General features: G+C 37.2%; 2 protein-coding genes across 3 annotated transcripts in view; both read right to left on the reverse strand.

Annotated features, from left to right (window-relative positions):
- Nucleotides 1-6,207, reverse strand: part of eif4g2a (eukaryotic translation initiation factor 4, gamma 2a) — a 7,483-nt gene extending 1,276 nt beyond the window's left edge. The window contains exons 1-19 of the mRNA XM_011490874.4: nt 5,830-6,207; nt 4,766-4,873; nt 4,593-4,649; nt 3,585-3,710; nt 3,382-3,484; nt 3,150-3,281; nt 3,001-3,067; nt 2,769-2,920; nt 2,566-2,676; nt 2,311-2,493; nt 1,982-2,120; nt 1,738-1,904; nt 1,556-1,660; nt 1,312-1,416; nt 1,138-1,233; nt 844-1,059; nt 496-754; nt 213-417; nt 1-106 (exon numbers count right to left, since the gene is read on the reverse strand). The exon at nt 1-106 is cut by the window's left edge and continues 103 nt beyond it. Coding sequence (XP_011489176.2) covers nt 1-106; nt 213-417; nt 496-754; nt 844-1,059; nt 1,138-1,233; nt 1,312-1,416; nt 1,556-1,660; nt 1,738-1,904; nt 1,982-2,120; nt 2,311-2,493; nt 2,566-2,676; nt 2,769-2,852 — 1,776 coding nt within the window. The 5' untranslated portion in view covers nt 2,853-2,920; nt 3,001-3,067; nt 3,150-3,281; ... (3 more) ...; nt 4,766-4,873; nt 5,830-6,207. The remainder of the gene's footprint in view (nt 107-212; nt 418-495; nt 755-843; nt 1,060-1,137; nt 1,234-1,311; nt 1,417-1,555; nt 1,661-1,737; nt 1,905-1,981; nt 2,121-2,310; nt 2,494-2,565; nt 2,677-2,768; nt 2,921-3,000; nt 3,068-3,149; nt 3,282-3,381; nt 3,485-3,584; nt 3,711-4,592; nt 4,650-4,765; nt 4,874-5,829) is intronic.
- Nucleotides 6,208-40,955: 34,748 nt separating this feature from the next.
- On the reverse strand, nt 40,956-118,500 carry galnt18b (UDP-N-acetyl-alpha-D-galactosamine:polypeptide N-acetylgalactosaminyltransferase 18b). Of its 2 annotated transcripts, XM_004066998.5 has the most exons (11): nt 117,990-118,500; nt 88,273-88,468; nt 86,109-86,275; nt 71,685-71,868; nt 70,172-70,369; nt 69,846-69,960; nt 59,055-59,240; nt 57,116-57,253; nt 51,454-51,549; nt 46,592-46,756; nt 40,956-41,638 (listed from the first exon to the last, which is right to left on the reverse strand). In XM_004066998.5, exons 1-11 carry the CDS (start codon nt 118,225-118,227, stop codon nt 41,492-41,494), a joined length of 1,830 nt encoding a protein of 609 aa, XP_004067046.1. In that variant the 5' UTR covers nt 118,228-118,500; the 3' UTR covers nt 40,956-41,491. The 2 variants fall into 2 exon arrangements, with proteins under 2 accessions (XP_004067046.1, XP_020569641.1); XM_020713982.3 differs by lacking the exon at nt 57,116-57,253.
- Nucleotides 118,501-140,410: the final 21,910 nt, after the last annotated feature.

Below are 140,410 nucleotides of genomic sequence, written 5' to 3' on the forward strand. Positions count from 1 at the left end.
AGCCAGCAGCTTCTGCTTCTCTTCATCCAGCTGCTCCTTACTAGGCGATGCAAACTGTTCTTCGTCATCGTCAGGGTTGATCTCATACGCAATGTACTGCAAGAAGCTAAATGAAAACAAGTATGAAGTATGATTCAAGATATGTACAACAGCGAAGTACCTCTAGATAAAAATTAAGTCAACATTCAATCCAGACTTCTTCATTGCTGTACCTTGTGATTAGGATGTTGACAAAGCCTCTGTCAGTGTGGAGTTTAGGAGAGATGTTGTCTTTGATCCATTTGTAGATGGACTGTGGAGAGGGATCAACTTGGATTTGCTTCAGCAGCTCCTTCTCCAGTTTCATTAGTGGAAACAGAAAGCTGAGACCTTTGCCCTCCAAAATCTCCAGCATTCTGTCCTTGTTTTGGTCAATTTCTGAGCAACAAAACCAAGAAATGTTATTAAATCAAGTTCAACTCTTTTAATTCAACAGCAGAGCCAGTGCGCTCATACCAGGTAGCATCTTCAGCATGTTGACTGTGCTCTGCTGGAAGAGTTCGGTCAGCCACTCCCGGTCCTTCAGCTTGACCATCTGCTGCAGGCACAGCAGGAAGAGCGGGAAGTGTGCTCCATTCTCAAGATGGTGGGAGAAGTCTGCAATGCTGACCATGTCAGAAATGATGGCTCGTGCTGCAAACTGAGCCAGGTAGGACTTCACCAGAGGGATCTCTTCCTCTATCTTGGAGCTCTGGTCCAGAACAGTAAGGAAAGCCTAGACAATAGAAAACAGGAAGTTACTCGGATGTTCAAGAAAATGCAGAACCACAATTGCTCATGCTTTTTATATTTTTTTAACATTACCTGCAGTAGATTATCACCAGTGGCAATGCCCTCAGAGCAGAGTGCATGAATTAATAGGCTTGCATGTTCCTTGTCATCATCTGACCGGTCCAGAGAATAGACTATGATCTTGTTCAACATCTCAGACAGAAAATGCTTTGGAACCTTCATCTCCTTTACAGCGTTGATTGCCTCATCAATGCATTTGCTGTTCAGGTAGTCTGCAACTAGCGTTTCCTGCAAACAGGAGGTTGTCAAATTAGCAAAAACCAAAAACCCTCAAATTTAACTGAATATGAAATCCAACAAACTTACCGTCATTTTACACAGTTCCTCTTTTGTGGGAGGGGCCTTTTTGCTAGATTTCATGGGTTTTTCCTGAATTGGAGGAGGTGTGCTTTTGAGACCAAGCTGTGGGTTATTTAGAGAAGTTAAGCACTTGCATCACAAAAATTACTCAAATAAAAAGGCAAAACAAAAACGAGTTACCTGTCCTAATGGTGAACCAGTTTGAGGAATCATGGTCATTTGAGGCTGCAGCTTTGGCACCTGGTTTTTATTCAAGATGAATGACTGTGCAGGCCTCAGACTGATCTAAACATGGTAAGCCATTGGGTTTGTGAGTGAGATTGTCCAAAGATAAGGTATCATTTTGTTTATCATTTTAAAGTAGAAAATGACTAACGATGGAATTCATTTCTACAACAAGTTAAAGCATTAAAAGAGTCTGTACCTCATCAGCATTGAGCTTCCCCCCTTTTTTGTTGAACCGTGAAGCCATATCCTTTGCAGGTCCAGAATGATTCTGTTTATGGCTGAAAACTGGTGAATTCTGCCCCTTTAAAGTTTGGCATGATGATTAGTACATTTAAAAAGGAAAAAAAATAAAAAAACCTTTCAAATATTGATGTTTACCTGGCTTGTTTTAGTGAATGGTTTGCCCCCTGCTTCAAACTGAGGCTGGTGTGAACTGCTTCCATTGTGTCCATTGTGACCATTGAACAGCGGGTTGGTGCGATGACGACCCATTGTAGGGGAATAGTGGTCCTGAATTACTCCTGGACCAGTACCAATACCGATACCTGTTCAAAGACAGACAACACAGACTTAGTTTTTATTTTTTTAACATTTCTTTTACATACTGTACAGTACTACAAACCTGGCATTTGTCCAAACATGTCAGCCAGCCTACCGACAGGCTCCCGGTCAAACTTCATCCTTGCTGGCAGAAAGGAGTTGTCCATGAAGAATTCATTTCTCATCGCATCATTTGAAGGTGGAATAAAAACGCCCAAATCCTGAAAAAAAAAAAAGAAATACATGAGATCTTTGATAGATGAGCTGCAGTCGAAAGCAACAGAGGAATGTAACCAATTTGTAAGGTAAGAGGAAAAACGAACAAGAAAACCCCAACCAAGGGCTTTAATTTTGAAAGGATGAGCAATGAAACTGTTAAATAGTACTGCAAAGGGGATCAGACAGACCAACCTTTACAGCATCCTGACGAACTTGATTGATAGTCTTGGGTCCATTGTCAACATAAGCCTTGCGAGGAACCCAGTTGTTGTCTCGCAGCTCCGCCGTGTTCTGCAGCAGGAACCGGATCCTTGCTGGCAGCTCCTTGTTGTTTGATAAGGACTTCATTCGGCCAAAGTATTGATCCACCAATGACTGAAAGAGGAATTTAGGTTATATTAAAAAATATAGAAGGACATCGAAGCAGTCATCCCACTTTACACTCACCTTAGCCTTTTCATGGTCAAGTTTAGGCCCCACTGTTTTCATTATCTGACAGAGGCACTCCAAATCTTCACCCATATCCTTAAGCTGCACTCTCTTTTTCTTCTCCAAAAGCTGCAAAATATGAGCAGTTTTTTATTTTCTTAATCCAATAAAGCGATGTAGTTAATAAAGCAACATTACAAAATACAACGGATAGAACTTACAGTTTTAATACACCTATGGAGGATCGATTCATGGATGAGATCGAGTTTGCCAAGTTCCCCAATGAATTTGATGTTACCCAACATCTTGAGCTTTGCCACAGACCGCTGCTCCTCCTCCTCAGAAGTGAGTGGGTTGTCATGTTTGTCAAAGACTACAAGCAGATAAATAAACAACAGTTCAACCATCTGCTCAGTGTCCCGACCACCCCTACTGAAAAAGTATTTCACTTACGGTCAACATTCCTGGAACGGTTCTCAAACTCATCTTGAAGCTTTGAGATCAGAAGCCTTCTGAAGGTCTGCAAAAAGAGCATGTGACATGTAAAAAAACAACATACCAAGTTCAGAGAAGCTGAAATAAACTTCTAAAGGAAAACTTACAGTATTCTGCTTTTGTGTCGACTGGCTTTCTTCTGATGGATCTTCAAAGTTTGGAGCATCTTCTGACAAACGAAGACATAGCTGTGCATATAGCTGGCTGTACTTCGGCTCTTCTAGGGCTTTGTCAACAATCTACAGAGAAAAAGAAAATCATTACCCCAAGGTACCCATTCCTAACGAGTAATTTGTTTAATTTTGAAAGTTATAATTAAAAAAGATTGAGAATGCTCACCAATAAGATGATTCCCTTGAGGACAAGTTTTGAATCGACACCCACATTGAGGAGCTCCAGACACAGTTTGTCAAACTTCTCAGGAGTTAGCTTGTTAAGTATGCTGCAGATTTACAAAGGGATTTGTAAGGTCAGTCTGCCATTACAGATTTAACCTTTTTCTTCAGGGTGCTAAAAAACAATTTTCTGTGACTGGAACTTACCCCCTCACTTTTCTGAAGATTGCATCGTTTTCCCCTTTGTCTTTGGAGGAGTTAGCATCTCGTCTAGTGCTTCGAGAAGGTACCCATCTCTGAACGCTAGAACCTGGGGTTTTCCCCAGGAACTCGCTGTTACAAACACAATTATATTAGGGAGAACATATTTATGCTGATATGAAAGAATTTCTGATATAGCAGAACATATTTTTGTACACCAACCATAGAATAAAAGAACAAAGCTCAAAAGGTGCCTGGTAATAATTCCGCCTAAGCACCAACTTCTGTTGCTCTGAACTTCAAGTCTTTCACGCAAATTCATGTTTCCCAGCAGGGTTCTGTTTAGATCTTGTCACAAAATTCATAGTTTGTCTTTCAGCCTAGGCAGAGCTTTTATGGACATGGCCTTCACAAGGCTTGATGTTTACACTTAAAATTTATTGTTTTACTAAGTGGAGAGGGTTTTGGCTGTTTGTTACAGATGACATAAGATAAACACATGATGCATGCCAAGGCTGCCGTCTGCCATTCTTTGGAATTTTATTTTCTTTAGACGAGAAGAATGCCTTTCTTCTCAGCCCAGAAATTTCTGGTAATAGTTTAAAAATAAATAAAAACTAAAAAGTTTGTGTCACATTTTAAATCTAAGACTTCTGGATATAACATTTAACTTGATGTTGTTGGAGACTCTTATAACAGTAAGAAACAATGGAGCTGGTTGACGCTGGTAGGGAATAAGCACAATAGGCTGCAGTCTGTATAGACTCAACAGCAAATGAACAAACTGTTCCAGCATGAGGCAGGGAACAAACCATGGAAGAAATGATAGGGAGATAGTATAAAAACAAATTATTAATTATCATTGAAAAATTATAGATTTGTGGACACAAAAACCAGTGGTTTTTACATAGATTTGTATATGCAGAAATTTAATTTATTTAATTTCAAACCATCAAAAATATTAACAAATAGGTTTCTGCTCTGGATAGTAAAAATTAAATAAAGTCAAATTACCCGTTGCAGACAGACTTGGGATAGTGCTGAGGTGCACCCCCACCTCCTCCGCCCACACTGTGATCCAGAAAGATTAGTTTTAGGTCAATACATTTTAAATACACTTCCTTAACTACAAAAAGTGCAAAATATAAATATTCTATTTTTTATTTTTAGTAAAGTGCATTTAGTACCTGAAACGAGAAGGTCCCCCTTGCGCAATGACACTCTCCACTTTGGCGGCTTGACAAAGAATATGTGGTAAGAATCAAATTCTAGGAATGGGGCAGAAGAAGATCGTCCTAGAAGACAACAAGAAACGAAGAGACAAGTTAGAAAACTCCGTTAAATAAGAACCAATTCTATAAATAAATTCTAAGAGAGAGAAAAAGGAAAAAAATTCAAACGAGTCTAAATTTATTCAAGATTTTGGGAAGCGCACAACACACTTCCTGCGTGACTAGTCAGTCGAGGTTAGCATTAAGCTAACTGTTCCAGCAAACCGTGAGCTACAGTCATTACAAAACCTTTTCTATACAGACCGTCTTGTTGTGTGTCGCACTAAAAGTCTTTTTTGTTCATTTATAGGCTCTAGAATTTAACAGACTATTAAAAAAATGAATATATAGGTCACTCTGTGGATCATCATTTCAAACCAACCCTCGCCAATAAAAAAATATATATATATAAAATAAAAAAGATCTACGATTATCCACAAGCAGAATAAGGCCCAACAGCTCAGATTATGATAGAGCGAAAAAGAACAACGGATATGATATGTCACTAATCCCAAGTAACTTCACGAGAAAGAACGAAAGGCCCATTTTTTTTTTATTTAAGAACACTTCACAAAAAAAATACGTCAAACGTCTCTGTTTACAGAAATACTCAGTATAAATGACAAAATAGTTCGCAAGAATACGTCTATATTGAGCCGATTCTGGGTTTAATTCCAGTTTTATGAAATAAATACAACCGAGACAGGCTTAGATTTACATGGCCTTTGTTCCGAAACCGGAAGTGTCGACAGCGACATCTTTAGGGTTTTGTTCTCGAGGCCGCCGGTAAGAGAACAGCATGTTAAATACAAATAACAGTCAGGATTCTGTATAGTTTTTTAGTGACACTAAGCTAAAGGGTAAAATTTAAGTGTCAAAACATCGATCGTTATTTTAATCCACAGTAACTTCGTCGAACTTTCTCCTGGAACGGTATGTTAGCTTCTGTGTGTTAGCTAGACAAAAAAGACACGTCTTACCTTCACTAAAGGACTCAGACTCGCTTTTGTTTTCTCAACAGAAGAAAACGAAATAAATAAACAAGTTTAAAAATAAATATTCGATACGTTTACGGAATACCGAAGCGCTTTTAGTTTATTTTTTCCCTTTAGGTTCTAAATTGTGAAATCTATTTGCTCAGACGGAGCAAACATCGACCAAATACTGCTGACTAGAGGACGTTACGTAGACGCGAGTTTATATACGGATATTTTAGCCCCTCCCACCAGCGTGACGTGCTGCCAAGCAGAACGCAACGCCGTCATTTCGCAACACAGTTTCAGCACGTTCTGTGTTATCAGGGAAACGATGAGACAAGTTTGAAAACATTTGAACCCTTTCACGATGAGGAATTCTATAACCATCATACTAAGTTAAATGCATGGAAAATAAACACTGATTCAAATCACAACATTTTCAAAATACATTTAATTTATCGAAAAGTTATTGGTTGGAGATTTACATAAATTGTTTATGTAACAAATATAAATTGTAATCTTTGCTTCTTTACTATAAATGTGCTATCCAAAACAAAGAAAAATAAATACAATGCCACAGTGTAATTCTTCTAGTGTATGTGCTTCAAAATTCCTCAATTCAAATGTTAACTGCTCGAGCCAGGTACACACATAAAAAAGAAAATAGAAAGAAAATACATTTTAAAAATGGCTCAAGTCATAATAATAATAATAATAATAATAATAATAATAATAATAATAATAATAATTAATACAACAACAACAAAAACTACAATAATAATAATAATAATAATAATAATAATAATAACAATACTAATTATTATTATTATTATTAAAGGGAGTAAAGATTTTTAACAAACTAAGCAAACCGTTCTTGGATCCCTAGTTGTAATTTTATATAATAGTAAATTATGGTGCTAAAAAAAATTGGGTTACCTATTTGTTTTAAATTGGAGATTCTATATCCACAGGCCTTGATTTTAAAATTAATTCTTTAAAGTTGTAATATTTAAAGTCAATATTGATATTTTCCCACATTTCAATAATATTTGGATTACTTTTAAACATCATTTATACAAATCATTTTTAGAAAAAAAGGAATATAATTGACTTTTCTAAGATAGAAAAAATACATTTCGAGTGTCACAGAAGTGTTATGCCTTGGACATTCTGTGACCTTGTGACCCCAAGTCAATGCGTGTGTGTGAGTGAGTGCATATATATATATATATATATATATATATATATATATATATTTGACTTTCTATGTTTTAGTTTAAAAAAAGCCATGTGCTATTTTTCACTACCATAAGATGATTCAATGGCAAAACTAACAAATTAAATATGGAGGGCTGACCTACGACATGACTACTTTCATTTTGGGTCAAAACTGCTCGGATAGCTCATATTTGTTTGCCAAACAGCACTGACCATCACAAATAATATTGACTCTTCTTAAAATGTAATTTCACAAACCTTTCCAGCACTAATTTGTAATCATTTTAACCTGAAACACAATCTCAAAAGTTTTTAATGACACCAATTAACATATGAGTAACTTCATCAGATCACGTTTTATTGGAATTTCTGGACTGTCTAGTTAATAATAAAAGGTCTTCCTTGAAGCATAGATTTGCCAGGAAGAGTCTCTTCCAGACCGTAAAAACACGCAGAAAGAGATTAGACAGATAATGCCTCTGTGTGGCTCAGGTTTGTCTGATGACACATTCATATCTAAAGTCAGGTGTAACATTTGGAATTGAAAGTGAAACAAACACAAACAAAAAAAAAGGATTCTATAAATATTAATTAGAATTGATTGGAAATGTGTTCACTAGAGTTGCAGTTGTGCAAACTTTACTTTATCTGCTGTTGTGATTCCACAGAGCTGAGACAGGGTCAAACCTGCATGTCTGGATTGTCTGGCTACTCTGTATTGACTGTGTGTCGTATAACTCCTTCATGTGTGCACAATAAACTGAAGACTTTTGATCAAAAAGGACATTGGTCTTTGAATTTCCATCAGCAAAGCTAAACCTGTTTGACCTGTGACATTTAACTGCAAAACAAAGCATTTGGTCAACTCTTCTTGTCTCCAGTGAAGGGATTTGACTGCTGGTAGTGATACCATGATAGTTTAAGAAACTTGTTTTTTTGATTACATTAAATGAAGAAGAGACAAGATCAGAATATAAATCCATCAAATGTGTCTAAAGTTACCTACTATCATCCGTTAAAAATACATCATAGCCTTTTTAAATGTCAAACTACCGGTAAGTTAATTAGAGCTCAGAACAATCAAAAACTTTTGAGACTGCGTCAGATCTGGTCATTACCTTTTTACTCTAAATCAAATGATAACAAATACAAAATTATTCTATAACAAATTTGAAGTCTGTTTTATTCAATATTTGTTAAACTTTCTGAACAGGAGCCATGTTAATATATTTTTTTGGTTAAGTTTTATATTTTCTTTATTTTATTAAAACATTTTTATTAAAATGTGTAATACCTGCTTTAAAAAGTTTTCCCATTAGGGTTTCTCAGCACAGCATTTAGGGGCTACAAAACAAAACCCAGAAAAAAACAACTTTCTTTTTCAGTTTGTCTGACTTCTTTAAGCCCAAACCTTTGACAGAAAAAAGGCCATGTTGATATTGTTGAACTTTTTTTAAAAAAATAACTAAATACTTTAGGGAAAAACATTGATTCACCTAATTTTCACAAAAGCTGTTGTCAACATCTGCGCCAGTAGATGGCGCTACAGGTCTTTCTGGCACACACACGTCTGATCTTAATTATTACGACAAATGAACATACTCTAAAATTTCTTTACGATCAAATTTGATGATGTTTCAGACAAACCATGACCTAACTGAAAAGTATATGTAAAATATACATTAAATTTATGCATAAAAACCAATAACAATTATGTCTGTAGGAGGTTAGACAATCAAGCTAATGTAATTTCTGATGAACTGCAACAGACAACAGGCATCACTTCTTAATTCCAATGTAGGAAGTGGAAAGGTACATGTAATAACATTTCACAAACTGCATGCTGCTCAATGCAGATGTGATTATTGCTGAACCCAATTCATTTTTTTACAGTACACAACAAGATTTTGTCAACTTTCTTTGCACGAATTACTTAGTAATTAACATCTTTCAGATGATTCAATTTTATTTGTATAGCCCAAAATCACAACAACAGTCGTCTCGATGGGCTTCGAAGTAAGTATGATCTGTTCTCCCTTGTTCATTTTTTTACAGTTGATGTCTGACCTGTCTTAGTTGTAGAGGAAAAGGTGTTAGTGATGAAAAGAACGGTTTCCAGCTGAATTGGATGTCAAGGTTTTGCATTGTGGAGTCCTTCTCGTTGTCATGCATTCCAGAAGCAACGGAGCGACTTATCTACAAGAAGGTTTGCCTTAGATGTGCTTTTTCTGATTTGACAACAAGGAAAAAAATAGTAAAGGAAACTGAGACATTTATTAGGGATTTTCCATGCTATTGTCTACGTGTAAACTGGATGTGGTGGTCTATGAAAAATAGGGCCTGGTGTATTTTTCAAAACATGAAATGTGTGTCATGACTTAAAGCTGTGCATCAGCTTGGCAGTGAATCGCTCGGTTCCACTTCAAAGTGACTTAAAATCTGAGCAGTTTGCAGAAAGGACTGAGCATCAAGTGACGTGGGATCCTCAGAGGAGCTAGATTGTCAATCACAGCATATTACTGCAGTATCCTTGGTTCAAATGCGACCTCAATCCGGCCGCCAATGGTGAGTTTGAACCTTTTCCTTATAATGTTTTAAACATTTTATATAAAGAGGAAAATAATGAAGTGATACCTGCATGAGATGGTTTATATGCAAAATACAGAACATAGGGCACTCATTATTTTAAAGTTTTATGAATGAGGACAAAAGCTAGTGACCACTTCTTTTTTCAAGATGCAAAAAAATAGCCACAGTTTTCTGTTATGGCTGGTTTGTATTCTGTGAGAACAGACATTTTTCTTGCACACTTTCGTCTTGCAGTCGGATTTTTTGAATTATTGGAGTCTTTTTATTGACACATCACATCATGCACTACTATGTGATTGGCCAATTGTCTGGTGTGAGTGTGGTGTTGTGTGGAGGTGCATGGTAAACAAAATGATGTGATCCCACTTGGATTCAATCTAAGTTCACTTTCTGTCCTCTTTTTACTTAGAAATTAAACAATTTTTGCTCTTTTGCTTTGTATATGTGACTCAACTTAAAATAACTGTCACTGAAATGTACCTACCATGCTGTTGTCATGGTGTTTATTATGTGTGGGAGGGCCCTGATGACTTCTTTTAGGGGTTCTGTGCTGAAATATGAAAGACGTTTGTTCTTGCAGCCATGTATGAAGGACAAAATGTCTCACTTCTCACTGGGATTCAGTATTTCCCACCTTTTGAAATTTTAGAGGACTTTATGGGCATGGTGATAGCGTGGTGCATGATGATATAAATGCGTGACTGGCGTTTTAATTTAGTGAACTCTGTTTTGCAAATGCCAATTTTCAAACAATTTACCTACACTTGAAAACAAATACATCCTAACACAAAAAGGACTATCATAGCTTTCTTTGTCTAAAAGTTATCAAATAATAATTTGGGTCATCAAGAGATAGTCTCTTTGAAATGTAAATTTAATCTAGACTACAAACCACATCATCAGCACTTTAAGTTTTTCTCAATGATTTATGTATAGTTTATTTTATCTATTAGGTCCCTCTCCTCCCTGCACTACCAACTTGTGCAGCTCTGTTTCTTATGTCAAAAACTTTTTCGCCCAGCTTGCTGCTTCTATTTCTGTCCTCAGCCGTCTAGGACATTTCTCCCATTTATGACATCAAGGTTTCGTTGCTTCCCATTTAATCATTTAGAGCAGATGGAGGGGTCTACGTGACGGCCGACGTGGTGTGTGTGGCATCGCAAATTATCGTGCAGGACTCCGAAACCTGTTCATGAAACTTCAGCACTTAATATTCTGTGCACATGCTGCATAAATATGCTGAGCCAGAGTGCCAGTGGATGTCCTGTGTGCCAAATAGGGATTGACTTGAGTGACTGCCTGAGTCATCGATGGCAGGCCCAGTGTCTGATTCCAGCTCTGCTTGCACTTTGGCTGGACTCAACCTTGGGTCTTATCCTATTATCATAGGATTTGACATCGAGGAGGGAATTCATTCAAAGCAATTATTCAAAATGAAAGACTGATGTGTTTTCTCTTTAACAATGCACAAATAAATATACGAATAAGTCCTCAGCAGCCTGTTTTTGATTGGTCTTGATTGTAAACTACAACATTGCTAGTTGACTTTGTTATAAATGTCTGACTTGCAATAAATTTGTAAATTTAACCAAAAGCACTGCTATTGGGAGCCAGTTTAGCTCGTGCTGGTTTGCGGCGCCTTCCGTCCGTGAAACCCGGGTTCGACTCCAGGCTGCTCCCTGTTCCCTTCTCTACCTCTGCCGGTTCCAAGCCCGGTTAGAGAAGGTTGCGTCAGGAAGGGCATCCGGCGTAAAACATTGCCAAATTTACCATGCGACTTGTTCGCTGTGGCGACCCCTGATGGGAGAAGCCGAAAGTGGAAGAAGAACCAAAAGCACTGCTATTCTGTTTAACAAAAGCATTTATTTTAACATCACACCTGCCAATGGCTTGATAATTTAATCCAAAAGAATGTATGAAAACTTTTAGTTTTATAACAAACTTTCAGAGAGATTCTCGTCTAATCTCTTGCAAACTCCGCCATCGTCCCTCTGCGCAATCACTTCTTCATCACTTCTGTTTCCCTTATTCATTGTTCGTTAAAGTCTGCCCCATCTCTGATCTCTCCCCTCAAGGGATACCCTGGATCACCTAATCCATCCCCCTTTAGAATTCCTCCTCCTTTAGCTAACAGGGGGGCATGACAATTGACACTTGCTCCTTTTCTATCTGATTTCTTGAACACACAGAAAATAAACGTTTCTATCATGTTGACCAACTCTCTACTTTCACCTGCCAAAGTTTCTACATTCAAAGCTACAACTTTAGGTCATCCACTCCTGCCTTTCCTTTTCTCTCACTGTCCATGAACACACATTCCTCTTTTCGTTCTAAGACTATTAGTAGTCCACAGCAATCGCCATGCCAACTCAAGCCACAACTGAAAGTTTTTTTTTCATCCACCCATCTTCTTCTGCTCACCCAGGCCATTTTTTCATGATTTGTATAGTTTGGCTTTGGTTTTACATCGGATGCCCTTCTTGACATACCATCTGCAAATGTCTGGACTGTTTACCTGTACTGTACCCCCTTAGAAACGGTTATTAAAAACCCACTCTGATCATCTTTTGATCTATTGTAAAAGTGTTCCCAGTGGTCTTTTAAAAGGGATTTGAACCAGGGCCTTTAATAGCGCTAACCACTGTGCCAGCGTGCATCACATGCGCATTGTCAAAGTGCAAAAAAAAGCTATCCTTAGACTTTATGCAATCAAAAAGGTTAAAAAAACAACAAGCAAATATAGCTTGTTTGAAAAGTCTGCTTAAATTCTCAGATTTGCTTCAGAAATTTCAGTCACAGTCTTGACCTTGAACTTGTCTGTATTTTAAAGTGTTCTGAAGTCAACTTTAAGGTCATCTGTTCCACAGCTAAAGGCAGTTTGAGATTAGTACATGCAGATCCTGAGCATGCCAGCAAGTCTAAAACAGACTGACACCAAAAGAACAGAATCAGTGTTTTGTCATGGCCCCAGTCAGAGCCCAGGCCTCAAAACCAACTGAAATGCTATGAAGGGGTCTTGAGGGAGCGTCAATAAATGTCTGCAAAACTCAGTTAAGTGTAGCAATACTGCAGAACTTTATTCACACCAATGTGAGAGACTGATAAAAGGATCCACAAAAGGATTATTGCTGCTGCGTCCCAGTGGGTTGTGACACTGGATCAGGATTTTGGCTTTTGATGCACAAACAATTAAATTAAGGCTTGTCTAACGAGAAACAACTTGGGAAGAACAGAGAAGAGATTTAAAAGCTTTTTTTTTTTACATCTCTTTTTTCAGAAAAGTGACATTAAACACAGAAAAATCTATTTCTCAGGAGTTTGATGTGAGAGATCTTGAGTGTTCTTTCAGAGTAGGATTGACACCTGCTGTCACACCTGACACCCTCTTGCCTTCATGTTGTTTGGGATAGTGTCTGCACATCCATCAAGACAAGCGCTTCTTCCCAAAATAGGCCTGCCAACACAATCCAAGTGACAGTGCACCGCAAAATGCCCAGAAGCATTGTTGTGGGACAGACAATTTTCTCAGGCTAAGAAATGTGGAGGAGGTGCTTTGCTGTTGTCAGTGTAATGTACCGTCTGCCTTGGGTGAGTTTGTTGGCCTGATTGTGTGAGAACCAAGAAGCAGCTTAATTCGCAAAAGAAAAAAAAAACCACCCTTCCTCAACATCTAAACACACAATGAAGTCATTTATCAAAATCACTCGCTGACAGCAGAGCTGAGACTGAGGCCAAACAAAAGGCACCTGAACTACATTTTCCTGCTGCTACTCAGTTTTGTTTTTATTTTTTTAAGACAAAAAATATCTACTGTTGTTAGCACCATGCAGTGAAAAAAATATATAGAAAAGAAGGAAAATTAAAGAGATTTTTTATCTGATAAAGCACTAATAAAAGGGCAACATCTGACCAAATTTTTGCATGGATGAAAAAATTGCATTTCTGACAGTGGACACTTTTATTCCAAATGACAATAAAATACCAACGAACACACAGAGACTCTGAACTACCTAAATCAGTGGGAAAATGTTTGTGAACAATATTCACTTATCAATAGTGTAAGTTTCTTTATAGTGTATTTCTTTACTTACAACCATAATAGATGGGAAAACAGTCACAAGGAAATGATTCAGACCATAGTAACCATTGGCACGACATCATTTAACATGATTACAAATCAAACAGGAAGAAAGAAAAAAATGTTGACTCCTCAGTTTGTTGGATGTTGGAGGAATTTGGAAGGAACGTTCAGTCTGATCCTATCAATTAAAAAAAGTTTTATACTACAGATTTTTTGGTGCTTTTGACAAATTTGACTTTTCCTCATGAAGTACTACTGACATACATTTATGACATAACTGATTCTTTTTTAACAAGTACTCCCAGACTCCCAGGTAGTTATTGTAAATAAGAAAATGTTGCTTACTTGGTTAAATGAAGGTTTGAAAAAAAGCAAATAAAATATAAACTTCCAATAAATAAAGTTTTTAGTTTGATATCTTCTGTACAAAACAAAGCAAGTTTGGACATTTTGTTACATCACAAACAGCTGTTCTTCTAGCTTCACTATGTTAGATGCGTACTGCATTTTATTGTGATCAGCTGCGAACAGTAAAATTTCTGACATGGCCAGACTTGTCTCAATTAGCAATTTTCAATAAAAAAATAAAAGTTTAATTCTCTCGAAACCTTCTTTCTGTTGTAGTTTGTCTTTAAAGTAAGTTAAAAAGAAAAAATCAGGGACATCTGTTCTCACAGTTTCTTTCATTAGCTTGACAGGTTTTCCCTTCAGTAGTAGACTATGAAGATGTAAAACTTTAGTCACCTTTATGGAACTCTGTAGTGCACTACTGGAGAAACAGGCTCTGCTTTAGACATATATGAATATTGATTTATTCTGCGTTGCAGGAGAAGCCATCCTACATTCATCCATTATGAGCTTAGATGAGGCTTTTTAGGTGCTCAGGTTTCAAGTAGATGCTTTCTTTAAACCAAACCTTTCTTTAAACCAGTTTATGCAGATTCGTAGATTTATCATGTAATGCAGACTGGACTAATCAGACTACTGGTCATCCCTAGTAACTTCCATTTAACAGAACTTAGTTTGTGTAGTGGTTGCTGATCCTGTAATCTTTTAAAGACCCTCTCAGATGAAAATTGTGTTTTTAAAGATATTCTTGTGGCATCATTTCATGATGTAGGAAATTATATATATATATATATATATATATATATATATATATATATATATATATATATATATATATATATATATATATATATATATAAAAATTAACCTCAAAAATTAGATTTCCATTTTATGCCAATTGTTGTAAAGCAGGAGCATACAAAAAATGCGGTTCGAAAAAGGGCTTATTGTGGCGTAGAAAATACGCTTCGCCCAGCTCAATTCTGATGCATCCACTTGCGGACAAACAGATTGTGATGTCAGCATTCCCTGCCACACCCACAAACAAAATGGCGGTAACCTCCCACCAGCATTGCAAACTTTCTTTTTAATTTTATCATTTCAGATTCTTTAGTCTTAAATAAATGCACACATTTCTTTGAGTTAAAATACACATTTATTCTGTTTTCAGTATTTATTTGCAGCAAATGCACGTACATATGTTTAGTTTACTTATTTGGGTTTGTTTAATTAATGTCACCTGTTTTTGAGTTGCCAGTGCTGAGAGTGCTACTGGTCCCTACGGGTGTGGGTGAGGTTCTGCTCCTGGAGCTTTGCTGTGAGGACTGGCAAAAGGGAGCTCAACTCTTCACTGCCTTTAAATACTCCAGTCAGACAATTGGGCAGGCGCCATCTACAGAAGCCTCCAAGGGGAGAAACCAATGGACTTATTCAACGTTTATTTGCTTTGTTTCTGTTGGTTATTATTCATTTTGTTCTACTTTTGATGTTTTTGTCTTTTCCACTAAGTTTTGTGTTTAGTCTTGTCTTTATAGTCTTTGTTAAATGTCTGTGTAGTCTATGTTAAATGTTAGTCCCCCCCCACGTTTCCCAGGTGGTCTGATCAGCCACTATATATGTTCCCCTGTTGTGTCTTTGGTTAGGTCAGTTTGTTTTTGTTACTAGGTCTGTTCAGTTGGTTAAGTTAAAGTCAAGTAAGGGCCCAGTTTGTTAATCTTTTTACATTTTTTGAGAAAAATCAAAAACTTTCATCTTTTGATAAACTTCTGTTGTCCTCTCTGGCCGCTCGATCCCTCACACAGATTCAATCATTTTCCTCGTCTGAACTGGCATCTGGCTCAAAACTTAACAGCTGGACTGCTCCAATATTGATCGCCATTTTTGTTGCACCAGTAATGAGTTTTTGGGTGTGAGGGGCTGTGAGCTAGTGGGAAAGAGTGTAAACAGAGTGTTAAGTGAAGGGGGACAGGAAGGGGGACGGGTTTGCTCTGCGCCAACAATCTCGCCCACCATTCAGAAATGAATTTCTAATGAACTACTGCCGCTCTACAGAAACTGTCCTAGAAAGAAGGTTTTTTGAGTTGGCCCAAAAAACAGCGTAATCACAGACAAAAGAACACTGGGAACGTTTTGAAAATAGATCAGAAGATGATGGGAGTGGGACTTTAAATTTCTAAATATATTTTTGTATGAGTTGTTAGTTTAAGAGTATTTCAAAGGATTGTCTTCCATTAGGAAGCTTTTAAAAAAAAAAAGCTCTGGTTTTGACTGTTCACTTTGTTTCTTTATTTTTTTTTTTATTGTGTCTCATTTTTCATCCTGCCAAACAGCGTGTTTACCATAATTTATCCATCTGTCATTTGAGACGTGTTGGCATCGACAGCTGACTCCCACATCATGCAAGCTGCAGTTTGGCTCTTGAAGTCCGTTAACATGTTGATCGATGTATATGAACATGGACTTTGACAAAGATGGATTCTAGTGGTGAAGGTAGAAAGGGTGCTTTAGCTGAACACCAAAGAAGAACTCTGTTAAGATGACTGTGAGGTCAACAGGCTCAAGCAGTGGCGGTTCTACCCTGAATTACTCCCCGGGCGAGACCCTCCTCTGGCGCCCCCCCCAATAGAGTCACTTTGTCCATTTATTGTAACTGAAAATACAGTGGGAAATATTTAATCAAACACAAATAAATAATCTAAAATAAATATTATAAACAACAAATCACACTAATAACACACTAGAATAAATGTAACTGCAGCACTAAGAACAGAAAACACTAACTAAACCTAACCTTTGTGGCCTTCCTGATGCAAGCTTGTCAATAACGTCATCATATGAAATCTGCTCCCCCCCTGAATGATTGATACTAACAACAGCAGGTTAGTGAGTTGCTCCTGAGACATTAGTGATCTCATGTATGACTTGATCAACTGGAGTTTTGAAAAGCTAACAGCAGCAGCAGCATCAGCAGCAGCAGCAGCATGCTACCATCACAGCTTATTTAACATTATGAACTAATATACAATAAAACACAACAAAAACTTTGTGTTACAGCAGAGCAGACAGACACACGAATCATAACTAATGTTACAAGTTAAGGCAGAGCAAACATTTAAGAATAAATATCTTAAAAATGACGTTATTTGTAATATTTGGGCCTACTTCAGTTTTGGTCATGATAGACCAAACAAGAGATTTTTCCTATGCAACGTTGTTGTTGTTGTAGGGCAGGTAGCATTCGAATTTAGAAAACGTGCATCTAGCTATGCGATAATACCCTTTTCTTTGTCTCTTTTCTCCTCTTCTTCTCTTTTCTTTCTAAATTGGGCACCAGCTTTGACCTTTTTTCTCCATATTTCAGATGTTTTTTCATTTAGCATAAATGTCCTGACATAGGTATCAAGTCTGTCGACTAAACCAACTGTCATCTAAGTGAAGAATTTTTTTTGTTTTTCCATTTTTTATTTGGGCATTTCACACAAAAATAACCAAAAAAGCATGATTTTTTTATACCTTTTTTATACCCGCAACCCCCCCCCCCCCCCCCGTTCGTCAAACATTTCCAGCAGGAGCGCGTGCAGCTGCACCCAGGGGCGCCAATTCGCTACATGGCGGCGCAATTTTTATTTTCATTTTTTCATCAAGCACTGAGCCGCGGCCCGCGACCGTTGCCCCCCTGGAAGAAGATCCAGCCAGGTTTGCGCATGCGTTTTGCGCTCCGTGCTCACCTCTCAGCCTGCACCCTTCACCCCGCGCCCCCTCCCTTCTCCTTCTCACACACATTTGCGTCTACTTCTCAAAGACAGGAGGGAGCGCAGCTGCGGGGCGGGGGCGCCGCCAGGTTTCAGGCTGTTACAAACTCTGTGATATAAGTAAACCAATCGTGGTGCATAAAGTATTTTACAAGAGCTGAGCCGCTGGCGCCGCCCCTCCGTCATTTTTCCGCCCCGGGCGATCGCCCGTATGGCCCGTGCCTAAAACCGCTACTGGGCTCAAGACTGTCAACCTGTGCTCCTGTTTTTGTGTGCAGCTAACTGGAGGTCTGTCTGAAGTGGCCGTTATGGATCCGTGTCCTTGCAGCCAGGCCAGAGGTATACCTGCAGCGGTGGTAATTTATTACAGTTCACTGTGAGAGTTTTAATGGCACAAAGAGGGATCTGGATACACCATCAAGGCTGAGCTCTTTAGTTGCCTTGTAATAAATAATCATAGCTGAAGGCTTTGATTATTTATTACAAGGCCTTTATTACAAGGCAACTAAAGACTCACATAGCCAGTTTTGGGTCTGGTAAAGAGGATCCAAGAGGCCTTAAATATTCTAATTCATGTTCCATTTACAAAAGAGAAGGCTGAATTCTTTGCACAGAGGAACACAAAAAAATATTTTCATCCTTATCACACTGTGAAAGCTGATAGGTTTAAGTCAAATAAGTTTAGAAAATAACTTTGACAATGGAAATTAAAACTCTGATCACACAAGATGAAGAATTTGGATGGTGCTGATCAAAGCATGGAACCATCTGAAAAAGCATTAGAAGGAACGTCCAAGTCTGTTGTCATAATTTTCTGTTAAAAAAAGAAAGGTTTTATCATAAATTGTGCAAACATGGTTCAGAGGTAAAGAAAGGGGGAGTTTGTCAGTCTCAGGGTTTATTCAGAAAGGATGCATTTTGTTAGCTTTAAATGAACCAGAGTTCATGTTCCCTCATAATCCGTAACAGATTTTCCGTCTGAGTACACCCAAGCGTCCAGGTCCAGTAACTGCTCTTGGACCCCTTTTGCGAAGTGGTCTCGGTTCGTTTCCAGTCAGACTGAGCTCTGGTTCACTCTGAGATTCTCCAGTCTGAATACAATCCGTCCTCTGAGCGGAACAACTGAACCAGAGCGGTCACTGTAGCAACGTAAACAGAGTAAGAAGCAACAAGTGAGCCGCAGACAAATATAAAGAAAAAAAAGTTTGTGTTACCAGACAGAAAAAAAGAGTCCAACCGTTTATGTGTTTGAACATTTATTTTAACACCACTGCTTTTTACATGCTTTCCTTTGTCTCGTCATGCGGCACGCCCACGGCGCTGCTGTGACGTCGCCCTAAAAGCTACCTTGTAATTCCCTAGCAGAATTCTTTTGAAAACAATGCCATAACACCACAACGATGAGACAAAGTAACTCAATGAATTGTGGTCTGATGAGTGCAGGCTCATTAAAACAACTTTAACGTGACACACATTGCTTCTCACACTGTTTTCCCGACAATCTAGATGTCATAAACACTTATGAGCGGTCCTTCATAACCAACAATTCTCTTTATCACTGCAGTTGAGTAAACATTTCTTTAATAATGTGATAACGTTTTAAAGCTTTTTTATAGAAGAAAATACTTCTCACACATCAATGGAGTGCGGTGCATAGCTCTGTAAAAATATCTATAGTATGAAAAAAAAATTTTACACGTTAAACTTTCACAATTCTGTAGTTTACAGTAATAGACAACACCTGTGTTTTAATGTTGTAAATATGTTTTTTCTAGATAATAGATATTTCTAAATGGTGCGCGCAAAATGCTAACTTGTGTGTACAAAACGCTTAATTGAGGTAGCAATTCATTTTTTTTATGTCATGTCCAGGGCTCCATAATTTGCAAAAACCAAAACCATGTGAAATAAAAGATGTGTATGAAATACTCCAGTTATTCCATTTGTAGAACGTGTAGAAAATATAATCACATTTTTATTTATTTATCCCTTGTGCTATCTTAGATGACCCCACCCTTACATTGACGTGTTCTCCCTACCATGACAAAGGTGGATAAAGGTGGAAAGATTTCATGTAATCAATGGACACCAGTGAGGTTCACAAATCATTGATGAAAAAAGGTTCAGAGCACTGTCAAGTGGGTCTAGATGACCCCACTCCCAATGCTAAAGTGCCTAGGATAGCACAAGGGTTAAAGAACAAACAAACAAAAAAAATATTGAAGCAATTGGTTAAAAAAGAAACACGATCACAGTAAGAATACTTGCTTTTATTCATCTACATGATTTCATATTTAAATGCTAGCAGACCAAATGGAATAAGTGTTCCAAGCATTTGGCAAATTCACACAACCCCCATACTACATTTGACAATTTCTTATCTAGGTCATGCAAAGAAACGTAATAAGCAAGAATGATGAATCAACTGCACCGTCATGACAAGAGATTATTTAAAGAATTAAAGGGATACTTCTGATTTGACTCGACTCAATGGTAAATCAGATATTTTACCACTCCAGTTTCTGCTGCTGCTTTCACCATTTATTTTCATGTATGGGGTGAAGTGTTTGACAGAAATAAAAGCCATGGATGTGTTGTCTGTTCTGTTGTGAAAAAATAACACTGCTCAGGATTAAACAGGTGGGAGCCTCATGTGAACAACAGTTAAGGATTAAAATGGATCTTTTGAATTGAATCCTCACAATTTTGTTCTGTCTGTTCACACAACTTCTTTTAAGACTTGACATTTATTTAAAGCTGTTATATTAGATGATATAATGTGGAGTTATATTCCTTTCTAACCAGGCCTCAGGAATGAAGACTTATCTTGTGACTTGGTCTGCAGTTAAAAGTTCTTTTCCTTCAATTTTACGTTTGGAACTCGTGAAAAGAGCTCCTTTTTTCGTGTTTAGTCATCACTGTTTAAGAATATTCACAGATCTTGTTCTTGGTGGATCTCCATAAGCCAAATATTAAACGTTAAAAATGTATGACTGAATTTCAATGTCAAAGCTGGGTTAATGAGTCCCATGTGAAAGGAAGATGATGCTCCTGCTGTGCTTTGTCTCTGAGTTTTCTTCAGATGATTGAGGCTCTTGACTTTGCTGCTGCTTTCTCAATTAAATTAGACTTTGAAATGGTACTTTTATAGTGTGCGAGGCTCCAGCAAGCTGTTGAAAATCCCAATGTAACAACAAAAGTTGCACACAGTGACTGAATGAACCACTACGATTGATGAAGTTGACACTGCTTCCTTCTACCATCAAGTTCTGTAAATGTTTCTGACATGGGTGCTAAAAGAAAAATGTCTTTGGCGAGAATGATCCCACTAAGATTTGTTTCAAGCAGCTGCCGCTGATACTAAAAATGAAGTAATGATCACATTTCAAGAGTTCGATTTTAGAAACTCAATAAATATTAAAAATAGCCTCATCTGACTGAACGTCCCTCCCTCTGCTGGAGCAGGAACTTGGTTACCAGAAGGGGGTAACTCTACAGGGAAGCTTTGGCTCGTAGATAATCAAACCGTTTTTACAGCACAGTGAAGTATTGTTGCTAAAAACAATAGGATAGAAATATTTGTTTGAAGTTTCACAGCGTGACAAATACCTCACATTTGGACACTGCGCCCACAACCTGTTTAAGTACTGTGTGTATAAATATCCTTTTTGTTCTATTGTTTCTTTCATTTTGCAAAATAAAACTGTGAGAATCATTGCCAGCTTTATTTGTTCTTTTTAAAAGTCACAGTTATTTCTTCCTAAATATAATAAACCAAAACCTAATTTTTTGTCATAAAAATGACCTTCAACAATCCTTACAGTTAACAAAATTTCAAATAAGCAGATTTCAATGTCTTAAATCAAGAAATCTCGTTGATCTGCTAATAAAACCAAGAACAAGTTGGAAATTACTGCCTGTTTTTGTCACTTACAGCTTATAGTAACCTCTTGCAGTGAGTCTTAACACGAATTGGGACATGTCTCTTTAGGGATCTCACTTGGAAAATTGTTCCATCTCGCTTATATTGTGTATTTTCAGACCATGGACATAACTAGCCTTGAGCTACACATTCTCAACGGGGCTCTAATTATAGGCTCTGAGGTGGCCATGTGTAAAACTAAACATTGTGTCCTTCAGGGCTTTGGACCATTTTGTATGTTCTGTCCTAAAACACAAAATTGCCTGAAGATTCACCCACAACCTACGGCTGTTGATTTCTGCAGATTGCCTGAAAACATTTATTAGTATCCTTTCTTTTCATCCTAACAGCTGAAACTGCAAAGGCTTATTTTCTTTGTTAAACAAATGAAACCCTATAGTCCTGACTTCTAAGATTTTTTTTAAGACTTTGAGGTGCTTCTGTGAAAGCAAACTGTGTTTCATGGGTGATAACTTTATTGGCCACCATGATGAAGAACATTCCTGTGAAACATCAAGTCTAGAAGAATTAGTTTATTGACTTTAATCTTTCCCGACATGCTCAGATTAATTTTTTCCACAAATTGTAGTGAATCTGAACAACAGTCCTGTTTTCCCTCTGAATTCTTTACTTTTTAGCAGAATTGAAAGAGCAGTGTACCAATCATACTTTTTCAAATGTGTTTATGTAACCAATGAAAAAAGTTTTAACTCACTTTTCATGGCATGTTGTTGACATAGTAGCACAATGACTTCTGTGAACCTCCAAACATTTAATGACAGTTTTCTTCTAAATTAAGAATCCACTGTTATCTGCCTTCTATACCTCACAAGAAGAAAAAAAAAATGACACCCGTTTTTTTCTCTGAAAGCATCACCAAATACAAGAATTGGTATAGAACTGTCTGCTTAGTGTCAGTTTAGTTTAAATTGATTTGAGAATTCTGTAACAATGACACAAGTAAAAGTAATATTGAATTACTAGTAAATACTGTAACTTTATAGCCACAGTTTGTAAAACTTTTTATTCCTAAAATTGTAATAAATTCAGACATAAATGTCAGGAACTGGTGGCAAATGACCCAAAATGAAGGAGAGCAGGCTTATTGGCAGGACCTTAAACATTTGAATAAAACTCAAAGCCCAACAAAATCATGAAACAAAGGGAGGCAGAAAGGAAAAATGCGACACAACAGGTGAAAATTAACTGAAAGGCAGACCATTACATTAACTGAGGGTAATCAACTGAAATGAAGACAGCTGTGGATGATTATTAATGTGAACCTGGTGTGACTGAGTGTAAGAAAGTTCATTGATAAAAAACACTGACAAAAATGTTTACAAGTTAGAAAAATAATGGATGCAAAAACAGTCAACTCCATTGTTAATTAAATAAATGTGTTCAGGGTGGTCCTTCGAGATGTATTCTCTTTCCAAAGAGTTTGTTAAAAATACTACCTTTTTTTCTTTTTCTTTAAATAACTAAATATCCTAACATTTAACATGTTTAGGCCTGTAGGAGGAGCTGCAGAGTTCATGTAGTTTGGGGCAGTTTTATTTATTCAGCACAAGTTTTTCTCAACAAGTTTGAAAAAACTATAGTGATGAAATGTCTTATTTAACTTCTAATGCTGATAAGATGCAGAAAATGAAGCAGATGGTAACTCATAATTATCAAACCACTATGTGTTATTATTGACAAGCAGCTGCTTATACGTTCAGTCAAACTGACATGATAACAAATTAGGGTTTTCTTGCTCAATTAGAGTTTTAAGTCTGAATTACACTAAATCTGTCATGAAAGTTTTGTATCGTAAATTTCAATCTTTGGAAATGTAGTGTTAATGTGTAAGTGGTTTATTTATTTATCATTGTGGAGAGTATTTTTTTTTAAGAAAAATATATTTTAAGTTTGTTTCATTAGATCTTTAAAAGAAGAAAATTTCAATTTTTTCTTTACACACTGAAGCCAAATGTCTGTCGTTCATGGGTCTTGCAGGGGGGGGCTTTTGGGAAGTGAAGGATGATTTGCACTCACGGCACGGGGCACAAATGCCTCGTATTGCTCAGTGATGGCACTGGTGGGGCCGCATGGATGGAAATGGAGCAGATTAAAATACTTGAAGCGATTAAATATGCATGCCTGTGAGACAGTTGCGCTTGGCCCAAGTGCAACTCGATCACCTTTAGAATGTCAAGTTGATCTAAAACAGAAAAATGTGATGAATAATGAAAAAAAAGTTGGACCTAAAGTTAGACAATATTTGCCATATTTAAGGGAAAGTAAGGGTGGAATTTTATATACCGTACATTAAATTTGCGTCTGTTGAAGAAATCAGTAAATTGCTTTATTACTTCTTTTGTTCTATTCCTTTTTGGCTGTTCTTTCTGAAGTAATGGTAAAATGCAGGAAGCTGATATGATTGTCCTTGTTGCTCATCCCTTTTTTATTGAGAACACTTTGCATGTCAAATTTCTCCTGCTCACCCTCATGGCTCAACAAACTCCATTTCAGAAGTACCTCTGCTGATGACTATCAGCAGTAAAATCCAAAATGATTTTGTACTGCTGTTTCTTATCCAACCGCCCAGTGCATGACAAGTAACACTTTGACAAAACACAATTTTCAATCACTAAGTTCTAGTTGCTCATACTAAGGCTCCCACAGGGACCTATAAGCTGTTTTTCGAACAGCAGCAGAATGAAAACTCACAAGCTTCTGTATACAGACGGTATTTGCAGACCATGCATCTTGTAGACGTCTATGGATATTTAACTGGCAGAGTGCATTTGTATTGCAGCCCATGTAAGCGCATTCAAATCTGTCGCATCTCCTCCCTTCTGGATAACAAGATCTGATTTGCTAATTCGGTGCCTGATGCTGCACTGCTAATTTGTTTTCATTGAGGAGGGCAGAGAGAGAAGCTCATTAGAGAATTGATTGTTAACACACTGCTCTCAGCTTCGCTTTTGCTGTTAAGTCTTGTCTCCTGAGACTCTCTGGCCCTTTGTTGTTGGAGAGCCACTCACATGGGGCCACATTTTCTTTATAAGTAACAATCCAACGGTGTGCTCCTTTGCATTTTTCAAGCCTTTCTGTATAGTAATCCCACTCTTTACAACATAGCAGAACAACAGGAACATCAAATAAATTTGATGCATTTTTGCATGTTTTTAAAGCTAAGATTATAGCATTTTAGTGACTTTATTGTTTAAGAAGCATCCATTACAGTGTCTTGATTTATTAAGTACAGATTATTATCTAATCTTCAAGAAGTTCTATAATTCTATATAAAACAATAATCATAAACTAAAGGTATGACTTTGGCCCAAGGATGACCTCATTCTAATTTGGCACATCTATTCTCTGAAGAACGTTTTGACCTTCTGATGACAGAAGATCCTTGGTGCTAAAAAACTGAACAAACAAAGGAACAGTACAGCTTAAAAATTGTTTGATCACCACAACACTCACTCTTTTAAAAATGCAATACTTCTTGGATTTGGATTCATGAGGATTCATGAGGAGAAAGATCAGTTTAATATGGAGTCCAAATTCTGCCTACAGTAGTTGGATTGTGGGGTCAAAGTGTGGAGAAGATGTGGAGAATGAACGGGCACAGTTTATTTTTTTCATGCAGTGAAACAGTGATGGTTAATTTTGCGCATAATTAAAGAGCAACTGCAAAGTTGTTCTTAGAAACAATTTGAACGATTATGACCTTAAGACCATGTTTATTGTTCACAAGTGACATTATGATAATAGTCTCAGCTAAAAAAACATGAAAATTCAGAATTTTCCCCAGGGGCGGGTGATTGCTCTGGTTTTGCTCCAGACAGGGACATGCACAGGATTTCAGAGGGGCAGGGGCTTAAAGTCGGAAAAGGGCAGCAAAAACACTTTTTTTTTTCCTTTAAACAATACGTAATACTGGTGGTGGGTGTAGACACATTTTTCTTGTATCATTAACAGACATTTATTGATGTCGATTAAAAAAAAGAAAGAAAGAGGGAACTGTTTATTGCAAGGCAAAAAGGGCAAGTGCTCAAGCACCCCTGTGCACCTGTCTGACTCCAGATATTTATAAAATGTATTGAAATTATATAAAAATGAGATTTAAAGACATAAAGCCATCCAGATCTTTTTGTTAAAACAATCAAAAAAGAAAAAAAGATTATCGGCATGAAAGAAGTTGTTCACGGTTGTTTCTAACCCCTAAATCTTAGGATGCCTGAATAAAATGTTTCCCATCGCTGTATTGTGCTTACAGTGCGTCCTGCATGCATCACCATCCTCTTTTAAGCCTTGTGCTATCTTAGATGACCCCACCCTTACTTTGACGTGTTATTCCTACTATGACAAAGGTGGAAAAAGGTGGAAAGATTTCATGTAATCCATGGACACCAGTGAGGTTCACAAAACATTGAAGAAAAAAGGTTCAGAGCACTGTCTAGTGGGTCTAGATGACCCAACTCCCAATGTTAAAGTGCCTAGGATAGCACAAGAGTTAAGCATAATCCTTGGCTCAGAGGCATGAGAACATGGAATGATCTATACAGTTGTAGCTCTTAGTCTGACTTTCCTCCTTAATGACTGTTATTTGACTTCCTTGGCGCTCCAGAGCGGAGTAAATGACCTGTGACCGACTGAGAGTCAGAGGACGTCACATGTGAGTCTGCTGCTATCTTCACAACTCTCAGCATCAAACAGGCAGGGGATTCTCAAAATTCACTGTGCTTTTGATTTTGTTTTCATTATGAAAAAAACTATTATAAACATTGTTTGTGGGTTAAATATGGAGCTGCGTACACCTAGAAATAACTTCTTTCATAATTTTTGCAGGAAGAAACAAAAAAGTAGAAATGCACCAGGATTTTTCTTTGCCTGGTGGTATTAGACCTTTTCCTAGTTTGGTTTATATATTTTATCTTTGCATACATATTACTTTTTCCTCCTGGGCTAAAATCATTTTCCCATTTCTCCCAATGACTGTAGCCTCAGTTTTTTTTTTCATACCTGAAACAGAAAATTGATTTTGAAAGAACTGTTCATTTCATAAAACAGTAGGTCGGTGGTAGTTATGTTTTGATCGCACTGTGGTGCAAGAACTGAATTAAGAAGTAAACATGGACTTTTTATATGGCTGTAATCTGCTTTTTCAAGGTAGCTCTTAATAGGTTCTGTAAAAGCCTTTAGACATCAGCTTTTTTCCCCCTGCAATATATTAACGTTTATCATTTTTTTGGTGTTGTATGAACCTTTGATAAGGTCAGAGTTGGAAAATCTGAATTGAGCCACACTTTTTCCCCACCAGATCACTGCTCTCCTTCTGCCTGACAGATGCTGTTTGCTAGAAATATAGTGCTTGCTTGTATCTCTGAACATCAAACAGATGATTTATAAAACTTATGTTCAAAAGGAATTGAGATGAAAGGTACATCAGATTTCTTTAACGTCATTCTGCTCATTTCAGGCATTACATGTAAAATAGCTATTGAGCTATATCGTTGACTATGCTGTATGTTAGGTTGTTGGGATTTGTGGCACGTAGATTATTGATTTACTGGCTCCAGTTGATATTGAGAAATAAGCTGTACAGATATATTACTGGGCTGTGAGCATAGCATCCTTCTAAACATAGTATATTTGCAATGCATATTGATTTCTACTGGAAGTCACAGGTGAAGTCTTTTGGAACAAAGATGTTTGTAGAAAGTGATATCAGGAGAAAAAGATATGAGACGTGTTCTGTAAAAAAAGTATTTACTTTGAACTATATTCACCTCAAAATGTCATATATGTAACAGTGTATTTCTATATTCTGTGTTTCTTCAGTCAGATGTTGCTCTGTGTGCCTGTAGACTGGAATAGTGAAATTACTGTTGAACCATCACAGGAGCCTGAACTTCAGGTATCAGACACTAGATTTTATTAGTTTTTTCCCCTATAAAGAGATGAGTGTCCCAGGCAGGCAGTCTCAGAGCCTGATATTGTCTGTGAGCTGTCAGAGGGGAGAATGTTGTGATAGAAAAGTAAACTATGCATCTGTGTGATTCAACATTGTTTACCTTGGTTATAACGTTCAGACTGAACACTATGACTAAATCATATTTTTTTCTGTATCACATAAAAAAATAATCCAACTTTTACAGGTGGCAGAACTTCATAAACTATGTCTGCCTCGTGTGAGGGTACAGATTGTATTTTTGTATCTTATTTCTTCCAGACTATTCTTAAATAACCGGTAATACATTTTAACAACAACAACAAAAAAACCTGCGACAGATTTCATGACAAGATTTTTTTTCTTGACTCTTTAACACCTAGCCAAATGGACCAATGAATGGATGGTGAACCGGTGCAGCTATAGGAGGGCCTGAATGTAAAGAGGTGTGTGGGCTCTAATTCTCCACAGAAATGTAGTAAACCAGCAAAAAAACAAACAAAAAAAAACACTGTAGTGAGAGGGAAAACATCCAATAAACCACTAACAATGAGAACCAATTCATCATAGAGTGTAAAAAAATATACATCTTTAATCAAGTAATTGCAAAAAATTTGAAAGATATCAAAGTGACTAAATGGGAAGTAAAATAACTTTTGAGAAGTTGTCAAACAAATCCAAGGGGCAGGAATGAAAAGTAAAACAATAAAACACCAAAAAGTTGAAAAACACGAACACTAAAACTTCACAAATTTACTCCTACAAAAAAACCTAGAGTTTAACACTTAGAAACTTACGGTTTTCCACTGTTTCTCTAGTACCCTCTATTTTTTTATTTTTATTTTTGTTTTGGCATTAATACATTTCTGCTAGAGATACAAAAATCAAACACGGGCTGTACGGTGGAGCAGTGGTTTGCGCTCTTGCCTCACAGCAAGAAGGCCCTCAGTTCAAGTCCCGGCTGGGGGACCTGAAACAGAACATCAATGGAGGACCTTTCTGTGTGGAGTCCCCTGTCTTCGCCCACAAGTAGCTGGGATAGGCTCCGGCAGCCTCATGACCCAGAAAGGAAAAAAGGCAGAAGATGAATGAATGAACACAAAAAAAAAATGTGGCTACAAAATCCCCCGGTTTTCTATCGAAACCCATTCTGAGCTGCCGCCTCTGTCTTTGTGGCTCAGAGCCACCAGAGAGAGCTAGGGACAGGCGGGGACAGCAAGAAAAACTGCTGCTCTAAGGTCCTGATAAGGTAGAACTGAAAACCAGACACTTCTACTCACTGAAGACAATTACCACAAAGGAATCCAGCTGTGGATGACTAACATAAACCTGGAGTGACTGATAGAGGACACAACATGACCCAATACACCACTGAAAAAACAAATTAACCGCAGAATCCTCACAGCAAAATAACATCATCAAATTATTAAATATTATTAATTATTTCAGCATTTTGGGGATAAAAGTTGTAGGATGTCTGTTTAAAATATTACCATCTGTATTAAACTTGATTCACGTTGATTATGCCTGCAGCTTTGTGCCAAATATAAACAGCATCCAGTGTTTTATTGCTTTTGTGTCTTCCAAGTCTATGATAAAGTGAACGACCTCATGTTGACAATAATTTGCTTACATAAAGAAATGACAATTGTATCACTTTCACCTACACAGGTTTCATAACGGAGTAGTTATCTATTAGCAGTTTACTTCATTTCCATGTTGTTGAAGGGACAAAAAAAAGTGTTTTTTCTGCCCTTTTCCGACTTTGAGCTCCTGCCCCTCTAAAATCATCTGCACGCCCCGGATCTTTGTCAGGCTTGGCTGAGGTCTTTGACAGTGTTTCTGCTGCTCATCTTCACCCTAATCAACCACATTTCTTTCCCAAAGCTGCCCTAGTAACAAGCAGCTTCTCTCTGGGTTTTTGTCAGACCTTCTGTGCTCTGTAGAGACAAAACGAATTCTCAAGTTCATGATACTTATTATGTTTTTGACCAAGTCTTCTGGACTCAACCCTGCCCTTAAGCTGAGGATTTAATAACTCATAAACGGAAGAACATGTGTCAGGACCATAAATTAATCCATTCAAAGGTTCACCTCAGTGTCACACAGTGAAAAAAAGACAGCAAAACTGAATTTTCTGTTATGACAAGAGCAACTAAGATTTGTATGAATGATTGTAATGTGGCCCATGATGGTAGGATATTACAACAAAAAACGCAATTTATTTTTTTTATTAACCTGCAGTTGTTCATCATATTTTGGGCGAGTTGCAACAGTTCAATAGTAAACTGGTGTTTCGCTCATTAAAAACTCAGTGAAGCTTCCATAGGGTGATTAAACGGAGGTACACTTGAAGATGTGGTGGGATTGAATGGAGTCTGTGTGTTATTAAGAATGTTTTTTGAACACACAAACAAGCCCTAAAGCAGTGCCACAGGGAAAATGCTGTCAAAGGTTGGAAGCTTGTGGGTCTACCCTGACGTTTGTCAGACCGTCAGGTTTCTTGTCTGTTTTGTGGATTTTCGCAGAATTGAATCAGAATCTTTTTCACATTTTAATATTAGGATGGATTTCATCTCTGTGTTTGAGTGAAAGGTGTTAAGTTTCAGGAAAATAAATGACACAATAAATGAGTTGTTTAAATACTGCTACTCCTTTTTAATAAACACAGAAATGCGCATGGGTATTCTGTGACACGCACAGTATAAGCAGTTGTGAACAAATTGCAACGTTGCTCCGGAACATTGTTTTACGGGCTTAATGTGTAAGTCGTCAAGTGGTAAGTTGGTTAAACACAGACATATGACCAAATCAGACAAGGAATTAATCAGGATTATGTAGTGTTAACATGAATAATTTGTGTGGAACACAACAAGACTTGAGAAGCAAATTGAAAGATCTCTTTACTGAAGCATATAGTGAGGTTTCCACACAGGCTTAGATGACATTATTTTTAGTTGACATTCAGTGCAGTACATTAAGCCATAAATCACAAATGGAACTACACTGTACATGAGGTTTGCCATCACCAGCTAGTGTGGATTCATCTCGCCTTTACCTAAATTGAGAAAAACAAGTTTAACAGAGAAATCTGGAGGAAAATGAACAATTAAGTAAAGTCGTTGCTTCAGAATACAGAAAAAACTCATAGTTTTTTTCATAAACATCAATTATAACTCAGGGATGAGATACTAAAATGTTACAGAGTCTGAAGACATCATTGTCAAAACTCATTTTCAAAAATATAATGTGATTAGTAGATCTCTGGAGGAGCAACACCATCCATCACTGTCTGAAGTCAATAAGGCTGTAATGGATAACACACCACAGATCCTGCATTGACTGACTTGTTAGCACTAACCGAGTGTAACAGGAGAAGCAAAAGTAAAGCTGAGCTAGGTTTGACGTGCTCCAGCAATTAGCCTTTAGGCTCTCTGTGCTCATCATTCATCTGACAGGGAGGTTCAAAACATAAACAACTAGACATTTATTTCAAAGGTTTTGAAAAATACTTACTTTAAAACCAAAATTCATGTGTTTGATTAGTACCAAATAAAAGACCACCTTTGACTGAATATGAGAACCGGACTGAGGGACCCCTCCCCCTTGGCTTTCCAAACAGGAACTACCTGCTGGGTCCAAGAAGCCGAAAATCCCAAAGACCTCTATAGAGAAATAAACAGCTATTATTCATTCCATTTATCAGAATAAAAATGAATGCTCTGCTTACTTCTTTTTAACAAGTTCTTTCTAACCCTAATTCTTTTATGATATTATTTTCTGCAGTGTGAGATATTCAAGTTATGAGGTGGCCAATCAGATGCCTCAGTCAAAGTGTGTGGTGTGGGGGCGTGGGCTTCCAACAAGCTCACTCCATATTGGTGAGAGTGGTTGCCATAGAAATATTGACTCAGACCCACTTGGACCAATATACTGCTTACGGATGATTTCTGCTCCATGGTGACTAGGGATGTCCGCATCACAAAAAAAAAAAAAAAGGTGACTGAATAGTCATCTTTTGATTGGAACCAGATGTAAATCACTTTCTATGGGTGATGTCACACTCACTGGGTCCCGTTCCATTACCCAGTCAACGGTCTTAGGCCGACTGCAGGTGTGGGCACATCTTGTAGTTAGAAATATCAAATGGTTTCATTACTGTCATCCGTTTTCTGTGACATGCATTTCTCTAACTCCTCTCTTCGTATCTGCCTCACTTTTTTTAGATGAGAAAAATTAAGTTTTGTTTTTAAACACACAACTGGTACATTAGCCTTTGTAAAAATAAAATCAGTCCAAATACAAGGACAGGACAATGAATACAACTGAAATAGTTTTTTATAGAATTTAACATTGAGTCAAATGATTGCCTTTTACTTCAGTCATGAAATTTTCCCCAAAATAAGTTAAGAGGGGCTGTTATTATTTTGATAAGTGATGAATCCTCCTCTTAATAATTCTGTCTGGTAAAGTTATAGAAATAAAAGATGACAGTATCTTAAAGTAGAAAATAACCCTTTTGTTATTTATTCTATTGATGTTTACACTAGATTTTTATTATCACAACAAAGCTAAAACATTTTAAGCACAATCTATTTTAAAGTAATTATGTTTATTTTAAACTCTTATCGAGAATCTTTAGAAAGGCGCTTGCTTAAAATACAGTAATTAAAAAGCATCTAGATGAAACCTCCCTGAGTGAGAGTTCAAAGATGGGCTGTCTTTTGTTTTCGTTTCTTCATGTGGAAAATGAATCTCTCCTCTAGCAAAGCCATTACATCTCTTTTCTTGCTCATCCTCACTTGCATCTCAATGGATGCACAAAAGCAAACAGACTTGTCAGCTCGTACACTCGCATAGGTTAAAGCACTCATGTGTGACACAAAAAGGGCAAAGATTAAAGTTTCATCTTAATCTCAAGGCAGTAGCATCCTGTCAAGTCTTTGCAGCTAATTTGTTCTCCTCTTGTCTGACGCCAGGATGCGTGAGTCTGAAGCTCAGCACTGGTAGCCATGACGACGCAGTATCACTCCTGACTCATGGAAAACGTTTACCGGTACCTGAAACTTTATCTACATGTAAAGCCCTGTGGCGGAATGGTATATGCAAGAGCATGTGATAGCAATCTTGTTTCTATTTTTCTGCAATACCTCTTGCTTTCTTATTAATATCTAATTTTTGTAGGCAATCTCAGTAGCTCTCCGGATGCTTATTTGAACAAGCAAGCTGTTTTTCTGCCAAGCAGTATGAAATGTGGCTGATTCTCCATGAATTCCATCTACAACTGTATTTCTTAATGTTTTATGTATCTGTACTAGGGGAGGGGGGTGAGAACAGAATGTGGAAGGTTGAGTCATTGGGTTTGCTCCAGTAAGCAGCAAAAATGATTAAATATAGATGCAGTGAGACAAAAGTGTTAACTGAATTACAAATAATTTTGGAAGTTTACCGGTAACTGATTTTTTTTTAAGTTTAAGTTCTTTATCTTCATTTGTATTACTTTGGAATTTTAATGGATACCAACTTGCATTAATTTATTTTCTGTAATACATTTATCAGACCATAAATATGTACTTTAAATGCACATCAATTATACAGATGATACAACAATTTTCTTACATTAAGTCCCTCATAGGCATTAAGGGCATGAAGTTGGAAAAAGCAGCTCTGCTGTGTCATGTTTTACTTGTTTGAATGTTGTCTTTTGTTCTCATTTAGTCTTTTTTTGGTTTTCTGTGCAGGCTGACTGTGACTCTACCCACTCACCTGTGGATCCTGCTGAACAGTCACAGCTGCCTGCACTTTGCTGATTAACCAGACCTCTGTGTCTGATTCCTTCACTACTCACTACATAGTGCACTACATAGTGCGTTCACCATTTTGTAGTGTGAGTGCCCCAGAAATTTCCTAGAGGTCCTTGAAGTTCCTAGAAGTCCCCCCCCCCCATGTGTATCACTTATCCTCATAGGCACGACCACTGGAGCTTCTGAGACTTCACATGAAACAGAAGGGAGCTATAAACCAGAGATTGTCAAATGTGCGATAAAATAACCAAAATGTTTGATAATTTGTATTCAAACAAAAGTTACTTCATTGATCTCTGAAATTTATTTTTTGCTGTTCTTGGTGCCTTTGAACAGAGGAAAAACATATTGGAGTTACTGTTGAATCAATATAGACTTCAATCATCTGACTGCAGACAGTGCTGTTGCATCAGTTTGTTGTTGGTGTCTATTATGGTGTTTCAGGAAGAAAAAAGTTAGACTAACCAAAATAACATTTTGAAAGAAGTTCTCTAAGAGTGGTACAGTCTGGTTTTTCTGACCTTAATTTGTAAACAATGATTTTTCATTGCTATTTTTTGTATAGCTGTAATTTTAGCCATGTGTGATTCTACATTATGAACAATATTTTCCCTTTTCTATAAAATTGTATTTTTTTTTCGTTCCAAAAGAAAAACTTTTGTGATTTATCACAAACAATGGAACAAGCTGGCCAAGCGTTTATCCGTACTCTTATTTTTTTTGTTAATCAATAATACTCACAACAATGACAAAGAACTCATTATTTCTGACGGTGTCTAGGCTGAGTTTTACCAGACAAGTGAAATGATGTGAGTGCATTTTCCTTTGCTCTCAGACTGAGCACTAGCTGGCAGGGTGTACTCACAGATGATCTCCTAGATTTATGGCATCTTAAACTTCAGTGGCAGTCTGCTAAGCAAACAGCAATGGATCCTGGGAGGATTTTACTTCTTCACTTGGCTGTAACTGTGGCAGTCTGTCCACGCCTTTTAGCACAACTGGTCTAAAGTCTTTTGAGGGGTGAAGGGTTTTACGAGGCAGATTGTTTTCCACTTTACTGGGACCTGTTCTTATGCAAAGATCAACTTGTCTGCACAGGACCTCAAAGCTCTGGGATCAACTCAACCGAAACGTGCAGCCCTGTTCCAGACGTCTCAGCTGCCACTTTGCCTGACATCTGATGACAATCAGATTAGATTTGGGGGGCAGATGTAAGTGAACATGAGAAGCAGCTTGAACCTCCATAGCTGAGGTTAAGGAGGACAGTTTGTGTTAGTGTGAGGAGGATGCTGAATTCTCTGTGGAGCTGAACTTGTTAAAATACCTTTTTTCTCCTGACGCTGAGCTGCCATCAAGTGAATTGAGTTTTTTTAATGAAGAGATTATTTCACAAGAAAAACAGAGACTCTGAAGAAAAAAGAGAAAAATGGGACAATAGATGGAGAAGAACGTGTTCATATAAATGTATATTTATATATTTAGAGTGTCAGAGAGAGTTAAAGAGTTAAGGGATTTTATTTTTCTCGACAGTTGCCACAAAAAGACAGGATATGCATGTTAAAAGTGAATATTTAATGCCCTTAGCAGGGCAAATGACTTTCTTTTTGTAACTGTTGGATTCCAAGGAAGGAAAGAGATAATATCATCCTGACTTGACTGAAATCAGGCCAGCACTTTTCTGAAATATTGCTTGTGACTCATACTTTTGCAGACAGCTTCATATGCAGCTTCATCACAGTTGGAAGAAGCATAAATGCCCCCATTCACAAACATTTTCTCCAGTGTGTTTTGTGCCAACAGAAGAAAAACAACATCAGTATTTTTTTTTATCTTCATAAAATCTATTGCGAATTGATGAAAAAATAATCTAGTTCATCCTTTAGTACACAAACTCCATCTGTTGTCAAGTGCTTTGAAAAGTTCACCAGCAGGCGATCAATCAGCTTTAAGATTTTTTATGTAAAGTGCACAAGAGCGCTGTTTTCTGACACGCAAAAATGTGTGCATGCATAGCTGCACTTATTACACATAATTAGGGTGGGAAAGGAGGGAAGTCTTTTGATGAAATTGGGTTTGCATCTAAATTTAATGCCATGGTTTGCAGAGCTCTGTTAGAATGTGGACGGTAATGAGGACTGACATGCTGGAAGCAGGCAGTGCTGCTTGTCGTTTCCCATAGGTACACGCAGCAGTCACTGCAGATAGCTGCCCCGTTTCCAAGCTTGAGCCTATGCGTTTGTTATGACATATTGACGTTGCTGAAGTGTGTGTGTGTGTGTGTGTGTGTAAGTGTTGGTCCTCAAACACTTAAGTCTGCATGCATTTACTGAGTTGAGTATTCTCCAATCCAAAATAAAAGTACCTTTTAATATTAAGATTTTGCAATTCAAGGTATTGGAGATCTCTGAATAAAAAAAAAATGACTTTCAATAAAAAAAAATATTAAATGAATCCCTAATAGAAAATGAAAAATTGTAGTCATTTTCTTTTTGAAGACTTTTCATTGAGTTGTCGTAGGCAGTTATGTCTGCAGGGAGGATGGATCTTCAGTGGGTCTTAGTGCTACGGTACATCTGAAGGAGTCTGTAAACGTTGTTGTTAAGTCACTGTGCCACTAAAAGGATGCTCAAGGTTTTTCATAATGGTTTTCCTCTTGGAGAGCATGTTCCGTAAACAATCTCCTCCTGGGGCTCCAGAGAAAGATCCAAAGCAGAGCCTTCTTCATCAGTTCTTTTCGAGTCATTTGCTCTGACACTACCACCCTAACAAGTCACTGTAGATGTGCTTACACTCAACAGACGCATAAAAGATATGTAACACCTTGCTTTTAAAACTGACTGCTTCTTTAAGAATTGCTATTTCCCTTCTTGAAAACATCAGAATCTTTCTGTAGATGACAGGAGTCTTGAGTTGTACTGAAAATCTGAGCCACACATAGTGAAATGTGGGATTACAGTCCCCTGAGGTAAAACTGGGCTGCTGATCTCCTGTAGTCTGAGTTACTGATATTCCTGTTCCTTCAGGATCTCACATGCATTATTTTGTAAAAGTTGCAGCACAAAAACTTGAGGTTAATTGTGGCTGTTAACTAAAGCCTTTAGGGGGTTTACAAATTTTAAAGCAGTTGTGTTTCTTTCCTGTTTATTTAATTGCAATTTTATGTAATCTTACAAAAAACTAAACAAATAAAAACTATACTTGTATTTCTTTTCAAATAGTGATTTAATGTTTATATTATTTTCCCTGTTATTGTAAGAGCAACTATAAATTTTGAACAGTTCTATAATTGCAGCATACTCTGTATGCTGCACAAAAGGGACCAACATCATTTTCATGCTCATACAATAAAGTTGTAACTATAGAAAAATGTAAACACATTGAGATTTTATTTGTTTTTTTTATCTATATCAGAGCTCTGCAACCTTCAATGTAGTTTGAGTTGATTTCTCGCTGACCACAACCCGGTCGAAGCCACAAAGTATTATTTCAATCTTTAGAAAAATAAAACGTTTTTTTTTTTTTTAATTATTGTTACTATTATTATAAAAATGATTTTTTGGGGGGGCATAAATAAAACATGGAGAAAATAGCATTTTTTTAAATATAAAATAGTTTTTAACTTATAACAAAGGTTCACATGACTTCCTTTCAAAATAAAAGATACCATGTCACTTAGGATCATCTCAATGTAGCAAAGTAGTGTAGTTAGTGTGTTGAATGGAATTATACTTTATTAATCCCACGATGAGGAAGTTAGGTAATAAGGTAATGTATAATGTAAAAAAATGTTAATTTTACAGTTTGTGTCAGAAATTTGTCAATCTCGAATATTAAATCAGAGCTAATTAGGTGACTCACTTCAAATCCTTTAGCCCTTGTGCTATCTTAGATGACCCCACCCTTACTTTGACGAGTTCTCCCTACCATGACAAAGGTGGATAAAGGTGGAAAGATTTCATGTAATCCATGGACACCAGCGAGGTTCACAAATCATTGAAGCAAAAAGGTTCAGCGCACTTTCTAGTGGGTCTAGATGACCCAACTCCCAATGTTAAAGTGCCTAGGATAGCACAAGGGTTAATTTGTTTAAAAATAAAAACTTTGCCCCGTAATCTGGTGTGCCTTGGTTCTGGTTGTGCTTACTGACCTCCAACTGATTTTCTGTGGTAGACGGCACACAAAAATCTGTCAAAATGTTTTTAGTTCAACTTGTGATATGTACTGTCCTTTAACTGTTGAGTTAAAGGACAGTACAGTTGCATAAAGTTTGAGTTAGTTTACTCTACTTTTTTTTCTGAAAATTTTTCTTACCTTACAGTAACTTTTAAAATGAAATACTTTTTGAAATACCGTACTTTAAATAGAGCCACGTGGAGGGGTAAAAGAGCTACATGTGGCTCTGCAGCTGCAGTCCCTTATTTTAAATCAAAAATGTAACTAACAAAAATATTTTATTAATTTTTTTTGGGGGAAAAAACAATTATTCCCATTTAGTTAAATGTCTGTTGGCCACTTAACGTTAATTCTGTTTCTTTAATGTAGTCATTACTTACATTTAAACTTGCTTTTTTTTTGGTTGAAAAACACTAACAGACACATTTTGACAAACAGAACAAAAAATATTGTCACAAAATTTTAAGTCAAACATAAAACTTAAAACTTTTTGACATCAAGAAAAATAAAAAGTTCGACATTAGCTTGATGAATAGCTTTATTACGTTAAAAACAATCATGTTTCAAATCAGAGCGATTCAAAACCAGTGAACATAAAAAAAAGAAGAAAAAAAGAGTTATCATTCATCTTCTAACCCGTTTTGTCCCTTTCGGGGTCACAGGGCTGCTGGAGCCTATCCCAGCCACTCGTGGGCGAAGGCAGGGGACATCCTGGACAGGTCACCAGTCTGTCACAGGGCCACAATCACACACCCATACACACTCACACCTAGGGACAATTTACAGTAACCAATTAACCTATGAAGCATGTTTTTGGACGGTGAGAGGGAGCCAGAGTTGCCGGAGAAAACCCACATATGCAAGGGAAGAACATGCTAACTCCACACAGGAAGGACCCCCAGCCATGACTTGAACCAACTGCGTTCTTGCTGTGAGGCAAGAGCGGTAACCACTGCTCCACCGTGCCACCAAAAAGAAAAAGTAATCTAATCTTGTAACTGTTTTTGGAGTAACTGGATGCGGAGTTTGACCTCTTTTTGCTTGAGCAAGGTTAATTCCTTCTGCTCCTTTGCGAGGGAAAGTTGTTCCTTTGCCCTCTCTATTTCCACCCTCAGCAGTTTCTCATAGGCATGCTCCTCCTCATAATGCCTCTTACGGCGATGAACTGGTGGTGTAGCTGGAGAAATCCTCTCTTCTTCTGTGTCATGGCCAAGGTTTTGACTGGTGCCAGGCTCTTCTGTGTCAGGATCAGCAGGGATGATGGGGATCATCTCCAATTTACAGATGTCGAGTGGTTCAGATTTAATTGATTCCTCAACACAGGCAGGCACAAATCCAAGGAGAGCTCGTGAGCTTTCACCAGCCACAATGTCAAAAACAAAGTCTGTGAATTCTCCCCGTTTAACAGGCTTGTTTCCTATTGGGGGGTTCCTGGCCTCCAACATGTCCCTTGTTGCTCTTTGTTTGAGGTTCTTCCACCTTAGCCGGACTTGATCAGCTGTCCTGTGTTCACCAGCACCTGTGGCGTTAACTTGCCTGGTTATATTTTGCCAAATTTCATTCTTTACCTTGGGAGTCACCGTTTGCTGTCCAGATCCACTGCCAAACAATGCTTGGTAATTTAAACGAACCCCCTCCAGCAGTACATTTGTTTCCACTGTGGTAAAATTACTTCCTTTGCTCTTGCTGTCCATGTTGTCCAACCGTTTCAATAAAGGTCCAGTATTGTGAAACTTTGGATCTATCTAATCAAATCCCCGAATCTGAACTCATGGATGAAATGTTTCTATATCTGTATTTCAAAACGTTGCTGGATCAAAAGGAATTCTCTCAGATCTGCTCGGATAGGGATTTCCAGATCCGTTCGGCTCACCGGATCAGACACAACAACCCGGAAGAAGGCGGAGCTTAATGACAAAAGCAGGAAGTCTTAGCAAAACTGTAGCGACCAAACATGAGTGATATTTTGCTCTAGGACAATCATTTTAAAAATTCAACAAAGCGATTTGTTTTATTTTGTTGTTAAATTTGTTGTGAAAGTGTATCTTCCGTGAGAGCATGACAAAACACGAACTTTGCGGAGCTTCCGGTCAATCCAGCTGGCTTGACATAGCAGGACACTCATGATTTTTAACGAACTATTTGTTAAAATACCACTTTAATTTGACTCGTTTTTTTTAATTAATGCATTAATGTCCGGTGTAAAGATGTTACCACGCGGTTAACCGACTTATTGTGTTAACGTTGAAGTAGACTGCGGACATTCAAGCTGAACATGTGAGGGCCGCAGCCCCGGAGTTTCTCTCTTGTTCTGTGGTTTATTGGCAAACAGTTTCGTAGCGCATTAGCGCCACCACCTGGGCTGGAGTGCGGATTGGGATGGGGTTTTTTTAATACCCCAATTTCTTTCCTACCCTCCCTTTGTACCAACTAAATTTTCCACAAAACTTTGTTATCTTTAGAAACGAAGCTTATATGTCTATATTTTATAAGCAGCTCTGTTACTTAGCACATTGTATATATGCCAGCTCATCTTTAGCTTTTCAGTTTTTCTATCTGTTTGAATATTCTCTGTTCATATTCTCATGTCATTATTACTTGTTTTAATGTCATGGTGTCACCACAAAATTCACATTTCCCATTTGCATGTTTGCCTTTCATGAAAAGCTGTTGGTTCTGAAAAGTATGTTGTAATTTAAGTCTGGAATTTACATGACCTTCTCTACCGTTCCTTCCTATAAACGCCATATTCCTTGCTTTCCTCTGTATCCCACACAACCATGTCAAATTCCTTTCTTCCTCCCTCCCTCCCTCTTTTTTTTGCCATAATAGTAATTGTAAGGGACAAAACAAGTCAACCAATGCCCAGAAACCTGTCACTCATGTACTTTTAAAACAGGATTCTGTATTTTGCATTTGTGCTCTTGATCTCCTTCTTCCTCTATGGTTGTACTGCTCTTCTGTTAATTGTTTTTTCATGTTTGCATAGTTGATTTGTGTGAATGAATGAGGATTAACTAATTTTATATCTAATAAAATTCAGAAAAATCAAACAGATTGCGTTTATCAAAGAAAATGAACCACTATCAAACACAAGTCAAATTAAATGCAGTGAAATGATGTCCAAACCAAATCAGAATCCTCAAGATCCCATTTGTCTTAATTATTCCAGTTTTGGACCACGATCCAATCCTGGAGCTTTAATCCTGTAGGGAATATGTTGGACATAATGGGCCTTAGTGAACAAAGGGGCCCTTTTTCATAACTTACCTTGGCATTAGAAAAAAATAGACACTGGTCATCAGAAGTATTTTTTACTGACAAATATTCAAAATATTTCAAAAATGTACATTTTTGAAAATACCGTTTTTCATATCATTTAATTATTTCCCACAGCTGCTTTGTATAACAACCCTACAAACCTGAGACACTAACAGAAGATAATTACAGCAGGGACAGATTCAGAAAAAGATCGCTACACAGTAGCAAAATTTAAACCCAGTGAAAAATCACTGCCCCATTTTTCAGGTCTTTTCAGTCAACAAAAATCTGAGTGCATTGTGTTCTGCACAAAGTATATTTAACACGTTACCTAGTAAAATCTACAAAAAAGGCGAATCCCACTGGTAAAATGAAATGTTTAACATTCAGAATGAAATGTCAACTGCCTATTAAAGGACATCGTGTCACTCAAAACAAACCTGCTCAACCATGCAGCATTCTCCTGATATTTATTCTTCCACTTGGCAGCTATTTTTATGCAAGTATGGAGCAAAACAAAAGGCTTCATCTTGTCTACATATCATAAAATTCAGTGTATCTTTCAACAGTGGATCATAGTAAATTGCTGAACAGCACATTTGTGATGAACCATTTCTGTCCAGTGCATTTTTGCAGAGCCAGCTGGAAGCCAAACTCGTTGCTGCTGCTTGTTACGAGCTCCAGGCATCTCTTTGACTTCTTGTTTTGAATGGATCCTCCCTAAAAAAAAAGATTAAAATGGAGTAATTAAAATTGAACATGATAAAAAAAAATCTTATAAACTTTCTTTTTTAGAATTTGATGCAAATCAGGGAAAAAAAATGTTGCAGTTTTTCAAAAGACCTTAATAGGCTGGTGTCAGAAAGAAGCAATCTCTCATTGAATTTTAGAGTCAGATTTGAAATAACTGAAATACAAATAAAAATATAGTTGGTACCAAAGACTTATTTTGCTTTGGTGATTTTTTTTTCCATTATTTGTCTTGATTTTTCTGGAAACTCCATTCTGGTTTCTGGTTTCCATTCTGGTTTCTCTTTTTGGTTAACAGATGGAATGTCCTCTGGTTGAACCCAACATTCATTCATTTATCTTCTAAACCTGTTTTGTCCCTTTATGGGTCACGGGGCTGCTGGAGCCTATCCCGGCCACTTGTGGGCGAAGGCAGTGGACATCCTGGACAGGTCGCCAGTCTGTCACAGTGAATGAACCCAACAGAGTTTCAAATTCAACTTGTCCCATCCGACTGCCATTTTCCAAATGGCATTGAGGTGGGCAGAGTAAAGGCTGGTTAATGTGCTCAGCCCACTACAGGCTTCATTTTTGCTGTGGAAAATCCATTATGTGACTTCAGAGATTATACGTCCAGTTCATATATGCCTCTCTTTTTTTTAATTAATGTTAATGTATAAACAGTATTTTCCACTCTGTTTTACAATGTTTCAGTTTTCTGAGGCGGGTGGTTTTCTTTTAGACAGTACATCCAATGTTCTGTTACAGAATTTTTAAACAGCTAGTTTTTTTGGGTCTTTTTTATTGATTTGTTGCAATTGTTTGATGTTTTTTTGTCCTTTTTTCCCCATCATGATTTGCAAGCACATTCTTGCATCTTTTGGGTCATCTTGACTTTGCACTCATTCGTTCGTTGATTGATTGATTGATTGATTGATTGATTCATTCATTCATTCATTCATTCATCGTCTAAACCTGTTTTGTCTCTTTTGGGGTCATGGGGCTGCTGGAGCCTATCCCTGCCACTTGACTTTGCAATTCAGTTCAATTTAAATTTAGTAGATAATGTAATGGCTGATAATCTCCAGGTGGAAAACAAGTCCAGTTAAGCTGGGTGGTTATCAATATTTAAAAATGACACAGACACACATCATTTGAGTTGGTGAAAATGAAATGTAATGTTTTACTTACCTAATGCTTTGTTTTCTTACTTCTAGGATGGAGATTGCTTTTATAAATGTATTTTATAAAGGATGTGCAAATTCACATGAATGATGTTTCCTGTATGGCCAAACTGATAGGAATGGCTGAACTTTTGTTACCGGGTCCACTAAATAGCATTCGTATTGTTTAAAGAGAACTACCAGACAATGTTTCATTATTTTTTTTGTCATAGAAGAAAAGAAATTAAAAAATATAAAAAGGCACAAGCACGTCAACAGAGCTTAAAGATGAAAGAAGAATTCCCATTGTGTTTTATATAAACATTTTTTTATTATTTTGCCCATTAATATTTAATTCACTGCAACTATGAACACTGATAACCTATGAAAGAGGTTGTAACATCAAAAGTGGCCATTTTCTTTTACTTTATCAAATTTAATATCACAACTGTTGGCAGAGTCGTGACAGATAAAGGCTATCAGCTGGGAAAAAAGCACTGTGCTATGTCCTTATAAAATGTAGCAGGATTTTCTCATTATTTCTCATTTGTCAGGGCTGACAAAGGCCAAGTGACTAAAGAGAAGCCCTTCAAACGCCAAAACATAGAAGTGAAAGCTGTGAAAAGTGCTTTTTTTCTCCAGCCATATAAGCAAAAATTTCTGATAAATGTGGAAGGAGAAGGTCCAGAGATTGGACAGGTTTATAAAGACAGCAAGTTAAATTATTCCTTCTATCTTTCTTCAACAGCTTGGCGTGTCTGTGAGGCCCAAAAGGCATTTATAATAGACAACAGATTGGCAGTAAACCCTTCGAAGTGTGTGTTTATGATTGATTACTTGGAGACTGCCTGTGCCAACCCATGATGCAATACATGAAAGGTTATCAGTAACACACAGCCAGATATGTTTGAGATGCAGGTTATACTAAATGTTGCTCCCATATAGAGAAGCTTTTGGTGAAAGAAGGAACAATAGATCCTTTCCGAATGTCTAAACAAAGCTCTGTACATTTTAAAGAAAAGCTTAGATATAGAATTACACAGCAAATCATTTTTTTAACGTTCAGCTGCATTGAGGCACTCTGTTCTGTTTGAGGTTAAAACTTTGCACACATGCAGCCACAACTAACTCAATAATTAATGAACATTTCTGATACATAATACGCTCCAGACTAGATGATAAGCTGCATCCTGCTCCCTGAATAATGCAGGAAACTAAAATAAAGATCAGTGTGAAGATACGTGACATACAAGTTTTAGCATGAGAAACCTTTTTCACACTTTGTGCTCACCATCAAAGCAGGGACAGAAATGTGAGGTGTTTGAGGAACAGGAACGTTGCAAAAAAAATGTCTTCCTATTTTAAAAAAGCCACCTGAAAGCATATTGATGTAAAATCATTTGACTAAAAGAGGAAAAGTAAATTTCAGATGCCAACTCTGCTGACAGTAGAGAGGACAAAAGTATGGCGGCTTTAGAAATCGTAAACTGGCAATAAATCACTGTGCAATAAAGTTGCTGCCATGGAGGATATTGAGAAGTACTTTTTTTGATGAAATGCAACTGGCAGCCTCAGAACCACAAACCATGAAAAACTGTCATTAAGTTTGAGTCACTCTTTCTGTAAATGATGCAAATACTTACTGTATATGTAAAGTCACAGAATCATGGTTACCTAGCCTATGGCTATTTCCTTTTTTGATACTGGATGCCATACTACTGTAGATGAATCAAGAGAATAAGACACTGGAGATCCGCTGCCTAAGCTGTTTATGTTCAGAAAAATAGCTAGATTGCAGCTGTTATGACCCATGGTAGTTTCTGCTTGTTTTAGGGTGTGTTTATGTGTATGTGTTCTAGCTCCTGTAGAAGTCTGCTCCTGCACAGCTGCTGACTCCGCCCCCTCTGCAGAGCTGATTGAGGCTGCTTCCAATCGTCTGGCTTGGAGGGAAGTTTAAAAGCTCCCAGGATCCTGTGCTCCAGTGGCGGCTGCATTCCTGAGTGGGAATTCATTCCTTCAGCCTGCCCCTGCTGTCTGCCTGGCCTTAGCTTGAGAAAGCATCTGGTTTCCCCCTTAGTTTGAGTCGGGTTTTGTCCTTTTGTTTCATTTACTCTCATGGTCTTTTGTTTGCATTTTGAGTAATTTGGAGTTTTGTATTTCTGTCTTAGTTGACTTGCTATAAAGCCTGAGAATTTAAGTTATACCATTATTTATTCCCCCTTTGGTGTTTTGTTGGTTATTTGCCTTTAGATCCCTTTTTGATTTTTATGTGTCACCAAATAAACGGCTGTGTGGCCAACCTTAACCCCGCCCGGTAATCATTATTTTCTTTATGTTGCACATTTCTCCCTCCTCTCTGAAGAGGAACGTAACAGCAGCATTTAGCTGCAAAACCTATGATTTTCTGTTCAGACAAGAACCAAGCGTGAAAGTTAAATGACAATATAATTATAGACTACTGACCTGTTGATTCCAAACAAAAAGCTTCAGGGAGTTGTACCAGTATTATGCCTTTTAAACAATAGAAATTAATATTCTATATTTTTCAAGTTGCAAGAGGGACAATCCTCTGTCACAAGACAGTTTTTGCGCACTTAGTCACACAAAAAGTCATTCCAAAATAAAGTGAAGTGAAAGTTTTGTTAAATCCTGCAAGGGGCCATGCAAGTTAAAAAATACACCTCTAGTTTAGCAAAACATTAGGGTATATTAAAATCCAAAGATCAGATAAAATAAAGAATGCTACCCACAGTTGTTATGAATAAAAAAACAACTATTTTTGCTGACATGCTTTATATTAGTTAATTTTTTGGTGCAAAGTTGGTTGGCATTATTTTATTTTATATAAAAATCAATGCAAACTTTTTCCTCAAACACCAGCCCCTAGTGGCTACTTAAGGTACAGCATCGTTTGTAATTTTAACGTTGGCTTCAAATTTGAAAACAGAATGCCAACAGTTTGTTCAATGTGTTAAACGTCAAATTCAAATGTTATGACCACCATTAAGTCAAATAGGTGGCTTGTTCAGTTGTTACCTCAAGTGCTTTAAAAATGGTAAAATTAAAGCAGAAAAATTAATTTTAACCTCAAGGAGGCAGAAGGAAAAAAAAATACAGATTATAATTGGACCTGATAGGATTCTGTAATGCAATGAGATTTATATGATTTGTTGTGTCCTTAGAATTTTTCCTTTATAAAAAACGTAATTATGCAGTTGATTTGATGGACATTTTGTACAATTTCTGCATAAAACAAATAAAGTTTGGAAAAAAGAATATGCACCTTGATTAAAAGTTTGCTCATGTTTTAGTTTATTTATCCAACTCCTAAGTACCCTGCCATCAAGTTGGATTTTCTGGGTTTAGACTCCTTCACCGTGTGATCTTGGGACAGAGAAGTCTTAACATTTCCTCAAATACCCATTCAGAACATTCAATGAAGGTGTTAGCACTGTCTCAAAGAGGAAGAAAAATAGAAGTTTCCTTGTTTGTTTGTTGTTTTTCATGTAACTAAGTCCAAAACTTGTAAATCTAATTGTGGTTTCTAGGTTCACTAGAGCTTTGTATATTTGACTCTTTCAATGCAACAGTTTTACAGCAATACGTCTCCTACCCACTGTAGCTGAAATCTTCTGGAGTCATTTGTGCTTTTCTTTGGGGTTTGCATTATTATAGAATATATAATGATAAAAATATATATTGTGTTAAACATAACAACCATATTCCATCTAACTATATAATCACAAATGAGTTTTGAGAGTGACATATGAGGGGTTGTCACCTGAGTCAGGAGCCATTGGAGCTTCATGCGCTTGGCTGCAGCGTAGCTGCACTCAGTGAGGCGCGGCTTGCTGTTCACATCCACCAGGCACTTGTTGTCGTCGTCATCAATGGTGGGACTGAGAAGCCCAATGTGCAGCTCCTGAGTTTGGGTGTAGTAGACACTCTGAAACAAACGCCACATCAGGAAATTTGACGTAGGTTCTAACGGCTTCGGCGGACATTTAGCAAAGCATTCAGCTGCAGCTCCCTGTGCCCACGTGTGTGCTCAACAATGCTCTAAACGAGGCTTGCTCCAGGGTTGCCTTTGTATATAATTGAGACATCCATGAGTTCTGTTTCTTTACATCAAATAGACGTTCTACTTTCTTGGATGAATGGATAACAATCAAAAACCAGGCAATGCAAAGAAGGCCTCATTAATTCAGGGAATGGAATGCTGAATACAAAATAAAGAATACTGAATAATTAGGCTTTTGCAAGGGGAACATTTATTAACATATTTTCTCAAGAAAGCTAAATATTTGTTTATATTAAGCAAGTTGTAAAACATTTATTTATTCACTGGTAGACAATATTTACTGGCAGAAAGTTCTTGCAGTACAGAGCAACAACTCAGAAATTGGGAGTAAGATCGCTCTCTTACAGTACAACATGAAATAAATAATTTTATTTTTTGCTTACAGAATCATGCCATCATGTAATGTAATTTAAGGATTAATAATTTCATTTGAAATTTGCTCAAATTCAAAAAACTTTGAAAACATCAGAAAGTAGTAAAGATCGTGCAGTAATTCAATTACTTGATGTTGTACTCATGAAAAAGGATTCAAACAACAATAAAAAGCTCAAAATCCATAACATTTTGGAGAAAGGGGACTGATCTTATTCTGTTATTTTTAGAGAATGTCTGACCTCAAGTTTGTCTTGTAAATGACCTGTGGAAACTTTCAGCTTTACACTCTGTTAGTGGAACAAATGCCTCTGCTTTACCAATCTCTGTGGAGGGTCAAGGCCCAGACACACTAGATACAGACCCAGTGCATTACACACACACAGCAGTGTTGCTCTGTCTGCCAGCCAGCATGTGGCAGAGCCTGTGAAACCTAGAGTTTATCCAAAGGCTTAGTCTCCCAGTTGGTGCTTCATTTTGAAAATCTTGCATTAATTTTTTATACTTTTTTTTCCACTCCACGTTTCTTCAGATATCTGCACAGCAGCACACAGTTCTGCTTCTGGGCCACCTTACAAACATCCTTTTTGTAGTTATTGCACACATCGACTGGAATGAGCACTGCCAACAAAACTTAAACCCTTTAACAAAGTGTCTGCACCTTTTTGTTGCAAAGCGCCACGTGTTTACCTGACCAGCACAAAGGACAAAACTCCCACATCCATTTTAAGCATTCATGTGACCCCCCTTTTAATTTTATGTTGTTGTTTTTGCCTGTACAAGCTAAACCTTTTTTAAAAATAACTCTCACTCCTCTTTTCTGAATAATGTGCATCACCAACACGAAGAGCCTTGAACTCTGACGTTTTGTGTACCATGACAGAGAGTCATCAACTAATGCAGATTGTGAAATTGTGTTTTGATTTTGTTGGCAAGTGTTTTAGTAGAATATCTGCTGTCAAACTGTGATTTTGTAACATAGCTCTGACATTACAGTCTCATGCAGAGCCATGCGTTTGAGGAGAGTTTCTTTCAATTCCCCCTAAATAAAGATGTTTGCACTCTTCACCGCTCTCAGTTGCATACAAAACAGTCTGGGTTCGGATATTTTACCTTTAAGGTGAACCACTTTTTGTGTATGGGGTGTTGTTGGGCTTGAAGTGCCCTTTTATGTTGTGTTTGGAAAAGACCCCTCTGCATTAAAAAAAATATATACCGGTACATTTTTTAAAACCCTGTACTTTTCCTTTGTGCTTGATTTTCCCAGCCACAGCTATTAAGCTTAAAACTCCTCACCAGACAGAAAAGGGACAAAAGCCTGCAGGATGAAACTTTTCTACGAATCAACAAGCTTTTTCTTTAAGGTCTAAGGATTACTGTGACTTTGGTGACTGAGAATCTACACTACCCGGTTTCCCTCAGAAATGTTTACAGAGGAGATGTTTTTTTAATGCAAAAGCAAGTAGTTGTTAGGAGAGAGAAATAGAGTAAAAGAGGCCTAAGGCAAAGATCTGCCGTTTGCATGCTGAATTATTTTCTTTATTGCATATTCCAATGCCCTGCACAGATTTATTTAGTGACCCATTGAAGGAGTACAACGCCTACATTAGCTGGACTACAGTATTTAACAGTGCAAAGCTGAATGTCTTTCTATCTTGATCAGCTAGAGCGATAAATATGCAATAATGATACAAAATTGGCTTAGATGTTTGTTTACATTTCATGTCCTTTGCAGATAATCCAGCGATTGAGCTCCAGTAATATCACACAAATTATAATTTAATGCTTTTTAAATAAAGAACAACTCAAATTGCCTCTTAGATCAGTAAAAGCTTAAAATCTACAAATTAATGAACAGAATTCAAACAAATGCTCAGGAGTGTCTTTGGCTAATCAAATTTAACTTTAAAGGCAAAAAGATTTACTTTATGACAAGTGAGTAGCAACAAATAATTTCACTAAAACTTTTTTCAAAAAGATTATCTGAACATCCTCTTGACTTAGATTTTAGTCTCCCTAATTAATAAATGGAACACAGTTTGTGTTTGATAGTTCTGGGGCTTTTGAGTTTCAGTCAAGTGATTTTTTTAGCTTCATTGTTAGATGATGAAATCAAACTCCTTCCTGCTCTTTTCTGCCAGTAAGTTTTTTTGTTTATGCTTAATTGTTTTTGCTTAATTTTGCAGCTGTTCCTGACTGGAAGGCCATGAGTCTGGTTCTGGCATAAGTGTGTGTGTGTGTGTACACACACATTCTGACTTCACTTGCTGCACTGAATTTCTGCTGCAAATATAAAAAAACAGCCTTCTCTTTATGCTGTATGTGACACTTTGCAGGTTTTATCCAACTTTGGTAAGCTGTGTCTGCGAATATACATTTACTCTACATGCTGCATCAAGTGAAAGCAGCAGAATGACAAATTATAACATCATATATTATCCTAATTACAATTTGTTAGTGTTGTAAAGTCAAAAAGATGGCAGAGCTACAATTTGCATTTTGTTTAGTCACTATGTAAAATGTTCTTCCATTTGACGTCAGTCTGATTTAAATTTAAATGTACATATGTTGGATTATATTTGCAATTCAATAAGATGCAGTTCACTATTAGATACCTTTCAATTTCCAATCCAGAATCTTTTTTTCCTTGTCTATCAAACAGATTGTTCACAGGATAATTTTTAAAAATGGCTTGAGGTGGACTTTGCATTAAACATTTCTTAAACCTTTTGAAAACAACAAAAAAGTTGTTTTCCACCACAGAATGTCAGGACATGCGATAAAAAAATTTTTTTTAGTTTAACTGTTTTACAAGTTAAGTTCATTTTAAAGTAACGTAAATTGATTTATTGAAATATGACTTTAACAACAGCACTTTCTTACCCATTGTAACCTTAATTGCAAATACATTGATAAATGCAATTTTTTCATATTTTGACATAAAAAACAGTAGTTCTAAGCAGAATCTTTAGCAAATATGCCACACTCAATGATACTTCTTAATGATTTTCTTTAAAAAAACACACAAAAAAACCGAGCAGAGATTTTCAGTCTGAATAAAAATATTCATACAAATTCCTTGGTTGAATAGACATATTAAATAATAAAAAATAAATAATTAGGATGTAAAGAAAGTTTTTTTTTCCCCTTGAAGTAAAATTAATAGGTTAGTTGAAAAGGGGCCCAAGTCCACAATTTTTCAAAATAGAGATGTTATTTGTTCTATGGTCTTCAAGGGAAAAGCTATCTGATTATGTGTGAAAAAGTCCCAAGTCCGTTGTAATGTATTGACCATGCTTGACATTTAAAATGCATTAGGTGCAAAATTCCTGGACTTGGGCCTCTCTTGCATGGGTTTAGCTTTATCCCATAGATGGCAGCACTAGTAATCCAATATGTCAGCGCCCCTGTTTAATTCAAAAAGGGCCCAAGTCCAGAGACTAGACTTAGTTTGCTAGTCCTCTGAAATGATAAAAGTGAGGTTCTTCATATTATAGCATTTGTAAGCTATGAACTGGTGCTAAATTTGGGTAAAGCATTAATCATTTGGTGTAGCCTCCCTTTAAGCTATGCAGCTATACATAGCTATACAACAGATTCAAATGTGTCTGTTGTGTATAAGAGCTGTTACACGTGTATGGAAAAGTTGAACAGTTGTGTTAAGGAATAAGTACAGATGTTAGGAATGTGAAACGTTTGGGAGATTCAAGTGGATTAAAGACATAAGCTGAGATCTGAATGAAAGCTCTGCATAATGAGGGCTGACAATGACTTGCTCAGACACTAATGGCTCGCAACAATCAGTATGAGCTGGAGGATGGGGGAGAAAATAGATGATTATGGTGATGTGCTACAATCTGAAGACACCTCCAGATAATTGTTTTTTGGAGCTGCACAAGCTGATCAAGACGTTCAGTGGGTTTAAAGAAAGGATAAATAAAATTTGTATTTAAAAGATAAAGCTATACAAAAAAGTAAACACTGGAGCAAAGTAAATGTGGAGTCTTTTGAAAATATGCCATTGTGTGTTTGTTTTTAGCCTGACCGTGTTGCCTCTAAGATGAGACAGATAATAGCAATATGTCCTGTCACGCAAAAAAGCGTTTTATCAAACATAGGAAAAATGACAGGAAAACTAAAAAAGATGAAAATGTACAGCAGTAGAGTTGTGGCAGAGTGAGGGTTCTCACCTGTGGTGTCATACCGTGACAGAGATACAGGATGGGGACGTTATCTCCATCTGGCCCCTGATCCAGACACAGATCGCTCTTCAGAGAGTTTTTTAGCTGAAAAAACCCCCAAAACAAATCAGAATTTATTAAAACAATATATTATTTTTCTCTAGTTTCTTCAACTCATATGAAAGTGTTTACTAAGGAAGCTTTTTTAACACACTCAAGCTATGTTTCTAGTCCAGTATGCGCCTGAAGTTTAATCCCCTCACAGAATTGGCTAAAGTGATGGAGTGTCAAATTTATTACATGTTTGTGTATTTTTATCTTAACTTAAATTATTCAAACAGACAAGTAAAGTTTTTGTTGCTTTTCAATACAGAATTGAGGTTAAAATCTATAGAAAGGTTTCCAAAAAAAGCCTTTGCACAGTAGTTTCCCATTCTCTTTGATGGTGACTAGGCGGCAAAAAAAGACAAGATTGTGAATTCAGATCTGGAATTTTATTGTTTTACTTGATTCCAATTGGCCTATTGTATAAATTATAAATTTTAGAAAACCAGAAACGTAAAGTTTAATTAAATGAACCATAAATCAAACAATGAGTTTTATAGACCCACTTTGATGAAAATTGTGTTTTTGATGTTTTTTACCCTGTTCTTGTGGAATTTTTCTGATGATGGAGGAAATATATAAAGAAAATTAATTTTAAAATTGCATTTCCAGGTATTTCTTTATACAAATCATTGGGAATCAGGAACAGATGAAAACATGCTGTTTTGAAAAGAGAGTAAATAAAATAAAAATTCAATCAGTTTTTAGTACTTCAATCTTGTTATTTTTTCGGTTCAGGTCGTTTTTCTTTTCACAAAAAGGGGATCATTTGTTACGCGGTGCGGCGCGTTGTCACAGTAACATGACAACGTACTGCTTAGCCAGTCCATCACAGGGCCATACAGAGATGACAAACCACACATGTTCACATCTAAGGGACAATTTAGAGTCAACAATTATCCTAAGATGCATGTTTTTTTACGTAGAAAATATGCTAGTTGGCCTACAAGCTCTCTGCTCTGCTCCATTCCAATCCAACCACTGCAGACAAATATATCCATGTATGTCTTACTTTTTCTCATCTGAGCTGGCATGTGTTTCAGAACTGCATGGCTGGGTAGCTCAAATATTGCTCGCCAGTTTTGTTGCATCAGTAATGTTAAGTTGGGGTTGTGAGGGACTGTAGGCTGGGTGATGGGATGTGGGGGCTGGCTTACCACACAGCAACAGTCCCACCCATTACTCAGAGGTGAATTTCAAACAAACAACTGCTGCTCTGCAGAAATGGTCTAGAAAAACAACACAGTTTTTTTTAAAAATTTTGTCTAAAAACGGGATAATCATAAATAAAACAACACTGGGTACAATTTTATAATAGATCAAAAGATGATCGGAGTGGGACTTAACCATAAAAGAGTTCAAATGAGACATTACAATGAGTAGAAGAACAATACCTTCCATTTTTATCAATAAAGAATATTAATAAACCAGATCATGTGTAAATCTGCTTTTTTCTACTCAACCTTAACTCACAGAGGAGAAAGAGAAAAGGCTGGTTGCATCAAGATGCAGCATCCCTACAAGTTAGAATATAGAGAACAATATACGAAGGGGCCCGACGTTAATGCCCTGTGTTTGTCAGCTTATCTATATACAAACACTAGGAAACACACAAAAAAGTCTATCTCTAACTTAGTTCAATTATTTTTTGTTTCATAAATGTGTGAAGCAAACATACTCTACTTTACCATCGTGACTCACTCTTTCAGACCCCGAAGGTTATTCATGCTCATCGTGACAAAAGCACACTTGATTGCGAGACACAAAATTCTCCATGGGGAGCTGCGGGGATGGTGGTTAATGTGGGGAGCGAATTAGGCAAACAAGAAAGATCCGAAAAATAAACAGTTGGGGATGATTTCAACTTCTCTGTGGCTTTGTAGATGTCTCCTTCAATCTGATAATCAGTCAGCCCACAGGCGGGACATGCAGCCATCAACGGCACACGTCTAAATGTTTCTAGCTCTGGCAAGAATTAAATAAATATGAAACACTGTCACCTGTGGAGGCAAAGACTCGGAGCCGCAACACTTAAAGGCACATTTACATGAAGGGCATCCACATATGGAGGCAGAGTAATCAAATAAGAAGTAAAAAAATCCTTTAAACTTCTGTAAGACATATTAGAACTTTGTGTAAACTGCAACAAAAGAAAAAAGTGGTGAAAGATACATGTACTAAAAGGATGCAGAGTTGAAATTGGTTTATCAGGCAAAAAGTTATCATTTAAATAAACAGTAGGCTACTTCATTTCTGATAAGTGATTGCAATAGGATATATATTGTTTTTGAGGTAATTCTATATGCATGTAATCAATCATAAAATGTGTTTGTGTATTTTCCAGCTAAACAGCTTAATGATCAAAAATGACTATTTTTTTAGTAGATTTATTTCTGATTTACAGTATAAATGCTATGCTATAATTTTATCTATAATAATTTATGTGTCAAATATCTTTTTTAACCAAAACACCTATGTATATAAGGGATAACGGTGACAAAGTGTGCATTATCAGAAATTAACGCACGTAGTGGAAGCCTGAACCATCTGACGCAAAGTTTACTGCGTTCATTACTGATAATGCACACTTTGAAGGCCATTACCCAGCTTATACCATGGTCACTTACAAAAGAAATAAAAATTCAATCAGTTTTTAGTACTTCAATCTTGTTATTTTTTCGGTTCAGGTCGTTTTTCTTTTCACAAAAAGGGGATCATTTGTTACGCGGTGCGGCGCGTTGTCACAGTAACATGACAACGTACTGCTTAGCCAGTCCATCACAGGGCCATACAGAGATGACAAACCACACATGTTCACATCTAAGGGACAATTTAGAGTCAACAATTATCCTAAGATGCATGTTTTTGGACTGTGGGAGGAAATTGGAGAGCCTGGAGAGCATGCACAAGATAAACATACAATCTCCACAAAGAAAGGTCGCAACTGGGATTTGATCCAAGCCTTTCTTGCTATGAGGCAAGACTGCTAACCACTAAAAAAATATATAATAAACACATATATAATTTAAAAGAAATGTAAGCATAATAATTGCCAAATAGCATTCAATAGGAAGTGTTTAATTATTCTCTAATCAGGAGATTTAAGGACTAGGTTGAAGGACTTTAAGCCATTTTTTCAAAATGTTTTATAATCTTAAAGCAAATCAGAATCAAAAGGTCAATAATTAGCACTCATGTTTCTTTGCACAGTAACACCCTGGTAATTAAATACAATTCAGAAAAGAGTCCTATTTGTACCCAAAGAATAAAGCTGAAAACCAAAATGAAACAGTTCTAATGTTCATAGTCTGAGGCAGCACTGTAGTATGAAGACATACATCTCTAAGGGAAATAATTGTTGGCAAATTAAAACACTTCTGTTTGTTCAACATTCCTAGTGAATATTTTATATGAATTTAACATTGAATTAAAAACAATAAAAACTGTTTGCCTCTTTTGTCGCTTTTCTGTAAAGACGACATAAGATGAAGTTAAGTTTTGTGGTAAGGAAAAGGAAAAGAAATTCTGCACATTTATGGGGAATTGAAGTGTGTGGAAACCAAAGATTTATATAAAGTAGACGGATAATCTCTGACATCGTCAGTAAGATTTAGAATGCTGAAAATGATTCCTGAAGTGGAACAGGCATACAGACCCATGCCATTGTGTTGAAAGGAGTTTTCACATCAAAGCTGCACACTTCTGTCTGGAGATAATTCACATTTTTTAAATCAGACAAATCTGAAACCAAATCAGGAAAACGATTTTCCACATGTCTACTTTGTGTTTGGTCAACTTAAATGCAAATTCAGTCATGGAGATCTACAGATCTTAATAGGATAAACTGCACTGAGGGGTTTTCTCTGCACATTGGAGACTGAGGAGGTCAATTGAGGTATTGATCAACAAATGTGCAACAAAAGAAAAAAGCAAATCAGTAGATTCTGATTAACTCACAACCTCATGTTGATAAAGTCATAAATACACTGAAGACTGGTTTCCAAGTTTACTACAGGCAGATAGAAAAAGGAACCTGTCCTTGCTAGAAGGTTCAATCTATGGACATACAGGATTAGATCTGGGTGGCACAGATGAGCAGCAGTGTTTGCCCCATCCTCGTTAACTCAACTGTGATACCGTTGAGCAATCACCCTGATCCTTGCTCTAGTGGAGCGGCTCAGTTCCCACAGATAAGTCTGTCTTTGTACTGGGCAGCTCCCAGCAAAACTGTGAAACAGCCTGAACAGAAGCAAGATGGTTCTGAAATAAAAAGCACAGCTTTTAAAGGACCTTGCCATCCTCATCTTGTTCTTTTTATTTGTTAAAAAAACAAAAAAAAACAATAAAGGGTATTTAGTTTTCCTTGGACAAGTTTTATTACCCAAACAATGACATTACTTTAAAAAAATGTGCTTAGTTATTTATGTAAAACTTACATTTTGACATTTTGATCTTAATATTACTTTTCTGAAATAATTTGACTTGTGGATTTCATCTGTGAATACTTCCTGAACCCCGTGTCTCACTAGATGATTGCTGGGATACGCTACAATCCCTTCATGTCCCTGAACTTTATTGAGCAAGTGTGAAAATACAGAGATGAATCGTTTTGACTGTGAAAACATTTTATCGTAGGAATGGACTTTCCTTTATTTTGTGATGCACTAAACCTTTCTAGTCCAGGTGGATGTTTCCTGGTTAAATCTGAGACAGTCGGGGATGTGTAATGCAGAAATATGTTGGATATTCCGTTTATTTTTATGTCAATTACTTTTCAATTATTTTCTTTTCTTATTATATAATCAAACAAACAAAAAGGATTATGCCATTTTTTTTCTTAATTGATATGTGGTTACCGAAAATGAATCCTATAAAAAACCCATTTGATTAGTTTCTTACTTAAATGTCACAAATAATGGATTAAGGAGGTCCAGTGATTAAAAATGACCTAGAAAGCAGGGATTCATTGTGGACCTTTGCATTACAAGGCAGCTATAAATTGGTGATTTGAAAAAATAAAACACAAAACCTCTGGTTGTTAGGGTGTCTGTTTAAGGATGCCCTTCTGCTTGCTTTGTTTGATGTTATTAGTTTTTCTTGATTGTTGGCACGTTTTGTGTGTAGTCCTTGTCACAGTGGTCCCATTAACCACAGCTAGCTTAATTTAAGTAATTATCCTCAGTGTTATGGCATTAAGATCATCTGTTATATAACTCTTTTTTTCATTTCTCCCTTGTTTTTCATGCTTACGTTTATTTATCAAAGATCTAAGTTCTTGCCACAAGCCTGACAATCTGGCAGATTATGATGGAGACATTTGTGGAGCACTTTAAAGTAATAAAATCCTCAAACTTCCATTACTTGCAGTTTTTAATCTTTCTGTAATCCAAATACAAAATAATTATATATGATTATATGTATATGATTGGAACTTGCTTTTATTTGAAAGGAACTTAAAAAAACGACTAAATGTTAAGATTTTCATGTCGCAAAATTGTGGATCTGTTTTTAAGATAAAAAAAAAAATGAAATTGAATATCTGACAGAGAAGACAAAGATGTCTTACAACTCCATATGCAATTGTGTCGCTGTACATCCTCATCTCTGGGTAGATGTTGACAAGGTACCAACGGAAAGTCTTGCACTGAAGTCTCTTCCTCAATGCCTTCCTTTCAGAAATGTCGCCAATATCAATCCCCGAGTCCTGGTTTGTGAATGAGGCACACACACACACACAGAATCCAGCTTATTGGGTCATAAAGGAGGGAATCAGATTTGATTTCTCTCAGTGCCTCACATGTTTTTTCCAGCTCTTTCTATGAACCGTATCTATAATGAATCCTGCCAACCAACATTTTTGGTCAAGAACCTTACAGTCAAATATAAAACAAGATGAATTTTGATTGCAAAGAAAATATAATATTTGCCTTTTCTTAAGCTGAACATTACATCCCCCATGTGTACTATCTCATTTAAAGTCAATGAGAGTGACCTCATATGGAGAGGTCTCAAAAGCAGCTGGCTGGTTTTCTAGTAAAAAAAAAAGATGGACTCCAGTGGTTTTTAAACTTTATTTACACACAATTAATTAACTTTTTATTTATGGAATTAAATCTGGGGCTGAATTTCATGCTTGTTAAGGAGAGCCCCCGTTAAATGCCTCATTTGTCAATGGAATTGCATGCAGATGCTCATCTGTTCATAACACTAATTTACATATTCAAGCAGATTACACACAAATCTGCATTTATCATAGGTAGAAGATTATATCATTGTAGATTGATAGTTTTTAGGAAAAGTTTACATAGTTTGAAATAAAAAATATGAATACAGACGAGAACAAAGTTAGTCATTTAAAGCAGAATTTTACAATCTCAAGGGTTTTCTGTGTCGTTGGAAAAAAGAGGCTGTTTTGGTTTTATTTATTTATTTTTGTTTACATTCAGGTTCCGTTTTCCCTCAGTCAGTTTCATATGATGTTTCAATTAAAATCATCTACACTAGTTTTTGCTTTTGTTAATTACTCCCAGTAAGTCCAAGGTTTTTTTATGTTTCACTGCCAGATCTTTGCTCATCTTACCTGCTTTGTTTAAATCATAGTCAAGGTCTTCATTTGTCACATTGTAGTTCATATTTTTGCCTTTTATTGTCCTTAAAACATTCAAGTTTTGAGAAAATATTTTGGGTGTTGTATCTGGAAGTGTCAGTTAAAATAATATCATTGTAAAAAAAAACAAAAATCACTTCTCCAAACCTGAAACGTTTACACCTGCACAGTTGCAAAACCACACAAGACAATGATTTTCCATATGAGGCATTTGTTGCAGAGTTTTAAATGAGTTTTAGGTTTAGATTGACTCCTAAATAATGACTCTTTAAAATGACTTTTAACAACAGCTGTTTTTAAATATGTTCTTTGCACTGCAACACTTTAATATCCCCACAGGGTTTTCTTAAGGATCATTTAGCTAAGCTGAAGGGCTTCTCTTGAGGAAAAAACAGATGGACCCCATCATATCTAAATCTCTTACTTATGATGTCTAATGTTCTCTTTGCTGCTGAAGTGTTTGGTGGCAGCAGACCTCTATCTGAAGAGCTCACTAAGGTACTCACACAAAAATGGAGTATTTAAATCAGCTAAATTAAAAGCACATTTTGAAATATTTAAAAATTTACTGGTTAACAGAAGAATTGTGTTTTTTTAGTTTTTACAAAATGTGCACTTAACTGTGATACAAGCATTGTCTTCAAGAAGAAAGGGTGAGGAAATGGTTCACCAGAACTAGAAGTTTCACAAAGTTGGAGTTTGCATTATATAGAGAAAAATCCATCCAAAGGTCTAGTTATATCACGTCTTTGACAGACAAAACAGCAAACTTACTTCCACAGTTGCTGTAGAAATTTATTTCTATAAAATAAAAGGGCGCTTATTTTGAAAGTCAGTAATGCATGCTTGATGCATTTCTCCAAATTTGCATAACAACATGATGACTATAGTCACTCACCTCCATTGGGATGTTCCATGCCATGTAAACATGGCTTTTAAACTCATCCATCCAGACTTCTGCAACTCTGAGGGCATTTCGCCGCACATTGGAGGTCAGATCTTCAGTGTAGGGTTTATGAGCACGCTCTATGTGGGCGATCCGTGCGCAAGGCAGTACCTCCACACTGCCCCCACATTGCCATGCCTAGTTTTACACAAAAAGTAGGGAAAACTGGTCAGTCAATCTACATGAAGTCCTTCACTTTTAAAAACAATAAGTCCATTTGAGGAAAGACAGAAAAGTTTTTTGATGTTCGCCAAATTTTTGATTCAAATTTAAAATGACACTATGGATATTAATAGATTTTAAAAAAGCATTTCCTTTTCAAAGGCAGATGCAGTCTCTGCATCTGTTTAATGTGTCATTTTCTACCAATCCTGCTTTAAAACATACTGACTGAAAAGCACCAGAGTCTCGTCTCTACTTCCACCCACTGTATCTCCGACTGTGAAGACAAAGTTCCCATTTTGGAAAATGTGAAAATGTCAGTGTCAAGGAGGACAAACAAAAATCATCTCTGCCTAATGGCATCAACTTTTAAAATAATGAAGACCTGTGGGAATGCCACAGCACATGAAACAAAGATGAGGCTTTTTCAAAGAATAAAATCTACTTTAAAGAGTGAAGCATGCCTTTTTTCTGTTTTGCAAATGTCTTTAAACCGTCACTGGTCAAGAGCTGTGTATTTTATACATGTTTCTTTGGAAAGGAACTCAAGCAGCATAGTTTCCAGCCTATAACACTATGTTCTCCATGACCGTTGTGAAAATATCTTTGACCAAAGGTGCATTATGAGGTTGCACTTTGTCAATGGTAATTTACTCTGCCATGATGTAGCTTTAATGCAGAAAATGTCTTTAAACTTTGAAACAACAGTTGAAACCCCCAGGTAGCCGTGACACTTCAAGTTGCAAAAACAGATAGTCATAGAAACGCAGCCGGTTTTATTTTTGTTGCTAAACTTCAGGAAATTAATAACTTGCACGTGATATGCTGTTCATTTTAGCACTTTCTGTGTAACACCTTTCCTGTTCCAATTCATTAGTGCCTTGTCACGTGGTCATCAGCGGATGTTAGCAAGTAACCATGGTAATGATAAAAAACAGCTGCATTAAGTGAGGCCCAACTCCCGTTTTTATTTTAGTATCTGTTGTGCAGATAGAGACTCAGTGAGAATCAAGAAGAACCATGTACAGCAAAGTGATGTGTATGTTCTTTCACTGAACTGCATGACATGGCTTTGTAGAGATCCTTCCTGAATCCACAGGTCCATCTGTGAGCAGCTCAGTTTCCGTGCATCTTGGCACATTCAGCTTGCTGTGCTTTGCCTTTCATGAAACAGATGCTTCTCTCATGTTGGCAATGCGCACATTGCATAAAAGATGGGTCTCCTCAGTTTTAAGAGCTCTGCCTGTTTTTTGATGTGTGTTTTGTTTTGCACTCTGAAGCTGCCTCTGCAATGCTTGGAGAAGCGGAGACAAAACCAAGCAATTCAATAACATGTCAGCATCAGTTTCAAAACTAACGGTAAATGGCTAACAAACAGTGCTTGGGTTTATTCCATTTGACATTTTGCCAGAACCTTTAGTATCTCATAAATGCATTAACCTTTTGTGTTGGTTTGAAATTCCCAAAGGAAAGCGGCTGTAATGCATTGCTAAATGACTTTTGGAATTTGATCTCTCTTTTGAGTCTCAACAGTTTTACTTTCTAAAGATAAGGAGTACTTGGATTAATTTTGAGAATAAAACCACAAAAAAAGCATGTATTTGTTTATAGCAAGTAAGCAAAAAAGTGATTCTAAAACAATCTTTGTCTTGTTTTATTTCAACTATGACTCTTACTTTCTTTTTAGCCATAGTTTAGGTACTGCAGAAAAAAAACTTCTTATTTAGATTTGTTGCATCCAACTCCTCTGTTTTGAGCCTTTGTGCTTTGAGTCCAAATAACACCTGGAGTATTTGGCATTCCAACTATATTTTTATTAACCCTTTACCGTATTCCCTTGCTATATCGCGGTTCACCGTTTGCAGTCTTGCTGATATTTTTCAGAGCAATTTTGAAAGCTTTTCTTTGTCTTTTTTTTAAACAGCACACTGTGTTCTGCATCCTGATTGGCTGTTGACTGTGTCAATCAGTCTCCTCCGTGTCTCCTGTACAGAATGTGTTCAGTCAAGTCCTACGCAAATTTTTCTTTTGAACAGATCAATGATTTCATTCTATCCTGGACTTAGTTTTATATAATGGTTTGAACTTTGAGAGTTTGAACAAGACAGAAAAGTGTGAAAATGATCATGTCAGTCTGAGAAAAGTGTTTGAAGTGTGTAGTGAGGTGTTTTACATCCTTCATCACCTAGAACTCGACTTTGCAGATTTCACATATATAGTGTTATGTTTTAGAAAATAACTGCTGCGATAAATGAGGGACTACTGTAAATTTTTTTTGAAAAATCTTTTTTTAATATGGTCACTATATAACAGTTTACTGTTTTCTATTGCATCATATATTATTGTTGTGGGCCATTTCCATGATTTTTTAACAGGGATGTTTAAAGACAAATTCCTGAAAAAAGAATCTGTCAGCTCCTGTGACATTTTCTCTCAATCCACAAATGTCAAGTCTGTCATTTGACTCTGAGTACCTGTCAAGACAATGCATCAAACAAATGTCAGAATAATAATTTTCAAAATGAATTCCAGATGGCCCATTGGCTCATTCTGTCCTTCCAAATCAAAAAATTAACTGTTAACCGAGAAACAAAATATGTTAATAATCTCTATTTACATTAGCTTTGAGCTTGATCGTTTCTGTCAGAGCGTTCTAGAGAGTCAGTAGACACTTTTAGCCTATTAAGAAAATCCCTCTAAACAAAAGAACAAAACAAACGCCTCACAGTCTTAGCCGTGTGAGGTTGCTGCAGTTTTTGCATCTGCTACCTTTCGCAGATGGAAAGCAATAAATTGTCCATTACCATAACTGTCACTTTATATATCATTATTATTTCATTCAAAACACACCAGCTTTATTCCGCCAAATACCCCGCCTCTCTCACAGCATTCTTCACGAATGATCAAAACACTCCCTATCTCATTTGCATGTTGACTCATGTAATTTGATTTCTAGTGTGCATTCAAAGTGAAAACAACTCTGCAGCAAACAACACGGCGCTTTACTCATGCACCACAGACATTCTGTTCCTGTGCTGGCCATGGCTTTAGAAGTGCTGACCACTGCTTCAAGGCATTCAGTGCTGGTAAACACTGCACACACACACACACACTACTCCAAAGAAGTCCTAACAGTATCCCTTTCAACTTAATCTTGATTGTTATACAAAAAGCAAGGTCATTGCCCCCACCCATCAAGTCTCACTGATTCCACAGCAAAGAAAATATCTTAATCAAGCGAGCAAAAATAATTTATTTGACTGTGCATGTAAAATTCATCGCTTAAAATACTTCACATTTGCCTTCCTATCTTGTATCAAACCCCTGTCAGCTAAATTCTCCAGCGTGTTTGCCCCAGTCAACACTTCATCTCCCCAACCATGCAGCTGCTCTTCTACAATCTTTCTCTTTGTAGAGCATTTTTAGCAGAGAAGCTGTCTGGCTTTTCTCGTGAGTTTTATCAGGGCTCCATCACCCTCTGTGTAAGCAAATTTTACTGCTGCCTTCATTGCAGTTTGCTTTAAATATGAGCCCTAAGTTTAAAGTAAATACAATTTATATGGCAGTGGCTTGCTAATTTTTGTGTGTAAAATATTAATGCAGTTGGATGTATTCAAAAATGAATATTTAAACAGCTATCAGAATGTGGGGTGTTCACATTGTAAGATAATATTTAATGTTTTTCAAAGTCTATACATTTGTGAGAAAAATCTTTTTTGGTAAATAACATGTTGCACTGCAGGGGTTGTTTTTTTTTTTTGCATAGTTTTTGAACTAAAATTGCCTCTAGTTCTCCCTACATTATTGAAAACATGAGCTTTTCACCCAAAGAAAACCAAAAGACAGCCATGCTTTCATTTCTTAAGAATTATCTGAAAAATAGCTAGATGAAAGCATGTATTCTGTATGATCATATTTTCCCAAAAGGGACAAACAGAATACCGTCTTCCTGTATTGTAGCATCATGTTAAGTTTATTTCTTCTTGATGGATGTAATTTCAACTACCTAAAACTGCTTAGTTCTCTGTATTAAAAAAAGAGAAAAGTGTTCAATTAATATTTTTTAAATGCTCAACCTATATATATAGATTCATAGGGTTGTTATAGATTTCAATGCCAGCACAACCCTACAATGCATTAAAGGTATAATGGGTTAAATTAATGTAAACTTTGGATGTAACTGAAAAAGGTTTTAATAAAGGGGGAAAAAAGGAGTCATTTTCGACTATCTTCACTTGAGTTCTAGATGAGTCAACAGCTCATTTTGAACTAAATGGCAAAAAAAAAACCCAGAGGAAACTACACATAAGCAACTACCTTTATGCTTTTAGGTGAACGACTTTAACCACAATACAAGGGTGCAATGCTTTAATAGTTCAGAATGTAACTTTCAATGTGATGAATTGAGAAAACAGTTAGTCTGGAAAGAAATACAAATTTACAACAAAACTATAGGCCTTTTATTTCTTTGGGTAAACAAAAAAATTACTATTGAGTTTCTAATATGTTTTGTGTAACTAAACTATACATAGACTAAAGAAACAAAGAGCTCATAGATTTGTCTAGTAGGGGGTTGAATTTTCCTCATTCTAAGCTCACAAATTATTTTGTTAAACTCAGAACAATTTCTAAAAATGTCTGACTTCATTTAAATACAGTTTCGGGCAACTTTACATACCACAGCTATACAATCATTTGTAGCATCAGTGGTGACCTTGTATGGACTGAAGCCAGTTTCCAGCCTTCCCTCAGTTTCACTGACATAAAATTGCCCACATTTTTCAACTTTATTTAAAACAATTCAGGTCCCCACTATCCTAACAAATAGTAGTTAACCAGCTGCAATCTGAAGCTGCTGTAGCTGAAACTGATTTTAGATTTTGGTTAAAAGGTGGAGGTTTAATCTAATTTTTGTTTTTTTGTTTTTGAAAAGGGAAAGGAAATTAACTTTTTTTGTGAAAGGCCCCTTTCTCTGGTAATAAATAAATAAATAAAATGTGTCTTGAGTCTGGACTAAAATAAGAGTTAGAAAGCTGAATTAGTCACGTAATTGTTGCTTATCAATTAGTCAAACGAAGTAATGCTGAATAGACAGGAGAAAGTTGCTAATAAAAAAATTAAAGGCCAAAAGTGCTGGAAAGTAGAGAGAATTTTTATGGAAAAAAACAGTATATTGATGCACATACCAAGTCGTTCATGAAGTGTATGTGCTAATCCATCCATCCATCCATCCATCCATCCATCCATCCATCCATCCATCCATCCATCCATCCATCCATCCATCCATCCATCCATGCATCCATAAATCCATCCATCCATCCATCCATAAATCCATCCATCCATCGTCGACTTAAAAAAGTCTACAAACCCAATACTGAAACAGCCCATAATAAAAGCACCAGGAGAATCAAATGAGATCTGAAAAATCCTGTCAGCTGTGTGAAACAGCAAAGTAAGTCCAGTTAACACCAAGAAACAAGCAGAGAATAATCGAAAAAATGATAAAAAGAGGAAATCCCAACAGTGTATTGGGTCCAATCAGACTCAGGAGTCTCTGCTAAAGAATGCATTTAGCTTTACCAAACCCTAGATAATTAAGTTCCACAGACCACTCAACAAACATGTCAACATACCTTTCAAAAAGCTTTAAAGATGAGATGTAATGGTCTGAGGTACATTAATATTTCAATGCTGTTGTATGAATTTTCACATGGCTGTCTGCCTTCATTACTTCAGGCCTGTCACCCATAATGTGCATTTGTATTCATTTATTCTTAATCAGCAATTTTATTTTCAAGGGTAAAATTCAGAGGCAAGTGTGGATTAGCAAAGATGCCGTGAGCGCAGATTGGTGGATGGACACACAAAGCACTAAGCAGTGACCCTGGGAGACTGCTTTAATTTCCCTTGACAGGCTTACTGCTGGGATTTGGGGGGTTTAATGGACTTTCACATTAGTCCCTTTACATTAAGTTTTGAACTGATTTTTTGGTTTTAGTTTTTCACTACATTGGAAGTTATCATTTTATTGGGGAGTCTAAATCTAATCGATGTCTGTATTAATTTTGAATATAAGTAGTTATTAAATCTTTTTGTATTTACTTTCACACTATTGTGTAATCATTAAAATGTCAAAAAAAGTAATATTTAAAATCCTATCTTCTTCATAAGAGTGTTTTAGATAACTGTCATATTGATCTTTATTACACCTATAATCAATCTTTTTTCTTTTTCTTTTACTTTTAACTATAAGAAAACTGAGAGATTATCCACAAAATATGTTTTTGCTAATATTCCACACAAATAATAATAATAAAAATAATAAAAACTCTTTAAAAAGCAAATATCGAATATCAAAACATTATTTTAAAGGTGACAATGAAATGTTGTCCAACCGTGGCATTATCCATTGTGAGCAGCTGTCAATGACAAATAATTACATAAAAAAGGATTGTGGCTTTTAGATGCAAGTATTTCACTATATAAAAACCTTGCATGTGATCAAACCATTTGCAGATCAAATCTGTAAAAACAAGCCTCAGGGATAAAAACGTGGTTTATCAGACCACAATATCTGTTGAGATAACTTTTATTTCTATAAAACATACCACAAATTAGATCCTCTTCTAAAACTTGTAGAGTTTCATCACGTTATGTGGTTCAAAAGTCATTGCAGTACTAATGAAATCGTTCATGATCCATTTTTCTGTGATGTTTTTCATTGTGTGCTAAAAAAAAGCTAGAATCACTATTCACATCATCTTTGTCAGACAAAAGACTTTGGTATTGATTGTCCTCTTGGTCTGAGATTACACAGCAGGATTCAATGGATTTTCAGCAGCCCACAGGTCATGGCCCCCAATCAATGCTGTTCTACAATTACAGTCTGAGTCATTATGGTGAACCATTTTGTTATGCACCCAGAATGATAACATGAAGCTCCATCTTTTCACATATTTCTATTTTTTACATGGAAAATATCTAAAAATTGAAGGGAAAGACCAACTCTAAGGTTCTGGTCTTTCTTTTTCTTCCTTTTGATTATTAATGATAATGATAATTATCCACAATTGTACTTTTCACATGTTGCACAGTAAACAAATGACAGAGGTGCTAACTTTTTTATTTATTATATTAAAGTAAAGGAATCACAAGATTAACACAAAGCTTTACCCTCCCAAATTTAATAAAGATAATATATTTAATATGTTCAGGGTAGGTCAAGTAGATCACTGTGTTAACAGAAAAGTATCAAATCCTTGTTAATGAATGTTAAAAAAAAAAAAAACCTACAAAAACCTGGCTTTTATTTTGAATTACACTGTTTGGATTACTGAAAATTATTTTAAGCCTTTTAAGTTGCTCAAAAAATGCTGAAACAGGTTGAAGTTTGTTTAGCTGAGTATTTGGCTGAAAGCACTTCATAAATCACTATTATGACAGCAGCTGTGTCTCCAACACTTCATAAATACTCTGCATAAAACCTGAAGCATAATTCTTTTTCATAGCCCTTATTCCTTAGCGCAACATTCCTGGCAGTCATTGAGAGAAATGATACTTCCTTTGGTCTTCTTTTGATGCATTGTCCCAGGTTAGTTTCGGAAATGCAATAGTCTGTGTTCATAGGTATTTTGGGAAATCATCTGAAATATAATTCTGTTTCAGGGACCTGTGGTAATCTGTCGTGCACTTCCCTTTACAGCCTGAGTTGGATTTTCACCTGGTTCACTGCTTGTTCACGTCAGATTTTCATTAAAATAATTCAACACATTTCTATTACACAGGGAAAACTATCCCAAACAGTTTTTATTAGAATCTGCAAGGAGAACAAATTCACAAAACCAGGGATAAAACAACCAAGCGTGTATTCCTTTCTCCCACTGACAGCATTTATGAGGCAGTTTGCAACCTGACCTACTTTTTCCATATTGTAAGAGCCACTCAATCTGTTTTACAATGCTTTATGTATTGTACGCATCAATCTTTGCTCTTCAATGGCTAATCCCTCATGCTTGTTTATATATCATAGTTTGTCTTATAGCCCTTTTAGTTTTTAAAGTATTTAAATTCGACACTTTAGAGCATTATAAACAGTCATTTTCAAAAAGTGTTTTAGATTATATATTGAAATAGCGACTCGTCGCATTTCGGGCAGACACTCGGCAGAATTGCAGGTTACTCCCCTAGGGCGGGTCAGTTAATTAACCCACCTGCTTAGTGTCCTATTTAAGTCAGGTGTGCAATTGTTCATTCTCTCTTACCTTCAGCGCTCATTCTTGCCCCTCCCTCCTCCCCGGCTTCCACCTGTGGGCTCCGTTACGGGGGTTGTTACCCGAAAGTGTATGGAAAAAATAAGTGTCTCAAGGAATTGAACGGAGCCTTATGCCAAAACGAAGTTGTGAATCAAATTGTGAATGTCAACCTAAAGATGTTGTGAAATAAATATTCTTCTGCAAGAGTTGTCTGACTGAAATAAAATGTAGCTAATACTTCCATAGATTTTTGTAGATCCTGTGAAAGGTTTAGTACGGAACCCAACGAAAAACTTTATAAGCTCATGTAATGTCATTTCAGTCAGACAACTCTTGCAGAAGAATATTTATTTCACAACATCTTTAGATTTTCACATCTTTTGGTTGGCATTCACAATTAGATTCACAACTTCGGTTTGGCATAAGGCTCCGTTCAATTCCTTGAGATAATTCTTTTTCCTTACACTTTCGGGTAACAAAAACCCCCGTAACGGAGCCCACAGGGGGAAGCCGGGGAAGAGGGAGGGGCAAAGAATGAGCGCTGAAGGTAAGAGAGAATGAACAATTGTACACCTGACTTAAATAGGACGCTAAGCAGGTGAGTTAATTGACTGACCCGCCCTAGGGGAGTAACCTGTAATTCTGCAGAGTATCTGCCCGAAATGCGACGAGTCGCTATTTTCAGGTAACTGACTCTGAAAAGGCCTCCAGTTTGCAAATAACCACTTACCGTGACACGATCTTATAACCACGCTTGCACCAGTTAGTTTCTTGTGGGCACCAGTTGGTTTCTTGTGAGCACAAAATACTTTCTTGTGCACATGAGAAACCATAGTAATATTTTTTTCAACTGTTGTATTCCTTTAGGGCAGGGGTCTCAAACTCAATTTACCTTGGGGCCACTGAAGGCAGGGTCTAGCTGAGGCTGGGCCGCAACTTCAGCGCACACACACACGCACAACTTGTGAGTGTCTGAGATCCAGTAAATTTGTAAGGAACATGTACTATACTATTAACTATACTCTATTATTAACTGTTTTCTGTACAAAAGTTACTTATAAAACTCTCATTCAAATAAAATAAAATACCTAAATAAAAAAATCAATAAGTAAATAAATCAGTAATACATTTCTGTTTATTTAGTCTTCTATATCTGCTGTTTTCTGATTTAAATGTCCCTAGTAACACAGTTCAGTTAACACTGTAGAATTATAACTATTAAACAGAAAAGATGACTCAAATTTTACAGTTCTTTAACCTCTATCAATGGTTCTTCTGAACACGGCTTCTCTTGCCTTCTTCTTACTGCTGGACACTTGGCAGCGCTTCCTCTTGTACAGCTGAGACCCTCAGTGTGGCTTGAAGATGATTGTCAGTAAATCTGGACTGTAAATCTGGACTAATTGAAATTTAAGGTTTCCTGCCTTAAATGTTTCCCTGCTTCCAAGCCCGGTCAATGTCACGCCCCCAACAGTCATATACTCCACTATGATTGGTTGGTTCATCAGCTCCACCTCAAACTTTCATATTAAGGCGGAGGCCGCAAAATATTGTCTTGGGGGCCGCAAATAGCCCGCGGGCCACGAGTTAACATCTTTTTAATTCCATTTCAAGTCGCTTAAGGACAACAAAATGAAAGTTCTAGAGAGTTCAATACAAAACCTGAACTCACTTCTGTTAAACAAAAGGGTTGGAATCTAAAGAAATGCTCCCATAGCAAATGTTGTGATTAATGTGATTGTGAGATTGTAGGTTGTCCTATCTTTTTACATAATTTATGATAATAATTCATGATTTTTCTGAGATACAAAAAACAAATGATGTCCTCCTGGACTTTGACTCTAAATACCTCTGAAAGTACACTCACACAGCAGGGTGGAGAGCACCAGTAGCATAGTGTGATGTTATCTTTTGCTTTACTCAGTGGGGTCATTGCATTGTGTTGGATGCAGTGTTTGCAACAGAAATTGCAATAAAGTAAACGGAACAAACAGCATTATTCAATCCAATGTGCACGGAGGCGGGCCTTCACAGTTATTAAAAGGCAACTGTTAATTGAAGCAACTTTAGAAGAAGTCCTGAAACGGCAACTTGGAAGGCTTTGCCTTCCATTACTTTTCCATCTCCTTGCCCTGATGGCTGCAGCAACACCTGAATCCCCGTTCATGTGGGTGATTCTGTTGGGCGGGGTGGTCAGTTCTTTTTAGAGTTTGTTTCTTTAGGGCTAGACTTTAGTAGGTAAAGATACAGGTAGACAGCCTAGCATTGACACTGCTATGTATAAGTTTGTGCAGTGCAATTTCACCTTACTGAGTTGGGGATCACTTACCCTGATGCCCAGTTCCACATTTTCCCCACCATAAACTTCCATCCCTTCATCCAACAATCCGATCTCCTCAAAGTACAGCCGGTCCACCACAAAGCAACCAATCAGCGCTGGGCTCCTGTAGGATTTATAAAGGAGATTTTATGTTTTGCCTTCTTTGCTATGGAGGTAAAAAGAACAAGGAAAGACGTGATCCTGCAAAACATCTAATATGACTTTGAACACTGGGTTAATTGCCACTTCAGTAAGGCTGACGTTTGTTAATGTGTGTCAGGTGTGAGTCGTGCACCATCATTTTACTTAATCAAGGCTGGTGTTTTCTCACTTACTGGATCGGTGCGTTCTTGTTCCCTTTGTGCCACCAGGACTTGGGGGGGTTGAGGTAGCGACACCACAGCTCCCAGTCAAAGCCCTGGGCAGACAGCGGATACTCTTCAATCTCGAATGTGTCATACTTGATGTTATCAAATGATGGGGAAATGATGCGGGTTCTGTCTTCTTTAATTCTCTGCAGAATAGGTTCAGCCCTATGAAAATGAAGATGGAAAACATTTCTATTGTGCATTTGCCTTGACGATCTGTCTGTATTATAATGGTGTGGGTCATGCAAGGACAACTTCAGACTAATTCATTTCTATATTTCTCATCTAATAACTTGTGAAATAATTGTTTTCATAAATGAAAAACTATGATATATTGACTTGTCTGTTTACAGTTAAATTAAAAAACGGGGCAGTAGCTGTACAAGCTTAATGGGGTTTTATTCATCTTTTTGTTTATTATTTAAGATAATGATTTATCTATTATTATTATTTAAAATGCATACAGATACAAATGAGTGCTTTTTAAAAATATAGCAAAGATAAGATCATATACCTCACCAATAATCTTATGAAAAAACAAAAAAGTTCACACGTTTGCTTAATGTTTTTAAGAAAATGGATAAATGGCTTTATATTTATATCCAGCTTTAGCTATCGCCCTTTTGTGAACCTGGTTTTCAAAAGTTTTCACTGCTTGAAGATGTTTAAATTTCCAAGTAAGATGGGTGAAATTGGCTGATCAACTATGGAAAATGTCAGGTTTAATTCTTGGATCTGATGAGCTTTTAGATCGTATAGATTGCACATTCACTCATTTTCAAATACCAGAAAATAAATCAAATTTGATTTGTTTGTGTGATCATTTGTTTTTTTGGTTGATGGTAAAAGTGAGATTACGTTTCTGCCCAACTCTTTGGAGCACTTGCTGGTTTTCTTTTATTCAAATGGAAGAATGTTTACCACTTTTTGCATCACCTTCTGTGAACAACATTGGACCCATTTGGGAATTGAGTAAGCCAACTTTTGTAGTTTCGACAGTGAAGGGCTGTTTTTTCTCTTGCTTGACATGGCGTTTCATCTGCCTCACAATCAGGAACTTCTTCAGGGTAAAATCTCGGTCTTAGTAACATGTAGAACAGTTGTCTCATGTCATCCTGGATAGATTAAGCCTATGATAATGAGCATTCCAACCGTTTATTATTTATTTCTTTATTTGTTATTGTATCAAATGTATTATATAGTACATCTTCAAAAAGGACAATGGTTTTCCTTTATGTTTCTCTATGCAATAGCTACATATTCTTTTTGACTTCAGAAAATATCTAAACATCCCTTGTTAGACTTTATAGGGTATCACAGCTGTTTTATAGTTATAAAGTTATATGTTGTATATATATTTAAAAACTGTTGGCAATGTGTCACTTTTTTAACATAACATCTTAAATTTTGAGTCTGTTCAGTAAAACAGAAAATATAACAGTATACTTGTAATAAATGATACACAGCTGCTGTGACTCACCAGCCAACATTAAACTCAACGTGGGCATCAAACAGGGCAACAACTGGGGCGGTGGCCGCTCTCCATCCACTCACTCTGGACCGGATCAAGCCTTCCTGCTTGTCGTGTCGCACCACCTTGATGAATCCTGGTCGTTGTTTGTTTGTCTCAGAAACAAAATCCTGCAGCTTTTCCTTCAGTTCATCTAAAAGAAACAGACAGATGCATTTAGTCATAAAGGATGAATAACTTTTTTTGAAGCTGTGATTACAGAGGTACTGTGGGCGAGTAAAAAGGGATGGTTGTCGTTTTGCAAACTTCCTCCCACAACATACGTCTTCCTACACCGGCCAGTAATTCAGTGGTCAGGGGCCAAAGGCACTTGTGCTCCACTGCTTTGATCAGTGGACCAAGCAGGCTGCAGCTTCCGTCAGAACTGCAGGGCTCCATGGGGCTTACCACTCATAAAGTGGAATTGCAATATTAAAAATTCAGTTCCCTTTAAAGCACGGTTGGTATATTGGGCTTCATAGTTTACTCTTTTATTACCTGAGTTATAGACTGCATGATAATTCTTCGGCTGCAGGCCAGGAGTGAGACTATTTATGAGTATGGTGGAAGAAGAATCCCTGCTTGAATCAAAGGGTCTCTGCTGGGCCTCAGTTAGAAAAATGTCAAGATTTGCCAAAAATACAAAAAGCCAAAGCTTCAGTCTGCTCTAAAATGTCAGCATCCGCCTCAAAGAAGGCTCCACTCTCCTATCAATCAAACAGAGTTTGGAAAAAAATGATTTGTTTTTCCTTTAAACATATTTATCTCTATCTAAGGTATTTCAAGTCTAATCAGAATTCCCAAAACCCAAAAATTGTAATAGGTGGCAAAAATAGATTCTAATTTTAAATAATCTTTAAGTCAAAAAATATTAAAGTTTAATGTTGGATTTAGTCATAAGAAGAGACGTTTAAGATTCCTACCATGAAGAATACCACATGACACGGCCTTGCTTGGCTCTTAGCACAGCGCAGCATTTAGCGACAATGGCGACATCACATTTCAACAGGAGAAGCAGGCTTTCAGAGTGTATTAAGATCTTATCTGTTTATCTACAATCCACTTAGGGGTTTGGAAAATAGTAATTATGTTCGCCCAAGAGAGTGAGTGAAGGAGCAGCAGAATTTCAATGGTTTTCAGCTTGTTCTAATTAACAAGCATACTGCAGCACGAGTGTTGCCACAAAACATATTATTCCAGCAAGTCTGGATATCATAATTCAACCTTTACTTTTTGCACACATTACGAACACATATGATGTGTATATGCCATATAATATAACATAAATAACATTTCTGTTTGAATAAAAATTGACTTTTTCTAAAAAAAAAAAAACAACACACACTCATTCAAAACAAAGTGTTATCAAGTCAGAGAAATGTGTTCATTTTTGCAGGAACACAGATTACTCATGTAAAATTAAGTTACATAAACAGCAAATACCACAATATTAGCATTTGAATTTCATCCAGCTTGATCTCCATGATCTCATGATGCTGTATATCAATAGCACACCCTCTCAACTATGATTCTTTTTTTTTGTTGCAGTTTTTTTAAGACCACCACATTTAACCAAACTAATGGCAAAGATATCAGAACAGGGAGAAGTGTCCATCATTTAGACAGATGGAAAATGACACACAATGCAATAATGTGTAGTTTTGACACGGGAAATTACTTGGTGTTAGCTTTCATTATTTCATAAGAAAATTCTGCTAAAACTGTCTGTTACTAATGATGGCAGCATTTAATTATAGTGGATGGCAGGATTTTATTATCCTTTACCTTGGGATAAAATACCCTATTAACTAAAAAATGATCCTCATTTAAAAATAGTGCAATATTCGCTTGGAAGACCACGAAAAAACATTATATTCCACCATTTTCTTTGTCGACACAACAAACCAGTTTTTATTTTTATGGGGCATTTTATGTCATTCATATGAAATTATGTTTATTTCCAGTCTTCTTTAAGACGAAATACGGTTTTTGGTAATTTAAAGTAGGTAAAATGTGTCACTTTGTGAATCAAAATGAATTAGAAAGATCAGGAATCAAATAACATAAATTTAACTTTGAAATATAAGATCAAATTATGCATTTTCAGAACCTGACTAAAACATGTATAATTGCACAAGTAAGCAAGAAAAATAATGTAAATATTACATGAAGACACAACAGAGATGAAAGGATATTTGCTTAGTCTCTGACTCCTGGGACTGCTGCAGTTTCCTTTTAGGAGTCACGCACATCAGGAAGAGTATTTACCCCACATTAGCTACTCAATGAGTACTGCATGTTTGCTGAAATTGTGTGGTACTCATTATTATTTGTCGTGTATCAAATTCATTTTCATCTTCTAAAGCCGTTTTAGAAGTTGTTGTTGCTGTTTTTGGTTTGTATCAAATTATTATTATTATTTTTAAATCCTCATAAGCTTAATGCAATCAGTCAGCATCTAAAGTGTAAATTTGCCCTTGGGTATGCAGAGCAGCTCTTGTACTAAATCAAGTTTTGGGACATTTACCATAAAGATTAGCATCATAATTAGTTTACCTCAGATTAATTTGTTTCTGGGAGAAACTGTAGCTAGCTTGTATGAGTTGCTGCAGCATGAAAAACTCAAATTCATCAATAGTTAAGACACCTGTTATGTGAAAGTAATTTCAAAATATTAATGATGCAGTGTTATGTAGCAAGAAAAATCACTGATAACACAGTTTATCACTCCACGAATGGTTGGTGCCTGGCATTCATCACTCTGCAGGACTGGAACAGAAAGCGTATCATTTTTTCCTAACCAAACTCTGAGCTCATCATTTAATCAACAACAATGTAAAGAGACTATTTTTATATCAAGAGATAATGACTGCATGGTATGTGGAAAAATGACATTGACATTTTGGCTATTTGACAAATGTGTGAATTCTTATCAACATGGACATTTCTTTTTGTTTGTCTTGAGAGCACCATTAAATAATATGAGAGCTACGTGCAATACATCATGATTGTTGTTTCTCTTTCGGCTTTTCCCATCAGGGATCTCCACAGCGAACGAGTCGCATGGTAAACTTGGCAATGTTTTACGCCGGATGCCCTTCCTGACGCAACCCTCTCAAAGCAACCAGGCTTGGGACTGGCACAGAAGTAGAGAAGGGAACAGGGAGCAGCCCGGAGTTGAACCCTGGTTTCACGGACGGAAGGCGCCGTTAATCAGCACGAGCTAAACTGGCTCTGCAATACATCATGATTAATTATATAAAAATCACAGAAAGCTGCTAAACACACCCTTGTGGACCACCAACTTACACTGGGCAGGGCCAGTGATGGGAAACCGCAATTCCAGCCCTCGCCTCTGGGGACAGTAATGTCAAGAAGAAAGAGTGTTCTGCCAGTGAGGTTTCTAAACATGGCATCACCGTCTTTGTGCTGTTCAGTTGAAAAGAAGCAGCGTTGTTGAAATACGGTTAATTACTTTCACACAATGTAACTGAAGTGACACAATGTTGAAAAACGTTTGTTTTTACTCAGATAAATAAAGGCTGAATGGGGAAACAGAATACGTTGGAAGCAACCTAATTAACTTGTTAAAGAAGGCAAACAGCATTTTGTTATATGAAAGTTTGCTAATTGACAAGTTAAGCACATTTTTGCCAAATTTTAAAGAGTTGAACTTATTGGTTACATTTCTTTTTTTTATTTTAATAATTGTGTAGCAAAGGCATCATACGGTGGCCCAGAAGGGTCACAACACAACACATTAACTTTACACACAACACATTAACTTTACACGCAACACATTAGCTCACAACACATTAACTCACAACACAACACGATAACTCACAACACAACACATTAACTCACAACACAACACAATAACTCACAACACAACACAATTACTCACAACACAACACATTAACTCACAACACAACACAATAACTCACAACACAACACAATTACTCACAACACAACACATTAACTCACAACACAACACAATAACTCACAATACAACACAATAACTCACAACACAACACATTAACTCACAACATAACACAATAACTCACAACACATTAACTCACAACACAACACAACACGTTAACTCATGGCCCAGAAGGGATAACAACACAACACATTAACTTACCTCACAACACTTTAACTCACAACGGAAGTAAAGCAGCAATTGAAGTGCTTTTATTCTGAAATGTCCACTGGGCTGAGTGGCTAACTACCTAACAGAAAGTAACGTCACAGTGAGCTGTGGAGGGAGCATGATATTGCTACAAGAGAAGCTAGCAGCAGTGTTGCCAGAAACTTTCTCTTTATTAGGATTCTCCTTCCTCTGAACACATACAATATGAACGCACACTCCTCCCTCCTACCCCCCTCTGTCGCTGCAGGCGCGCTCCTCTCCTTTCTTCCGCTCCCTCCCCTCACACATGCACGTGCGGTCCCCAACACACACGCGCGCACGCACACACACACAATGAATGAAAGAAGGCCGGTCCGCTGAAGAAATATTCAATACTGTCCTCCTTTTATTAAATCAGGAGAAAGAAGAATACACAGCTTTCGTTAAGTTTTTCCCCCTACTGGACTGATTCAGCACCCGATCCGATGATTTTTCAAAAATAAAAGATAGTTCAGACTAATAATAAAAGGATTGATAAACACAGACACCGCTCCATGTAGCGATCAGACCATAACTTTAGCTGGTGGCTCCTCCCACACGCAACCGCAGTGTCAGGCTTTAAAGAACACAATTTCTAAGAGGCCGTTGGCCGTTGCACATCCCCAACAACAGGTTAGATGACAGAGCCCGTTAAGCGTCTCTGCCTGGTGCGTTTACTGAGCTTCAGTACATAGAAGTTCACAGCCACACGGCCTAACGTAGTCCGCTATTATATATTCATGAGGCGGGAAAAAAACGCCGAACCAACCCTAAAACCGTCCAAATTATGCAAACCCGGCCAAAGCCATTTTTGCCCGCAAATTTAGAACCAAAACCGCCCAATCTGGCAACACTGCTGCTAGCTTCTCTTGTAGCAATAATGTGCTCCCTCCACAGCTCACTGTGACGTTACTTTCTGTTGGGTAGTTAGCCGCTCAGCCCAGTGGAAATTTCAGAATAAAAGCACCTCAATTGCTGCTTTACTTCCGTTGTGAGTTATTGTGTTATGTTGTGAGTTAATGTGTTGTGTTGTGAGTTATTGTGTTGTATTGTGAGTTATTGTGTTGTGTTGTGAGTTAATGTGTTGTGTTGTGAGTTAATGTGTTGTGAGTTATTGTGTTGTGTTGTGAGTTAATGTGTTGTGTTGTGAGTTAATGTGTTGTGTTGTGAGTTATTGTGTTGTGTTGTGAGTTAATGTGTTGTGTTGTGAGTAATTGTGTTGTGTTGTGAGTTAATGTGTTGTGCGTTAAGTTAATGTGTTGTGTGTAAAGTTAATGTGTTGTGTGTAAAGTTAATGTGTTGTGTTGTGACCCTTCTGGGCCACCGTAGCATCAGTTTCTCCTGACAAAAGTATTAAAACTAATGTTTTTTCTTCAATATTTTCTGTCTCTCAGACCTGAATTAAACCTAAGCACAAGTGTTAATTTATTGGATTTGTATTTACACTTTCATTGTCATGGTAAGCTAGGCGAGTCAGACCTAGGTGCTTATTTATTCGGAGAAGCTTGAAGTCTTGAAGAGGCTGGAGAGCGGCTGGTGACGTGGCTGGAGGTTTGTTATGGCTCGTGGCGTGGCTGGAGGTTAGAGTCGGCTCGTGGCGTGGCTGGAGGGTTTTGGATTTCCATGAGGTTCTTCGGCTCAGAGGGGGGGAGGAGAGCTGCCGGAGGCACCATGACAGTACGCCCCCTCAACGATCGCCTCCGGGCGATCCAGGACGCCGATCCGGGTGAGCCTGGTAGAAGTCCTCGATCGGGGACGGGTCCAGGATGGGAGAACGGGAGATTCAGGACCGTAACCCTCCCAGTCGACCAGGAACTGAAACCCACGGCCCTGGCACCGGACATCCAAAACCCGGCTAACCCTGAAGGCAGGGGCGCCGTCGATGAGACGGGTGGGCGGAGGGGAATCGGACGGCGGGCACAGAGGACTGCCCAGAACAGGTTTGATTTGTGAGACATGGAATGACGGGTGTAGCTTGAGGGCAGCCGGTAGTCGGAGACGGACACAGGAGGGGTTGATGATCCTTTCAATCACGTATGGTCCGATTTATTGGGGAGCCAGTTTCTGGGTGGTAGCTTGGATGGGAATGTTCCGTGCCGAGAGCCAGACCCTCTGACCAGGCTGGTAAGTGGGTCCCACCACCCTGTGTCGATTGGCGATGTGGCAGTTGCTCTCCTTAGTGCGGAGGAGAGCAGCCCTGGTCTGACACCAGACGCTGGCAACGCTGGGGGTGATGTTGGACTGAGGGCACCACCAGATCGAATTCCTGGGACGGAAACAGAGGTGGTGAGTACCCGGGGGCGGCCTCGAACGGAGACACCCCAGTAGCGGAAGAAGAATGAGCATTATGAGCGTACTCAATCCACAACAGAAACTGAGACCAGTCCTTGTTATTCTGAGCTGCTTAACAGCGGAGGGCTGCTTCCAGTTCCTGATTGGCCCTCTCTGCTTGGCCATTAGACTGGGGATGATATCCTGATGTGAGGCTGACAGTGGCACCAAGAGCGGAACAAAAAGCCTTCCACACCTGGGAGATAAACTGAGGACCCCCATCTGACACAATATCGGAGGGTATGCTATGATGACGGAAAACATAGTTCACCAGGATGTCAGCAGTTTCAGTGGCGGTTGGTAACTGAGGTAGGGGAATGAAGTGAGCCATTTTGGAGAATCGGTCAATGACAGTGAAAATGACTGAGTTACCATGAGTGGGAGGCAAACCAGTAACAAAATCAACGGCTAGGTGGGACCAAGGAGGGCTGGGAGTGGGTAAGGGTTGGAGTAGTCCAGCATGAGCAGAGTTCGAGGATTTGGAGTTGGTGCAAGCAGCAATGTACTCCTGAACGTCCTTTTCCATAGAGGGCCAGTAGAACTGCCTACGGATGAGGTGGATAGTCCGTGACACTCGGGAAGCATGTCCCCAGGAGATGACTTCAGATCTGAGAGAAGACGGGACAAATGGAGTTCCCCTTGGACAGGGTGTGTGGTCGGGCTCCTCACCTTGAGCTTGAAGGACCCCGGTTTCTATGTCCCAAGTGAGGTTTCCAACGATACAGGCATCAGATAAGATGGTGGAGATGGTGTGTTCTGAGGGACTGTATTTGCGGGAGAGAGCATCAGGCTTAACATTTTGACTGCCGGGTCTGTCGGTGATCGTGAAGTGGAAACAATCGAAAAATAGGTACCAACGGGCTTGTCGTGAATTTAGTCTTTCCAGAGACAGTTTGATTGCCAGCAACTAACGGTCACCGATGTCATAATTTTGCTCAGCCGGAGACAGTTTGCGAGAAAAGAACGCACGGGGTTTGAGCTTTCCAGAGGATTCCTCCTATTGAGAGAGGACTGGTCCCACACCAGAATCTGAGGCATCCACCTCTACTACTACTATAATTGCTATGAAGGGTCAGGTTGGATGAGTATGGGAGCAGAAACGAAGAGTTGCTTGAGATTGTCGAAAGCTGCCTGGGATTCTGCTCCCCAATGGAACAGGTAATTAGTGGATGCGAGTCGGGTCAAAGGGGCTGCAATTCTACTGTAATTTATGATGAAGCTATGATAAAAATTAGCGAACCCAAGAAACTGTTGTAACTTTTTGCGGGTTTCCAGGGGTTCCCAGTTGCTGACTGCCTCAATTTTGGAAGGATCAGATCGGATGCGACCAACCTCGATGATATAGCCCAAAAATTGTATAGTGGAGACGTATAATTCACATTTTTCCAACCTGACAAAGAGTTGATTTTCTAGCAGTCTTTCTGGCACCTGACGGACATGATTTTTCGTGTTTTGTAAAGATTTGGGAGTAAATGAGGATGTCGTCAAGGTAAACAAAGGCGAAACGATTGAGGAAGTCTCTGAGCACATTATTTACCATCCTTTGGAACAATGTGGGAGCGTTGGTTAACCTGAAGGGCATAACCATGTATTCATAATGTCCGAAGGGTGTGTTGAAGGCAGTTTTCCACTCGTCACCTTCCTTGATCCGCACGAGGTTATAGGCATTGCGTAGGTCAAGCTTAGAGAAGATCTTAACCTCCTGAACGGAATCGAACACAGACGTGATGAGTGGGAGTGAATACTCAATAATAATAATATAATAATAATAATTTTTTTAGAATGCGCTTTACATTTTAGGTAAAATCTCAAAGCACTACAATGAAGGCAGGAATAACAATTGTTTAAAATAAGAACAAAGTAAGACAAAAAAAACAACAACTATAAAAGTACTAAAAAGCATTCTTAAAAAGGAAAGTTTTTAAGCCTTTTTTAAATGTGCCAAGGCTTTGTGGGGCTCTGAGGGATTCAGGAAGATTGTTCCAGAGTCGAGGGGCAGCAGCTTGAAAGGCTCTGTCTCCCATTGTGGTTAGCCTGGTCCTCGGTTGATGAAGGCAATGTGTAAAATTTGAGCGGAGTAGTCGTGAAGGGGCTTGCGGGGAAAGACGTGATGAATGGGAGTGAATACTTGTCCTTAAACCACATAAAACCACATAACGATAATCAATATATGGGCGTAAAGATTTGTCTTTTTTATCCACTACGAAGAATCCGGCTACCACCGGAGACGAAGATGGACAGATGTGTCCCAGTGATAAGGCCTCCTGAATGCAACTCTCCCTGGATGCTTTCTCTGGGCCGGACACGTTGCAAAGCTTCCCCTTGGGGAGGGGAGCGCCGGGGAGGAGATTTATGGAGCAGTCATATGGGCATTGAGGAGGCAAGACGCTAGCTATTACCTTACAAAAACAGTTCTTAGGTCGTGGTAACAGGCTGGGATTTTAATACGGAAGAAACAGAGGGAACGGCTGACTGGAGGCAGTTGGCCAAACAATAGACAATCCAGTTCAATATATGGCGATGAGTCCAGTTAAACTGAGGGTTGTGCCGTTTAAGCCATGAAAACCCCAAAACAATGGGAGTATGCGTGGATTTGGTTATAAGAAATTTGATGTGCTCTCTATGATTGCCAGATGTGATGAGCAGTACGGTTTTGGTGCGATGGGTTATGCGAGAGAGGTGTTGACCGCCTAAACCTGAGGCCTCGATGGGAGTGTCCAAAGGCTCTGTAAGCAGAGAGAGTTTAGATACGAGATGGTAATCAATCAGGCTTTGTTCAGCACCAGAATCAATAAGGGCTTGCAAGTTACAGATTTCCGAGTGTAAACAGATCTTGAGAGGTAAAAAAAGGTTTTTATCTGTGTGACTCACAGAATCGCCCGCCCGTGGCCTGTCTTCTGACGGGGGGCCCGGGAGTTTAAACGTGCCGGACATTGGATTACTAGATGTCCCAATTTTCCACAATAGAAACAGGAACCCTCCTCACGACGTTTTTGACGTTCTTCAGCTGAAAGCTTGGAGTGTCCTATCTGCATGGGTTCTTCAGAGGGCTTGGGAGGTGAAACAAACATGGAATGAGGAGGTGAGTTCGTAGTAGCGGCGGAGACGATGTTGTTGTGGGATTGTTTACGGATTGATTGATACTGTTCATTTTGACGCTCCCGAAGCCGATATCCGAACGGAGGGCCACAGTGACAAGTCCTTCAAATGTGGTGGCCTCCGGTTGAGTACAAAGGTGATCTTTAATGCTTTCGTTTAATGATTGGTAAAAAACACCTTTTAAAGCCTGATTGGGCCAAACTGCTTCTACTGCTAATATACGGAAGTCAATAACGTGATCAGTGACCGAACGATTGCGTTGTTTGAGGCTTAGCAAACGTCGGTTAGCTTCTTCCTGCTTGGAGCTGGATCTCCTTATGAAGAGCAGGTGCTTGATGAGTTGAATGGTCACAGCTGAGTCGAATCAGGAACCAAGCAGAGAGGGGAGGGGGGAGGAGAGCTGCCAGAGGCACCATGACATTCATGACATAAAGATTTGCCACACTAACATCCCCCCAGGGCCCATCCAACAGCCCCCATTTAAACTGCCTGGAGATGCAACAGAAACTGAAAGTCTGTTGAAAAACCTTATTGGTCAAATTGGCAGCCAAAATTTTTGACGTTGCCACATTTTTGGCAGAGATGGATGCAAATCATATTTTCTATGGCATGATGACAACCTTTCCTGTCTTTGATCTGTGTTTATTAATACATTTTAAAACTCGATGTTTCTGTGCTTATTTTGTCTGTGCCTCTATCATTAAATGTGCCTTCTATGCATATACAAGCAAAGCCTAGGCTAAAAATGACTGCTGGCACAGTAGATGTAAAACTGGCATGATTACAGGTCTAACACATGCTGTGTCGTTTGCACTGTGCCACTTGGCAATTTCCAGCTGAACAACAATGCTTTTAGAAAAGGAAAAAAAAAAACATCTTAAAATACTAAACACTGTTGCAAACTGTTTTAACTTAATTCTATGCCCAATGACAGTGAGAATAAAACATTACTGTTGCATATTTAGTATAAATCGGCAGCAAAATCCATTCTTGCTGCCGTAAACACTCAGCCGGGTTTGTTTTTGCTGTCATCCTACATTTGTGTGCCCTCCGGTTTTCATTATCTGAGTCCCATCAACTGCGTGCTGAAATTCCAGCTGCTTGTACAACCAAGACTGCCAAGGCTTTTCAGGACACCTGAGGTGTTGAGTGAAACTACATAAAATCATTTCCCTCGTGAGGCAGGCACAATGCTGGAGTTCAGCGAGCAGCAAGGTCTTTAAAACAAGAAATAAACAAACAAACAAACTGCATTATTAGAAGGACAAAAAAGGTTTTCTTTATCATTGCAATGCAATTTTCTCTTAAGAAATTTAAATGTAAGAAGAATAAAGCTTGATGCCCTGATAAGAGCCAAGCTATTACAGGCAGTATTTGGTAATAATTCAGAAAAAAAGTAGGAATAAAAGGTTCTTCGGCATAACCAGAAAATAAGTTGTATATTTAAAATCAATTAGGTAAAATAAATAAATAGACTATTGAACTTTCCACTCAAAGTCCCACTCTGATCATCTTTTGGTCCATTGTAAAAAGCATTCCTAGTGGTCTTTTAAATATAATTATGCATTTTTAGCCAAAATCCCCAAAACCTGTGCTGTTTTCTAGGGACATGGTTTCTGCAGTGTGGCTGGAGTTCATCAGAAATTCGTCTCTGAATTGCCCCTTCCTTTATTTCCCATCATTCCTTTGTTTACACTCCTTCTCGCGAACTTACAGCCCCTCACACCCCAACCTAATAATATCAGTGTAACAAAAATGGCGAGCAATATCGGAGCTATCTAGCCTTAAAGTTTAGAATCAGATGCCAACTTGACAAGGAAAACAAAGACGTTCATGGATCTATTTGTCTACAAGTGGATTCATCAGAATGGAGTGCCAGTTTAATTTGAATTAAGAAGTACTCAGAAATTTAGTTTTAATCTCAGTTTTTCCAAAATATGTCCAACATTATGAGAAAAAACATGTTACAAAAACATGTTAAAAATACCAAAAACAACAAGAACACGATTTCAATTGGAGTGGGCCTTTTAAGAACTTAGGTGATTACCGACTCAAACAGTTCCTTGAGAACAGGTCATTGGGAATAGACAGTCCTTTAAAACAACTAGTCTTATCTCAATATTGTCTCTTTTTTTCTCATCTTACTGAAGATAATAACTTCTAACATAATCCTTTATATATTAGTTTAAAATGGAATCAAAAGCTATTTGGAAAGCCTGTCTAATTAATGATCCTTGCTTCCTATACCAAGCTTTTACACCTTTCTCGGACCACGACTCGGGACATGATCTAATTAAGAAGGAATCAGTGAGGTCAACTCGCCCTTCTATCCCTTGATGGCGTTACGTTCTCCTGAATACTAATGCCTGTCTTAGGTAAGCTCTGACTATTGCAGAGGACTAATGTAAAACTATGGATGATAACCCTTTCAAAAGTCTTAGCTGCATTAAAATTCAGAAGGCTAATGACATTTGGAGCAACAAAATTCATAATGATAACAGGTTGTATTGCACTGAGAGTGCTAGAGCAAAGCCGGGTGAAATACCATCAGCAAAATGTCACAGCATGACTTTCTGACAGACCTGACGACGGCCATTCTTCTGCTCAATTATCTAAGGATATGTACTATTTTCTGCCTGAGTTCAGAGGAACCTGAGCAACCTGAGGGTTGAACAACAGAGGTTTACCAACAAGGAGGTTTTCATCTTTTTGCTCCAAACCATCCTGAGCAAGTGCAGTCCTTCTTCTTCCAAAGCATTTTGTTGAATTAACACAATGTACCACATTGATCTGGGCTCTGCTTCCAGACTGCAGGACATGCCATATGTTTTGCATTATTGACTTTGGTAAACAGTATTTCCCACGTTGATTGTCTTAGTTCTGGTTGCAAGCAGCACAGCCAATTCCAAAGTGTAAAGCCTATAAAGGATTGTGCCACTGTAAAGGCCTGTTCACACCGGGACGAATTTCGCCGGCGATTTGCGCCGACGTTTAACGCCTCGTGACTAAACAAAGGGCACCAATGAGAGTGTGCACACCGACGCGAAAAAACGCCACGCGACAAAGCGTCAAAAAAGAAAAACGCCTCGGTTTCGTTTTTTTTTTCGACGCGTCGCGTCGAAATCTATTCGACCAATGAGAATGCCGCTTTTGCACACGTGTCTGGAGCTTCTGAAGTTACAGTAAAACACAACTTGGGGGCGCTCAAACACAAAACTGCCTTGCTGAGCACACATACCAGCGAAGAAGATAGACGCCAAGTAGCGTCAACACTGCCGCAAAGAAATAATGACGGACATTCTTAAATATCCCCTTACCAAGTACCAGTTGGAGCTACTGATGCTTGAAATATTCATGTTTTCTTTGTATTATTCTGACAAGCGCGTAAATACTTGCTATCTTCTTCTGAGTGAAAAGCGACTTTAAGAAGCGTAAAGTTGCGCAGCGCCACCTTGTGTACAGGAGTATTTCTGTTTACATTAAGCGCCATCTAATGTCAGGGAATGAAATTGCATGTTCGCTCGGCTCACCGTCAGCGAAAATCGCCTGGGTGTGAACACAAAAAACGTGGCGAAAAACGCTGGCGAATAACGCCTGGCGAATATTCGTCCCGGTGTGTACGGGCCTTAATAATACTTTTTTATTGGTTTCTTTCTTCCTTTGTAGTGTAGTCATGCACCGCCAAGAAACTGCTTCACCCTTCACTGGCATATTCAAGTCTTTTGACATGAAGGGAAGATGGAAGTTCCTCATCTCATTCATTACTCAAGCGTGCGTTAACATGCCCAGATGCTTTGAATATCATCTACAGCACAGTTTACAAATCATTTGCTGAATGCAGGTGTAAGAATTAGGCTCAGAGATATACAGACCAAATCACAAACACCACATCACCTTGCTGGATTATTACGTGCCTCAAGGTAAATTTTCTGGCTTTGCAGCTAATTACGGCTATTCATTGTCTCACTCTGGTGAAAAAGGCCTTCTAATTAACATTCAGTCTGGAAGTCTTCAGTAGAGGAAACGACAGAGTTCTCTGCTCGTGGTAAAATGTCTCTTAACTAACCACACTATGTTCTGAAAGTCTGGCTTTGTAACATTGACCATTATTACTTGTATTACTGAGTCTGTGTGAAACCAATTTGATAATGTATCTTAGACCTGCACAATAAATTGCAGCTTTATTGTTATCACAATTTCAAGCTGTGCAATATCCATATCACAAAAGTCTGTGAAAATCGCGATAAATTGTAAACCTTAAATGTGCTAAAACAATCATGTGGCAGCTTGAAGTATTTATCAAATCAATAAATCCCTTTATGCTTTTGAACAATCAGATAGAGCCCTTTACATTGTTGACCAATCGGATGGAGCTTTTATGTTAGATGTTGACCTTTTTTTTTAAATCAAGAAAAAGGACTCTAACGGCTGTGTGAAAGCTCCTTTCATAGTTTTACCAATATAATGAATGCAGCCTTGGTAAAAAGCGTGTTTCGTTCATATAACTAACTCACACTAATCAAAACTGGCAAAGGGCTGCCACCTTTAGTGAACACCCAACACCAAATGCACTGATGATGCTATCCTTGCCATTGCAACGAACACTAGTTGGTTATATGAGCTTAAACAGTCGATAATTGCCTGAGAGCTTATGAAAGATGGGAGAATTTCAAGGTGGGAGAAGTTACATGCACCTGAACATTGCTTGAAAGTGCTGAGGAGGACACTGCTTGGTTTGTCCTGATACAACAATCATTATTTAAGGGCGGGCTAAAACAGAAGGAGATGTTACTCACTGTTACTGCTGTTGTCGTCCACCAGGATGATCTCTTTAAGAAGGTGGGAGGGTGTCCTGCTGATGGCAGAGTGAATGGACCGCAGGATGACGGACAGGGCCTCGTTCACAAAAATGAAGACTATGCTCACTTGAGGAAGGCTCAGAGGATATGTAATGTTTCTGCACCTACAAAGGTTAAAGTAAAAAAAATAAAATAAAACATGATGTCATAAAGTGGTTATGATAAGATTTCATGACAAACAGATCTGATCATGAAAAGCATTATTTAGGGTAAATGAGAGTTGGCATCACACTGATTTATGGCCAATGGATTGCAGTATCTTTTTTTCTTGTGTGACTGAAACTTTAAAGTTTCAGGGGGAACAGAAACTATTATTACCGGTACGTAATAAGATCTTTTTTCTGCTGAGTGCTATTATCACAGCCTCACTGACATTTTGGCTTTTGTTTCTTTTCTTACAAGAATAGGAGAGCAAAAATAATATAATTAAAAACTGTCATTTTAAAGTGTCAATTAGGTTGCAATATGTGATTTCTCCCCATTCAATTGTTAAGTCAAATAAAATTACACCAACCTTTTCATTTTCCTATATTTTCTGTGAAACGCCACAGTTCTGGTCTCTCGGGAAAAAGAAATGCAGCATATGAGATTAATGTCTACCTGCAACTTTCAGATAAGCCTTCACACCAGGATGACTAGGATCCTTACATTCTGTTGTGACTCGTGTTATATGACTGTACTGGAAAATAGAGTCCAAACAGCTTTCACTTTAGAGAAATGTGGTGCTTATTTTTGTCCTGGACTTGATGTAATTCTACATCTTTAACACAGAGACTTTCCTCAGTGAAAGATCACAGTAATAATCTTAGTTTCTGCAGAACAGATGGGTTAATACATAAAATAAGGGATACACTTTTCCAAATGACCATTGCTTTTTCAGGGAAGGAATTTTAATTTGTATGTTTCTATCATAATTTTACATGATACAGCTTTCAATGTCTTATCCATTTGCATGCATGTAAGTTGAATTGTTTCTCACTGCAAACTGTTAATAAGCTGTGATGACACAGTGTGTGTGTGAGTGCAGATAATGCTTCAATTTAAATAATACAAGATTATAGAAGGATTTAAGTATCTTTTGGGATAGTTTATAATTGCTGTGTGACATACAGCTCTGCACTGGTCAGCATAGCAAGCTAAACATTCATTTTTCTATCACATTTATTTTAAATAACTGTCACTTATTTTGCTCACTATTGTTCTTTTTTTACCATCTGTAAGAAGACTTTTGCAAAGTGGTTATTAGGTCATTGGACTAACTCGGGCTTGTCCTAATGATTTGTGTCATAGCTGCAGTCAGTGTGGGTGCAACAGCTTGAAGGAAAAAGAGGTGGGCATGTGGTAATGTGATGAGAGAGCAGTCTTCAGGTGTTTTTCAAGGCGTAACAAGAGAAAAAGGAGCATGCTGTGATGCTTGGAAGTACCAGTTTGTCTCTCTGTGGTGAAGAGAACTGGAAGCTGATGGCTGCCACCTTGATTGAAAGAAATCTGGCAAAATCATGAGCAGGAGATGTGGGTGGAGGGGGGTGGAGGGGAATAGAGGAGCGTTCATAATGTGATAAAGACCTAAAAATCCGCTTCGTATGCATCCAACATGTGAAGAGAAGCTTTCTGGTGTCTTTGGTGTTGCCAACCTTATGATAGCAATATTTATTCTTCAAAGTGTATATTATTTTGGTGGCACCAGTATAGAAGGAGATGCTGCTCAGAGACTTCTAAACTAGACAGCAGAGTAATATTCTTTCAGGAATTTAATCTTAGTCTTTATTTGATCTAAATTAAAGAGAGTTAACCATAAAAATATATTTGGATTGTAAAAATCTATTCTTAAGGCAAAGCCACACAACTTCTGAATGTTATAGAGCCAAAGTAAACACATACACAATTTAAAATGAATTAAAGAGAAATACAATAACTTAAATTAGAACATTTAATATACATTACATTAATTTGAGAAATTTACTGATTTCTCTTGGTTTGAATGAGAGTGTGTGTGCTTAAGTGGTCCTGTGACAGACTGGTGACCTGTCTTGGGTGTACTCTGCTTTCGCCCAACAGTAAGGTTCCTGTGTATAGTAGTACATGAATACTAAACTCTTACCCGTCCGGCCTAAGGTCTGGTATTGGCCTGCTTAGTGACAGACGGTCACTGAGGTAGGTGTTATATCCATAGTACTGAAACATCTTGAGAGCCACGCGGCGGTCATCTGAGCTGAGTTCTTGACCCCAGTGAGTGAACAGTGACGAGTCAGAGAACGATGCGTCTGCCTGACTGACCTCGTCCTTCCCCGGTGTCTCTAGGAGGACAGAAGAAGACAAACGATATGGATTTACTGTAGGTCGCAGCATCGTAACCTACCAGTGAGTTGGTGACATTTGAAGCTGATGGATAAATGAGCGTTTATGCGACCGCTGTGATGGACCCTATTTTTTTCCTTGTGCTTAGCAGGTGAAGGGCAGCCTGTGGCACAAACAGTCTGACTGTCCTCCAACAGAAAGACCTTGTTCTTCTCAATGATCGGATAATGAGAAATTCTTAAACTACAAATTTGCCACTGCCAGCAGCTAGTGGGTTTTTTGTGCTACCGACTTTGCTCATTAACCTATGCATGCAGGACACAGTCAAACTAATGCCCCTGAAGATATCACTATAGCAACACAGATCCTTTCCTTGATTAAATATTCAAGTGGTAATGCTGCTTTTTAATTCGAGCAATATTCTTCGATGTGTTTTCTCACACTCCCTGAGATTTCAAGGCAGATTGTGTTTGAAGTGAGCAAAAAATAGAAACAATGAGAGTAAAAGAATATCCAGCAGAGTGCTATGGCTGCTAGTTTGTTGTCTAGGACTCATATCACACCCAGACATCATACAATCTCCAAGTGCTCCTACTGCACTTTCAGGAAACCTTGCATGCTGACAAAAAGAGGTGCAATTTCAGACCATAAAGCGGACAAAATTGAAGTCAAATTACTATGGCTGCTATGCAGAAATGTTCCCCACTGACGTGGCTGTCATGTTTTGCACTAGAGTTTCTAAACTTTGTGCTGATTTTATCTTTTAATAGACTCATTTTGTGCCTTTTGGGCTTTGTACAGAGATTCAATAATATGCAACTTTTAGTCTGTTTGTGAAAAAGGACATTTATAATCTTTGAATACATGAAATTCACCTTATTCTTTACTACTACATGACTTGTAATAAGTCATCTTAATAATACCACTCCCATATTATATACTCTGGAAAAAAACTGATCAAGACATAAAAGTATTGTATGTGATAAAAATAATAATGTCATTAATTTTTCCTTTTTCAAAGCAGTGAATTGATCAAGAAAATGTGCTTAAAGCCCAGAAATAGAATCTAATGAAAACTGGATCTTGTATTGTTTGCTTATAATATTATTAAGACAAGCCATCAGTCTTTTGCAGCAGAGGGAAGTTCCAGGACAATAAAAGGGAAAAGACATTTCATTATAGAGCTTAAGTATTTCATGTTGCTGCTGACAGATTGAGGTTATCGAGAATAATTCTCATCCTATCAGACACAAACAGCTCTTTTCCACAATTAAATGAAAATCTGTAGAGAATGACAAAAAGGATTTCTTCCTAAAACTGTTTGTCATGGTTGTGCTTTCTGTTTGTCTTTGTATTAATCTCTTTTAAGTAAATATGTTTTTTTGACGCTTAAAAAGGGATGAATGATCAGTCAGTAGCAAATTAGGTCTTAAATTCAGTGGGAAGCCCTGGAAAATTAAATGAGATAGATAAGTCTAAAAGCTACAAAGGCCCGTTAAGTCTGCAGTGACAATACACGCGAAAGGCAAGGTTAGACTTCCCAGTGTGTATGTGACCATGGACTATGTGTGTTTTCAGCAGATTGGAATGGTTAATATTTATGAGCAAGCTGTTTTATACTGCAATGACAAACCATGACAGCAAAGCAAAAACTGAAACAACGGAGAAGAGCAGGTGTGACAGCATTAAATTATGAATGGAGGCAAAAAAAACGACTTCTCCTGGAAGGTGACGGATAACGGCAGATATCCTTGAAAAGTAAACAAATTGTTTGCTGTACAAAAACGTTGCATCCTTAAAAAAGAAAGGATCAAAGATACTACTGTTTCTTTTCTTCTTTTCTTCTTAAACATTGAAGATTGTGATTTTATTTACCATTTTAAATTGTTAAACATGTTTGTTTCGTTTATTTATAAAAGTTAGTGCTCAAAACTGTTCAGAATCTCATCATACCTGGTTTGAGAGAACAGTGAACAAACAAGCCAGAAGCGGAATAATCACTCACGTCCATCCCAGCTGTTACATTTTCTGTGCTGTGAGGAGAAAAGCTACAAGCTCTTTAAAAGACAAACCTGATTAGACAGGATAAGACTTATGCAGGTTTTTTAGTCTGGACTAGGCTGCTTGAGGGTCCATGCATTTGGCTGCTTGAGCTGATGATTAATTAAGCCTATAGAGGTATTTCTCCCAACAGTGGATCCCTGAAACTCTAATTAGCGCAAGTTGTTAGAACATGAACAGTTTGCCAATTTATTCTGTTTAGCGTGTAGACATGCTAGCACAATCTCATAATAAACATGGATAGGCCTATTGGAAAAAAAAAATCTGTTGAATACATTTTGTTTACAAACCTGGATGTTATCTTAAGTTAAGTAAAGCCAAACAGACGAGGCAAAAGGTAGAGTGAGGTCTTAGCGATAGCATTCTCAAAGCTTCTTAGAAGTCCTCTTGACATGTGAGATATAGCTGTCTACTTCCACAGTTGCAGAAGAGTGGGATATGAGAAAAGACAGAGGAGAAAGAGGCTCATTTTCATCGTCATCGGCTTAAATATGTGAACAAAACCATCTCTGGAGAATCTGTCAGGGCTGTCACTAAAGGAGAGCAATAAAACTACAGAATATGAAAGCAGCACATTATCAGTGAGACGATTTGATGCTAAAAGATTTCAAGGATAAAAACAAATTTCTAAAAACAAAAATTTTATAAAAAATACATCTTTGTCCAATAATTTGTTGTGGATTAATGATAGGTTTTAAGGTAATTATATTGCATGCCATAGTCTCAGTTAAATCTATGCAATTCCGGATAAAAAATTATCTTTGTAGTCGAGTTGTAAATATTTGCATTGATTGTTATACTTTTACCAGTCTCTCAATCTATAAAATACTCTTACAGGTGGAGAATAGAAACATTCTGATAAAACCCTTTTCACTCCTTAACACAAAAAAAGAATAAATGTTCAGGCCTCAAAAGCACATTTCAGGTGCTAAACACAACAGAAATGCTATTATTTTTCATTCAATAAATATCTGGAGGAATATAATTGAACTATTTTCATTATTTTGCTGTTGGAATACACAAGAATATCATCCAGCAGCAAAACCAAGACAGTGTTGGCAAGATAAATATGTTAAATCAATAACTCTGATAGCAACATTTTATAAGTTACAATTTGCTAAGACATTCCATAAATATCTGGTTAATTATTACTTTCTTGTGTTACATTTCAAGTCTGTATTGGAAACAGTTTTTGCCAAATCAGGAAAAATATAGGTTCACACACTGGACTCTGATATTTAGGCTAAATTGAAAATGGGCTCTAATCCTATTTAGATGTTTAACATTTAGTTCCTATCTATCAGACATGAACTAACAAATGCACAAAAAAATCCTTTTTGTCATACATGGCTGTTGTTCCTGTCAGTGCAATTTTTCCTTTTCTAAAGATGTTGTGTTCATCAGCTGTGATGCTTGTCCGATGCCTATGACATAAAAGACAGACGAAATTGGACATGACCATTCAGAAAGTGCATCAACATTTCAAACAAGTCAGAAACTACAACATTGCAAGGTCAGATTTGTGAAGTTCAGACTGTAATGGGGAAAAAAAAACATTTATGGGTCACATATGAGCAAAAAGGTGCCATTTTGGCTACTTTTTCTTCCTGAGTGAGCTCATGTGTCATGAGAGTAAACTTAAGTCCCCCTAGAACCCCCCCCCCACCACCACCTCCATTAGGAGAACAGGAAAACACTCAGAAAGGCTCATTAGCGCTCAGAAATGTGTCACTCAGGGAAGGAATTTGACTCAGTATGTTGCTGCTGAAAAGCAACAGTTGTAACCACAACACCACAGTAAACCCCACTTATATTTTCAAGATGCAAATTATAGATGTCATAATTTGTTTGGTACTCTACTTTTTATTTTTCTGTTTAGCTTGATTTCCTATTTTTTCCTATCTGGACTCTGCTGTTAATTGCCATCCCAGACTCCTATTGTTAACCTGTCCCTGCAGTATTTAGTGCGGGTTTCTTTTGTCTCCTGCCACCTCCTCATCAGGCCCGCCTATTTGTGCTTGCAATAGCTCATGCTTCATTTATTCCCTTGTAAATTCTGCCTTGAGGTCCTACCTGAACTGTGCTCTTTTCTCTTTTGAAATAAAGTTTCCTTTCCTTGCCTGCAGCCCCTGAATCAAGAATTTGGGCTCTCCTCCAACCTCTCATCACTGCAAACCTTCAGTAATTGGTGAAAAGTGTGAAGGGCTATTAAGATAAGAAGTGGCAGCGAGCTGTCACAACAACATCACAGACAGATAATAGTATAAACACAAGCATACAAATGAGATTCAATATCCTTTGGTACTGTTCTCATGCACATTTCACAGTAAAAAAAAACACAGCACATCTTTTTCCTTGTTCTTTTTCACCTCTTAAACCAATAAAGCCACCAACGAGGGCAAACATTACAGAAACAAAATGTACACAATACGGCCAAAAATGTTTAGACTGTGAAGAATTGAAAAGAGCGTTCATCCATCTCCTAGTACAAAACAGTATAAACTATGCTGTAGGCTCTTTTTGATGTTGTTTGTTGCATACGACTGCTGCGGTGAAAAGAAATACAGCATTTTGGCAGTTCAACCATTTATTTATTTTACAAGCAAGAGCCCAGAAGCCTGTATGAAACAACCTTGCTGCATGATGTCACTTTCTCAAATTATTTAATCGTGACGTTAGTGTTAGGTTTGTGTGGTCACTATGCAATGTTCCTTCAATTATGAAACAACCTTCATGTGCTTACTTTATTTAAAAGTTTAAATCTGTACTCACAGAAAATCCTCAGAACACAAAGCAACATGCACAGAGTAAAAGATCCACCAGTTCCACACACAAAAATGAAGCACAACTCTTCCTATAATGTGACATTAGCCTCCACATGTTTGTGTTCTTATGGAAAACGTGTTTTGTTCTGTGTGTTATCTCCGAACAAAAGTGGAATCAACTAGGACACAGCATGTGTCTTTTCATTGTTAGGGCAACTGGCTAATAGCCAGTAGATGACTCGGGGGTTTCAGTAATAACTAACTTTTCCAATGTAGTTTCACTGTTCCCCTCTTTTTACATATTTTTCTTAAAATTTCTTAGGAAAATGTAACAGCCCGTGAGAAGATGCTAACGCAGAAAGGTAGGAACTTGGAATATTGAATTTCACCAACTACATTAGTGCACTTGGTGCACTACATTTGTGAGAAATGTTAATACATTAATTGTGCTTTTAATTTTGCAGCTTGTTGGAAACGAATGACTTGTGAATAATTAAATAAAATATATTTATAATCTGAAAACTGTCAAGTGTTAATTGCCTTGTACTTTTTAAAAAACTTAAGGATGAACAGAATCTGTGTGTTTCAGCCTGTTCTTTGACTTCATCCAAAGTTATCAAATGAGCTGATAAAAACTTTTTTTCCACACTTATATGAATACATTGTACTTACAGAACACACACAGCACCTTTTTTGCATGCAGAACAGGTTTTGCATTGTCGTCTCTGCTGCGCATTTTCTCTAAAGCTCCACTAAAATATGTTGTTCAGGCTCCTGTCACATTTGTTTTTCTGCAGTCAGATCAGCAGCTGACTGGATCATTTTATTACTTTGTTTTTGGTTTTGTTACTGTGCAGGTGTATACTATACTCTGCTTTAAAATGTATGACTCTTGTGAATGATTATTTACTGAAAACAAATATTTGGAAAATTAATTATTTCCCATGAACAAAACGTGATTTATCTTAAGCCCTCAGTAGCTCCGTTGTCCTCGCCCTGTCTCTATTGAAATCTGTATTTAGAGGGCTAAGTGTGTCAACTTTGTGACTCTTTTGTTAAAGTGAAAGAAAGAGATGAGGTGGAAGCAGATTCTTTAATCTGCGCTGACAGCCTTATCTTTCCTTTTGTCCTGTTTCCAGCGTAAACTCAGATGCACCACTTCAGAAAGTAAGTTTGCTAACCTGAAGCGGGTTCACAAAGAAACACATCCATTTGCATTTTGCAGCAGCTTGACTTCTTTCACACCTCTTGACTTGTGTTTGTCTCAGCGTGTAGTTTCCACGGAAGCCTTGATATTTTTATTCAGACTCGACAGGTGAGTCGATGAAGAGACATCTTCGGCTGCATTTCAGGTTATAAATACTTCTAAGTCGGCAGTTTTCTGAAAGCCCCTCAGATGTCAGTCACGCTATGCTCTCTTTTCAAATGAAATTCCTCTGTTCTTGTTCGACGGCTGCAGGTATAACAAAAATATTTCTAACAGTTGCTTTGCTGAAGCCAAGTGACAGAATTGCACTACTCTAGCTTTGTCAATTTTTAATGTTGGATTGGTGAGCTGACTCTAGCAATGCCTGTTCTATACTCATTTTTCAAATTTTCCCTAAAATAGCAAAGATCACAGTCACAGCAGTTTTATTTGTCAAGTAGCCATCATTGTTTTTTGTTGAGCCTATTTAAGAGACTGCATTTAATTTTGTTCTGTTTTATCATGCCCCTTTTTGGCCGTTTTTTTTCAAATCTCTATCTCTTAACATCCCCGTTTTGATGCATGATAGCTGGTATGGCACTAAACCACTCAAATATGTCATATCTGCAATGCTGTCATTGGCTCAGAATGAATAAAAACGCCATGAGCCAGTGACACACACCGCCAGACTATGAGACAATGAACAGCCTCATATGCAATGAAGGATGAAGTGAAAGAGCATTGAGGTTTGACGCTTCAAATGTCGTTGATCCCGGGACACCAGTGTTTTGATTCAAGCTCCAATACATGATTCAAATACCTCCGCTTTAGGAAGACTGACACAAGCTCCAAAGGCTCCGTATTATTTTCTCAGTACTGTTTTTGTCATGTCTAAGTTTATTTCAACAAGCCATATCTCTTGCATGCTGGTCCACCAAACCACCATTCTTCTAAGTTGACTTCAAATTCAGGAATAGAATCTGAAAACATGCCTTGTTGAAAGGGAGTGGGCACCCTAATACCTGTGAAACCCATCACTTCAATATTAGTGGAGCTACAAAAAGCAAAACATAGTCTCCCGTCACATTCTTTGAAAAATGTACTTGCGCTTATGGTCGGAGCTTTGTTTTGTAGTTTTATTGTTGTAACGGATGTCTCACTAGCTGGTTTTCCATTGACTATGAAATTGCGCAAATTGGATTTGCGATATTATATTTGCCTAATGGAAACATGTCGCATTTATCGAAATAAGTTTTACGATTGGAGGAGGTGGTTTTTGAGGCACATCGAAATGAACATATTTCGCAAAGCTGCAATGCAAACAATTTTTCAAAATAAATGAGTCAGATAACGATGGCGATGTGCATTGTTAAGAACTGGCTGCCTTGGGCACTGCGCAGGAGCAGGCACTTCGCCACAAGAGGTACCACAGCGTCACACAGCTAATCAAAAGTTGAGCGTGTCATGTGGAATTGTTGGTTCCACAGCTCCTCTGTAAAATCACCAACCATGATTTCCCAAAATCGCTTCCTCCGTAGTCGCTCCCACGTGTAAGGAGCTTGCTGCTCCATGGCCTAAGACGACAACGCCTTCTTTGATTGATAATGATGAGCGCTAGTGCCATGGCAGAAGTTTGAATGTATCCATTGTTCACATCCGTTGCTGTTTTAAATAATTTATCACGTTAGTTGGCTTGCGTTTATTAGCACAATGATGATGTCATGGAAACAATCTAATAGCTTAATTGTGTTTTTTAACATTTCTAGAATTTTTACAAAGCTTTGCACATTTGTGTAATTGAAATGCAGCTCCTGACAGCCCTTTCTCCTGAAAATAAATGCACTAAAAGGCAATTAGTCAATTTTCTGGGTGAAAGGGTGAGTTGTCCACCATATAAAAGCAACTGTGTACGGGCCTCAGAAACCTCCCCCCTCGAGGAGGAGGAAAATTCTCTCATTAGAACGCATCAGCTGCTGGCACATCACTCTGACATCTTTGTGTAACAACAGAGGAAAATGTGGTTTTGTATTCTCTTAATTTTATGATATGCAGTGACAGGGTTAAGAAGAAGGGTCATATCTACTTTAAGAAGTTTTTGTCATTTCAGGGTCTTTTGTTTATTCCTTTTTAAATTAAAGTTCTGAAATCACCCATGCCCTTCAGAGACACACAAAGATGTGCTGTGTGTTTTCATTCTTTAGGAGGAGAAAGAAAAGATGTTTGTCATAGATTTTTGAGTAACTACCTGCAATTTCAGACTGAGAAAGTGCTGACAATGACGCTGAAGACATTTTGGATTTGAACATGCCACATTCTTTCTGCTGGACTTATAAAGCTGTACACGTATTCCATTAAAGTCACTCATCTGAAATGCCTTTTTTCTGTAACATCAGGTCACATCCATCCTCCACAGGTAAACTGGAGAAATAAAAAAAGTCTTCCACTCAGAATCTTTTCTCCTTTCAATTATCATATGTGCCCTACATTTAACATCAATGATCCTTTACGGGAAAGTCACTGCTTGAAGTCTAGGGTCTTAGGTTGCCTTTCCTAGAAATGCACTTATCAAGGTCGAATATGAATCAAAACATTTTTAGAGCACTGTCACCAGAAAGGAAAAATTGGTTGCCCAGGGCAAGAAAAAATAAGGTTGAAGAATCCCTCTAATCTCTGGAAAAGGACAATTCATTTCTCTTAGACAATGCCAATTATTCACTTGGGCGGGAGTCTTGAAAATGAAGCCTCAAAATATTTCTCCCTGGCCAACCTTTTCTTTACACTTTTATTTAACCAACTGCTGCTACTTAGGATAATTTCAGTAAATATTAGATCAACAGTCTACAAGAAAAATAGCTATTGCGGTGATATTTGGACATTTTGTAAAACTAAAGAAAAACTTGTTTATTACCAAAAAAAAAAAGAAACAGGCATTACAATATTTAGGGATGCTCATTGAAGTAAAGGCCAGGGCGGTTTTTGTTCTGCTTTTATTTTGTTACTTCCTGTTTCTCACTTGTCCTCTCATTGCAGTTGTCTTGATCTTCCCTCCAGTGTTCCCTTTCCCATAGTGTGTTCACCTGCCGTCCCTGATGTGCGCACCTATTTTTAATTGTTTAATCTGTCCTCATGTCTATAGTCTGCGTCTCCCCTCCACTTGTGGCCAGATTGTTTTGTGCTTTTCATAGAGCTACTACCTTCCTTGTCTGCAGAGCAACTTGAAAATTAAATTCGAACTTTCGTTTGGAAATCCTGCGTCCTGCATTTTGTGTCCACACCGAATCCTGACATTACAATCTGGCCTCTGCTTCGGTGCATCATATGGCTCCGGTTCAGACATATGATGCACCGAAGCAGGGCGACTCCGGGGACTGTCGGGCGTTGATCACCCATTGTGAGCTCCACTTCGAGTTGCAGGCTGTGAACTATCTCACGGATCGCTCCAGAGTAGCTTTCATCATTTCTCACCTCACCGGGAGAGCCGGAGCGTGGGCCACCGCGGAGTGGCAACGTGGAGCCGCCACCTGTGCATCTCTCCCAGCCTTTCTCGAGGCCTTCACCCAGGTGTTCTGATTAGAAATGCCTTCTTTAAACTCTCCATAATTCAGTTTCATAATCTTCTGTATTAAAATCTTTCCAGTTACAACAAAAGCCTGTGTTTGGACAATAAGGTACAAAAGAGAATTTAGCAGTGAATCCCAATCTAGAAGAAGAGTCACATTGGATACAACTGTCAAGAAGGTGTAGGAGCCAAAATGCAAGAAACTGGGCTTGGGGGCAGAAACGTAAACATTTAATGACCTAAATCGGACAAATACCATAGAGAAACAAAAGCAGAGAAAGCAGATGACTTGACAATGTAAAACTGAAAACCAGACACTTCTACTCACTGAAGACACTTGAATCGGTTAGTTCAAAAGGGCCCAAGTCCAAGAAGTTTGTTTTTCCAGGAAATGATTTTAATTGCATAGCTTAAAGGGAGGCTACACCAAATGATTAATACTTACCCATATTTAGCACCAGTTCATAGCTTACAAATGCTATAATATGAAGCACCTCACTTTCATCATTTCAGAGGACTAGCAAACTAAAGTCTCTGGACTTGGGCCCTTCTTGAATTAAACAGGGGCGCTGCCATATTGGATAACTAGTGCTGCCATCTATGGGATAAAGCTAAACCCATGCAAGAGAGGCCCAAGTCCAGGAATTTTGCACTTAATGCATTTTAAATGTCAAGCATAGTCAATACATTACAACAGGCTTGGGACCTTTTTGTACATAATCAGATAGCTTTTCCCTTGAAGACCATAAAACATATAATATCTCTATTTTGACAAATTGTGGACTTGGGCCCCTTTTCAACTAACCGATTCAATTACCAGAAATGAATACAGCTATGGATGATTAACATAAACCTGGAATGACTGATAGAGGGCAGAACATGACCAAATACACCACTGAAAAAAACAAACTAAACTGCGCAATCCACTCAGTAACAGTATTTCATTAAACATTATTAACAATTTCAGCATTCTGGGGATAAAAGTTGTAGGATGTCTGCTTAAAAATATTACCATCTGTAATAAACTTGATTCATGATGATAACGCCTGCAGCACATTGTGCCAATATAAATAGCCTCCAGTGTTTTATTGCTTTGATGTTTTCCAAGTCAGTGAACAAACTCAAGTTGACAATAATTTGTTGAAAATTTTATAACTTTGACCTACAGTAGATGAGTATGTATCTATTATTAGTTTCTTTTAAAAAAATTTACATAATTTCCGAATTGTTTAACAGACAAAAAATTGTCTTTTTGCTGACCTTTCCCGACTTTAAGCCCCCTGATTTACAATGATTTGAATAAATAAATACTCAGAAATACAATTTTAAGATTAATTTTCATTAAAAATCTCCACTATCATGAGGAAAATGTCCCATGACCATGAAGGGGATTCAGCAGGCCATGAAGATGGCTGGATGGATGTTCATCCTGTGATGTTCATCCAGTGCTGGCATAGCACGAAACATGATAACCGAGGAGTAACAAGGAGAAATCCTCCTCACTGGATACGCTGATCAAGTCAATCAGTATAGATGTGATGTTGATAGTTTTAGCAAAAACATATCTGAAGCTGCAAGTGAAGAACAGGAATAACTAATACTAGTACATTCTTATAAGTGAATTATAGTTGTTCTTCCAGATGAATACCACAGTAATTCTGAGCTGGTGAGTAGCCATTCAGCTGTTAATTCTGCTGGACTTCTGTGCTGATGCTGGAAGCACCTTGTCTGTCATTAGCACCAATCTGCTGTTGTATTGCTGGTTACTGTGCTTCAGCAGGTGACTGAAGTACTGAGCAGCAGATGGTCAGACAGGGGTATTAAGGTTGGCAATAGAGTCACTGCTCTGTGATGCACTGTAGTGTGTAGTAAAGTGTAATTACACCCCTAAAGCACGCATATTCACAAAAGCTTCATGACAAGAGGATATTCTAGCGTGAGTGTGTATATGTTAACAGAGGAGCATGATAATATAGGAAGGGAATAATTGGTTTAAATGTCATTATTGACATCAACTGATATGAATATAATTACGATGAATCTGGCTGATAACGTTTAGGAATATACAACAACGATGACCTTGAATGCATCAGCGGGCTGTTACAGATTTTACGTGTCGACTGTTTTGTGACATCCTGTCAGTTTGTCTGCCTGTTTGCACTAAAGAAAAACTCACCGTTTAAACCACAGCCACTTTCACTATTTTTACACACCACTGGAAGCTTACATGTAGCCCTCACAGTTATGCCTCGTTCTGCCTGCCAGCAGAGAATCCCATGCTTTTAGCGGGAAAGTTCTTATTTTACCAGGATTTTTCGTTGTCTTGATGAATTTGTTTTCCTTAGAATGTCAGAAAATAGGCATAGACATATTTTCCTTAGAAAATCATGAATCTATGAAGATATGTCTTTCAAAGGTGGTAGAATCTTTTTATAAAAGATCTGCAGCTGATCCTATTTTTCATAAAATTTGTATTAAGTTAGAAAAAAAACAATTCAACACTTTAAAAATGCTTAAATGGTTTATGGATTATTATAATACAAAGCTACTTGATTTTTGATTATGAGAAAGATTAAAGAAAATATAGGCCACCTCACAATTGGAGCTATTTTGAGTCATTATTAAAATGAAAGCAGTGTGTCTCCTGAGGCTTATGCTGAGGTTTTCAACTTCAAAGAAGAAGCAGACAATTTCCATACACAGTATTCAAAAGTTATACATTGTGTATCATCACATACCTCATCTTAAAGAGTATTTCCTCATATATTTGATTGGTTGATGTGGAACAGACAATTACTTCTAACACAGAGCTTGACATGGAAACAATTATCGGAAAACAAACAGAAAAAAAAATCCAGGAAATCAGTTTGAACATTTGCCATCAATGTAAGAGAAAAAGCTGCATGTTTCCCTTGAGGATGGCTCTTTTCTGCCACTTTAGCCTCTTGAGAAATACACGGTTCGGCTTTCAAGAGATTAAATGAATTTAGTGGCAATGTTCAGCAGGAGGGAGCCAGTGAAAGCACTGAAACGTGTCCTCAAGGATGTAATAGCAGGAAGGTAATATGGAAAAAATCCTTATTTAAAAAAAAAAAGTGACAAATTTACAAAACAGGATTCATATAAATACATTTTGTAAGCAATGCATCCAGGACAAGCCACAGATTAAGGATGTTTGCCTAGTTCCTCTGTGTTTCAACAATAAAACGTAATACTTTTTTCTAGCTAAGAGGCTAAATAAAAGTTTCAATGATCACGTCTATGTTGCAGTCATAAAGTAATAAAACCCATTTGTCAGCTGTGAAGACCGTAACAACCTTTTTCAGGCAGGGAGTGATGCTGAGGATGTGTGTGTAACAGAATGGGATGGGAAATGCAAAAATCAATGTTGCAGATTAAAAACAGTAGTAGTGACATTAGTTTGGATAGGGATGCTGACAGCAGCGTGAGATGGAAAAACAGTGAAACAAATGCTGAAGAGAGGAAAAAGAAGCTCTCAGAAAAATAATGGTCAAGCTCCTACGGTGTGATAACTGCCTATCTGCAAGTGAGGTGAAGGCCAGGAGAATACAAATCGAGAACAAAACCCCCTCAGGATAAACTGTAAAGCTGCTTGCTGAGGAGACAAGGCGAATGAAAACAGGTTAAAATGTGGCACAGATGCTCAGAAAACATAAAGAAACACTTGTTGATATTTATTTGCGATTTTTTTAGGTTAATGTGTTAATGTTATCATGTTGATACACTTTTAGAGAAATTAAAGATGCTAAACTTGATTAGTTCACAACAAGAGTTAAATATAAACGAGTTGTCACAACAATAATGTATCAGTGCTGCTAGTATTTATACTGTTTGGGACGCAGCTGAACAAGTGTCAAATCTTTCACATCATTTTCCAAACCCATTGACGTATGAGATCCCTGTCAGTGTGGCTTTGAGACGGCTTTACTTTTTAGTCTCCATACTTTCAGAAGAAAACACACTTCTCGATACATTTTTTTTTTTTCAATTTAGCAGTGTCTATATTTGCCTTTTATTTAAGGCATTGATAAAAAAGACTGGTATGTGGTTTTCTCTTTTTTAAAAAAAAAAAAAAGGATTAGATGGAGGCAAATCACTGCAGCAACTGCATAAGGAGCAGTCAAAAGGCAAAAAGTATTTTTTTATTTATATTTTGTCTTCCTTTATCTTGCTTCTGTTCAAAATTAAAGCGTAAAATTGTTGTAAAAAAAAGGTTAGCATACATACACTACAGTATTACTCCATTTTACAAAAAAAAGGTTTGCAATAAATATCTTAGACAGTCATCAGCAGCTTTAATAAATGCATCATGTTAAGATTTCCATCTACTTTTTAACCCAATAATAAATGACACAATCTTTATTTGTACCACTACTTAAAAGACCATTTTTGTATCGCTCAACTACTGGTTGGCATAATTTTTTTTTATAAATATATTGTTTACCGTTCAAACGAAACAAGTTATTTCTGAACCCAAATTGGCACATAATAATATTAATAGTTACAGAAATATTACCTGTGGTTTTGGAAGACTAAATCTGTTTTGGTTTGTCAGCTCTGTATGTGGCAGCTCTGTTAAGCGTTTACTAAATAATAGAAGATGAATCCATCTCATTTACGAGAACATGGAGAAAAACCAGCCAGGTTGGCTTCTTTTGTGAAACCAAATGAATGAATGTGATGATTTGTCACAGCAGATGCTTGGAATGCTTTTAGTTCTAAAGAGACTCATTCATGGGGGAAGAAAAACATTAACCAAGGTCAACAAAGGAAAGGAAAAAAAAAAAACTACCGGTAAGTGAAGCAGAAGATCAAAAGATGGAGGTTGGGAACAAAAAAACTCACAGGCTGACTGGAAATAGAGGGAACAAATTGCTGGAAGCCAAGCATATAAAAGGCATTTTTAATATAAATGGTAAACATGACGACAAACATGGAGATAAGCAACAAATAGGTGGTGGACACACTCTTATATAGAATATGGAAAGATGATTATGGTTTTCTTGTTTGGCAACTTACCCGAACAAAGATTGCAGCAAATAACATTGATATTAGATACTTTAACTTTATTTTATTTATTTATATTTTCCTTAATGACTTTCTGAACTCAAAAAAATATGAAGAAAAAAAACATGCTTCAATAAAGCAAAGTTCCTTTGCTACTATCTGATAATATATAACGCCCTGCTAAACTACCATAGTTTTTCATTTGAAATATTTGCATCTGCAGATTGCAGTTGCAATAACAATACTGGGTTCATCATTACACAGACTAGATAGAACCAGGACTGCATGACATTAAGAATTAAATAAAATACATTTTTAAATAAAAGAAACATGATGTCATTAGATCTTAATTATATTGAGTTGAAATGGAATGATTTTAACATTCCTTTAATAAAAATAATTGTAATATGACGTTTATTCTTTATGAAAATCAATAAATGAAATAGCTCTGATTAAAATAAACACATCTTAAAGTTTATTTTAGGATTCAGTGACCAGTGTTTCATTCTCAGCAAGCCAAACGGAGTTCAAGTATTGAATCTGCCAAAGAGTATTGAACTGTCAAAGAGAGCTCTCAATGAAGAAATAAGATTTATTCGAAATACATTTCCTCTCTAATCAGAGTGGAGCAGCTGTACTCTTGCATTTGCAAATTACTGTGAAAAAAATGAAATGCACATTCTGCTTTTTTTTTATATCTTACATCACAAATCATGATGTGAAGGTTTGGCATTAATTTCAGCAATAACACAAGAAGATATATCCATTGGAAGAAGTAGAAACTGTCCGTTCCTTATCACAAATGAGCAGATGCCCCACAAAGACTTGTGTCCGGGGATTTTTTTTTCTTTTTCCGAGTGCTGGTTTGTACCTCAAGTCAGGCAGAGAAAAAGCCTGGCAGCTTGTTACTCGCTGCGGTTAGTGGCCTCTGACAAAACCATTCGCAGCAGCTGAATCCCCATCAAGTTGTGCCAAAGAAAATGGTTCGTATAAGGAGATTTTAAAGACTTGAAGTAGTGCTTTTTCTTCTAAAATTGAGTGTTTTTTTAGCTTCCAAAATTCAAATTTTGAAGAACATGACAAACCTCGGTGGAAAGACATTTTCATCACCTCAAAAAAGCAACAACTGTACAATCTACAAAGCACTCCAAATGCAAACCGAATGCGCATAGTATAGATTCCCCTGGAAAAAAGATGCACCAAGTGCTTTCTTTCCATCATTGTTCAATTCTGGTGGGACATTCCCATGCAAATACAAAACCAAGTGGTGAGTATTATCTTTTGAGAGAATGTGTAATGACTCCTTTCCTGCACCAAATTAGGCCCTCAAAAAGGATAGGAAGGAGGTTTTTATGCTGAACATTTGCATTCATGGGCTGAATTTACACCAGGAGGAAGCTGGGGGACGAGACAAGAAATGTCAGAGCCGTTTTGGGGATCAGCTTCCTCTCAACCTGATTTACATCTGTTGTGTGCTTTGACTTTAGTAAAACAAGAGATGAAACACAATAAAAAGGGAATCAGGGGAAAAACGATTGCATTCATAGAAGTCTAAAGCTTTATGGATATATTCAGCCGTGTGAATAGAGGATCTTGGAGCGCTAAAAAGGAAAAAGCTGAAATATGCAATATTATGTGTTTCATCGAGGCATGGCTGCAGGAGCATTCCAAGATTCCAACAACTCTCTGAGATTTAGGATGACGCAGGCACAAAAAACCTGGGCGGTGTGTAGTTGCATTAAAGAAGAAAGTGTGGCAGTGCTTGCTAACAACAGATGGTGTAATCATGAGCTTGTTATTGTCAAAGAGTTTGTCTGCTAGGAAATGATCTGCCAGGATCATTTGGTTGTCAGTTTACATCAGTGTTGTCTGCCAAGAGTTCACTTGCGGTGTGCACACGGCGTCATCTATCAGCCGAGTGTCAAGGCACGACAAACACATTTCACTGTTTTTGTCTATGGGGTCTTATCCAGTTTATTTGAAACTCTCTGAAAGTTTTTTTAATGCATCTGTACTATTTAAAGATTTTTCTTTTTTATCTTTAAAAAATATTTTTTTTTAAAGGAAGGGAAACATGTAATCAAGTTATCCATCATAATACATTTACTTGTAGAATGATATATTATTTTAAAAAAAAAAGCGCTTTACAAATAAAATTTGATTTGATTTTGATCAAGCATGTCAGTGGGAGTGTAGATGTAGACAGGTAATCAAGGTTTTGGATGAGAGCAGAATTTGCCAGGAAGTCAGATGAGGGATGAATAAAAAATACCTGAATGCAAAAAAAAATTACCTGTAACAACATAAAAACTTTAAAGAGAGATTAGAGAGCCTGTAATCCTATTCAAAATTCGAAATTTTTTTTCTCTAGATGAGGCAGATTAAAAAACATCACTGTTGATATTAAAATCAGCTCTTACAAGTAAATCCTTTGGATTTTTGCTCTCTATGAATTATGAAACCAGCAGATTTGCACAGCATGGCCATTCAAAACACACAATGACTAAACACCACTCTGGTTTAAAACGATCAGAGCTCAGGTGAAACGTGGAGATGAATGTGTGGACTGACAGTTCAGTCAAAAATACAAAAAATTAAATGTGAAGAACCACAGCATTCATGTGGAACTAAAACTAATATAATCGTTTTTCATGTCAACACTGTAAAAATTATCCTCTGAAACCTTAAAGTCATATCAGTGATGGATTCATGAACAGCCATGGCTGGGAAAATATTGATTTTGGATATATTCATTATAAATCTTTTCATGACGCTACAGTTATTAACTACTGTGCTGCTGGGTCTTTCATTCCAATTAGGCAGAACAACAGTGAATGATGCAGTAGCTACTAAAGATGCCACATGTCACACTTTTTGTAACTAAACATTTTCCAGTTCAGCTAAAATTCATGTGCTTATCTACAAACCAAAAACTACTTTTCCCTCAGATAATGAATTCTATTCTTGCAACACAATAAGCAAATATAGGCTTATTTCTTCACAATCATCCATTTGTAATCTCTGTTTTTGTTACGAAGGATTCTTTATCAGACATTTTAAAATCAACAAACATCAATTTCAGTCAAGAACAGGAAATTATGTTCCTAAACACATTATTGTTTCTGTCACTTTCACACTAATAACCCTTTGAGGATGTGCACAAGCTAAAGTCGCCACAAAGTCTCCCAACTAGAGGAAAAAGGAGATTTGAAACACTGAATTAAAGACATGCCACATGCCATAGTATGGGAACTGAAGGCTGCACAAAATATAAAATAAGCAAAACCAGCTGTAATTCAATTAATTTGATAAAGACAAAGGGCTTTAAAATGCTGTGTTGAACAATATGCTCTTTGTGCAGACAGACAGCATTGAGTGGAAAGAAAATTCCATAATTTCTGCTAAAGTGATAAATAATAATTTATGGTAGCTGCATCTATAACAGTATATAAATGCCAAAGTCAATACTAGGCTTATGCAATGTCATGGCAGTGAAAGAAAGTAGCAAAAATAAAAAGGGAATTTCTACACTAGTATTTTTTTACAGTCAGACACTGTTACTATCTGATAATATATAAAGCTCTGCGTTATATATTCAAAGGTTGTTCTAAAGGTTTCTTCTTATAATGACAACTTTTTGGAGGGAAGAGCAGCTGCTACAGCTGACACACCATAACAATCATCTAAAAAGATATAAAATGTCTAAAGGCATCAAGAAATTGAAATTTCTTTTCAACTGATTGTTGAACGTTTTGAAACTTTTTCAAGAGCACTTCCTATACATACTTAACAGTCAGTAATTCTTTTTAGATTGTTAATGTCCTTTTTCAAAACACGGAATGTACAGGATTTTTTTATGCATCATGTGGAATATGATTGAATGAACTCTAAAAAAATGTGTTTACTATTCTGTTGGCAGAGCCAGTTTAGCTCGTGCTGGTTTGCGGCGCCTTCCGTCCGTGAAACCCGGGTTCGACTCCGGGCTCCTCCCTGTTCCCTTCTCTACCTCTACCAAGCCCGGTTTGAGAAGGTTGCGTCAGGAAGGGCATCCGGCGTAAAACATTGCCAAATTTACCATGCGACTTGTTCGCTGTGGCGATCCCTGATGGGAGAAGCCGAAAGTGGAAGTAAGATTCTGTTGGCATATGTGTGCTATCCATAAATTTTTTTTTCACTCCCCCCCCCCCCAGATTTTGGGTTATAACACCAGGTCGACATAGCGGAAAATAAAGCTACAAAAAAAACAATAAACTATACGAAAAAGTGACTTATATAAAAACCTGATTTTATCCCCTTACGAGATCAAAATTATGTTTTTGCCAGTTTCTTAGTCCAAGTTACAACAAATGAACTAAACTGGTTTAGTGGCTGCATTTTGGGTAAACAGTACTCTAAGCTCTTGCAGCCTATTTGATGCACTTTTCAAGCCCAAGCTGCACTCATCTGTGCACTTACAGACAGTTGTCTCAGGCTTTTAGATGATGCATTTTTGTCCAAACTATAAAGTGACTCTCACAAAAAGCACAAGGGGCAATATCATTCTCAATTGCACTTCAAAAAATGCAAACTGGGGACTATTCAACTTAGTAGACCACAATCAGGATGCTCTTGATGGTCAATAGTAGTTTATTTGCATTCACGTGGGCACATAAATCCAAACCAAGTATTGAGTTATATATATATATTATCTATATATAATGTAGAAAAAAAAACTCAGTTCTTCACATGCATAACAATTTTGTTGAAAACAGCTTGTTTTAGACTTCAGTAGATATAGCAAGAACAGCAATAATGACTCCATCAATCTCTCCACCCAAGACTAAAATTAATTTATGGGTAAACTAGTTTTAAAACCCATAAGGCACTTTCGTGTACATGAGCTTAGACAACAGCATTTTGTCATGTGGAGATCATTTCTATGGTAATCGGCCTCATAACTCTTTCAGATACACCTTAGACAGTCAAAGAGAAAGATGGAGGGTTTTCCATTTAAAGAACAAGGGAGAGTAAATCAAATAAATTATGGTGACAAAGTCAGAGTCACGCCATATTGCCCTCCACAATTCATAGTATCCTGACAACTGGGCTTGATTTGTTTAAAATCTACTGAATGGCACTAACAGCTCCAAACAGAGTTGCCCTCCATTACTTTAAAAATACAGTTTTATAACTTTCTCAAAGTTATTTTTTCTCTCCAATCATTTTGAGAATTCACAGTGACTGAGAAGTTAACAACCAAATTTTAGTTTCAGTTTAAAAATCCTAACAAACAAGTTGAAACAGGAGTGAAGACCCCCCAAAAAGTACAAAACATATGAGTTGTAAAAAAAAAAAAGATAATAAACAGGTAATCATTGCTAGATTATAGAAAATGCAACAAACAGTGCTAATTATTTTTCACCTTTGTGAATTCAGTCTCATATGCTGGCTTACTTATGGCTATTCAAACATTGGAGTTAATTAAGAAGCAAATTCAAGCTACTCTATAAACTACAGCATTGCATGCAGTCACAGCTAATTTAAATTAAGAATCTAATTTACACATCTTTCTGATTTTCTTTTTCAACTTTATTGAAGAAATGAAAGAATACTGCATTTAAATTAACTTGCAACACCGAACTGATCGAGTTGGTTGTAATTCTCAAGAAGACCTCCAACAAAATACTAACAGAGACTCCAGAAAATAGTTTCATTTTATATTCCATATTCTATCTCCACACACTTACACTATCCACAGACCTGCCTAAAGGCAGGAAACAGGGAGATGCTGACAGATGAACCAGATATACAGTGGGGCAGAAAAGTATTAAGTCAGCCACCAATTGTGCAGGTTCTCCCCCTTAAAAGATGAGAGGTTTGTAATTTTTATTATAGGTATACCTCCACTATGAATGACAAAATGAGAAAAAAATCACATTGTCATTAAATAATTTATTTGCAAATTAAGGTGGAAAATAAGTATTTGGTCAATAACTAAAGTTCAACTCAATACTGGTGGCTAACTAAATACTTTTTGGCACACTGTACAATACATCTAAAGTAGATTATTTATAGACGCGGTCATGTTAGTTTTTCATTTAAACAATGATGAGTAAACTTAACAGATAAAGATGCTCCATTAGCTACATTTTTATTTTGAAACAATTCATTAAGAGACACTTAAACAAATCCACTACACTTTTTCTTTTTAATAAGTCACCTTAAATATCACAGAGTGTCAGCATGCCAATGTAAATTTGTTTGAAGGAGCTGTTTTTATGGAGAGCAGCAACGAATCCAAATTCACATTCCTGTCTTATGCACCTGGTTGGCTTAAAAAGCTCTTTTTATGTTCAGTAGCCTGCCCTTTGTGTCCCTTCTAAATAGAAATACAGTATTAACAGTAGCCTAACATTAAAGTTAAGTACTGTATTTTGACTTGAATTTTAGCCAGTATTGACTACAGTAGGCTATTAGAATTCTTCCTGTCTAAGGCAGAATGCTTCTGAAAGTATTTTTTTCAAATGTTAAATGTCTTTAATGTCACTTAAATTAGATGTTTTTTATAATTCCTCTAAAATAATATCAAAACAGATGGTAACTCAGGGTGTGTTCAGAGGGAAAATCTGTTGTTTTCGACCTAGTCCACTAAATATGGTGCGGACCAATTCCTGAGCCTTACATTTGGTTTACATTCAGACTGACTTCAAGCGGACTTCCTGTTCCGGATTAAAGCTTGTAAACAAAGCCACATGACTAAAGATCTCTTCACTCATTGGTCAGGAATTACCAGGGTGGGGCAAAGCAACTAGATGCAGAAATTATGGAAGTCCTGCACTTTGCAGTCCTTGTCGGGTAAATCATTCAAACTTTATACTTCACTCACCAATTTTGAAAGTCTGTATAAATGTCAGGCTCAACACTTTTCACTCGCTTTTTTGGTCATGTGGAGGCGTGCTGCAGGATGGTCACTGGCAAGAAGATAGCTAAGAAGTTACGCTGACAGGTTTTTATGACATATAGATTGTCAGGAAAGCAGTGAGAAGCAATGCATATCACGTTAAAAGTTGTTTATTATGGCTGCATTCATCCAACCACATTTCAATGAGTAACTGTGTCTCATCGTTGTGGTGTTATGGCAGTATTTTTAAGAGAATTCTGTTCAGTAAGAGGAAGAGCAGTTTCAGCAGGAGAATTTTGTCCCAACGCTGTGCCATGGACAGACTTAGAAAGTCTTTTGTCAGACGAGCCATCAGACTGCATAACACACTGTCTTAGCACCAGAGAGCTTTTACTATATTTTTTTATTTGATCAGACTGAAATGTTCTGGGAAACTTGATTTTAGGTAATTGTTCTTACTTGCTTTTTATCCTTTTATCTATTTCTTGTTTTTTTTATCTCTTTTAGGAATGATTGTACTATCTATCTATCTATCTATCTATCTATCTATCTATCTATCTATCTATCTATCTATCTATCTATCTATCTATCTATCTATCTATCTATCTATCTATCTATCTATCTATCTATCTATAGGAACCACAAGGCAGCTTCTAGGATGACGTCCCAGCATGCTGCATAACGAGACACAGAAAAGCTTGTAAGAAGAAGGAACTTCTCTCAGACCCATCTTTTGAGGTGGTCCGGGTTTGTTTCCAATTGGACTGAGCTCCAGTTCACTATGATAGTTTTTCAGTCTGAATAGGCTCCGTACTCGGAGTGGAACAACTGGACCAAACAGCCATCGTAGTCAGGCATTCAGGATGTACCGGATGTAATGGAAGCAACTAATGCGCCGTGGTGAAATGAGGAGCAACAATGAGACACAGCAACTCGTTAAAATTTGGTCGGATGAATGCAGGCTTATTAAAACAACTTTTAACGTAATACAAGTTGCTTTGAAAATCTATATGTCATAAACAATATCAGCGTATCTTCTTTGCCGTCATCTCCTCAGTAACTGCCTTGCAGCATACCTCCGCCGGACCAAAGCCGCAGGTAAAAAGAGTTGTACCTGACGTTGATTTAGACGTTCAAAATTGGTCAGCGAAATATAAAGTCTGAATAAGTGAAATATCCCGACAAGGATTCCAATGCGCAGGACTTCCATTGTTCTTTCTCTCATTGTTTTTTCTCCGCCCTCGTAATTCCTGGCCAATGACTGAGGACATCTTTAGTGACATGGTTTTGCTTACAAGCTTTGGCTCAAAACAGAAAGATTTGCTTGAAGACAGTCTGAATACTCACCAAACGCAAGGTTCAGGACTTGATACGGACCAATATAAACGGACTCGGTGTGGACCAATGGACTTTTTCAGTCTGAATACACCCTAAGACAGGAAACTGGCTCTTTTTCTACATGGGCTGCAGGTACTGGTAATTAGTCACACACTTTGAAAAAAATAATGGTACGTTACTGGTACATTTTAGCATGGGTGTGCTGAATTTTAAATGACTAGAGATTTCACACGCACCAGTAAATATTTGATCCATAAAAAGCACTGAAAGACTCAAGTACCTTAAGAAGTAAACTGCAAAGAAATTATCTTTGAATATGTGGACAACAAGGACAGAAAGAGAGCTTGCAAAAACAGGGAGTCACACTTAAATGTTATCAAAACTGGCTACATTTTCTGTACATTAGAAATAAATGCAAGAACAAAAAACAGTCTAACACCAAAATAATAGCCTGAAAAGTTCCAATTAAAAACGTTCGACTCAAAATATACCAACAACCATGATAAGAAGCTCAGGGAAAGTCCCGCAGTTGCTGTAGCAACTCCTGGTCATTATATTTTATTATCCCTTATTTTAGACCCTTAAAATAAAGTTAATATTGGTTTTAACTGCGAACATTTCAAATTAGGTCAGAAAACAGGCATTTAAAGTGCAGAGTCCCAAACTCAGCTACAAAATGACCACAAATGCCATGACATCTGGCTGCATTCAACTGTTCCATGCATCACCAAAGGCAAGAAATATTCAGGAAAATAAAGCAGTAACTTTTAAACACTAAGCCTGTTTTTAATAATAAAACCCATTTAAATAAGGTCAATTTTAAAGAATATTGCTTTAGGAAAATTAGTTTTTAAAATAAAATAATCTAACACAAAAATATCTATTTCATTATTGTTGAAAATTTACTTTTGTTGATGCAATACTTGAAAAATAAACTCCCAAAACAGTCACAATGGCCTTTTCATTTTGCATAAACATTTTTTTGTAACATTTTGTAAAACCTTCCTGTCATCCTGCACCCATCTTGTCCCATTTCCTTTTCTTTCCCCACAGCAACCGTTTTCTTGTTTTTCCTGCAGCCATGAATGTCACCTGCAACACCTGAATCTCATCCAGACTAATTAGCAGCAGAATTTATGCCCACAACAATCAGTCTTCTTCCTGATTTTTGTCACAGATGCAATGATCCAGCTAATTACCTGCATATCCTTTGGTTTTGTATTGTCAAACATTTTTTTGTCAAGACAACACATAAGGGGTCTAAAAAAGATCACAATCTTAAGGCCTACATTTAAAAAATGGATGCCGGGGACGGATTGGACAATTACTGTCACACAAAGTACAAAACTCCTTAGAAGAGACTTATCCAGGTATGTGTGCTTTATTGAGTTAAATGTCTTGATATGATATTACTTTTAACTGTGCTCTGAAGGTCAGAAACCAAGCAGAATCCAAGAACGCTCCATAAATTAGCAGTTGGTGTCTCCCACCCACACATAAAACAATGAAACAATGATACCTCAGTATTGTTTCAGGCAGCAAATATAGATGTTGTTACTAGACTGTACCTGATCTCTGTACAAACAGCTGATTCAATATGCTGTTTTTGTTTGGGTATTTCTTTTGAAATAGTAATTTTCTACAGTGGATCAAATGGGATGTTACATACTTGCAGGTTCACAAAGCTGGAAAAGTTTCATCCAAACTTTGTAGGTTTTTTTCATGTTTGTTTGCTCATTTGTTTCTGTACATGAAGACAACAATAGGCCATCCCTCTGTATAGACAGTAAACTGAAATAAATTAGTATGTTTCCCCGAGAAGATGTCCCCCAATCAATTAAACCCTGACATTAGAGGAGATGGAGTTTCACACAATAGCACTTATTTTGGACTCACAGAGACTCTTAAACAGGGCAAATGGAAAGTATTCATTAAATATTAATATTTTAAACGCATTTATTTTGTTGAAAGGTTTTACACATTCTGGTTATTAGCCTCAAAACCCCATGATACATTAAAATCTTTTTTGGTATACTAAAATAAAGCAGAACCAAAACTGTTAAAAGTAGGTTGTTTTTTTTTTTTTGCAAGTGGGGATTTCTATTTTTTTCTGTTTTTTATGAGCTTCTCACACTTTTCATGAACCCCTTTTTATCTTCTAAGCCATACATTTTCGTCTCATGAAAGAAAAAGCTGAAATCTTCTAAATCCACATAAAATTTTCTCTAGCTTCTTTCCTTTTTTTTCTTCCCATAGGCCGGCAAATTCAGCGTAGCTGCATATCTCTACCTGCAGAAACATGCACACGAACATCTGGACACATTCCACTCATGCGGACATATATCGTACCTCCTCTGTAACTTCCATCATTCACTTCTTTGGATCCTGCACTCATTTTGAGTCTGGAGAAATCCCATTCGGAAAACATCGCTGTCCTCTCAGCAACAATGCAAACACAGATTTACTGGCATCCCAAATTGACTCAATGACTGGATTTGCTCAAAGCAATCAAGAGAACCATCAAAGGCAACTGATAACTTACTTTCCAAAGCTTCAGACTTCCTAAGTTAGGCTACACACTATATAAACAGTCATGCTCCTGCTCAAGGTACAAATGAAAGTATTTTTTGATAGTCACAGCACAAGAATTTATGCAAAAAAAAAAAAAAAAAAAAAAACAGCTGTTAAATTATACATTAATTATTGCCTAAGTACTCGGAATAAAGGTTAACAAACATAATCTACCTGTGTGGATAAGTAGTATTATCATTCCTTATCTTCCAACTTAGCAATTTTTCAGGTACCCTGCATACTCGAAAACTCAATTAAATTCCACAAAGCCCTTGGGCTATGTGTAAATTGCATAAGCACATAGTCAATGACTCTGGCATAGTGTCAGCATAGTAACCTCACTAACATTAGCTTTTAGTGGCGACTGCCACACACTCAGTTTGCTGCACATGCAAGAAATCAGCACAAACGCACACACAAAAAAAACTTTTTAAAGAAGACTAATTGCTATTATAGAAATGCATTGCCCTTGCACTGGATTTAGTGACATAGCTAAATAGGAATGTTAGCTTTGCATTTGTATTTTTAGTAGTAACTTCAACTCATGGTATGAAAGAAGACCTTTATGGTTTACACCTATTTTGTCTTGATTGGATGGGAAAAAGAAAAAAAACGCAAACCAAATAAAATGAATTTATGCTATGTGACATTAATAATCTGGATTTGGCAGATGCAAATTTCAGATGTTAATAAAACGTTTAAAATTAACTTATATTCTGGAAGCAAATATTATTTAGTCCTAGATAGGCAAAAACACATTACTGTTTCCAGTGGATTTTAACAGATAATAAACCACACTGTAAATCTCTGCCAACATCAAAAGTGTTCAGTTTTTTTTACTTACAATCAGGAAGATATCTCTACTTTATACGTCTTCTTTAAATATGTGATTGTGGGTTAATCCAGGAACTTGGCCTTTTCATTTTTCATTCACCATAGAATGCACACATCTTAAAACATTACTGTTTTCAGAAGCGAGTATCCTCCTTTTGTGTGTGTGTATATGTCTATGTATAAACTGGTTTTTTTCCTTATTTTTATAAGACATATCTCCTTTCAATATTCCTGGATCTTAGTTTCAGTTACTTACAGTGATAAAGAATTATTCTCTGGCAATGGAGTAGCTGCCACATAAGGTTCTCTACTAATCAGTCATGTGGACTTAGGAATAAAGTGCTTTAATATGGATTTTCTATGTGTTTGCACAATCAATAGGATCACTGAAGAGATGCTGGAGGGTCGACACTTGAAAAAAGGCGATTCCAGTTGGGACTCTACTGTCAATCTCCAATTTGCACTTTTTCACTCTGAACTAAAAAATTGTTTTTCCTCAAACCAATATTTTACTTGAGTTTTTTTCTTTTCTTTAATTTTTATAATAGTAGACATTTGTTTTACCGTCTCCTCTAAACCAGTCAAGACACACGTCATATGAGAGTATGAGCGTTTATGTAATTTCTGCAACCGATTGCAAATAAAAATATATTGACATGAGATATATGAGAATAAATACAAATTTTAAAAAGGTGCAAATGCCTTTGCCTTACTGGAAAACAATGCCCTGCTTGAGTGCTAAATTAACCACATACTCACACATCATATAGACACGTTTTTTTTAGATAAAACATCAAGAAAATAAAAGAATAAAATTATTTACAAGCAGCTGAAATATCTTTTTGCTCCTGAAGTTTTGGCTAAACCAAGCAGCAAACACTCCACACAGTAGACATGTGTCGACCTGCTCAGTCAAGTCCCCCCTATAAATTTTCCATAGATGGCTGTTCTTGACTCCTCAGCCAGTTTACACTGCTGCAGCCATGTTGTTTTGTCCGGGTAACACAGCACTTTACTTCATTACGAGTGGAATATTTCTGCCTCACCCTGGAGGGAGAAGCTTAGCCAGACATTTCTCTTTGCTGTCTGCGGTGAGTCAGATTGCAGTGACTGCTCTCGTCTCACAGGCAGCAAGGCTCCATGGTGTGGGCGCTGGAGTTGGCCTTCGGTGAGGTTTAACTTAACACATGTGTGAGTAATGCAAAACTAGACGTAAGAAAACACATTATTTATATGTTTTCACTTGTTCCATTATAAAAAACTCATCTTCCTTCTCATAGATGCATAAATGTTACCACAGTGTATTCCAAAACAGAGAGAAAATGATATAAAAAAGGCAAATTCATACTCCAGAACTTACTACCAGGATATAACGCTCTACAGCATTTTACCCTAAATTTTCTTGACATTTTTTACAGTGTTCTGCCACCACAAGGAATAGGGAAACCTGTTTTTAGGCTTCTTGCAAAAAGCAAGTGAAAGATGGATGTTATTTCTTCATTTTTGATAATGATATTTGTTACCATGGCCACTGACGACATATGTTACTGTAACATATAGTAGAAGAATTGCAAACAAAAAAACACAAATTTCCTAATTAAACCCATACAATAAACTTAATAAGTGCAAGTACAAGATCTCTTAAGCAGCTCTTAAACCCTTTTTAACTGTATGCAAAAACATTTTGAGTTTATTCTTTTAAACTTTCAACTTGATGAATAAAATGCCAGGAGGGGAAAAAAAAGGTCTTTTGAACAGCATTTGAGCTTAAAACCCTCTTCCATTTTATCAGGCAAGCCCAGACAATATTGTTCTTACTCATGTCCTGAATAGTAATTTTGTTCTTACGGTTTTTATTCCTTCAAAGGTGCTGCAATGTTGTCGTTAAAAATCTCCAGTCTCAAACACGAAGAGTTTCTGCTTCCATTTAATGTGCTCTCTGTTGTGTGGACACAGATTATGTCAGGGGGCTTGGAAACAGGTTTCTGTGCAGCACAAACACCAAAAGCAGACTGACTGTGAAAGGCCACGTGAGGAAACGAGGGCAAAAGAGCTGAGAATGACGCAAGTGACGTCTCCAAACTAAACTGCCTGTCCCAGTTTTACTAGCATAGAATAAGAAATTAGCACTAGGCATTTTTTAAGCAGGCTCTACAATTAATTCTTGTATCTTCTGGCAAGGTATGAGCCAAAAATAAGAGAATAAATGTTAGTAATTTGAGTTTATTCACTTTAATTCTGCAAACATTCAAGTATTAAAAGTCAGTTCTGTTAAGGTAACTTAAACCCATTTTGCAGGTGAGTCACAGATGGTACCTCCACTGAGCTCCTCCCCTCAGATACTTAGTGCCAAGCTGAAATGGAGACCTGCCTGCAAGGAGGAATGTTTACCCAAGCCTAACACAGAGCCTTACTGCTCTGAGACGCATGAATGGATTTCAGTCTGCATTTTTTTTCTGGTTTTCACCAACTCTGTCCCATTTCAGATTAAGATTTGAAAACAGAAAAAATTACACCCCCTTCCCCCAGCACTGATGACAATAGTAGTCCTTTTAAAGACACAGGAGAGGAGAAACTTAACATTGTGCGCTCATGCCTGAAGTAACTGCACAAGCAAAGAAGGAATCCTCGCAATCCGCAAAGTACAAGAGAATGCTGCAAATCCAAGTGTTTACGGAGAAACAGGAAACAAAGAAGAAAACGCTCTTTGCAAGTTAACCACTCAGCCTGGGAAGGGGTGCAAATTTCCCACATGAGTTTTTACTGCAAACAAACATCTAATATTAAACTATGGCTCCAAGGAGATATTACATTCTCAGCCATTTTGATAAAATGGAAACATTTCCGCAATGCAAACTTCTAATTTCAAGGTTATTATTGACAAATCACATGCATTCTGTCATTTTAATCAAACAAACATTTTGGTGCTTTTCCTCAAATAATAAAATAAAAGTTTTGATTTGTTTTTTTGTTTGTTTAAGTTGTAAGCTCGTTCTTTAGTCGTGCATAAATGACAAGGTTGCAGCCTGACTTCGGTAATCCTTCTAGGACGTGCAGGCTTTTGCTTTGTCCTGCTATATGCGCAGCCCTGAAATAACCTGATCCTCAACAAAGGAACAACTACCTAAATCCGTCTGCAAAAAGACGCCATGGCATGCACACACCTGACGCAACACACCTTGCAATATATAAAAAATAAATAATCAGAAGCAGAATTTTTACAGACAAACTTTCTCAAGATGAAGCGCGCTTGAAAGTGACTCCATGCGCGTAAAGTAAGAGGATACCCAAGCTTTACCTTGAATATGCTGCTTCACTACAGTCTCCAGCCGATCCAGGCGCTCCATGATCCGGAGAGTGTCTCCTTTTTTGTCAACTTCAGAGTTCCTCTCCGCTACAGGCATCGGGACCTTGATGTAAATGTTTGCAATGTAGTTAGTTACCCATCCGACATAAAGAAGGCATATAATGTTGGTCATGCCACTCAGGATCACGCATGTGGAAACCAAAGTTTTTGTTCTCCTGGTGCAAGCCATGCCGACATCCCTCCATCCAAGCACAGCCTGGAGTCTGGCGTTGAAGCGCAGCGCACGGCGGCAGTTGCCCGATAAAAATAACCTGCTATGATGAAGTTATTTCCAGCCAGAGCGCAGAGAAGCGGTGAAGAGCTGGATGAATCTGTAGATGGGTCAGCTTGTGCGGTGCTGAAACGGGTTGGTTTCACATATCTACAGGTGAATGCGCTTCTGGAGGAAAGCTTCGCTGTGGAGCCCCAGCTGCTCTGTTGCAATTTGAGGTTTGAGAAAAGTGGAGGAACACTGAGTATCCGGCTGCAGCCAATAGGAGGGATGATGAGGAGTGACAGCCTCTCTGCTGCGCGCGTGCATGCTGCGCACTGCTCTGTAGTCCAGGAAACGGAGTATCATCCACAAACATCCAGAAATGTTCTGGACATTTGTGCAAATACATTTTTTATTTTTTCATCAGATCACAGATCCCCCCACCCCGTTCTTTAAGAAAGACTTTCTGGTAAAATGGAGGAGTAACTATTAAAAAACAAATATCTCATTGGACACGCCCACAATAAATGTGCCACAATGAGAAAATAAACTTATAAATAAATAAGAACAACAACGTTTAAAACAAAAGAAAATCGTGTGCCTATCCAATAATAAAGTTTTTATTTATTTATTTAGTTTATTTATTAAGTTATTCATGCAGCAATGGGCTAACACATTTTGCCTTTTCTATAAATTTCATTTGGTATCAAGGTAACAGGGCCACGTTGATATATCATCAAACCATCCGGATTATATTATATATCCTGGACAGGATTTGTGGAAAGGTCAGCGGTCCATCACGTGGCTTCACAGAGACAAGCAACCACACTCACAGACAATATTAAATCAGCAGCCAAACATGTGTGTTGTGGAAAGAAGCTGGTGCTTCTGAAGAAAGCTCTTCCCAGAATTAACCAAAGAATTGTGGCTTAGATTTGGACCATAGCTTTCTAAATCGCCTTAGATCTGACATTAAAAGTGTACAATTGTTGGAACTCTGCCTAGAAAATCTGCTTGTAAAAGTCTAAGAAACAAACAATAGAAAAAAGTAAAAATGTTATTTTAGGACATTTTGAAATAACTTAAATATAAACTTAATTTACTATTACAGTCCCATTTACCCATGCACACATTTACATACTTAAGGTGGCTATACCACGGACACCAACCACCAGGAGCAATGTGGGGTTCGGTGTCTTGCTGAACCTTCTGATCAGAGGTCAACCGCTCTACTTCTGCACCCCGGCCACCCCATGGCTCATAGAAGTTAGCCCCACCCTGCTTCCAGGACCAAAGGAAACGCAAAAGCACCTCAGCTCAGCTTAGGGAGAAGATCTGTCCTCCCAACTGAGGTGAACACAGGTCCTGAGATCACAGGGGAAGACCAAATCCCATTCAGGCAGAACTCCCAATCCACACCCAGCACCCCTATCACCACCTCCTATCACAGATACACCCACTTCTATCTCACCCATGGGCAGAGCACCAGCCTCCATCAAAAGAGTCCCTATACACCCCTTCAGTAGGGTTCAGGAAACCACCCACTCACACTCAGCAGTTGATTGAGTTCTAATAATGGATGGAGGAGGCTGAATTAACTCTAAACTATTTCTTGTCAGGTCTGACATGATCCAACAGCAAATTTCTTCATTGGGTAACACAGATGTTAAACTGTAGCTGTACAGGTAGTAGAAGGAAATGTCACTAAACACACAAAGTGGCTCAGAGGAAGGTTATACCACTTTGACAGATCCATACATATTTTTTTCCAGAACAGTGGAACAGAACTCCAAACTTTGTAACTATCAGAGCTGTCATCATCTTTTGAAAATTCTTTGTCTGGAGAGTCAAACAAAACTTTTTGTTACAGTTACAGATTTTAGATTTTGGTGTTCACACATTTTTTAATTAATAACTAATAATGAACAAAAACAATTACATAAAATCTTAAAAAGCTGTACAATTTTAGAAAATACCCTCAAATAACTTCCGGAATTATATATTTTTTAATTAAGGTTGTAATTAGAGTGAACAAATTATGTTTAGTGAGATGTGCTTTTCTTCCTGGGAAATATTTCGCTCTCAAGCATAAATGCATATTTTTGCTTCTTAACTTTTCTTTAGACCTGAGGCAACAAGTAAGTAAACAACTTTGTTTTGTGCTTTCTTATTAAAGGCCTTAGAAATGCCCTCTTCCTCTGTTCTGTAACCGATTTGATCTGTACTGGAACCATATACCCATTCATCTCAGCTAACAGAGCTGCCACAAAGCCCAAAGGGGTCATTTTCTCTGGTTTGCAAAGTGTGAAATGCTTTTGTATTTTTCACCCACAAGGATGCAATGAAAGATGATTTAGCTTTAATTTTTTTTCTCTTAACCGTCTCAGCCCCAAATCATATAACTTCTCACTGGGATTACTCCAAATATATTTGGCATTTTCCTAATATTGTGCAACACCAATAGTAGAAATTCTCCAAAAATCTTTAATTCATTCATAGACAAATTATCTATTGTTTATTTATGATCTCAAAAAGTGCAGCTGTTTTGCTGCCTGCATTATCTGCTGTCTTAAACGGCAGGCAAGCCTAAAAAATACATTTTATATGGAAAATAAAGATATGTAATAAAAATGTCTACAATAGTTAATAAAGAAGGACATTATTAGCATGAGCTGGGTAATCCAAAGGCACGCCATGATCCAGGTGTTGTGCAATTGAGGCTGCGCTCCGTGCTCGCCTTGCTATTCCTTCACAAACATTTGCGGCACTTTCTCAAAGACAGGAGCGCGTGCAGCAGCGGGGGCCCAATGCGCAGGTTTTAGGTTGTACCAAAGTCTGTGATATAACAGATCATAGAAAATTGATAGTAACACAATACGGGAAACACGCACACTGTTCAGCCCACTTACGTTAATAGAAATCAATCAAGTATTTTTGTATATTGCAACTGCTAGCTGAAATAAATACTGTTTTTACTTATTTTTAACCCAAAAAACATGGCAGGTTCATGATTAATACATTAATTTAGGCATTTTATGCTCCAACGACTAGAAGGATGCTATGGTTATTTCATTCAAACCTTAAGGAGTTTTTCATTAAGTTCAAAATGCACGTCATAAACAAAATTCCTATTTAATATTGGACTGGAATCCAAAGCAAACAAATTCTAGCTTTGTCTTATAAATCTTCAATTTGCAAACTAATCCTTGATACCTGACAGGTGATAAAAATGTAAGTTCAGTTCTTTATTTTGTGTAAAAAGCCAATGTAAAAGGCACCAGTTAAAAATAAACCACGCAGGTTGTAGGGATCACAATCAATAGGCGGTAATATAATGTTGTTACCATGACGACCCCAACATCTGGTGCATCTTTTACCACCGAACCTCAAAAACCTGTTGGGGTTAGATGTGTACATTCCTTTCATTCCAGCAAAAGCATCACCAGTACTTTGAGGCTGGGTTTAGAGGCCTTGATGCTCCTGCTAAATGATGCACCCAGCCAGCTGTCACATTTACTTTCTTCTAGCTGATTAATTACTGTGTGCAAGAGGTTACCCTATAATCATCTGGATAGGTCCCACAGACAAAGAAACTCTGATGGTTAAGTTGCTTCATTAGTGCAGGCAGTAGCCATTAATCAGCAAACTACACAATTAACAACATCTAATCAGTTTCCCAACAAAGCACCAAATAAGTTAGTAATTTGAAAGTTTTCCTTTTATTTTTTAGTTTTTTTACAGATACAACAAGACTGTACTGCATGGATATATTAATAATTACTGTATTAATTAGACAGTACTTATGTAACTTGGAGCTGCACTTAAATCCCAAATGCAGTAACTTAAGACCCACCTTCAAGAGACTAGAAACACAAAATTTAAGTCTAAGGCTTTAAGAGGTTTATTTATTCAAATAATGTTATAATAGTAATGGTATAATCTAACAATTAACATTTTTTTTTAAATACATTTGAGGTGCAGACCCACTACAAGCACATTACTGCACCCTCCAGTGTTGGAGCAACTGGCCTGATGAAGCACTGCACTTAAAATGCTAAGCAAAATATGACATGAGAATCTCTGGTCTTCTCACAGGCAACAACTCTTATTAAAATTTAACTGTCTTACAGAAGTAAACAAAAAATATGTTGGTCATACAATCGTTAATTTTATGAATTTGTACAGCCTCCCAGAACTGAGTTATACAAACTTCAATAGTAACTGGTGGAAGGTCAGCTGGAACAGAAAGATCCTTTTTAGATTCTAGTTGAAACATTTTCAAGAACCAGGAAAAGGAGTTATTCTCTGAATAAAATCTGTCACTCTATCACCTAGCAAATGTTTTCCCATGCTTTTCTCCTTTTTTTGAATGGACTCACGCAAAAAGTGCAACGTCAATTGACCTATGCATTTGCATCTGGTTACACCCAGCATGCTCCCCTGTACTGCAAAATGCTCTCCTGTGTATGGTCTGCAATTTCATCAGTAGAATCTAATTTGCACTTCAAAGCCACAGAGAAAAGGATTTCGGGAGAGAAGAAAAACTCAGGAAGGAAGCAAAGGAAGTAAGAGGAAGGAGTGAGTGGCCCATGGCTTAGTTTGGATTTGATTTTCATTAAGCGAGGGAACATAAAAGCAAAATAAATTAATTGTGCATCTGGGTCCCCTCTGGTCACATAGGTTAGGTTGTCTCTGCCATCAGGACGAACAGCGGAGAGCTCTCAACGCACAGTTGGAAAGTTACAGATCCAGCTGCAATTTTGATTGGCGAGTCGATCTCCAGCTCCTCAGTCACGCTGCTCCATCTGTTTCTGCCCTTGTTGTTTCCTTCATTGCTCACAGGGGAACAAGCCAATAACCTTTGTGTCAGCCAGGGCTTGCTGGAGAGACCTTGCTTTGCTGATCTAAAGAACAACAGGAAAAAAAGACTCCGATTGAAAAGGTGTAATTACCAAAAATAGCTGTGACCTCATTCTGCTACATTTAAATCAGCAAGAGTAATTCAGTTTCTAAAAACGAGATGACAAACTCATTCGGCTTCAGCTGCCTATGATGACCCTTTATTTAAAGAAAAAAAAAAACAAGAAAAAAAAAACAACTGTTTTCATCATGTGATATTTTATACCTGTTTAATCTCACGGGATGGGACCATTTAAATGAATTCATTTCACAAATGTTTTTACATTAAAGCATTCCCGGACAAATCTTTTGCTTATTGATAATCCACCTGTTTTGCAGAAAAAAATTCAACCCTAGTAAAATAAAAATAAAAAAAGAGCTCCACATGTTCCTTGACTTTCAGCAAGCTCGTGTTGAGGTTGCTGCTTCCAATGAAAAGTCTATGTAAAAGCGCACAAATGCATGTTTCAGGCTTCCGTGTTCAAAACTCTCACATTCACAAACTCATACGAATGATTTTGGGCCAATCAGGGATTCGGATTTGGTGGTAGCGTATGGATGGCTTATCTTTTAACTCACGGAAAGTGCCAACCGTTTGAAAATTGATCATGAAGGAGAAATTAATACATTTGTGCTCAATCAGAATTATGTGACACCAAGTCTTTCATTTATCGGAATAAAGCTTTGGAAGTAACAGCCTTAAACAAGATTCACAAGATTTGCACCACTTTGACATTTCGTACCAAGCCTCTTCCATCTGTAGGTGGCGGATATGCCCTTGTGCACTGAGGAAAAAGAAAAAGAAGGAAGAAGAAGCCCCTCCCTGCTTGTCGAAGTGTGAACACCATTGGCTAAACATGGGTTCAAGATTGCAAGAACGTCTAGTGCAGGGGTGTCAAACTCAAATTCACTGTGGGCCAAAATAAAGCAGTGAAGTAAATTCATGGACCAGACTCAATATTTATTAAAAAATTAACTGCAATTGATAAGTAATGTTTAACCTTTTCATATAGTGTCTTCTATTGTTATATTCTTTCATTACAGCCACGTTACCAGTGCACACAAGACAAACAGGTCTGTCTTTATATTTGTGAACAGATAATCTGCCTCCCACCTGTTTTGAAAGCTTCTGTTGTCCATCTTTCGTTTGGCCATTTTTGTGGAGGGTGAAATTAATTTGCCCAATTTGACTGGAGCATGGGTGTCAGTGACACATGGAGTGGCTTTGCTCTCCTTACAGAATGGCGTTTGGATTTTTGAGTCCTGACAGTTGTGTGTGTTGTCTTGGTGGAATAAACTCCAGACAAACAACCCAGCAGGATGTTTCCTGTAAAATCTCTCAAAGACATTTTCCTTCCACCTTCACCCCAACACAACTGTCCAAGCTCTTGACTTTGAAATCTCTGTCCTTGTTTTTTTGATCCTTTTTAATTTCCAAAACATAGCCTGATTATTTTAAATTTATTTTATAATGCTTTACTTTAAATCTCCAAAGATTAGTCTGAGTCCCTCATTAATAAATTACACCCTGTAAAAGCGTTGGCAGAATGTGACCACTGTAAACATGCTATTGGATGTATGAGGAAATTCATTAGTTACAGTTAGTGTTCATTTTTCTATGTGAGATCAAAACAGTAATTCCACAGGGACATTATACAATGCCGTTAGAGTATAAACAGAATTAAGAGTAGCAGTTTAATCCTGAAGCAAAGGTGAGTTTGGCCTGTCCAGATGTGCATTAACCCAACTTAATCTTTACCCTTTCATCCTATTTAATTCACCGTTTGATCAATTTGTCACTAATGTACCTGTGCAGCTAATAAATAGGAATTACATTTAGACACGAGGGCATTCTTACATGCAAAAAGCTTAATTAAAACCTGCAAGATTTTGCTTTTGTTGAGGAGATTTGGTGTTTTTATGAACTGCTGTTCAATTATTATACTAAAATGAAAGTTTACAAGAGCACACTTGGACAATCTTAAATATACTGAAATAAAAGGAAGTAGCCTAAAATAGTGTTCTAAAGCCCATAAAGATAAAAAACAGCAAAGAAAGTATTTGTGTGGAATCTCTCCAATAATTTAACAAAGTTTGAAAAGGTGATGAGCAATGCTGGCTCAACCTTCAGGAACGTGTTTGCGGGGACTTGTTTAAGCTCTCAGCAGTCAAAGCTTTTGGTTGTGCAGAAACAACAACAAATGCATCAGCACAATTTTCCTTTCTCTTTCCGTTACAAGGGCAAAAGCAAAAGACAGAAAAAATTATCACATGTGTAAACTGCTGCCCTTTAATGCTTGTATCTTTAGTCAGAGGAAGCACAGAACTGAAACATCAATTTTCCTCACATCTGCCACTGGTAATATAAGTCTAGATGATCAAAATCTGCCTCAAGGGAGGCACATAATACCGTCTTCTTGAAATTACATGCACTCGTAAAATTATAGTACCAACAGCATTTTCAGAAGGGTTTTGAAAATGTTTGAAACTCACTCAGTGCCATTTTGGACTCAAAGGAAACAGGACACAGGACTGATGCTTTAACACTGCAATTACCTGCAGGGGTATAATGCTTTAAAAGTACACGGTACAACCATGCACTGAATCATGGTCTTCTTGACTGATTATATGATCTGGAGCAATCATGCTCATTTCATTTCTGTCATACGAGCCTCTCTGGATGGTGGTTGCCACGCCAACAGTCCAGAAAGATGGTCCGAGATGTAGTACCGGTATTTCAATGGAAAGAGGAAAAAGGCGTCTTCCTGTTGCAGCAGACTGTACTAACTATAGTTCACATGGTAAAAAACCTTAACTTATCAAAACTGGATGTGATGGGAACAACTGACAAAGGTCAAACAACAGCAAAAAAATTAGAAAATGTTTCAATGTATGCTTCCATGATTACTTTTTCTTCTCGTTTTGGAATGAATTAGCTTCCCAAAACCTGGTGGGTTTTATATCTTCTGTGACAAAGCTGTTGGCTGACTCTACAAATATTTAGCAAATTCCAAAGTTTAAAAATCTGATGAAAGAAAACTTGTTTTCATGGAATTTATTTTTACAGTTTAGGCTTAGTGAGTTCTTTGTTTTAAAAGCTTTGTTTTTCTCTCCACAGCACGCAAACATAAGAAGGTGCACATTATTACTGGAAATCCAGGACCTTTTCTGATGGTTCCAAACAGCAAATCGCAACCTCTTTGTCAACAGACAACATCAAGGAGAAAATGTACATGTAAAGACTTTCAAAATCTACAAAAACAAAGAGAAGAGGCTAAACTAATACAAAGCAATCATGTCTTGACATGGACCACTCAATGCAAATAAACCATTTATTAAGAAAAAAGCTGCACGTATTTCCAGTTTTGAAAACGAATTTCTCAGGATTTTCACTCAAATAAAGCAGGTTAAATCGTTTTTTTTCTGAGCTTGACTACAGGTGTTTAGCGCAGATTGAGATACTCTCAGACAAATCATTAAGGAAAACTGCAAGCTCCAGGCTGGCTCTGTTTAACAGCCTCAGCCTCGGTCAAGCCTGCTCATTTTAATTCCCTCTGATTACAGGGCTAATTGCACCCACAGTCCAAGCAGTTTAGTCCGGCAATTTGGAAGCTCTAGTTTTCAGCTGCTAAACTGAGAGTTGTACTGTTGCTTGTGTCCTCTGTGATACTAAAGGAACTGATTACAAGTGAAAAATTTGTTATGGCTTGAATGCATCTGTTGCTATGAAAATGCCAGTTCTGCAGAGGTTTCTTTTTACAGGAAAATGCATTTTTGTATCAGAATAAACTCTGAAAACCCTTCAAGCCGAACATATTCCAAGTTTAAGGCTACTTTTATCATTTGTATAACCTCATGCTAATAATGATCCCTTAAAATAACTACAAACTCTTCTTTTTAACTCAGATGAAGGAAGATTTTAGATAAAAAGCTCTAAAAAAAGCCACTGTTTAGCAACAGAAGGTGAGAAGACTGAAGCAATTACTGTTAAAGATAAAAGGACAGATATTTAAAGGGAGGGAAATAATAGAACATACATCCCAAACAAAAAGTTTCTGTTTTTTCAAACACAAGTCCAATGTCATGAAAAGCATCACTTAATAAGCTAACCATATGTTGGAAATGAAGGTTAATAAAAGTGTTATAATGTCAGGAACTGACCCAAAATTCAGGAGACCAGGCTTGGTGCCAGAAATGAGAACATTTAATTAATAAACTTGAACAGACAAAACCAAGGGATCAACAAAAAGGTGACAAAACATATGACCTGATAATAGCAAACCTAAAACAGGACAGTTTTATATGCTGACAACAAATAATACCAGAAATAAAACAGTTGTGGAGGATTAACAAGAACCCAGATGACTGACAGGACAACTCAGAGAACCTAACTTAATTTCACAATCCTCACATTTTAATTAAGCTTTTAAAATTAAGCCTTTCAATTATTGTTTAGGTTCAAGGGTGCTATAACACCATAATGCAAAGTGCTTTTTGTATTTTTCTTGTTATATATCTTTTTATTGGTGTTCATAATTTGTCTCACATCTGTTAAGATTATTTTTTATTATATTTTTTCAAATATGAACCTTTTTGAATAAACACTATAAATAAACAACCTAACTGTTTTGATCTCGTGGAAAAAAATCTTGCGTCTTCCCTGTCACTATTTTGGGCTAAAAATAGTTCAGTATTAAAGAAGGATGAACAATGATGGCTCACAGTCGTGCAGGAGCTTCACGGTCACTTGTTGATTGTCGTGTGCTGTGCGTTCTTTTATTAAGTTTACACTCTCTAAGTACACATATGGGAATAACTGCACTGCGACCTTGACAAGTACATCTTATCAAAGTAATTAATTCATTACAGCTCTTCCAAGTCACCATAAATCAACATGCCACTCTCCAGCTGGCAGCAGATGTAGAGAAGAGCAGACAGCCTATTATGTTCATGTAGAACTGCTGATACAAAAGCTCATTTTGTCAAGGATGAGTGGACACAGAAGCCCGATAAGCCTTTTTTTTCAGAATAATTTGCTGAAGCACATTGATTTTTACTGACATGCAATAAATGAAACTAAGCTGTAAGAATAACCCAAGAGTTTGTCACTGAATCATGGAAAAGATGTACCTACCACACCGTTTTTTCATTAAGAGGAAAAATCATTACTGGACAATTTCAGTTTTTGAACAAATTAGACACTGAAAATATTTTTCTTTTACCAATGTAAAAACTAAAGGTAAAATAAATTGATAAAGTAAAATAATCACTATTAGCTTAGGAGTACAGAGGAAATTATTTTATTTTGAAAATGTATTAAGTCAAACATGACAACTTTAAGAGATATTTTGGGTAAAATATGCATGTACTTTTTTAAATTTAAATTTACTACAATCTGTTACGTTTGCCTCAATGTATAAAGATAATAGACACTTCTGTTGTTGTGCAACCTCTGCTTTACTTTTGATAAAGTCTTAAATAGGTCAAGAGTCACACAGTCATTTAGTAAAATTAAATAAACTTTACTAACAGCATAAAAACTAAACGAAAAATACTTTATTGAACATAACAAAAAAATAATAATATAATTTTGGCATAAAAAAGTGTTGAGATGAGAAAACAGACAGTTCTGCTTCTTCTACCCCAGATGGACTCAGCATATTGAATTGTACATCATTGCATGGAGAGGACTGAAACCCAAGCAACGCTGCATGTAATATTAACACGTTACCAAAGCAACCTCCACAGCTCTGCAAGAAATAGCCACGCTGGTGCAGGAAGCCATAATAATCTCTTTAAAACACATTTTATTATGTCATACAAGAAAGCCTTTCTTAATGGACTATATTTATAAAAGGCTTTTTTATCCTCTTGACCGCTGAAAGTGCATTTGAATTACAAGACATGTTTACTCTATTTATGATTCAGAACTTTTTGTTCTATTCAACGTTTAAGGTTTTCCTGTTCTGTTTTCATGGCGTGCTCATTTTGTGATGAATGCATGGATAGTTTTAAAGGGCTGCAGTCTTATTTCTTTTTCAGATAGCATTGCCCATTGCTAAATACCTGCATCAGGTGTGTTCAGCCAATCAGAAGCAGCAAGGAACAGAAGAAGGACAGCAGCCCTACTGATCTGGAGCAGCTAAATGCATTGCTGTAGGACTCTGACTTAGACTGTCAAGATCAGAATTTAAACCCTTTAACTTTCCAATCGTCTTTAATCCAACTAGCTATGAACAAGGTGCACGGCCTTAATGCACAAATTACATTTTAAAAAGCAGTTAAAGACCTAACCTGATAATCTTTTTAGCTATTTTCAAATCATTCCCAGGGGTCTTTTGAAAATGATTATGGCATTTTTAGTCAAAATAAAAACAACTGTGATGTTTTCTAGCACCTAGTTTCAGCATTTTTTCTCTGAGTTGTGGGCGGGACTGTTGGAATGGAGAAATTCACCCCACCCCACCCCACCACCCATAACTAAGAGCTGTTTATATTCTCTCCTGCTATCTTACAGCCCCTCACAATGCCAACCTAACATTATCGGTGCACTAAAAAGTGGCCAGCAATATTGAAGCTATCCAGCCATACAGTTTGAGTCAGATGCCAGCTCAGACAAGGGAAATGTAGATGTACATGGACCTATTTGTCTTCTAGTGGATGCATTAGAACTGAGCAAACTGCATTTTTTCCTTTGCCCCTTGATTCACCACGATTTGAAAAAAGGAATACTCTGTACTGCAATTTTCTTTATAAATGTCCTCCATCATCAGGACATTACCACAAGAACACGTTAAGAACATCACAAATATAGTTTTCTTCAGAGTGGGTCTATAAACAGTAAAATAAATGTAAAAAAAATTCAGAAGCAAAGTCTTGTTCCAGCTTTGATGTAAGGCTGTAGCTGCTCAAAAGCATGCGTGTGGATGGTGAGAGGACTCCATGTAGGGCTCTTATTCTCATGGTACATTTTTCCTATAAAACTACTAGTTTGTATTCAGGATCAGGTTTAGCTGTGGTTTGTGTATTTCATCTATCTGGCTACTAATGCTAAATTTTGCATGGAGGGCACAGGGTAGATTACTTTTAATGACTACTCCACAAAGGTCAGATTTCTTAAGGGTGCACAGAAGAACAGCATATTATTACTGCTGAGTCTATAAGTCCACCCTAAAGGCATTATTCAGTTAAACTTTTTGTTTGCTTTGCTTGGGATTCCTTTGTCTAAACTCTATTTTCTTTCAATTAAAGCTGATATATGCTATATAATATATTTTTATGAACGGATTAAGGTGGTTTACATCATATTTACAAAATATAATTTGACTTTAGAGAACATTTTTGCCAGTATAATTATCTGATTTGGTTTATATTAATATAATGATGTAATGCAATGTTTTAAAGCTAAAGACTTATTTTACATTTAGATAATAGATAATAATATTAAGTACTTTACTAGGCTGTGGTGCAGAGGTAGAGCGGTCGACCTGGATTGGAAGAGTTCAGTTCCTGCTTTGCCTGCCCAGGTGTTGAACTGTCCTCGGCAAGACACCGAACCCCACATTGCTCCTGGTAGTTATAGGTTAGAGATATTCTTTATTGATCCCACATTGGGAAATTTAATTGTTACAGCACTTCAAAAAGCAGAGAAGAATGACAGCAATGTGCAAAAGTGAGGGGTGTTCAAAATGTGCAAAAATACAAAATGTGCAAAATTAGAAAAAGTAAAAAAGTAAGTAATAACTTCTGTACAGTATTACGACAGTAATAGTGTACATTAGCGCCAGAGTTTGGCAGCGGAGGTGCCATAAGTGTGTGAATGCGTGTGTGAATAGGACTGAGGCTGTAAAGCACTTTGGGCCTTCAGGAAAGGAAGCAAAGTGCTATTTAAGTATATGCCATTTACCATAATTTAGTTGAACTCTAGACTGAAAACTTCAAAAACAAAAACCCTCCAATATTATAGAGTGAATCCATGCAATTTTCTTTAAAGATTGAGATCCCCACACTGGTGTCCTTGTCTTAAAAAGGTTTTCATATGGTCACCTTTAATAAAAGTCTGTTCTCATGAGTGTGCATGCACTGTACATGTCTGATTTTGCCTTTCTAAAAATCAGAGCAAAACTCCCTGCAGAGGTAAAAATGGGTCATATCAAAGCATCGGGGGTATAAGGAGAGTTCTTACAACTCCTGTTTCATGTGCAACTAATAAACAGTCTTCGTATTGCATAATCAGGAAGACACAGATTTACAGCTGGAACATGGCTGACGGTTTTTTAACAGCTTGTGGGGGCATTAAAAGAGCATGAAGCAACTGCCATCTGTTGCCAGAGAATCTTAAGGCTAAATAAATATTTGATGTCTTCTTTAAATTGTTCTGGCAGAAAAAGTAACACAACCATTTTGTCATGCCACCATCATTTGAAGTTATATTTGGAACATACGCAAATGCTACATCTAAGTTTTCAAATGACAAAAACATTTTTACTAACCATCTTTTTTTCCTAAAGTGTGTTTAGAACATCCCAACTGCCCTATACAGTATTTTAAAATATCGAAATCTAATTTAGCCATTTTACATTTTATAATTTGCAAGTTACTTTGTTAGTCATGAAATATCAGTGTTAATTTGGAAGATATAATAATTTAGAAGTTGATTTGACTTTGTTTTTTCTGCAAAAATCAACTTATGACACATTGATTAGAATGAACATCTGCTTCTCTGCTTCCATCGTGTTAGTTATCTTTTTAATGGATAAAATGATTTGTCTCATTTTTTTGTTTGTTTTTCTAGATCACCACTATGACCAACAATTTTATAAACAAGTTCACAAACGTAGCTTTATTTCTACTAGACTAGTCACAGATTGTATTCACTTGGGTTTGTGTTTTTAGTGACTGCACAGACTTTTTCTAAGATTTGAGCAGGGAAACCAAATCTGTGCAAGCGGGGGGAACATTTTCCTAAATGTTCACTTTCATCAAAAAAACTATTCATGAATGAATATGAAGAAAATAATGTGTACAATTGGACTAATATTTACTCAGTCATGGGGCCTTAGTGTGAATCTCCATTTTTGCATGAATAACACTTCAAGAGTTCATATGGAAAAACAGATGTTATTTGTTGCAGTAAATAGAACCTTTTAACAGTTTTTTTTAGAAAGAGACAAGTGCAGCTACAGCTTTGTGTGTTTATCATAGTAAAGCCTATAATGTAGCCACAACAGCATAAACTTTGACTTCTACATGCTGTCTTTCATTCAATTTTATTTCAATAGCCCAATATTACAACTTTATTACAACAATAGTCGTCTCAATGTGCTTCATACAGGTAATTATATACTGAACGTGAAATCCTAAAGAACATGAAGTCATAGAATTCAATAGGTAATGGCTAAACTAACTAAACAGACTAAGCTAAACTGGGCATCCCTGCACTTAGACCCTCCTTCTCGGTAAGGAAAAACTCCTAAAAAAACGGATTCCGGAAAGAAAAGAAGAAACCTCAGGGATGTCCACATGAAGAAGGAATCCTCTCCCAGGACGGACAAGTGATTTAACAGAACTCTTAGAGAAGAATAACCTTATCTAACTCTACAACTACATGTTTAAATAGTCCACAGCCAAGTGTGTAGGAGCAGGAGCAGAGAAAAGCCAGAGACGAGGTCCACGACCAAATACGGGAGCACGGACGAGCCAACTGGAATCTGAAATCATGCCCCCCAGGAGGGGAGTGGGAAAGAGAGACAATACATGAATCCCAATGCATGGAGAACTAAATGATAAAATAAATTATCAAAATTGAGAAGAGAAGGAGTTAATGAGAATAGAAGACAGAATCCCATGCATCATACTTTTCCTAGCTTTAAACCTTCAGCAGCCCACTGCAAGTTTGATTCAAACATGTTATTAATACGTTGCATGTACTATGGTAATTATGGCGGATGGTAATAATAATAATAACAGTTGCAATAGAAATTCCACATTGTTAGGATAACAATGTTAATACAATTTAGTTTTAGAGCAATGAATGCACTTTTTGTTATTTCCTTCAGCTTTAGCCTTTCAGTCAATACCATTCTGTGCAATCTATAAGGAAAAGTTGATACTTAGAACCAAAGAGGAAGAAAAAAAATGTTTCAAATAAAATATTTGTAGGGGATTAGACTTTTTCGTATTATCTCCTGGACTTTTGACTGACTTCATTTTGGGTTCCCTCTTATTCAATCAGTGAATCATTCACCCTGAGCTGAAAACAGTTATAGAACCAGAACTTCTCATTCATTCTTCCGAAACCCAAAAACATCTTCAGCACCACACAGTGTTCGATTTTCTTTTTAACATTCAAAATAGTTTTTTTTTTTTTTACCTCCACAGAAGGCAGGTATAAGCACTTAAGTCGAACGATTTATTTTCATTATTCCATTTTCCAATTCTCTGTCTTAATTGCATTCCATTATTCTTCTGGGATTCTATTATTCAGGTTTAATCTGACAGCATTTTCCATCTAAACCACCCTACAGCTTTCCTGAATGACACCCCACCGAGACTGAGGCTCACTAAAGTACAGCTAAAAAGCTTGTTCATTCAAACACAAAAAATACTGCATATAGACAGCTTTTGTAGAGATTTTTTCTTTTAAATGTATAAAGATTCAAATTGATCTGTGACAAAAAAAGAAGCATTAGTGCATTTTAATTGCTTCATTTCTTTTTAAATGTAATCATGCAAACCGAATTAAGTAGTTCCTATGGTGATTGAAGCTCATGGTTTGTTGCTGTTTAATAAAACACAGTTAAAAAATGGAAAGTGACTGAAATACTTTTGACAAACTGCTTTCAGTGTTTGACAAAGAGTAGCATTAACTATTACATCCAGGAAGTTAGCATATTTACAGCAATGAAAGTGTTGAAATGAAAGGGTGAAGGAAAGTACTTTGCCAATCTCTCTGCTGAGAGGAAAAGATCGGATTTCAAAAGTTTTTGCTTTATTCAAAGTAGAAACTTAAATAGATAAGTTTCTCTAGAACAAATTGCCAAGCTTACCATAAGTATGGAGAAAGAAATGATAAGTAATGATTTTTTTTAGCTGTTTTACAGTCATATTCTTGTCCATTGAAGCTTTAGCCCACATTCTTTTTAAAAGCTATCCTCTGCTAGTTCTTGTGGGTTTTCTGCTCCTGCTGTCTAGTCTAATGCTGATGCCTGATCACCCTTTTCTTTTGTTTGCTTCAAAAGCATTTTCAAGTTTTAATGAAATGTTCCTTCATTATCTGTGTGGCTTTGCCATTACTCCACTGTTCCAGTCTACTAATGCTGAAAATAATTAAGAAATGCACTTTTTTTTCGTCAAAAAAGGCAGAGACACTTTAATGAGTGTGGCATGTTGTCTTTAAAGGGTTGTCTTAGAACTAAATGCGTTTGTATATATGAGGTCTGATTATTTGTCTAACTTCTTTAAGGTGGATATAAAATTAGCACTAAACTTTTTGGGAAAGGAGTTCAAGCATTGGTTACATCTTCAGCTGATGCCACTTTACCACACAATGTATAGGCAACTTATGTTTCTCCTATGTTACATGTACTGGGAAGGACGGCAAAAGAACTAATACCGCATGCAACTATAAAATACATACACAAAGAAACTGCACAAAAACTGAATTGAAAAAAAAAAAAAAACTTCTATGCATTTTTATGGAAACATCATTTTTTATTTCAAAATATTTCTCTCAGCTCTTTCTCAAGTAAATTTGTCGACATCACACTGAATATGTTTAACTTTAAAATATTTAAAAGTGCAATGCGTCTACATTTTTCACCTTTTCTGCCTAAAAAAAACCCTTGAAAACAATGGAGCATTCACCAGGGAAAGGGCCAGAGATTTACCTTGGGAGAGAGTATAAGAATAAAAATTGTGCTTATTTGTCATTTGTCATGTAATTTTTTTTATAATTTGTAAAATGTGTTTTTGCATATTTTGTATGAGGATAAAACCTGTTTTAAACACTTTAAATCTTTTAAATCCAAGTCACCAAGTCTCCTTCAAAGTTGTATTTTTACTCTATCAAAAAAGATCTCGCCATTTTAGTTGTTTAGTTTGATTCTGTGATAAGTGAGACTTTTTGAAGATTGTATGTGGCTTCTCAGTGTTATGAAGTAATTATTTTAAATAAAATGGATTTAGATCTCTTATGAAGATTTCTTAAATCAATCAATCTGACTACTTTGGGTCCTGAATCCAAGTTTTTCTTTCACCAGAGGAGACGTGGAGGAAAAGGATTTGGATTCATAATGATAATTTCCTCATTTCTAGATCCCAACTCTTAACGAGACAAAATAATCCTCAAATGTCCTGATTTTGAGAAAAGCATGGAGAGGTGTAGATCAAAGATAAAGTAAAACAAGTTAAAACCAGCTAAAAAATCTTGAACGTCCAAAATTATTAATCTTCACAAATATCAAGTAGTTTGCACTGTATTACTGTTTGTGCCTTCTGTGTCTACAAGGAAGGCAGGGGGGGGCTGGATATGCATATTCTTGGATTAGAACCCAGACAAGCACACTATTTTACATACTTTAGTGATTTTCTTTGGTTAAATGCATGCTGGTGGTCTTTAAAGTGATAGCATGCGTGAATATTAAAAAAACGACTACTTAAAACGAACGAGTAAACCTTTAGATTGATTGGAAAAATGTCAAAGAGAGTGTAAACAGATGGAGTGTTGGAAGGCCGGATGCTGGAAAGCAGATTTACTTGGACATCAATAAGTGTTTGGCTTTTTTATTTGTTGTTCAAAACCTTTTTGCAGGTCTTAAGCCACATATAGAAGAAAATAAAAAAGAAGCTGCATCAAAGAGCAGATTTTGAAATATAGGCTCAATAAAATTCACAGTACTTTAAAGGGGAAATTTTATTTTCAGGGTCTGGGGGATTAAAATAGAGAACAAAAAGATGTCAAGCGTTACAAGGCTACAGTTTTAATTTTTCATTGTTATGACCTCAGGCACCTAAAAACATGAACTTTGGTCATAAAAATCCGATGAGTTTTCCACCCATGAGAACACGAACAAATGTACTTTCTTGAACTGGAGAATTGCACCTCAAAACCAATACTGGAAAGCGCTGATCTTTAAAGAGAGAAAAAAAATCCATGTTTGCTTTTTTTGCATTTCAGGAACTGGTGTTGGAAAATGTAACTATGAAAAAAAATCTTCAGAAAAAGCTCCAGAAATGATGCTGCTCTGCAAAACCAACTTTACTGAAAAGCGCCTAAAGATGTGGGTGAGAGGCGTTAGAGTTTAAGCCGGTGCAAAGTTTAATGACTTGAAGTCAAAAGCAGCAAAAAGTGTCAGTGCTTTTAAGCACTGCAACAGAAACTGTTAGTAGTAATTGGTAAAAAAATCCTTTTGGTCTGTTTCTAACAAGATAATCTTTTGGGGTTGAGGTGTCTTTGAATCATAGCATTTTTGTGACATAATGTTAAATGTTATTTAACTTTAAACATGCACAGTAAAAAACACATATCCAGTCAAACTCGGTGTATTTACTCCCCAATTTGTATGATAAACTAGAAAAACTGGGATCTCAGAAGACATGCAAAGAAGGGATGTTTTTGCGACATCACTAAAATGATTTAACAGCTAAAAGGCATGATGATCTGGGTTATTAGCCACCTGCTCACAGCTTGCTGGGGTATCGGGCCTCCAGCCCAGTGTCACCTGATGACGTTGGCAGTGAAAGGAGAAGCAATACTATGCAATGATCCAAGGTATAGCCAAAAGCAAACTGTTGCAATCCTGCTCTGCAGCGATTGTTTTGCCAAAAAGCTACAGCGTTCAGTGTGTCTACCACCTGTCCTTCAACATAACTGACAGGAGGTGGGAATCAGTGCACCCTCAGTGCTGCACTAGTTATTCCAGTGTTGGTTCCTTAAAGGCACAAGCTACAGTGACATAAGGAATATGGCATCACACTAATTTGCAGGCCAACATTTGGATGCTTTTGACAATGTAAGTTTAAACAAAAAGGAGAATTTCTCGCTCTCTGGGTTGCAATTTCTTTGCAGCAATTGTAATTAATATCCCATTTACTAAATGTGACTGTGAGTCCCAGGGGCAATGGGCACAATATTAAAGTAGGACCTCACACACAACCTCACAACCAGCTGAAAGATAAAAATTAAAAAAAATAAAGGAAGATGTTTCATTGATGCAGTTTGTTGATTTGTAGCTTTTTCCTTTCATCATTTTACACTGAAAGGGTGATTTATTTACTATTCATTTTATAATCCTTCATTTTTATACTGATCACCAGGGTGTTCTGAAATTTTTTTGTCCTCCAAACAAAAACTTGTTAATCAGAGTTATTGCAACAGACAACATTCTTGATTATAATGATCTGGAAGCCTATTTTGGAGGACAATATGTAAGTAGAAACACACTAATCAAGAAAAAAAAAATTACCTCTGCAGTACAACTGTAATCTCTGCTAGGAATGGATTTTTAAGACACTTAATCTCACAGACCCAAATACAAACCTACCATGTGGCATTTATGTACAGCATTTATAAAAGCTAAATTTATTCTAAAATATTTGAACCTGAAAAAATATCCAACCATCTTTTGCCTGGAAGAGATTTTGTTGCACCATGGTAAAGGTTTTCAAATAAAATAAAATAAAGTAGCTTAAATTAGATTATCTTAAATGACCTAAAACTTACTTTAATCAAGTTTTACTTTTAAAGGAAATTAAAGAAGAAAAGTGACCACTGCCATAGTATATGTAATTTTGTTGTCAACTAAAGGTAATAAAGCAACTTTTATGATGTAATTTAACAAAACCGAATGTAGAAGCAAAATTGAGTAGAAACGTTTGCACGTCTTCAAAAGATGCCATGGATCAAGGGCATGTCCACATTTTCGTCAGTTACCATGAGAAAACACCATGAGTGACCAGTGTCAGCCCAGATGTCCAGCATGTCAAACATTTTTTTGAATCGTTGAACACACTTACAGTTTGCTTTTGTTATGATCATTTAAAATCTTGCTTTCACAGCAACAGCAGATGCTGTGCGCTTTTATTTCAACTCCAGAAACGTCTCTAAATATGTTCAGTCTACTTTGATGGGCATGAACATGGAATATGTCAGGACTCTCAAACTGATTATGAAACTTACAAAAAGTGCACAGTTGTTACCATTTCCACATACATTTTTATAAGGTACACCTCGCTCTCCCAATATTGTCCGAACTGTCCATCAATGAACCATTAAAAAATGACAATTTATTCCTGGCTGTATCATTTCTGTCATCTTAATAAAATCTATTTCTTTCTTTTTGTGAGCACTCAAGTCTCTCTTGCGTGACATTGTCCAGAGGAAGACTGACTTTTAAATTGTGCTGCAGTGACACAGCAAAATGACAGAGGACACGTTTCTCTGTTTGCTTCACAACTAACTGTGTGATTTCGACATAGATTGACATCTGGGGAAAAAAGTTGTTTTTCACAGGAAATCTTAGGTAAGCTTGACAGGCCCAGAGCTAACTGCTTTGATACCATGCAGCAAAATGTTATGACAAAACTAAGCTTGGGAGACACAATTAGGGGAAGGCAAAGGCAGCCCGTTATCTGCTGGAAGGAGAATAGATTGACAGCTTAGGGGAGGAAAGGGGCATTAAAGACCGGCTCTGTCAGGAAGACAGGGACACAACCCTTTCATTTCTCTGGAGGCCTCCCTCCACGCTTTTCATTTCCTGGTCAGGGTATAGGCAAGGAGCAAATTGCCTAAAGATGGTCAGCTTAAGAAAGCAAGTCCAATCCTTCCCTCTCCTTAGCTGAGGATATGGACATGAGCAAAAAAGGCTTTAAGCAAAAATCCTCGCTGGTGCATTTACTGGTCAAGAAAGAGAACAAGTTTAGAACTCTGTGAATGAATTCCAACACAAAAAAATCCACTTTTCTGTAAAATCTTAAAAACACTTTCACCCTTTCTTTAAACATAATTTAAAAAGATTCATTTTAGGGGACGACGGTGTTAGTCCAGGCCTGTCTTGGAGTCATGCTCCGCTCTCTTGGCAGCTGTCAGAGGCAAGGCCAGCCCAAATAGGCTGATGCTCAGCTAAAAACACAATTTTCAACATGCAAAAACCCATTCGACTTCCTTTCCAAGCTGCTTACTCTGCAGTCCACCACCTCCCAGCTCTTCCTTTCATTATGCTGTAAAAGTGTGCCTTAATGTGAAAAAAAGGGTTTACACCTTTATTATCTTATAATAAAGGCTTATATTATATTATTTTATATTATCTTTAATTCATTGCTGCAGCCCCAACAAAATAATGTCTACACATCACGCTTGATTAATAGTCTTAAATAAATAACATTTTTAAAAAACAGTTTGAGTTTACTTGTTGAAATTTGAAAGTGAACTTATTTTAAACTGCTTTAAATTTAAATTGGTAAATTTGGCAGACTAACCCATGCATGCAGCCAGAGAGACTAAGAATTAGTAGCTATTTGCTCCTCTTTATTGCTGAAAAAGCATTTTGACACATACTTTATGCTCAGATTCTCTTTATTAAGAACTTCCCAACTTTAAAACTTTCTATGGACTAGTGCACAGTAGTAATTAAGCTTTAAAAAGAAAACATGTTTTTGCAATCTACTTTGATGCTTTCTTTTATTCCCAGTGACTTAATATGAACTGCATTCCTGTGTTAAATCAGATCAAGCAATTTTGTGCTCACCAGACCAGTTTTAATCGAATCATGTTACAACACCTGCACACAGTGAACTTGGCTGCTCCTCAGACGCCTTGGTATTTCAGCCAGAGCCAAGCATGAGTCTGCATGAACTGTCAAAGAAACACAGAATGCATTGTGTGCACAGAAAAGTTGAGTTTAAGGTTAGAGGACTGCTTTCTCAAGAAGCCATTGTTTATTGTGACATCGGGTTTTTTTTCCCTGGGACTGAATCTGATGCTTCTTCATGCAAAAGATGACCCCCGTGTACCTTAAGGAAGTTTGACGTACAGTTTTTTTCCTGGACTCGGATTTGACTTAAATTGAGTTTATTGGAGTGAATAAAAAAACCTTCAGCATCAGGATTTCACTCACAATCTGATTCTTTCAGTTGTTTCTCCAACACAAAGTTGCAGGCTTGTCACCCTCAGAATAATCTGACACACTGACAAACAGCAAGACAATCTTTACATGTTTACATGACATGAAATGATGAAGAAACATCCTTCTCGTTAAGCTTG

Source organism: Oryzias latipes, chromosome 3 (assembly GCF_053564925.1).
Source record: "Oryzias latipes strain Hd-rR chromosome 3, Olatipes_Hd-rR_3.1".
In the NCBI taxonomy this organism is placed as follows: Eukaryota; Metazoa; Chordata; class Actinopteri; order Beloniformes; family Adrianichthyidae; genus Oryzias; species Oryzias latipes.

Excerpts from the sequence above, each read along its gene's own strand:
- galnt18b (XM_004066998.5), bottom strand. The coding sequence starts at position 118,227 with ATGGCTTGCACCAGGAGAACAAAAACTTTGGTTTCCACATGCGTGATC. Across the intron at positions 88,469-117,989 it reads AGTGAAGCAGCATATTCAAG|AGACACCGGGGAAGGACGAG; the intron begins GTAAAGCTTGGG and ends CTGTCCTCCTAG. Across the intron at positions 69,961-70,171 it reads AACAAGAACGCACCGATCCA|GAGCCCAGCGCTGATTGGTT; the intron begins GTAAGTGAGAAA and ends TAAATCCTACAG.